General features: G+C 39.4%; 6 protein-coding genes across 7 annotated transcripts; 3 read left to right on the plus strand and 3 right to left on the minus strand.

The window, feature by feature from the left end:
• Nucleotides 1–3,320: 3,320 nt before the first annotated feature.
• Nucleotides 3,321–5,477, minus strand: LOC135077085 (uncharacterized). Its single transcript, XM_063971666.1, has 3 exons — nt 5,103–5,477; nt 4,639–4,759; nt 3,321–3,792 (listed from the first exon to the last, which is right to left on the minus strand). The coding sequence occupies exons 1-3, from the start codon at nt 5,313–5,315 to the stop codon at nt 3,491–3,493; spliced, it is 636 nt and encodes a 211-aa protein (XP_063827736.1). The 5' UTR covers nt 5,316–5,477; the 3' UTR covers nt 3,321–3,490.
• A 1,162-nt stretch (nt 5,478–6,639) lies between these two features.
• LOC135077385 (ras-related protein Rab-10) lies at nt 6,640–9,226 on the plus strand. Its single transcript, XM_063971916.1, has 4 exons — nt 6,640–6,827; nt 7,033–7,232; nt 7,365–7,454; nt 8,176–9,226. Exons 1-4 carry the CDS (start codon nt 6,701–6,703, stop codon nt 8,368–8,370), a joined length of 612 nt encoding a protein of 203 aa, XP_063827986.1. The 5' UTR covers nt 6,640–6,700; the 3' UTR covers nt 8,371–9,226.
• Nucleotides 9,227–9,427: 201 nt separating this feature from the next.
• On the plus strand, nt 9,428–11,128 carry LOC135077380 (uncharacterized). Of its 2 annotated transcripts, XM_063971913.1 has the most exons (3): nt 9,428–9,538; nt 9,764–10,041; nt 10,172–11,128. In XM_063971913.1, exons 1-3 carry the CDS (start codon nt 9,472–9,474, stop codon nt 11,051–11,053), a joined length of 1,227 nt encoding a protein of 408 aa, XP_063827983.1. In that variant the 5' UTR covers nt 9,428–9,471; the 3' UTR covers nt 11,054–11,128. The 2 variants fall into 2 exon arrangements, with proteins under 2 accessions (XP_063827983.1, XP_063827982.1); XM_063971912.1 differs by lacking the exon at nt 9,428–9,538 and having other exon boundaries at nt 9,546–10,041.
• A 6-nt stretch (nt 11,129–11,134) lies between these two features.
• On the minus strand, nt 11,135–27,348 carry LOC135077382 (proteasome subunit alpha type-6-like). Its single transcript, XM_063971915.1, has 6 exons — nt 27,135–27,348; nt 26,740–26,916; nt 25,528–25,683; nt 24,942–25,078; nt 20,675–20,811; nt 11,135–11,258 (listed from the first exon to the last, which is right to left on the minus strand). The coding sequence occupies exons 1-6, from the start codon at nt 27,208–27,210 to the stop codon at nt 11,201–11,203; spliced, it is 741 nt and encodes a 246-aa protein (XP_063827985.1). The 5' UTR covers nt 27,211–27,348; the 3' UTR covers nt 11,135–11,200.
• A 12,881-nt stretch (nt 27,349–40,229) lies between these two features.
• On the plus strand, nt 40,230–73,751 carry LOC135077260 (uncharacterized). Its single transcript, XM_063971796.1, has 3 exons — nt 40,230–40,331; nt 67,570–67,666; nt 73,552–73,751. The coding sequence occupies exons 1-3, from the start codon at nt 40,242–40,244 to the stop codon at nt 73,749–73,751; spliced, it is 387 nt and encodes a 128-aa protein (XP_063827866.1). The 5' UTR covers nt 40,230–40,241.
• A 16,355-nt stretch (nt 73,752–90,106) lies between these two features.
• LOC135077261 (unconventional myosin-IXb) lies at nt 90,107–117,114 on the minus strand. The gene is made up of 10 exons (XM_063971797.1): nt 116,964–117,114; nt 96,204–96,431; nt 95,834–95,976; nt 95,519–95,684; nt 94,698–94,870; nt 93,132–94,165; nt 92,601–93,024; nt 91,789–92,265; nt 91,546–91,722; nt 90,107–90,211 (listed from the first exon to the last, which is right to left on the minus strand). Exons 1-10 carry the CDS (start codon nt 117,052–117,054, stop codon nt 90,107–90,109), a joined length of 3,018 nt encoding a protein of 1,005 aa, XP_063827867.1. The 5' UTR covers nt 117,055–117,114.
• Nucleotides 117,115–121,885: the final 4,771 nt, after the last annotated feature.

Consider the following 121,885-nt stretch of genomic DNA (forward strand, 5'->3'; position numbering starts at 1 on the left):
CCGGCCTTTAAGGTAAAGATACGCTCTCCTCTTGAAAGCTTGCAGGTCGTATCCGTCCGGAAACACCGCAGACGACAGTCCATTCCACAGTTTGGTTGTACGGGGCAGAAAGTTTCTAGAGAAACGTACTGTTGTGAATCCTGAAAATGGGTTAGGTTCTGAAAAGAACCTAACCCAAGCGCGAGCGCGTGCGGAGCACGCGCGAGCGTTTCGGGTGACCAGTGTTATTTCTGCCTAGCGAGCCAGCGCCGCGCCCCCCCGCCCCGCCCCCGCAGGTGCGCGCACGCACGAGGCGGTTCTCGTTTGTCGCGGGCCGGGGTTCCTTAAAAGCAAGTAATTTTGTATGAGTTTATCTTTTTAAATTGTGTCAATGTGATAAATTGACCTATTCCAAAACAACAAAATGTATATTTTTTTTATAATTAGGTTATTTAAAGTTTAGGTTTTCTAGTAGCTTTTATTTATTGTTACTTATTATTAAACGTTTACTTTAATTTTCAAAATTCTTTATTTTCATAAACAAAAACATTTAATTTTATACAGATACACAATATAAAATTAATTAAATTAATAACATCCTACTGATATTATAAATGCGAAAGTTTGGATGTCTCGATGTTTGTTATTCTTTCACGCAAAAACTACTGAACGGATTTTGATGAAACTTTGCAGTACCTATTATTGTTTATAATAACCCAGAATAACTATAATTTATGACGATCGAAACGATGTGATAAACGATTTCACGCGGGTGAAGCCGCGGGCAAAACCTAGTATTCTATAAGTTAGTATCCTAACGAATTTTAGTAATTACATGAAATAGCGGACTGTAGAAAAATAGGTGCTGTAATTCACGCCACCCGCACGTCTCCTCCCGCGCGTTGTTTGCTTCCCAACATTCTACTTATAAATGCGAAAATTTTCGTACGGAACCCTTCATGCGCGAGTCCAACTAGCACCTGGCCGGCTCTGTGTTCGACTTCCCTCCACAGAATCTGAAATGAAATAAAATGTTTGCTGGGGTAACTCACTATGTAAGTATTTGGGCCAATAAAATCATAACAAACTGGTATTTTTTTGTTTATTTAAAAGTAATGATAGATACATAGTCTTCTATCGAAATCTAAATTTTCATTTTATAACTAGGTAATATTTTTTCATCACTATAAATAAGCCTGGATACAAAACTAATATTGTCGCAAATTAATTATTTACGTAGGTATCTATTTCTACAGTAGTATGTAATGTGGTCTGACAACTATATGAACTTAGAATAATAACATTACAACAACCTAACTATCGAATCAGAGTAAGTTAGCTGTAAGCAGCACAGAGGGTATGTGCGCAAAGTATATACAGGGTCCTTCTAAACTAGCTACATTCCTTTTAATGGGGGCATCTATACGGTACACTGAACAAGTTCACCAAATTTGAGTATGTGTTTTATAATGATTTTACAAAGTTACATTTTCTAACAAAAATAAAAATTCATTTCGTCTTACATAATGGAACATGCTGTATTTTTTACTCACACAACAAAGCTGTAGTGTATTCATTCTGCACAGGAACACGAGACACAACACACACAACGCTCACTACCACTGCACACTTTTTTGTTGTTTACACTCACGTCATAACAACTCACAGCAGTCGTCACAGCTGATAGCCGATTAGCTGATCGACTGATTGGGCGAGCTATCACTTTAATGTTGCAGGCCTACTCTCATATCGTTGTCTATCCTTATTATCTTATGTTAATCACAGTAAAACGGACTCACGATACCATCGAAAAATCAACCAGCAAAGGCCATGATTTTTAAGGCGCGTCTTAGTAAATTTATTTGCATTTGTGCATCTGTGCTTCATAGTTCACTTCACGAGCACTACAAAACGCACCTTCACACAAGAAAGCTAATCAAAAACTGAATTAAATCAAAGCGCACGCGCCGACAAATGCCGACAAGCCGCACGCCTTTAATTGTTGACACAAAGACGCCGACGCCGCCAAAGCAAGAGCCGAAAAGTTGGCATAAGCGTACAGTCGACGACAAAAAAGAAACTCGTCAGTCTTTAGATGGATACTTCTGATTCGATTATTTGCGTTTAATGCAATTTTATTGATATTACATTTGTATTGTGCGATTTATTTTATTTTCAATTAGGATATAACATACGGATGATGATATGAAATCACTCATTATTGCCTATTAGTATACACCAACTCAAGTTCATGTCATGATTCAGTCTAGCTCAAAGAACTTAAAATACTCGAAAGGACTCGGAAGACTCAATTATTCCCTTATTCATGTGACTAACGAGTCCTAGTCTTAAAAATAAACTCAAGTCTCAAAATAAAGACTTTAAAGACTCGAGGTTCTTACAACACTAGCGCGGTCGGCTATTGTGAGGGACGGCTGTCTTTGATACCACCGACTCCGCCACGCATAAATAAGGATGTCAACTCCAAAATTCTTTCTAATCTTAATAATAATAAAACTATCATTATTTACTTTTATAATTTTTTTTTGTTTCTACGATGATTTTAATGATTATTATTTCAGTTTAAAATTGATAGTTGGGAACAATTATTTACTTATTTACTTCGGAATACTAAAGACTGCCGATAATCACAGGTAGATAATTCGATAGCGTTTAGTTTCTGCTATGATCGAGTCAATTACGAATCACATTTTTATTTAATTTGCTAAGGGGATATTATCGTAATAATAACCGTAATTCTAAATTTCATAGTCATGGTAACTATCCCATTTGTGTATGGCATAAAAATAAGTCATTGATTTCGGCAACCAACTTTTTTGCTTCGTTTCGTTGCTACGTTTGAAATAAAAGATTTTTACAAGCGCAAAAGTATTTTAACGAACTTTTGAATAAACATCATTCCATTAAGGCCACTAAATAAGTACTTACCACATAAGATTTTTTTATGTTACCAAAAATAAATAAACTTTAATTTTCTGCTTAATTTAATTCCTTAAATAACTAGTAGTAGCCCTAGAATAGCTTGTGTGGCGCCCGGTCCGTCGTCCGGCGGCACTCTTGTGTTCGCGGCCAGTGGCCCAACGGCAGCACAAGCGCAATGGCGGCCATTACGTAAGCTCGTGTGCGTGCGGATTTTTGTCAGTGTAGTAGTGAATCAGCTGAACAGGGTGTTGTATTGGGTTGATAAGAAATGAAGTTGTTTCCTTAATTATCTCGGAAACTAGCCTGAATTTTTGGCTCAAACTTTGGGAACGTATTCAGTGTGACGTATACATGCTCCCATTAAACGGAACGTAGCTGATTTAGAAGGACCCTATATAGGTATATTAATATAATAGTAATATTAACTTTATGTATATCAGTTTGGGACTTCAAAATTGATTTACTTATGTCCTAGGTATATAAGGCAATAATGAAAAAGGACGTCTCGCCTACATAACCAACTACAACGTTTTCTGTCTTCAAAATACTTAATGCAGATTAGCAGACATCAAAGACGATGATGATGGTGCTGCAAGGGCGGCGGCGGCGCGGGCTGGGCCATGTGCGCGGGCGGGCGCTCGCGCAGGATGGACACCAGGTCTCGCAGCAAGTCTACCGCTTGAGCCATGGCCTCGGCCTGTTTCTCTGCTGCTAAAGCACTTCTCATGGCAGCTTCCGCTAGGAGTTCTTCGGTACCGATACGGGGACCGTCAGACGTCATTCCCGCTGCAGATCCTTCTGAACACATGTCCTCGTCTAAATTCGGTTTTCGGTCGTCGTCTGAGTTAGCACCGCGTCCACCGCCACCACCTAGAATCCAATAGAAAAAAAATAAGTCAGCACATTTAATGTCAGCAGTCAACAAGTACATTGCAGTAAGAATTGAAGGTATGCCATCAAAAACATAACTTTAAAAACACTTATGCCCATTTTCACCATCAATCCCTATTTTTTCAGTGACTCCTATGATAACACATAATAGGCATTTTGTTTGCATAGGGGTCACTTAAAAATTAGGGATTGATGGTGAAAACGGGCATAAGTCTCACAACTTAGCTCTTCCGTCTTCTACTGTGAAAAATGGTAAGACTACAGCCACAACGACATGACGAGAAAGCCCCGGTTAGTATGTAACAAAGTAGTAAATTCAAATTCATTTATTTGCACAGAAACATGGTAAGTAAATTCTCTTCCGGAATTTACCAGTCAACAGCATAGGTCGATTGTACAAGTATTATTTTGTGTTGTGATTAGTTACAAAGTAATACAATAACAACAAAAAAAATACCATTTGTAAATATTAATTAAAACAAAAACCAGAATAAAAAGAGTTAAATTAATGAGTATTCAGTACTTATTGAACACTAGCTTTCCGCCCGCGGCTTCACCCACGTGGAATTTTGTCTGTCACAGAAAAACTTTACCGTGCTCGTCCCTGTTTTATAAACCAGGATAAAAACTATCCCAAGTCCTTTCCCAGGACTCAAACTATGTCCCTGCCAAATTTCATCAAAATGGGTTCAGTGGTTTAGGCGTGAAAGAGAGACAAGACAGACAGAGTTACTTTCGCATTTATAATATTAGTATAGATTTAACATAATTACTTTTACTCGGTTACAAATGCTCAAGTACTAATAATTAGTACTCGGTACTTACAATCTTTGTTGCCGGAGCTATTGAGTATATGTTGCAGCCGCTCCTCTGCACTAGACAATTCTCCAAGTGCTCCGCCAGCAGCAGACTTCTTTCGAGCTTTGTATTTAATATCTGCCCAGTACTGAAATTCAAATTGAAGTGTTTATCAATAAAGCAAAATAATTCTAACATTTTTTTAGTTCCACAAATCTGATAAACGAAGTAACTTGTTTATATTTATTAAGTTGACAAATTAAAATTTATCTTTTCTCTTTTTTACACTGACAGTCCATACATAAAAATAATAATAAAACCTTTTATTTCCAACATCTCACAACAGACATTTGCAGAGACTTCTGCACTAATCTATTGCTTGTATCGCAACTGCTATTACAACTCCAAAAAACAAAACAAAGAATTTATTAATATATGTATGGATCCTCTGAACTTTGTTTACTAATACGGTAGGACGTGTTTATCCTTACACGGCACCACCTGTCTGGCGACTTGCGCGCTCCGCCGGAGTCCGCAGCCGCAGCGTTGAGCCGCTCCGCCAGCAACCGCCACAGCTTGCTCGAGCTGAACCTGGAGTACACCGAGTGCTTGCCCGCTGCGAAGTCGGGATGCTCTTCCATAAAGGTCAACAGAATATCCAATTGTTCCGGGCTCACTCTACATCTCGGCAACACAGCACTCATTGCTACTATACATAGCCGCAAGTAGGCTTTACGCCAATACTCATATATACGTAAAATTGTAAAGCAACCTCATAATTTTCAAAACAAAATCGAGATCACAGAGCACGATGAAATTATACTACAACAACAAGTACATCAACCACAGACAAAACAACAACTGACAGACTGACGACCAGTGTTGCCAGGCGGGTCTAGTCAGAAATTACCAGAAATATAAAAAAAAGTAACCTTTTTGAATCAAAAGTAACCTTCATACTTGCGGAGCGATGATTGTGTAAGATTGTTCATGGATGGAAAATGAATACAATTGATCATCTAAATTCGAAAAGTGACCAGTCGTATAAAAACGTTTCATGGATTTGCGTTTTATTATCGAAAAACATTCGCTAAAACTCATTTTTTTTAACAAATAATAAATCAAATTCAAGTTTAAATGCACTTTATGACATAATTTTTAAATTGTCACTATTAATATTTTTTACTGAATAACCTGTAAAGTTAATTCTACAATTTCTGAAAAATCACCTAAAAGTAACCTTTTCATTAGTGTAACCTAAAAGTAACCACAGCAGTTCAAAAGTAACCTAAAAGGTTACAAAAGTAACCTTCTGGCAACACTGCTGACGACCTGACAGCAAACTGACCATAGAGCAAAGTAAAAAAACGAAAAACCGGAAAAAACTGATGCTGCTTTTACACTGCGCGGGAATTAGCCATGTCAAGTTAATGTGAATCCGAGATGTGAACACGCGTAGGCGTAGTCACACGTTACATATATCTACCTACCGTAGCGTAGCACTTTGACAACGTGTGACTGCGGTTTTCCAAACATGAAAATTACTATGCAACTACATTAGCAACTTTGTTCAATTCAGTATTCTGAAAATCTTGTTTTATACTTTTTCAGCGTCGTTTTTTGTCGTAGTTGGGTTTTAGTTCAAATAACAGTAAGCTTTCAAATAACAATAAGAGTGACATTAATTACAGGAGGGCGCTACTATCAATATTGGTTAATTTTACGTTTCAGTCACTGGACTATAACCATTGCATTATTATATTTTTACACTCTGGTAACATTGATGTCATGGAAAATCGAATGAATGAATGAAAAAAGAACTTGTCATGCTTGTCATATTTTGGTTCGTCGTATAGATGACCCACGCTGAACTGTCCCACCAAACTCAATGACAGGGGGGCGCTACCATCGTTCAACTATATGGTTTCCAACATGGCAAAAATCTGAACCAGCGATCCGGTATTGACGGTGGCGCCCCACTGTCAATGTCATCGACAGGACAGTCCAGTATTTTGGAACTATACGTACATCATCTGTCGGATGATTTTGGATTCTCATTTTTTACATTTCTATTGTAAATTACGACGAAATGGCTAAGAAAACTTACGATTTGTTATTTAAATTACTCCTCATCGGTGACTCTGGTGTAGGCAAAACTTGCATATTGTTTAGATTTTCAGATAATCATTTTACAACAACTTTTATATCTACTATCGGTAAGGAACACCTTTTGTGATAGAATTTAGTTTTGTGACTGAATGCCCGCTTTCCATTTCTGATTTGATGGAACGTAACATTGGGTCACAGCGATTCTGGAAAATGAGATTTATGGAAAAGTTTCTAGTCTTCTCGGTGCAGACGTCAGGATGTTTACCATAAAAGGCGGTAGGGTAGTGCACTAATCTATGTTTGTTTTTACAGGTATTGACTTCAAAATAAAGACAGTAGAACTGCGTGGCAAGAAAATAAAGCTCCAAATCTGGGACACAGCCGGGCAGGAGCGGTTCCACACCATCACCACGTCGTACTACCGCGGCGCCATGGGCATCATGCTCGTGTACGACATCACTAACGAGAAGACCTTCGACGACATCGTCAAGTGGCTCCGGAACATTGACGAGGTCAGTTTGTTGGTATCACAACTTGTCTATAGTGTTCCTCCAAATACTGCGATCATAAGCTGTGTAAACTGCAAGATGCAGATTTAAAATCTTTAAAACACCTAAATAAACATTTATTGTCTTTTTTGGCAGCATGCTAATGAAGATGTAGAAAAGATGATACTGGGTAACAAGTGTGACATGGAGGAAAAACGTGTGGTCAGCAAGGACCGTGGTGAGGCGGTGAGTAAGCAATTGTATCTTGACACAAGCCAAGGTCACTTCCAATCACAACACTTAGTTTTCTATCTCTTGATTTAGATATTTTTCTTGTCAGGTCTTAACACACACTTACTTTTATATTATCCAATCTCATCAATCAAAATCTGTGTACAGACAACAGCACGGCTATAAAGAATAGCACCTGTTACCACTAAATAAGATGCGGTCTGTACATAAAATCGCTTATTTATTGACTAGAAATAGGATGACATTATCACCATTTGTTTTACTTTGTCGTCCAGGCCCAAGTGACCACCCAAAATATTATATTCATGAAAAATGACCAAGAGAAATAATAATAAGAGTTTAAGGTTTTAGAACTTAGAACTTATAATATAAGTTCTACTTAGAACTTATAATATAAGTTCTAAGGCCTGGTTTCCACCAAGGCGAAGTAGAGAAATGTTTTGAATTAAAAATCACATTTCATTCAGTTTTGAATGAGTCACTTGAGCCTGGCGACCTGGCATATTTTAATGTAATAACCATTTATTGCTTCATGCGTCTTATTTTACTGCTAACAGAGACCTCCCCAATGATATCTGCCTATAAAGTCGCCTTAATATCTACACTGCGCCCCTTTTCCCTACCAACGTTGTGCAAATTGAAATTCGAATGTTTAATATTTTGGAAACGGCAACATACATTATCTTAAAGCGATCCCGCCTCTCGTCGCCAACAGATAGCGCGCGAGCACGGCATCCGGTTCATGGAAACGTCGGCGAAGGCGAACATCAACATCGACCGCGCCTTCTCGGAGCTGGCGGAGGCGATCCTGGACAAGACGGCGGGGCGCGAGGCCGACGCCGACCACGCGCGCATCGCCGTGGAGCGCCGGCCCTCGCGCGCGCCGCCCGCGCGCGCCTGCTGCTCCTAACTCGCGCCGCCCGACACGCGAACATCGCTTTAGGTCCCGGCGAACGTTCATATTTTAAAGGAGAACGTTCCGGGACGCGGGAGCGTCTGATCGATCGCCGAATTTGTGGCGTGTTTCATCTGAATGTCGAGTCATTAGTGTTTAATTACTTAATGGGTCTTCTGTATAAAAACTTTTCAAGTTAGTATTGTGGTGAAAAGGATTAAGTAAACTTTTAAAGTAAAACTATTGAGATTCAATGTATGTATGTACCTATACTTGATGCAGTTCAGAAAAAACACCAATTTTCATACTTAAATGAGAGGCAAATGTGTTTTTTACTTATTGTTAGTGTAAATTCATTTATTTACTTACATTATTATTCTATTGCTACTTACGCAAGCGCAACGACACTACGGCTGTCGCGTGCAAGCTCGATTAGACTTAACTTTATTCAGATTTTTTTTATTTGTCGATAAATAGTCTATTTACTCGCATCATATGTACTGTTTTTTATATTCAACCTTGTGCGGGGTATGTATAAGCTTACTTGGTGGCTGGCGGTGAACAGTGACATATCTGCGAAGCAATAGAAAGCCCCCCAACCAGCATTTACCCATTCTATTATATTGGTGTAGTAGACTTAAGTCAAAATTTATTTCGGTTGGTAGTGTTTAGGGTTATATTTCTCAATTCAATATTAAAAGTATGCTGACATAACCTTGATCCCTGTATCCTTCATTTAGATTAATTTACGGTGTACTCTAATAATAACTTTGATAAATGGAATTAACAGAAATACTATTTTAACGTACGGCGTATGTGTGCCGTCGTTTTTTACCTGCTTTTATAAATAAATAAACACATCGGCATTGTATATTATGTTCATATTAAACTATTGTCGTAAATAACTGCCTTTTATTTTGACCGGAAAATTTACTAATGCGGTACTTGCCTGAGCGATGTTCATTAGACTATACATAATATGGGAATAATGAGTTGTTATTCCTTGTTGAGCGCGACGTTGTCGGTTTTATCTCGGGGTCAGGCGGAGTCAGCGGGACACGGCGCGCTCGCAGCCCGCCCCAGTGTCGCCCGCGATGAAGTGTTATCATTCTCGCCATGTTCGTTCTCGCGTGTAGACTTATTATTGTTGTGTCCTGGGTTAAGTTAGCGGTCACCACTGATCGTGAGTACCTACTTATCTATTATTTTTTGTCTATTGCAATCGTTGTAAATCATAATACTTCTACGCGACTTCGAAATTAGCACTCTTAAAGTATCAATACTCCGATGATCACGTTGTGGCATTTTTGGTGTCTGCCAATCTACTCTGAGGTGTCGTGTACCGCTTCGAATCTGCAACGTAAACTTCCGCTTCGAAGGTTGAACGCTGTCGTGTCCCCTGTTCCAGCGCCATGCATAATAGACCTGCAGTGTGAGGAGTGCATCCCGGACAACATGCCGCTGGTGACGTCGCACCGCGCGGCCAACGGCTCGCTGGTGGCGGCCAGCGGCGACGAGCTGGCGCTGTCGTGCGGCGCGCGCGGCAAGTTCGCGGCCTACCCGCTGCACGGCGCGCTGGCGGCCGCGTGCGAGGCCGGCCGGCTGCGCGTGCGCCACGACCGCGCGCTGCGCCACCTGCTGGAGCTGGGCTGCCAGGAGAGCGTGTTCGAGGACGTGCTGCACCAGGTGAACGCGCCGACCGGCACGAACGGTCGGAAGGCCGGGAACTATATTTTATGAAATCACTGGACGACAAAGCGTGCGTTTCGTTCACAATCTCCATGTGTCCAAAACGATGTGTGCGATCTCCGTTCAGGTGGAACACTGCGCGCCGCCGTCGCAGGGGCGCGCGTACCAGGTGCAGGACGGCGCGCGCGGCGTGCGGCGGCTGGCCACGGTGTGCTTCGACGCCGACCGCGGCGTGGCGCTGCACGCGCGCGCCTCCAACGCCCGGCCGGCGCCGGTGCCGGCCGCCGCCGCCGCGCCGCTCAGCCTGCTCGGCAACTTCAACCACCTGTTCGACGCGCGCACGCGCCTCGACGCCGAGCGCCTGTACGCCGACGCGGCGCGCCTCAACCGCCGCCTGCGCGCGCTGTTCGAGCCCGACGGCGTCGCGTTCGCGCACCAGGAGCTGGCGGCCGCCGAGCTGCTGAGCGGCCTGTACTTCGAGGACCAGAGCGCGCGCGTGGCGGCCCTCGCGTCCAACAAGGTGGGCGTGTGGCGCAGCGTGGCCGAGGGCAACCTGCGGGCGCTGCAGCGCGACGTGGCGGCGCTGCTGCGGGCGGCGCGGCCGCGGGCGCTGCGCGTGGTGGCGGGCACGCACGGCGTGGCGTGGCTGCGCGCGGGCGGCGGGCGGCGGGCGGTGTGGCTGGGCGCCGGCCGCTTCCCGGCGCCGCGCTACGTGTGGACGGCGGTGCTGGACGCCGCGCGGCGCCGCGGGCTGGCGCTGGTGGTGCTCAACGACCCCTTCGTGGCGGTGAGCGAGATCCGCGAGGCGGTGTTCTGCGAGAGCGCGTGCGCGCGGGTGCCGTGGCTCCGCGAGCTGCGCAGGAATCGCAACTACGAGACTCCCTTATACGGACTCGTGTTTTGCTGCAGTCTCGGCGACTTCTCGAGTGTCGTGACGGAAATGCCCCGTGATATCGTCGAGGGTGTCACGCGAGGGGCCGAGGGCATGTTGATCGAATCAGACTTTTGAATGCGACCCTTAATTTGACTTATGAGTTTTTGTAATGCAGATAATATTAAAGTGGTTTTCGTAATTGGAAATAAATTATAGTTGTTTTTTTATCATATATACTTTATTTAAAAAAAAGATACAAGCAATTTTTTGTTGTTCATTCACCTAATCCTTTTCAGCGAGGGCAGTGAGGTGCCTGTCGATTTCACTCTCGGTGAGCATGCTGGAAAAGTAAAAGACATTTATTAAATCACATAACAATATTATAAATACGAAAACGACCCTATCCGATAATTCGTCTAATGTTTCTACTCCATAAATAAACTCGAGGCGGGCGATGCGTTTGTGGGGCGTAACTCCCACATTAAAGAATGTTAGGGTAAGGATGCTATGCTATGAGGATGTGAGTGATGCTGACGGGTCGGGAGAGAGGTGGAATGAAAACGACCAGTTTGAGTGACTGTTAAAAATACACTGATTTATTGCTATAAAGTATTCAATGCGTTCGTCGCTAATTTGGGTCAACCGCGCAAACGCTTACTTAGCAATAACTTATTAGCTATATGAAAAGTGAATACGTTTGTACGATAGCTCGTACATCTTTCCCACCAGAAAAATAATATAAAATAAGAAAGAAGAATGTTTAGTGGATGCTGGGGAAAAAGATGCCTATCGTTGCTCCTTGAATGATGATTGTGAAGTTTATGCTAAATGATATAAAAGATTGTTAGGTGATATAAGGTGATTCCATTATAAAGGGTTAGTATTTTTACGCTACGAGATGCTTATGCTAAATGTTTTAAAGACTAACGATAGAGTCTTTAATATTCGTTATCTAAATCTACACTTTCACTAGGGATGTTAAACTTCACTGATCGGGACACCATCGGCGAGGTGCCTTTATTAACACTGAACAAGCTTTGAGACCGCACTATGTCCGCCACTTCACTAACAACACTAGCACTGACGTCACTGACACTAGCACTGAGATGAGGTCTCGGGGCGGGCGCCGGCGCGCCCGTCTGCCCCGGCTGCTCTGGCTGCTGCGGCTGGGCCTGCTTGGCCCGGTTGATAAGTCTGCTTCTTATCTTTGTATACGCAAAGATACTTCCGACGACTAAAATGACGACCACGAGACTGTATGACAGGGTGTAGTGGTGTACATCATGAACTGTCAGTGGATCTGACTGACTCTGCTTTAGTGTGTTTATTTGCTCTTTTATTTGGTTATATTCCTGTTCATTATCCTTGACGGGTGGAAACTCATAATGAATAGATGTGTTAAGTAGTTTATTCAATACTGAGACTTGCGGAACCTCCATCTTTTGATTTATGTTGATGGAGTTGATGTAATTATTATGGGCATATAATGAAAATGAATCACTTTTTAGTGAGCAACCTTGACCGATATCTATGATGCCATTGTTCTTGAGCGTTTTCATTATCATATTTGTTGACGGACAAAAAATACGAACATTACACTCGTTGCAACAAGAGAACAGCCAAGCGTTTTGCTGATGTAGCTTAGTCCATTGATCGCGACAGGTGGATAACGACGATAAACAGGGCGACCCACTTTCATTGTTGCTGTTTGATATATTAATTGTACAAAATGATTGCTTCAATGATAAATCATATATAGGTTTGTCAAAGGAACATAATATCTTTTTGACTGAAACCGTTATGCATGATTTGAGTTCATCTTCTGAGAGGAGTATGACTGTATCCTTCCTGGTGTTGTATGCAATATAAGGTAGTTTTGATGTAATTTGATATGATAGATGATTCGATCTCCTCTGTGGAATGCTGATGATTTTATTAACTTCGTAAATGTCAGTGCTTACTAGCGGTAGTTTTATTTCGATTATTAAGTAGTTATTGACAACCCTGCCGGAGACTTTTAATAACTTGTAAATATCCTTTATTTCCTCATTGTTAACAGGTAAAGCTAAGCCACCTTGTAAGTGACTTGATATGAGATTGATTTGATCCTCCAATTGTTCTGGTGATAGTAGATGCATATCAATTCGACCTTGACTGATATCTGTCACAGTGTCCAGTAGACTTTGCTGTATCCTCCTTAAGTTGGATATGATGATGCTTGCTGCCAACGCTGATGATGTGATATAAACTCCATTTTTATTATCTAATGCTATTTGACCTACTTCCAGTGAAACGTTGTTTAACCTTTCCTTGATGAATGAAAATTGTTTGTTCATATTAACTTCATTGCGTTTTAATATGTTGTATTCGGCTTCGAGGACAACAGTTTGGTTGCGTATTAGATTTCTCAGATGATTTTCATTCCTTGTAATTTTTTGAATGTCCTTTTCGTATTGCTCGGCAAATCGCTCGTCGAGGACGCCAAACAATGAGTTTGCTATGTATCCAACGCCGTTAACTAGGCCTCGTTTCTGTCTGTTTAATGAATGATGAGTTTTAAGTAGTTGGTTATAGTGTCTAATTTCCTCCATTTCATGTTCTAATTGATAAGTTATACTGTTGAACTGCGAATTTGGTTCAACTAATTCCTTTAGGTGTAAAATGTACTGATCCATGTTTGATAATCCTTGCCAATAGGTAGACATGTTATAATAGACTATTAGTTTCCACTCGTCTATTATATGTTGTAATCCTGTCACTTGATCAAAGTAAAGTCCTTGATTGTTGTTTTCTAATGAGGTGACGTTGCAAGTTGCTGATGACGTCACTTCTTGTTGAGTACTTAATGTCAACAAAGAAAATAACGTAAATAGTACTGTAGAGACTGAAAATTTATTAGTTTTTGTCCTGGTGCGCTTATTTGTTGCTTTGCTATCAGGTAACGTGTGATTTGAAGGTTCGACTTCATCGACATCGCTCCTGTTTTGACAGTTATCTGTCGTGTCTTCCTGCTCATGAACTGGAAGTAGACATAATTTAGCTATAGGACGTTTGATAATGCCACACTTCGTCTTCAATGTGACAACACGAACGTGTCCATCACTTCCTGGATGAACCTCCACTACTCTACCTAAACCCCACCTGGTGGGTGGTAGGTTTTCGTCCTTGACAACGACAACGTCATTGACTTTTATGTCCTCCTTGTCTGTTAGCCACTTGCTACGCTTTTGCAATGACTGTAGGTACTCATGTGACCATTTCTTCCAAAAGCCTTTAGTCATCGTCTGAACCAATTGCCATCGTATTGGAAGATTGATGCCTTCTGAGTTTGAATTTGGGTGTGAGTTTGACAAAATAGGTCCACCTATAAGGAAATGTCCTGGTGTCAAACTGTTGATGTCCTCTGGATTTTCACTGAGCGAGCACAACGGTCTCGAATTTAAGCACGCTTCGATTTGAGTTAGTAGTGTGCTAAACTCCTCGTAGGTTAATTTCTGTGTACCAAGAACCCGCCGTAGGTGGTACTTCATGCTACGGACCGCTGCTTCCCAGAGTCCTCCAGCGCTGGGCCATGCTGGTGCGTTAAAGTGCCAGTTTATTCCAAGTTCACTGATGCTGCTGATAAAATCCGTGTTAATAAGCTGTGCTGATTGCTCGTATTCCTTTTTCAAAAGTTTCGAAGCTCCAATAAAGTTTGTTCCATTGTCGCTATACATTTCTTTCGGTGTGCCCCTCCTGGCGCACATCCTCCTGAAAGCTGCTAGAAATGCTGGTGTGCTGAGGTCCGACACTAGCTCTAAGTGTACGGCCTTTGTACTCAGACACACAAATATGGCAATGTAACCTTTTGAGGTTTTTATGCCACGTCCCTTGTTCGCTTTTACCTCCACGTGACCTGTAAAATCGACTCCACAGTGTGTGAACGGCCGCGAAGGTGTGACCCTTGGTTTGGGCAGGTCCGCCATAACTTGACCAAGGTTTTGCTGGCTGAAGCGCCGACACGTAACACAACGCCTCAGTTGTTTTTTAACGGTATTCATTCCGCTTAATATCCAATATTTATCTCTCAAATAAGACAATGTTAATTTTGCTCCTCCATGTAAACAATTTTGGTGTGCTTGTTCTATCAATAGTTGAGTGAGGCGACTGTGTTTCGATAAAATGCAAGGATGTTTAGTTGTGCTATTGATGCTGGAGTGTTTGAGTCGTCCTCCTACTCTAAGTAATCCTCTCTCATCCACGAAAGGGTGTAAGTTTGCTAATTTGTTGTTTGATTTGACGTGACCTATTTTTTGAAGGTCGTGAATTTCCTCTGCAAATTCAATTGATTGATCGTATTTTATTATTAGTTCGTATGCATCGCTTATTTCTGTCGAAGTCAATGACTTGCAATGCGACACGTTTACATTTTGCTGAGTTTGTGGATTACGACACCGTGCAATAAATCGCGTGATCCATGCTACGATTTTTGCTACTCGAGATATTGAGCTGTGTGCACACAAGAGCTGTTTTATTATCGGTTCGTCTCCTAATTGAGTTGTTGCTACAATTTTTGTTTTCCTGACTTCAATATCGGGTTCCGGATATTGAATGGGTTCGATGTCCTTAGGGTTGTTTAGCATCCATTGTGGCCCTCTCCACCACATGGGATCGGATGCTAATTGTTTGCTAGTCAAACCTCGGGTGGCACAGTCAGCTGCATTTTCTTCTGACTTTACGTGATGCCACTGGGATGCTGGAATGACGCTAATGATCTGTTGAATACGATTTGCTATAAATGTGCTCCATCTGTTTATGTTTCCCTGAAGCCAACCCAACACAACCATAGAATCTGTCCATGCGTATAGAGTTGCGTTTTCATGTGGAATGGCTTGTAAAATTTTGCTGACTAATTGGGATGCTAATAGCGCTCCGCACAGCTCTAAGCGCGGTAGCGATATTTTCTTTTTCAGTGGTGCTAGTTTTGTTTTGGCGGCCACGATGTTCGATGTGCGCACGCCTTTAGGATCCACTGTTACTATGTAAACAACACAGGCGTAAGCCTTTTCTGATGCGTCACAGAAACAGTGAATTTCGTAATTTTGAAGTATATTTCCAATGTATCGAGGTATAATAAATTGATCAATATTTTCATAATCTGTTTTTAATGCTATCCATTCCTTTTGAATATCTAAAGATAATTCGGTATCCCATGATGTTTCTATTTCCCATGCTCGTTGAAACAATAGTTTAGCTCTAATGCTAATAGGTGAGAGCCAACCTAACGGATCAAAAAGCTTCGATATTTCAGATAATAATTGTCTCTTTGTATGCTTTTCTTGTTTACTTTGTTCAATGTTGTTATTGTGAAAAGTAAAAGTATCAGGCTGCGAATTCCATCTTAATCCGAGTGTTTTCCTGGTTTCCGTGCACTTGAAATCGAATGGAGCATTTAACTGATCTGCTGTTAAATCCTCTACAAGCTCTGGGGTGTTGCTGGACCACTTCCTGAGGTTCATTCCAGCACTTTTTAGAATTTCTATTAACTGACGACGTAATTCCTTTGCTTGATCAATAGTGTAATGACCGCTGAGAAGGTCGTCCATGTAGAACGAATGTTCAACTGCTGGTGCTGCTAAAGGGTAGTTAGAAGCTTCATCTCGTGCTAACTGCTGAAGTGTCCTCATTGCGAGGTAAGGCGCGGCCTTTGTGCCGTAAGTAACGGTTGTAAGTTCATATTCCTGCATGGGCTCCTGTGGTGAATCCTTCCAGATGATTCTTTGTAGATGTTGATCCTCCTCCCTGATTAAGATTTGACGGTACATTTTTTCAATGTCCGCTGTTAGTACATAGGGGTACTGTCTCCATTGTAGAATAAGTCCTAATAAGTCCTTTTGTAAGTTAGGTCCACATTCCATGACGTCATTGAGGCTGTATCCTGAGTCCGATTTAGACGATGCGTTGAACACGACACGTAATTTGGTTGTTGTAGATTCCAGGCGCAGGACACCATGGTGTGGTAAGTAATACGGTAAGAGCTGTTGTTTGTTTGCTAAGCGCATGTGACCTAGTTTCCTATATTCGTTCATGAATGCATTGTAATCATTGGCTAGTGGTTGATTACGAGCCAATCTATTTTCCAGTTGTCTAAATTGTCCTATTGCTTTAAATTTAGAATTACCAAGCTTTTCCTGGTAGCCTGGCTTCATTGGTAATGCGACCTGATAGCGACCATTCTCTAGACGCTTAGTAGTTTCTTGATAATAATCCTCGCAGTATTTCTCTTCAGGTGATAAGAATGATGATGATGATGATTCCGTTACATCCTCGAGTTCCCAGTATTTTGCTATCTCCTCCAGATTGTTAATAACGACGTGACAATTGAAAGTTTTTGTTTGAACGCTCCCCGAAAGTATCCAGCCCAGTTTAGTCTGTTGTGCTATGGGAGCACGGGCGGGACCTTTGATGAGACCGTTCATGATGATATCCGAGTATACGCTTGCATCTAAAAGTAAATCAGTCGGCTTTGAGATGTTATATTCGGGATCCGCTAAATTGATGTTTTGAAGATGATTCCATGATTGCTTGTTAAACGTTTTTGTTGGTAAGTTGTTTATTAACTTTGTAACTACTAAAGCTTTCGTCACAAAGGCGAAATTGTCGTGGATGGATTGACACTGCAAAGTTACAGCGCCTTTGCTTTGCTTCGTTCCATTTCCTACTCCTAGGACAGAGGCGTGGTAGCTCTGACGCTTTAATCCAAGTAATTGTGCTGCTCTCTCCGTGATTAATGAGATCTGCGAGCCCTGGTCTAGCAAGGCGCGTAGAGTAACATAGGTTCCATTGGCTGCTTTAATCCTTATTAGCAATGTAGTGAGCAAGATCTCCTCATCTTCACTCGCCACGTGATTGACATTGTGCTGTTTGCTTGATGTTGACTTGTTTGACGTCATCGAAACGGCCGATTGTGAGGTGGTCGGGGCCGATGACCTCCGTTGCACGAACGATTCATGAAGTATCGTATGATGCGTGCCATTGCATTCTTTGCAACGTTTGCTGGAATGACATTTACTGTTGCGATGCAAATGTAAGCAATTAGTGCAGACGTTTAATTTTGTAATTGACCTCAATTTCTGTTCAGAGTCCATGCTGATGAAATTTTTACATTGATATAATACATGTTCCTGATTACAAAATGGGCATCTTGTATTTGTAGGTACAGAGACTGTGTATGCTGGATAAGATCTCTGATAGTTTGGCTTGCTAAATGATTTTTCCGAAAGGTGACGATTGACGTTGTTGGTGGATTGTCTGTTTGTAGATAGGGTTGTTTTCTCTCGTTTATGATAGACGGTCTCAAGAGCTGTGAATTTGCTCTCGAGGAAGGACATTAGCTCATCGAGTGATGGAAGCTCGCGAGGTGCTTTACGCGCTTCCTTGTAGTCGCTGTAAGTTTCTATATCCAGTTTTTTAGAGATGAGATGAACTAACAACGGGTCCCATGTTGTTGTATCGATCCCTAAATTATGTATTGCGTGTATACATTCTGTAGATGTGTCATACAATCTCCTGAGTTCAAATGCTGTTTGTTTTTGTATTGTTGGTTGGTTCAAAAATATGTCAATTTGTTTAGAGAATAACACTTGTGGGTTATTATAACGATGAATAAGTAGTTCCCATGCTATGTCGTAATTTTCCGCCGTAATATGAAGATGCTGGATTAGTCGTTCTGCGTCTCCCTTGACTTTCCCTTTGAGATGCTGCATTTTTTGTGTTTTAGTAAGTAAGTTGCTGTTATGGATCGCTTCACAGAATAAATCATGGAAGGTAGGCCATTGTGTGTACTTCCCAGTAAAAATTGGTATTTCCAGTTGTGGTGTACTTTGCTGTAAATGTGCTGTAGATGCTAGTTTCCTGTTCAATGCTCGCTTGATGTTTTTGTAGGATGATTCCACACTTGATAGCTGTTCCTCGTAACTTCTGTCCTCTCCTTGCAGAAAGTTGTCAATTTTTAGATGAAGATTATCGATAACATTCCATTTTGATTGTACGTTGCGAAGTTCATCCTCCAACTCCCACTTTTCTGAAATTCTGTCAAGGTTGATTCCTGTTATAAGCCTATTAAAAGCCCTGAAGTTGGTTTTCTGCTGTGTCATTAACTCCTCTATTTTTTCCGTCCATTGTGTTGCTGTCTCGTTTGTGTTCCTGGATTCTCGGGGTTGTGTCTCCATTTCTAGTAGCTTGGATCTCTGTGCTAATAGTAGGTTGCGAGTTGATTTATAGATATCGGTTGCTTTTGAGTATATGTTATCCGTGAAATATACTACGTCGGATTTACCGGGATAGTCCTGAAGTAATTTGTGATTCCTTTCAAAGTCCGCCCAGTGGTTTTCCAATGCGTCCAGTCTCATTTTGACATAGTCCAATGTCTTCCTGGATTCTGAGTCTTTGTGAAAGTTGATTTGTATTTTTTGTATTTTCTTGATGTTTTCCTCCTGGTAGTTAAGTAGGGTTTCCATTTTTATAGGAATAAAAGTGCAATAAGAGCAAATAAAAAAGAACGATCTTACTTTGAGGATGCTGCTGTGATTTCAAGTCTCCTGACTTGCGCTGCGATGCCTTGCTGCGTGCTGTCGCGGTGTAGGCGAGCCTCCTGGCCCACGCCTGAACGCTGATGCTGCGAGTACAAGCCTCCTGGCTGGTACTTTGATGCTGATGCTGTGAGTACAAGCCTCCTGGCCGGTACTTTGATGCTGATGCTGTGAGTACAAGCCTCCTGGCCGGTACTTTGATGCTGATGCTGTGAGTACAAGCCTCCTGGCTGGTACTTTGATGCTGATGCTGTGAGTACAAGCTTCCTGGCTGGTACTTTGATGCTGATGCTGTGAGTACAAGCCTCCTGGCTGGTACCGTAATGCTGATGCTGTGAGTACAAGCCTCCTGGCTTGCGTTGATGATAGCACTTCAATAACTTAGAGAGCACTAGTTCACTGGTTACACGTTCCGTGACGTGGTGTTAACGTGTCAGTTGACAACGCGAACTATACTGCACTGTACCGGAAACGCGAGATCAAACCAGTACGTAGGATCGAAGGACCATTTAATGTGGGGCGTAACTCCCACATTAAAGAATGTTAGGGTAAGGATGCTATGCTATGAGGATGTGAGTGATGCTGACGGGTCGGGAGAGAGGTGGAATGAAAACGACCAGTTTGAGTGACTGTTAAAAATACACTGATTTATTGCTATAAAGTATTCAATGCGTTCGTCGCTAATTTGGGTCAACCGCGCAAACGCTTACTTAGCAATAACTTATTAGCTATATGAAAAGTGAATACGTTTGTACGATAGCTCGTACAGCGTTTCCATACTGACTTGGTACAATAAAAACCGGTCAAGTGCGAGTCGGACTCGCGCACCAAGGGTTCCGTACAAACCTATAGGTATATAACTTAAATTTTGTTACAGCTTAAAGGTACTATAGACCTTAGTATTTGATATGAATTTCAATTTAATACCTCTACGTGTTCATGAGCATGTTGCTGTCGCGCTCGCACACTCACTGCGGGCGCGCGTCGCACAGTCGCGACAGAAATATAATTACGCGCGAGCGATAAGGATGGGTAGCTTGGGATCATTGGACAAAATTCTACGTAAGTGATTTCACTCGATTATTTCGAGTTTGCCGCGCGAACCAATTCGCCCAGTGTGGACGCACCATAAGATTTCCGTTCTTTCCTTCCGAGGTACGGAATATAACACGGTCGCGGCACTCACTGGAAGTCGGGGTTGTCCTTGGTGACGATGCCGACCTCGACCTCGGACGCCTTGAAGTCCACGGACAGCACCTGGCTGAGGCAGGCGATGGCCAGCTGCACGGCGTCGGCGGCCGCCAGCTCGCCGCGCTTCTTCAGCTGCAACAAGTGCTCACAGCTCGTGGATCAACTTTATATGGTTCACTAGCTGTGCCCGCGACTTCACACGCGTGAAAATTGTTTCAATAATATTACTTGTTTTTGCAACGTTTTTCTTTACTGCTCTGCCCCTATTGGCTGTAGTGATTTTATTAGTATTAGCATGTACTATCATATAGGGTAGGTATTAAAGTGCTACATTTCTGGGGAGTAGTAGTTCATACAAAATGTCCAATTGTTCTTTGATTTGATCATTAGTTGGTGTTGTTATTATAGCTGTTATTAACTAAGGGCTGATTTTTCTATCTCTCTGAAGAATAAACTTGTCACTTTAAGAGCCATTTTACATTTTCGTGCGAATTTCTAAGATTTTGGAAGCATGAATTACTATCTTAAGCAACACCCAGAGATTATTTAATAACTGCGAAAGATAGGTCAATCCTTGGTGTTGACCATTAATGAAACGGATTTACTAAAACTCTTTTGCTTAATTCACAGTGCCCCATCTCCCACAACCATTTTACGGAAAAATTGCCGCAGACTCATTTTCAAAGTCCTGTATCTATTATTTATGCTCATATAATAAGCTTAAAAATATATAGTAATCATCGGACATATATTCTTGTAGTCCATTAATGAAATAGATTCTTGAATTTCATTACCATTATTGAGTAAAATCTAAAAATAATTTGGCAAATTTGAAGATTAACGTCACATTTTGATCGTGGTTTTTGATTTAAAAACACAGCAATAACTGAAATAAAAGTATCCCAAAATAAAGAATATTCATTGTAGAATTGATTTCTACAGTTATTGTTTAAATATTAGTAACCACTTTGTCAAAATATTGATGTGAATATCAGTATAAATTACAATACGCAAGCCGACATCGATTAGTATGGCGCGAGCGCCCGTCAAGGCAGGACCTGTGTCATTTTTCCCGCCGTGACGTTTACGTGCGTTTGTGTCGTGAAGCGGTGATTTGTACGGCGACCAAATGCATTTGATACTATGCCGAGAGGCTGTTTCGAGTCGGCCGGCCGAGCAGAAATTGAAATGATGAATTTTAATTTCTTTGACGGATCTGGGTGTAACTATGTATAATATGTAGGTACCATGTATTTAATTTAATAAATAAATTATAAAAAGTATATCCATTATGCTAGCACCCTTAACACAAGCATATTGGTTGCCTACTTTTGGACTAGATGGCGCTGTGAAATTGTCCAAAGATTTGTTTATTTATTTATCCGCTTTGAGTTATGTTTCGTGAAGAAGAAAAAGAAGCGTTTTGTTTCGAGAGGGAAGCTTTGTTGTTAAATCTATACTAATAAAAGAGGAAAGATTTAATTGTTTGTTTGTTTGTTTGGAGGCAATAGGCTCCGAAAAAAAATTCTTTCACGATTTAGAATCCTAATTTTTTTCTATGTAGGCTATAAAATATTTTCAAAAACTTTAGTCCAAAATCTTTGATAAAATTCGACGTTTAATAAATAAATTAGATAACATATTATTGATACTTTTTTTTCAGTACGATTTTAGTACTTGTTTTTCAGAAATTCTACGATTTAACTAAACTTCTTAAGTGTTTATATTTTATGCATAATTTATTAACTTCTAAAATATACATATATCCTATTGATAGATGACGTGCTCCGTATTTTATTAAAATTATTACCTGACTAGGTTAAAAAGGTGTGGAATGTTATTTTGGAGATAACTTGGTTCCATAGAAATATAGAGAGATGCTAAGTAATGCGCTGAGTTCGAAACTCAGTGTCGTATTAGAAATTCACACACACAAAGAAATCAAATTATGTGCTCATTATCCACTGCGGTATCAGTATTCAACGTTCGAATAATCTTTAGTACTATGCAAGCAATATAAACTGTTTACATAATGACTTCGCTACTGTCATCATTGCTTTCACAAGCAATATGTTCCAATTTGTCCCTTGTCACATTTCCCTTTAGTTTCTGTGATCTGTGCTTGTTTCTAAGTTGATATCAATGAAATATTCCTTAGTACTTTTGATTTAAATTATTTTTTTTATTTTGATACGTGTTTGAAAAATCAAGGTCAGATAACAATAAAATAACAAGTGAAAACGTAACATTGCATTGCAACTCGCAATTTCGCAATATTGATGAGGAGATTCCATTGGAAAGTCTGTATTCATTCCTAGGATTCCCCTAACACCATCAAATTCAAGAGAATTCAAGAGAGTGCAGTTTCCCATCTCATGCTTCTTATGGACCACGGTTTAAAATAGTGTGGTTGCATAGAGCCTGCAACGGGCAACCGCGTGCGCAGCTGCTCATACTAATTTTCGATACAAAAGTAAGTGTTGGCGCCCTCACGAGTTTTAGCGGAGTTCTATATGGTAGCGGGAGTAGACTTAATGGAAATCTATGCTTCTCCGACGACCAGTTGTATGTGGAATACTCCAGAGTATGCGCACACAATAGCCTGGTGATTTTAGCACCTGAAGGAAAAACAAAAAAACATTGTTTACAAAGAAATCCGCGGCAGGTGTAGTGTTTTAATTTTGTTTTAGAAAGATCTCATAATTTTGTAAGTATTCAAATATTTAAACATAATAATTTGTAGATTCTATATCAAAAAATATAATCATTTAACAAAATTAATTTTCTTAGAATATTTTTATTCTATTAGAACCATTTTCCACTTCATCGCAGAAGAAGTCGCGGGCAAAAAGCTAGTATGAAATATGTAGTATTGCCCGCGGCTTCACCCGCTTGAAATTTAGTTTGTCACAGATCGTCATAAATTAAAGCCTATACATTGTTATTCTGGTCGACGCCCCACACTCGGCCTCGTCGGCACACGCACCGACGATCGCCAAACGGCTAGAGTACCTTCTGTACTCGCCACTCTGCCCGGTGAAGCTGGAAAAGCTCCTCAAGCTACCAGCGCGCGTCCCTTCAAAAAAAAAAAAAAAAAAAAAATCTGGTCGACGCCAGGGATGGATGAGCGTCGCTGTCGCTGGCGACAGGGTCTTCTGGTTCAGGGTTCATGGCGTAGGTCTCAGTCAAAATGAAATCCACTCGTAGAAATTAATAAACTCAGTGTATTCACGAAAATGATTACACACAGCACTAGAGTCGTATCGGAACTGAGTGAACCAAAGGTCTTGCGATAGGAACGTCCGACCCGAGTGATAGTTGAACACAGACTGCCTAGTACTGCTGTACTGTACTGTAAAGTTTCATCAAAATCTGTTCAGTAGTTTTTGCGTGAAAGTGTAACAAACACCCAGACATCCACACAAACTTTCGTATTTATAATATTAGTAAGACTAGTAAGAAGTAAGATAGTAAGATTAATTATTTTAGTTATTTGTTTACTTATAATAATATTTATTTATTTATTTCTTAGCTCTGTCTGATAATGGATCTGGAGGAGATGCAATGGCCACCTCCGTAACAAAACAATAGAACCCTATGGAGTTTTGGCTTGTGTGATTCGCCTTGACGTATAGTTCGTATCCAGGGTCCGATGATGGAGCTGTAAGGGGGCAGATTTTTTTTTACTATGTGACTGTCTTTATTTAGTACTTAATATATATTTTACATATTATACCTATTCGTGTTTCATTATTCGTATCCAGGGTCCGATGATGGAGCTGTAAGGGGGTAGATTTTTTTTTTTCACTATGTGACTGTCTTTATTTTGTACTTAATATATATTTTACATATTATACCTATTCGTGTTTCATTATGAATCGAAATATAAAAGACTTAATAAACTCTATTAAAAATTTAAATTAATTTATCAAGTTTGAATACCTCATTCTACCTTAAAATTAATACTTTAAATCAAGTCTTAATACGGTCACGACTCAAGATTTTTTTGTCCATTTCAGCGTTCTTTTTACTCTTTTGACGTTGCGTTGACAGCTTTTACCTAAATTCGCGCGGAATATTTTTGTGAAATGGCTCTTAACATATTGTTGAAACTGTCAATGTGTTCAACTTATTCTTCAGTTAAAAGTTAGCCGACGATTGAAAAATCAGCCCTAAATCAGTAGTAAAAAACGACTACTAATTCTTCTAATCTTATAGGATCTAATAAAACTTTCGTTTTATTAGAGGTATTTATTTTATACCTTTTTCTCAAGATAAGCATTAGCATCCGTTGTCTTTGCCCCGGCAGCCACAGCTTTGTACGAGCAGTAGTAGCCCGACGGGTCCGTCTTGTACACGCAGGGGCCGGACTCGTCGTCGTATGCGATCAGCATCATACCTGCCGAGAACAACAGCAGTTCCATTTACGATCTACTAGTATTTGTCGGCAGCTTCACCTGTATGATAATCAGTTTGTCACTTTTATGTTACATCAGAAATTGGCCAATAAACTAAATCCTACGTCATAATACAAATAAAAAAAAATAGGTTTTATCAAAAATTTATAACTTGAGAATGGCTGTACCGATTTTCATGGCTTTTTGATTTGTTGTACTTGTCTCCGACCAGAATAACTATTAAAAACCGGAAAATTGACGAAATAATAAATAAAAGAAAAAACATTTTCCCATGCAAAATGTTCAAGGATTTTGTATTTTTTGTTAAATACCTATACAAATGTACTCAAGCAAAGCCAGAGCGGGCTGCTAGTTTTACATTAATCAAACTAGCTATCATTATGTTTTACTTCAACATGGATTAAGTTCACAATCATATTGATAAACTTACTGCATCCAAGAGGTCGCATTTCAGCATTTTGTGTGTAGACTTGGGAGATATCAGCAATACGACGACACAGTATATGAACCGGAATCTCTGTGCCATATTTGTATTGCCAATTGGCAGCTTCATATCGAGCCCTTTGAACTTGAGATCTACTGTCCGCTGAAAAATAATAATATGGATGCTATAGTATAATTTAAAAAAACTACTTTTAGTTTAGATTAAAGAAGTAACTAATTAAACATTAGGATTAGGGATGTAACAATACATAATTTTGCCAATACAATACCAATAATTTTATTGGTGATATTCAAGGCTTAGTAGATAATAAATCAAAATGTATACAGAATCAACTTTGAGAAGTGTGCAGTGATAAATAAAAACTAAATAAAGTGGTGATTAAAAGGAGTGTAGCAAAAAATTTAACTATGTTTGAAGAAACTTTCTGTGGATAATTTTTGTATTATTATTCCATTTTCTTCCCTAACTTTTGATTTTTTGACGAATTTCAATATCTAAATACAACTTGTGATATATCATTGGAAAGAAGAGTAGCTAGAGATGTTTTTAAAATCATTGGCAATCAATAGCAATAGTTGAATTTTTTATCGTGGTTTGTACTTTAGTTAAACTTTGACGGCTCGTAACTAGCTATCCAATGCTTATCTGGATCTGAAATTTATTTTATTTGACTAAACACATATTCGAGATTAATATTAAATAAAAAAAACAGTTGAAAACATGAGAGAAAAAATTTAAGCAGTTTTCAGGTCAAATTTCGGAAATAAATAAATACAAACAAAAATATCAATTAAAAAAATGTAGCTCACTTAGGGTCAAATGGGCGAACTTGTATTTTTAAAATGACCTTATCTATACACCCACGAAGTTTGTCTAACCTTCCGCCAAACGCCCTGTATGTATTTATTTATTTAAAATCTTTATTGCACACACAATAAACAGTGGTACAACAGGCGAGCTTAATGCCAAGTGGCATTCTCTTCCAGCTAACCAGAATAATGAATGAAGAAATGTATAATCAGAAACTAAAATTTTCTTAGGCAAAAAGTCTTAAGTGAAAAATATGAATTATTGCAGTGACGAAATGTAAAACATTAAGCGCGAAACAAACACTACTGACTTTGAACCGTTTAATGGGTTGTATCGGAATCAGTACATCCCTAATGATTAGGATTAACAACAGTAGGAAATGGAGACCTATCATGCCGGTCATGACGCAGCCGATGCGGCTGGTGAGGCGGAACAGGTGCGTGACGGACGCGGCGTCCAGCAGCCGGTCCGGCACCTTGCGCTGCGCCGCCACCACGGCCGCGTCCGCGCCGCGCAGCGCCACCGACGTCAGCCCGCCCTGGTTGATGGCCTTCAGTGCGTACTCTGCGAATCGAATTCATACACTAACACTGAGGATGACATTACAACTTTTGCCTCTAACCTTAATATTACTTCAATCATTTATATACGTATAGATCCATCTGAGTTGATCGAAAGCCAAAACAATATAGCTTGGTATTTTTTACACAACTGAAAGCCTTACTGATGTATTGCATTGAATTGAACTGAGTTTAACCACAAAAACAACTTGCAGAACTTACCAACTTGATAAAGCCTTCCTTCAGGAGAAAAGATGGTAATATGTCTATCAAATCCTGCACTGCTTTCCCGTGCCATTATGAATATATAATGGCAAAAAATGCGTATTATTAGTTAAATCTTAAAACTAACTCGGAAAACTGAAAGAAAAACTGGGTTGACAGACGCTTGCGGCTTGCTTGACAAATTGACGGTCGGTCGTTCGTTCGTTCCCAGACGAAAATCAAGCTTGTCATTTCCACAGATTAAAAGTGTATAAAACAGTGTTATGGCGCAAGTACACTCAGAAAATTGATTGAGACGAAGCGCGAGCCTTCACACCATGAAGCTAAAGATAAAAATGGAGGGCAGAGTTGGAACAAAAACTTGAGTCAAATACCTACACTTATATCTATCTCGCTCTCTGCGGCCCTACCTCTCTTTTTAGTGTGAACTGTAGTATTGCTATCTTCTGATTTAAATCTCCTTGTAAATTCTTCGAAATAGCCAATTCACTAACCAAATCAGAAGTTAAACAAATAAATAATTAATATTTGAAACTAAGATTACCTAGTTAAATAAAAAACACAAAATTGTCGGCCATTTAGGCTTAATGTGTTGGCGAATCAGGGAATTACAATCCCAATTCCTGGGTAATCGGTACCATGTGGCAACATCGGCCCAATCCGGCCCATCATGGCGGTTGTTTACTATTTTGTTTATTAAGCAGTTAATTTCGTTTGAGATTGTTTACAGGAAATAATAATTGTTTTATCACAAGAATCGGTGCAAAATTTTGTAGTGCGTGGTTGCGGTAGTACGTGGTATCCTGGAAGTGACATAAGATTCCACGCGTAAGTGTTTATTTCGTGATTTCCGACATTGGATCATTGTAAACATTTTTCACATTTTTTACAGTAATTTCTTCCTAAAACGTTTTACCAGTAATTACACTTATCATTTTTAATGATACCTATGTCAAGAAATAAAGATTTTACATTGGTTTCATTGAATTTGAGCAATCTTATATTTTTTGTTTATTTAGAAAGAGCGAGTCTGCCCACAGAGAGCGAGATAGTGATACTTAGTTTGTGCTTCAAGTAGGTATTCGGAGTGTGGCCTCCATTTTTATCTGTAGCTTCATGCTTCACACCGAAACTATAAAAAAAAAACTTTTATAACTGAAGTGCAAGTTTACACTATACTACATCTCGATGATCACGATCACCAAAACTTTAATGAGGAAAAAAGCGCGGGAAACGTCGGGCGGTGTAGACGTCTTTCTACGGTTTTATTAATTTTTGTTATAATTAATAGCTAAATAGGATCAGTAAAGTAGTGTAGTGTATTGGTTTTAAGTGTATTATTGTATTTATTTTATAAATTGTGTACTTTTTCATCGGGCAACTGGTAAGTTGTTCTTTTCTTAATGAGGATCATTTCGATTTTTAGCTGTGAATGCAGATTTATAGGGCTAAGAAATCCTTAACATACAGTCCAAAAATTTTTGTTTTACGACAAAAATTGACGAAGTTATGGCCAAATTACTAAAAAAGTTCACTGACCGCCCGGCGCGGGACCGATGACGTCATTATATCCGATCCGAACGCTCCGGCGTACTGCGTGGATAGAAAATATTTTTTTCTAGCCAAACTATCAGTTTTAGAGAAAAACTTGTAATGACATTTATTCATCAGAATAAAGTAAGCTATCGATTAGTAATTCGATAGGTAATTTTTAAAAATAGAAATTGTGAAAAATGTCGCAGAAAATCCATACGCTCATACAATTCAATGGAACGCGGAGACGCGATTGGGGTCTCCGCGGTGGTATATTTGGCGATTTATTCAAATAAAGTGTTCATAAGAGTTGTTAGTCATATCTTCTTCCAAGTAAAATATAAAAATGTATAAGCATTAATTTATTTACTTCTAACAATAAGGTATAGCTGAGGCAGATACACTCTGCCTAGGCTACAAGCAAGACATTGCTATGAAGATCATTTCGATGTACACGCAATACCTACCTGTTATTTAGTTTTTCTGAGTTTAACCTACGTACCTACCTATCTATTCGCCGTTCCCATGGGCGGGCCAGCTGCTGCAGGAAAGGACAGCTGCTCCCCTCCTGGAAATTATTTAATCTTAGCCTAGAAGCTGGGTATGACTCCCCCCTCGGCCAGAAGTTGGGTATGATTTACCCCCCCTCCCAGGCCAGAAACTGGGTATGACTTGACCCCACCCCCCTCCCCCAGGCCAGAAGCTGGGTAAGGATAGCCCCTCCCCCCAGCCCATAAGCATAAGCTGGTATGACTTACCCCCCCCCCCCCCCCAGGCCAGAACCAGAAACTGGCTATGACTTGATCCCCCCTCCCCAAAAGCTGGGTAAGGCTAGCCCCTCCCCCCAGTCCATAAGCATAAGCTAGGTATGACTCCCTCTAGGCCAGAAGCTGGGTATGACTTGCCTCTCCCCCCTCCCACCAAGGCCGGAAGCTGGGTAAGGCTTGCCCCTCCCCCAGGCTAAAAGCTGGGTATTACTTATCCCCCCCAGGCCAGAAACTGGTTATTAGCACTCATATTATGTATTATTATGTTCAATACAATACAAACAATCATAAAGTTACACTCACCCCAACCGCGTCTCCGCATTCCATCGAATCCTATGAAAATGTGGTCTGTGGACATAGCGATACTTATTTTTCACAATTTTTATTTTTAAAAATTACTGGTCGATGGGTTACTTTATTTTGATGAATAAATGTTATTAAAAGTTTTTTTCTAAAACTGATAGTTTCGCTGGAAAAAAATATTTTCCATCCCAATAGTACGCCGGCTGCGCTCGATTCGGATATAGTGACGTCACGCGGCCCTGCGTACGTTGACTTTTAGCGGCAAAAACGGCCTATGTTTATTACTTAATATCTTCGTAAGTAATGGTCCGATTTGGATAATTCAAAAAGATATATCTTTCTTATGTCTTAAAGATTAACGTAGATACTAGTTTTATTGCATTTTCTATAACAATACTGATCCTCATTGGTCCAATGGACGTCTCTGATGATCCTGGGGGAGGCATCCCCCAGGCTTCTAACTTTGTAACTATCTCGTCTGATAATGTAAACTTGGTAAGCGAAAGCTCTTTTGTGGATACGGACGGTTCTGAATGCAATGTTAGTAGCAAACGAAAACGAACTCATGCTCCCCGAAAACTGTGTAAACATTGCAATAAAAAAAGGAGACACCATAATAAACAAGGCGTGATAAATGAAAACGATTGTCAATGCGAAAGTTCATCGGACAAGTTACTTCTAAATTCTAAATCCGCTTTGGATTCTACTTTGAATATCAACCCTTCAGTACCAAATTCAGCTAGTGTTTCTGAAGAGAGTCCTTTACGACAACCTGTTGGTAGGCAGTCATATCTAGCGTCGGATTTGTCACCATTCATAATACACGTGCAAAAAGAGATAACTTCTCCCAATGATAATGCTACTGTACACCCTGTGTCATTTGGCCATTTTTTAAAAAAGAATTCAATCCATAATGTTATTAATGGAAGCCTGAAAAAAATTGGTAGGAATAGATTGTCTGTATCTTTCTCAACCCATGAAGCTGCCAATGCATTTTTGACTAACAAGTTATTAACTTTAAATAAGTACAAAGCATTCATCCCGGTTACCAATGTTACTCGTATGGGGGTTGTCCGAGGGGTACCCTTAGATTGGTCCGATGAGGAAATCATTGAGAACATGTCTGTTCCAATTGGATGTGGCAACATTCTGAAAGTTAGGCGTTTAAAAAGGAAAAATGTTAACAATGGTAAATCAGAATTTGTACCAATTGAAACTGTAGTTGTTACTTTTGACGGACAAGTCTTACCCAAAAGAATATTTATGTGCTTCACTTCTTTACCGGTGGAGTTGTACATATTCCCCACCATTCAATGCTTTCAGTGCTGCAGGTACGGTCATATCAAAAGTCAATGTAGGTCGACTCCTCGTTGCTTCAGGTGTGGTCAAAGTCATTCCGGGGATAACTGTTCTGTTCATGAAGATGACCTTGTGTGTTGTTTATGTTCTGGTTCGCATTTTGCTACCAGCAAAAAGTGTCCAGAGTTTCTGAGGCAGCGAAATATTAAAGAAACTATGGCAAAAGAATGTTTGACTTATGCTGAAGCAATGAAATTATACCCTCCGGCTACCAAATCTTATGCTGATGTATTAACTTCTCCACCTCCACCAAGCCCAAATAAAAGGAATATTGGATTCAGTAAAAACAACATGAGCACCAGTAGTTCATACAAAAAGACCATATTTTTAAAACCAAAAGATCCTCCCAAATTTAATAAAGGGTATGATCGGGCCAGTCATGAGGCCCTGATTAAAGATTTGAATTCTCCTTTTTCCCCATCCCAAAGTATTCTTGTAAACGATAGCAAAAATGATTCTTTGTCTGATATGTCAATTAAAGAACTGCTTATTACTCTTCTTCATTCCTTGTCCCAGTCTAATTATTTTAACTCACCGTCCAACGTTGCCCTTCCTAATAAGAATACTTCAGAAGTAATTAACTGTAATAATGGACCAGTTGTCCATAATACAGTGGAACTGCCGTAGTATTACTAACAAGAAAAGCGATTTACTGTTTTTAATTAATAAGTTTAAGTCTTCTATATTTGCTCTTCAGGAGACGTGGCTTCGGCCAGACTCCTTATTTAAAGTCTCTGGATTCTCTACAGTTAGAGAAGACAGAGCTGATAATTATGGTGGTGTAGCACTGCTCATCCATGACTCTCTCTCTTTTTCTATTATCCAAATTCCTCATCATAATGCCGATTTCTCTATTGTAGCTGTTAGTATAAATAATATTACTTATGCATCTATATATATCCCTCACCCATCATCCTTAATTTATGATGAAGTAGATAATTTAATACATAGTTTTCCTAAACCCATAATTATACTTGGGGATTTTAATGCTCAGCACCAGGCATGGGGGAGTTCTAATTCAAATTATTATGGCAGTAGAATTTTAGATTTAATTGATTCCGAAAACTTATGTATTCTTAACTCTGGCCTCCCAACAAGAAGAACTCCACCTCATGAGGGTGTGAGTGCCCCAGATATTTCTATATGTTCACCTAGTTTAGCATCATCTTTGACTTGGACTACACTTGCTTCTTCTTATGGTAGTGATCACTTCCCCATATTCATAACGTTTCCATCTGTACCTAACAAATCTACTTTTAGGCGCCCACCTCGCATGAAATTTAAATTAGGCAATGTTAACTGGCAATTGTACAAAGAGAAAGTTGAGCAAAGCATTGCTTCCCTCCCTGTAGTGGGGGAGAGGAACCAGTCGATATGTGCTGAGGCACTGGCCACCCTTCTGTTGGAGACTGCAGAAGAGGTGTTTCCAGTGAAAGGCCATCACTCCAGTAAAATCCCTTCTCCCCCATGGTGGGATAATGATTGCACAGCTGCCATTAAAAAAAGAAAAGAGGCTGAGAAAACATACAGTGAAAACACTACTGATCAGAACTATAACTTACTATCTGAAGCCATAACCAGTACTCGTAAATTGTTAAAACGTAAAAAGTGGGAAGGTTGGCGAAATTTCTGTTCTTCGATCTCTCCTAACACTCCTCCTTCAATGGTATGGACAAATATAAGAAGATTCAGATCTGCTTTCAAAAATTCCACTTCTTCTCATCTCCCAGAACAAGTAACAGAAAACTTTTTAGATAAGTTGGCCCCGCCTTTTGTACCTTTATATAACATAGTTCCTGTTACCTCACCCTCATCTTTTAGAACTGGTCTTTCAGCCCCATTTGATCTTGACGAACTAAAAGGTATTCTTTCATCTGTCAAAGATTCGTCTCCCGGTAGTGATGGCATTCCGTATTCTTTTCTCTCTCACTTAAGCGATACCAGTCTGTTATACTACTTAACCCTTATTAATTCTATCATGATTAATGGCTTTGTTCCTCCATCCTGGAAGTCTCAGGACATTATTCCAATCCTGAAGCCTAATAAACCCTCGGATGATGCCGCCTCATATAGACCTATTGCTCTCTCATCAGTTCTTATTAAAGTAGCAGAGCACTTGATTAAAAATAGGCTGGAATGGTTCATTGAGAGCAAAGGGTTATTAAGCGATACTCAATATGGGTTCAGAAAAGGCAGAAGTACCTCTGACAGTTTGGGAATTTTCACCTGTGATATCCGCTTAGCATTTTCTATGAATAAATCTCTACTTGCAGCCTTTTTAGACATAACAGCAGCTTATGATAATGTGTTATTACCTATTCTTAAAAATAAACTTATTTTGCTTAATGTTCCTATAATATTAGTAAATTTCATTATGAACATATTATCTGAGCGATTCATTAACGTTTCAAGTGGCGAATCGACAAAATCTAGATCAATCTGGCGAGGCTTACCTCAAGGATCAGTTTTAAGTCCTTTATTATTTAATATTTACTCTTATGATTTAGAATCATCTTTACATAACAAAGTTAATATTTTACAGTATGCAGACGATCTTATTATGTATATTACTGGTTCAAACATTCAAAATTTGTGTGAGTCTTTGTCTACCACTCTAAACGTTTTAAAGACATGGCTAGATAAAAATGGTTTAAGTCTGTCAGTAAATAAGAGTTCAATAGTTCTATTCTCCAGGATGCGATGTCCACCGCCTATTTCTGTGTATTATGATAATTCAGCTATACCTGTTCATAATGAGGCTAAGTTTTTAGGTTTAATCCTCGACTCTAAGTTAACCGGTTTACCTCATTTGTACTATATACTAGCTAGGTGTGAAAAGCTTTTGAATATCTTAAGATGCTTATCGGGAGTTTGGTGGGGTGCACATCCTTATAGTCTGAAACTTGTGTATAACGCTATTATCCGAAGTGTTCTAGATTATGGGTCTTTCTTTTTGGAACCTTGTAGCATTATGGGTTTGCGCAAACTTGACACTGTTCAATCTAAAGCCCTTCGTATTGTCACTGGTGCAATGCGGTCTAGTCCTAATAATGCGGTCCAAATTGAATGTGTTGAGCCTCCCCTTAGTCTTCGAAGGCAATTTTTAAGTGATAAATATCTATTTCGTGCATTTCAATTTCTTAATCATCCTCTCTATTCTAAGTTGCAAGATTTGTCGGAATATGTAGACTCTGTACCTTATTGGACTCATAAAACCCCACTGTGCCTTGTCATAAGCTTTCGTAAATATATTTCTTTACAAGCTCCTAGCCATAGATCTGCATACATGCCTCTGTTCTGCTCTAATTATGAATCCCTAATTCTCTCCCCTGACATTTATTTCGACTTGGATATTCCAAAATATGGTAGTTCTGCTTTCTCTACTTTTAACCTTGTTTTAGAATCTAATGGCTGGCATGATTGGCACCATATTTATTGTGACGCGTCGAAACATTCACTTGATGGTAACGTGGGCGTAGGTGTCTTTCATTATCAGTACAAAATAAATCAAAAAAAGATGTTCCCCCCTGAGACGTCAGTATTTACGGGTGAATGCTTTGGTTTATACAAATCGTTAGAATATATATTACTCATGAAACTTAAAAAGTCCATAATTTTTTCAGACTCAAAAAGTGCATTACAAGCTTTGGCTAAATTCCCTTTTAAAGCTAATATTAATTTTCCAATAATTATTGATAGTAGAATATTACTTAACAAATGCCGACTGAAGGGTTTTCAGGTAATTTTTGCCTGGATCCCCTCTCACAGTAATATTCCCGGTAACGAAATAGCAGATAAAATGGCAAATGAGGCAGTACAGTGTGGAGATATATTCCCATATAAAAACTTCTCTCATGATTTAGCTTCCCTTCCTAAATCCTATCTTCGTAAAGCTTGGGAAGGTGAATGGAACAGTAGTGACCTGGTTAAAGGGAAGCATTATAAGAGTATACAGCCCAATATCCCGGTTAAACCTTGGTTTTTCAGGACGACGCTCGATAAGACAGCCACCTCTATTCTCATTCGCATGCGGTTAGGGCATACATGTACGCCAGCACATTTAGCTAGACTTAAAATCATTGATAGTAATTTATGCGATTGTGGCTCTGAAGTAGGTGATATTAATCACATCCTGTTTTCCTGTCCGAAGTATGATCGCTCCTTTTTTATGTCCTCATTGTTAACCCTCCGTGTCCCTTTTCCCACTTGTATTAATACCCTTTTATGCACAAACGATCAAGATATTTATAAATGTATCTCCTTATTCCTATCTAAAAATGATATAAAGGTTTAGTTTTTGTACCTCATACCTATATGTTTTATATTATATTTTTAATATCTTATTACATCTACCTACCTAACTATATTGATCCTATCCTTTTTAATTTCCGAAATTCCGATATTTCCTACATTTTCGTTTCCCTACCTTTGTCGTGGCAAATGCACAAGCCGTGCGAGCCAAAAAAAAAAAAAAAAAAAAAAAAAAAAAAAAAAAAAAAAAAAAAAAAAAAAAAAAAAAAAACTAATGACATTTAAGAAAAAAAATTGTCTGGAATGCACAGATAACACTGGTCAACAAAAAAAATAAAATTGTTTGTTTCCTGTGATTTTTTTTCTGTTTCTATCTCAAATTGACGCATATTTTTTAAATATGGCAACAGTTTTTCTCTAACAGCTTCTGTTTTTAAGTTATAGCTATCTACCTTCATTTAATATTTTTACTTAATTTTTTTATTTAATTGGACAAAAAAATATATTTTGTTGGTGTTTTCGATATTGCTTCGTTATGAAGATGTTGTGTGCTTAATCCAGATTGCTTCTGCTATGTTTTTAGTAAATATAATATTTGAAAAATGTCGAAAACCTCTATCGGATTTCATGAAAACTGCGTAACATCGACACTTTAAAATAAATATTTGAAATTAATTAATCAAGACCACAAATGAGTTATTTGTGTTCTGAGAATAGGTAACTTACTTTAGGTCGACAAGGGGGCTACACAAAATTCCCGTTTCATGTGTATCTGGAATAGTCGTCACAAAGAAAAGCATTGGTTACAAAAATTTTAACCAGTGCGGCTTCCCGCACACACGACTTTTTGCTTTTCAGCTAAAGTTGATACAAACTATTTTATAAACATGCCTTTAGTTAGCCAAGACCGTATCACCATACTTCCACCACTTTATATTAACCTCGGCATCTTGAAACAGTCTGTGAAGGCGCTTGACAAAAATAACGAATGTTATAATTTTCTTTCATGAAAGTTTTCAGGATTTAGCACAGAAAACTTGAATGTTGGTAATTTTTGATGGGACTCACATTAGGCAACTGGTAAATGATCGTAATTTTAAGAAATCAATGACTTAAGTCCAGTCCAAAGTTTAGAATTCATTTTTTTGGTTATAAGTAATTTCCTAAGCAAAAAGAAATTGTTGAGAGCATGCTATCCAACTTGCAAGAGCTAGGGTGCAACATGGGCATAAAAATACACTTCATGTACTCGCATTAACATCAATTTTCACAAAATGTGGGTGAGTTTAGTGAGGAGCAGGATAAAAGATGTCATTATAATTTTCGGACAATGGAAGAAGGTTATCAGGGGCGGTGGTGATCATATATGAATGGCAGACCATTGCTGGAGTTTGCAACGGGATCTACTCAAACTTGTCTATTCAAAGAAATCATATAAAAGATCATTTGCTAGTTTTCAATAGATATTTTATCAACACAATGTACAATTTTTCGTATTTTTTTGTCAAAATAATAAAACTCTATATTTTAAAAAGTAAAGCTGTTGACAATCTCCCAGTATTTTTTTCATAATCAGGGCCATAGAAATACCCAATAACAGAAAAAAAATTAAAGGAAAAAAAACATGTGTTGACCAGTGTAATCTGTGCTGGAATGGCAAAAAAAAACTCTTTGATTTGTTTTTGTACGGAGTTTCGATTTTGATAATTCGATTTCCGATTCGATCAAAAACTGCCACTTGTCTATAAAAAAAAGCTCACTGATTGCCTATACGCCTATATTACGACCATGTTCCTTTTTCAAATCGTGTTTTGGTACCATGAAGCTAAAGATAAAAATGGAGGCCACACTTGGAACAAAAACTTGAGTCAAATACCTACTTATCTCTATCTCGCTCTCTGTGGGCCGACCTCTCTTTTTAGTGTGGACTGTAGTATTGCTATCTCCTTATTTAAATCTCCTAGTAAATTCTTCGAAATAGCCAATTCGCTAACCAAATCAGAAGTTAAACAAATAAATAATTAAATATTTGAACTACGATTACCTAGTTAAATTAAAAATCACAAAATTGTCGGCCGTTTAGGCTTAATGTGTTGGCGAATCAGGGAATTACAATCCCAATTCCTGAGGAATCGGTACCATTTGGCAACATCGGCCCAATCCAGCACAGAGCACGTAACAATCCAGCCCATCATGGCGGTTGTTTACTATTTTGTTTACTATGCAGTTAATTTCGTTTGAGATTTTTTACAGGACTTAATCATTGTTTTATCACAAGAAATGGTGCAAAATTTTGTAGTGCGTGGTTGCGGTAGTACGTGGTGGCTCAGAATTGACTTAAGATTCCACGCGTAAGTGTTTATTTCGTGATTTGCGACATTGGATCATTGTAAACATTTTTCACAGTAATTTCTTCCTAAAACGTTTTACCAGTATTTACACTTATTATTTTTCATGATACCTATGTCAACAAATAAAGATTTTACATTTAGTTTCATTGACTTTGAGCAAATTTATATTTTTTGTTTATTTAGAAAGAGAGAGTCTGCCCACAGAGAGCGAGATAGTGATACATAGGTTGTGCTTCAAGTAGGAATTCGAAGTGTGTGGCCTCCATTTTATCTTTAGCTTCATGTTTGGTACCGAGCAGCACATTTAGTTTTAGTCGGTCCATAGTTTAAATGTCACTGATGGATGACAGTCAACTGACACTGACAGCACAACCCAACGACCGAGTAGTCAGGGTCACTGACTGACAGTTAGTAAAGTACGTAAAGTATTCCGAGCGAGGGTAATAGGTGGTTGCCTGTGCGCTTTTGAAATTAATTTCGCCGAATAATTATCCTGATTCTGCTAGATTACTACTTTTATTTGTTAAGCGAAATCGTCTCTCTTCTTTTAAATTAAGATCGTCAAAACTTTACGTTTTTAATTTTCTTTTGATCTCGTCCAAATTTTCTGTCATTAAAATGCAAGAAACCGTTACAAATACAAGCGAAAGAAAATCGTTATTTTCCTCGTTTCTCGAGGTTCTAGAAGCACGAGAGAAACAAGCACAAGCTGATCGGCAAGTTCAAGAAGAGAAGTACTTGAGGAGGACTCAAAGAATTTATGATTTTCATGGTGAGTTTTATTTAAACAATAATGTTACGAATTTTATTATACCTTAGACGTTTAATAATTATTTTATAGATGATTCTACAAGTACCTACAAGCTATATATTTTTTTTATTGATGTGGAAGTGGGTCCGATTCAATTTGAATCTAAAAACCTGTTGGCCCGCTCCGCGCCCCCGCCGCTGATAATGTAGTTAGATATTTAACATAAATTACAAAATCCATGAACATTTCGTACCTACACTATGGGAAAATGCTTTTCTTTTATTTTTTCATCAATTCCAATTTTTAGTAGTTGTAGTAGTTCTGCTATTTGGGATGGAGACAAATACATCAAATCAAAAACCATGAATATCGGTCTAGCCAGGTTTGGGTTCTAAGTGTTTAAACCAGTGGTTCTTAACTGGTGGTCCCTGGAGGCATTCCAAGTGGTCCACGAAGTGCACTTGCACGCCTTGGTCAAAACCACTTTTAACTAATTTTTACAGTCAAACTGGTTTACTTTTGACTGATTATGATTAAGAGGTGGTCCCTGACAAGACAGAAATTTGGTAAAATGGTCCCTCATGACTTAAAGGTTAAAAACCAGTGGTTTAAACAAACCTGACTTTGTTTTACTTATATTAAGTATAGTTATTTGAATTTTGAACTAAGTAGGTACATAATTGTTTACAAATAATTAGATAAATTCTCTCAAAAGTAAAACTAAGTACCTATTTATTTTTTCTGTAAAATAAGAGTGATAATCTTATTTTGTTTCTAAAAAGTTCTTACCTACTTACTTTTTGTATTATTATTATCGTAGTTAATAAACCACTTATACCTACTTGTTATGTCTTTAACACACAAGTATTAAATTTATATATTCCAATAAAATTCAAATTTTATTTCATTCTAAGTACAAGACTGACTGTAAAGCACGGATATTGATTTAAATCAATGATTTTTATTAAAAAAGTCATGCAATAAAAATCGGCATTTAAATCATGCAATCTTTGCTTAGTTTGGCAGTAGAGGCGCAATGTAAAATGTCCAAGGATATTTATTATTTACTATTTAATGCTGAGACTTTATTTACAATAAACAGAATTTGTTTAAAACTAAGGCAAACTTAACTCTATAAACAAAATTAAAATATAAACTTATTTTACTCATAAATAAAAGTGTGTCCGTGAGGCAAAGAGGTGAGGATACTGGCTGCATTTCCTCGCTGAATGGCAATACTAAGCCTTTGTGCAAGGAAAGATTTAATAGAATTAATAATAATCTCAAATACAAATTTCTCGACTCACACACCGCCTACTATAAATACAAACCCTGAAACGTCCTGGAAAACAACTACAAAACTGTACTGGAATCCAGACATCATAACTGACCGCACCATACTAAGCACAGACCGGATATCACACCTACCATTTTATTTTTTTAAAAAGATTATTCGAATTTTGTATTGCAGTGGTTAAGCTAAACAATAGACGAGCGGCGGTGGGATTCGAACCCGCGTTCCTCGGATCTCGAGTCAGCCAGTCCAATCAAGGGATTGGACTGGCTAGCCGAACGGTGAAGGCACCGTTCGGCTATCGTAGCTATAACGGTTGCAGAGAGGCAGCGGCGCGAGGCGGTGGAGCTGCGGCGCTGCCTGGACTACGTGTCGCAGCACGCGCACGTGCTGGAGTCGGTGCTGCGCGGCGGCGGCGGCGGCGGCGGCGGCGGCGGCGAGGGCGTGCCGCTCAGCGCCGCGCTGGTGCGCCAGGCCGCCGCGCTGCAGCGCTGCATGGCGCAGTGCGTAGCCAACGCCTCGCGCATCCGCCAGCTGCTGACGGCCACGCACCAGCCTCAAATGGATACTATGCTCGCCAAAATGGTGAGTGCTGTTGCACATTCAACATTCTAGGAAACCGTTGACGCGTTACTTCATTCATTCATTCGCATTCCTGGTGTGAAAAGATTGTGAATAAAATGTGATTTATTCATAGTTAATGTTAATGTCATACGACGGTAACGTTTCCTACCGCATAAGCTGTACGTGGAAACGGTGACTTTTATGTTCGTGGGAAAGCTTCACATTGAATATGAGTATGCATTGCCGATTAAATAATCTTGAACGTCCCCAACTATTGTGAGATAATTTTCTGTTACTTCCTATTGTTTTGGTGTACTGTGGCTATTATGTGTGTGTGTAGGTATAGGTATATACTCGTATATTATGACTTCCTGCGACTAAAATAAACCCTTATTATCTATCAGCACTTAGCAATATTTATTTGCACAACCAAAAAACGGGACTGTTCCCACCTTCGTTCCCGCTCCTGTGTAGCCAGGATCTACAGCTTGACCGCCAATAAAACCCCAACCAGTGAAGGTCAAGTTTATCCCAGAGGATAGTTCAACGAAATTAATCAGAAGCCGAAGTTAAGGTTCGACTTCTCCACTGCAAAGCGAATTTGTAAACTTTTAGAGAAGATATGCACCACGGACACCAATATATCTCTTATCTCTTTCTCCTATCTATCAAAATTGTTAAATTTAAATTTTATCAGGATGTACATCTTAGTTTAAAAGTTATTACGTTTTCTTTACAATAAGTAACTAATTGGAAGAAAAAAAATCTATAAAAAATTTAAAAAATAATAATAATTTTTTGACCTCTTTTTTGTCGATAAAAATAGGTCACACTGTAGAATGTTTTCAACATCACGAAACTTCTCCAATACGTCGTCTAGTTATCTTTAAGTATTCGATGTTCACCAATTACCTATGTACAGTCGCGGAATGAAAAGGTTCGTCACCTTAGTGTCGGTTTTTGCTTGCACTAGGTACTGTAAGAGTCAAACCTGCCAACATAACCGTGCAAGAAACAGTGCTGCTAACATTTATATAAATATGACGTTTGCTAACGAATAAGGTTTTGCTTGTTTATTTTTCTATCCCATCAGTGCAATGTTACAAAATGTAGTTTTTTTATTTAATAGATAATGGCAGGTTGAACCAACAAGAAGGTTTTAGTTTATCAATCATAATAATCTTCTTGACAAGTTAAATCGTCAAACAACTTTGATCTGAATAATTTTGAACTTTACTGACGAACAGTTAAAGATTATTTTCTCTAACTCGAGATTTTTCTGTAACATAGTTTCAAAAGGTAATATGTGCTCGCGATTCGTTGAAGGAATCAATTTGAAAACTGACGAACCTTTTCATTCCGTGACTGTACTTGAAAGATTTGTGGTCCAGTAAAGTACGTTTTTTGAGCTTGGCATTTCGCAAACTGGCACCGACTCCGAGAATATCAATCATGGTCATATGGTTGTTCTAATTAAATAAATAACGTAATTTTTTTTCTACTTTATAGTGCGTACTTCTACTTTAAACTTTTTGGAGTAGTTTAATTTTTGAAGTCGGTGCAAAACTGAGGCGGGCCGTGTGTAATATTTTGATACAACTTGTAACAATCGAATCTGAATTAATGTTACATTATAGGCAAATGAAAATGATCGTCAAGTCATGAATTGTTACATTACAACAGGCGAATGCTCTAGGTGAAAAAGCGTATTTATGTTACACTTGAAATTAGTAATCTTCTTTCTGGCGCTTAATAAATTATGTAGTGACTTGACTATATTATTATGTACAAACCAGACACTGGAAGCACTAGTGTAAAGTGGTAATAATGACATTGCGTCGCGCTGATCACCAAACAGTGCGCGTGCGTGTAGACAGCGCCTGTAATCGGGTGTCGAGGGATTGAGTCGGTGGTGTGCCGGCGCGGACAGCACCGACCGGCGCGGCGCAGCCGATGACCGGGTTACGCCGAGCGCTGACCCTCATTACACTATCCGCTGATTACCGTGCTCCAGCGAGCTCGGGCCACGGCAGCGCATATCAGGGTCAATTTCCAAGTTTCACGATGACTCACTGAACTTGCGAATTTAGCTGCTACTGGCGGTCAAACCTATCAAACTGTCTCAACGAATCCATAACTTTGTTGACTGACTGAAATTCTGAATCGATGTCGCATTAAATTGACTAATTATGCATGCACACCGCAGTATTTTTTTAGAACAACGTCTCCGCTACGGAAGCAAAAAGTTATTTATTACTTGTTATAAGTTGTGTGAAAATTATTAATTGTATCTCTCCTATGGATAATCACGGCCCGTAGGCCGATCCTTTTGCAAGGCATCCTTTACAGCTAAACACAGCATCCGCTAAGTGTAAGGACTATTGCAAAGAGGTGGGAACTAAACCGGGTCTTTGGGTAGGAAATTGCTGGACTGGTTGCCGGGATATTGATGAGACTCCGGGACGCCTGCCACATCAAATTTCTCCTGGTTTTTCTTGTGTTCGGAAATAACTGAAAAAGAAGTGAAAAAAATCATGTTTATTTCTAATTAAATCCATTCTTACACCCTTAAAATGTATAAAACTTGTTTCTGTTTTCTACTTCTACTATTAGATAATTTTACTGGCTATCGCATGATATGAAATTTTTGCTTATTAGTGTTACCACGCTATCACTTGTTTTTGAAGGAAGAGGTGAAAACTGAAAATTAAAAACTTAAATTCACGTAATTTTGCGAGAAATGGGTCAAGCCCCAAATTTGAAGTATTTTCATCGATAAAATGGTCCATAGATTACGCCCTTAAAGTTTGATCACACTGTATGTATAGGCTATAATTTATGACGATGTGACAAAACTAAATTTCAATAAATAAATAAGTAAAAAGCGCCATCTATCGTCATTGGTTAAAATCTACAGCGCTGGACAAAACATTTTGACGTTCGTAAATTATTATTCATGCGGGGGAAGCCGTGAAACGCCATCTATGAACATCATTAGTAATTATCAGTCTAACGGATTAAATATAATTTCGATTTCATTACCCAGTCATCATCCGTGTGCGTTAATGTGGACAATGACAAACACTTAGTGAAAGAACTTAATAATCTGACGGAGAGGCCAGAGGGACGGAGGCGGATCACATTAAGACATTAAGGCCGGCAGGCTCAATTGGACGATGAGGGATAATTGGCGGCGGCCGTGTGATTTCATCGCCTGCGTCTCTCGTTCGTGGCGCACCTCTGATTAGCGCGACATCAATTACAGCGGCGCGGCGACGCATTGCACCTCCTTGACCCTTGACCACTGCCGAACCTATACCCAGACATGTAATTAACGGAGCTCAACGCGGGGAGCGGCTTCTAGATGGTAACGGACGACACACAGCGTGTTTTGAAACACGAAAATATTTACTTTTGTGGCAACTTATAATAAGTTACTCTTCATTTTATAAATATTCACTTAATAATATTAATAACTAGCAGCCACCCGCGACTTCGTACGCGTGGACCTTGTTTAATAAAAAAATAATGCACACGTTTTTTTTTTCATTTCTTTCATAATCCACTAATTACAATACTAAATTGAGTTGAAATGTCGCGTGACGTTACTTCTAAGTAAAAAATCTACATAGGCGTGACGTAACCTATTACTCTTTAAATGAATAACTTTCGAAAAATTAGTACCACCTACTTGAATCTCAGTGAAAAATAATATAAATGTTACGGTTAATGTGATAAATTGAAAATTATGAATAATCGCCGCTTATTATGAATAATTACCGACAGGAGAGGTAAAAGTGATAAAGCTCCCCAGTTTGTTAAAGACTAAAGAAAATGTGTCCGTAATATTTTATTTATTTTATTTTATTTTTTTTTTTTTTTTTTTTTAGGAATTACAAACCATTAATATACCATGTAATATAGAGCGAGGCAATTACAATTAAGGTACACCTTATAAACGCGGTGTAGCTCAACACCAAGAAGTAATTAATATAATGTTCAGACTTTTAATTATTAATTTTGTTCTGTTTTTTTTTTTTCATTTAATTTATCTTAATTTTAATTTGTGGTAATACACTTCTGTAATAGGTAGGTCTCTCGCATTCTACCCGCCGCGAGTAATAATAGTACTACCATAATCGTCATTGGTTTCGACTTTCGTTTATGCGAGTTATTTTAGTGTCCCTCGCCAGACTTGCTCGAAGTTCTAATAGTCGACTGAATGGGGTTTTGCGCTTTTTGTTGCATTTGACGGACGTTGTCGCTGGTAGAGTCGACGACCGCGGTGCGTGCCGCGCGTGGTCACGCGCCCGGCTGCGGCGGCGCGGCGGCCTGTGATGGATACCGATGCCCGCCGCCCCGGCCGCTACACCTGTCGATGCCCTCTTGCTGCTTCATATTTTTCTTCTTCAATTATTAAATTTGCTTTCGCAATTTAGTGAACGTTTTTTTGCATTGCAAACGTTGTGATAGGGATAGAAACATGCGATTTTTGGTTTAGAAAGGTAATACGATAAAGAATAACACAAAGTAATAAAAACCACCTGTTATGGGGGCATTATTTGGAGAAAAATATCAAATAACCAAAAATCACGAATTAAAATGCAGATTTTTCTCAAAATGTATCATTTTTTTATTATTTGTTGCCATTTTCTGAGTATTTTATGTATTTTTTAGTATCGCCTGTTTTTTAGCATTATTACTGTTTTTATTTTATTAGGATATACCTCTTAGTTTAAAAGTTATTACGTTTTCTTTACAAGAAGAAATTGGAAGAAAAAAAATCTATAAAAAATTAAAATCTCAAAAATTTTTTACCCTCTTTTTTGTCGATAAAAATGGGTCTAGTTTCACCTATTTTGAGCGAAAGTACCGAAGGCCTTAAGGCCTATTCAAACCTGATCGATATTCGCTGCCGCTGTGGGTAGAGGTACATACCGCGCGGGTTTCGCTCAGGTATTTAGTATCAAGTATCGCGGCTAGAGCGACCTGAGCAATATTCGCTGCCGCTGTGGGTAGAGGTACATACCACGCGGGTTTCGCTCAGGTATTTAGTATCAAGTACCGCGGCTAGAGCGTTTTCTCTGCCGCAGACGGTAGCGAATACCGCTTAGGTCTGAACAGTATTATTACCGCATACCCACTGGGTTTTCTCTGCCGCAGACGGTAGCGAATACCGCTTAGGTCTGAATAGGCCTTTGTCTTCCAGACATCCAAACTTTCGCATTTATAATATTAGTAGTATGGTGCGCACAAATAAGCCTTTATCCTTTAAAACGTAAGGTAAAATACAACGATTAAAAATAATTACAATAAAGTTATTATTGTTCTGTACTTAGAACTAATTAAAAATGGTTGGCACCTGTTTGCAATTTTAACCTGTATTGTATAGATCATAGATTTTTTTTAAATTTATCATTGTTTTTAATAATAATAATAAATAAATAAAAACCGGCCAAGTGCGTGTCGGACTCACGCACAAAGGGTTCCGTACTTCCGTACCATTGATTTATGAAATTAATTTTTTTTTTTAATTTAAGTTATTTGTATGAAAGATTACGCGGTAATAAGCGGTTTACGATTTACGAGGTATTAAAAAAAACTACTTACTAGATCTCGTTCAAAACAATTTTCGTTGGTAGTTTTTATAGTAATGTACAGTCACGGAATGAAAAGGTTCGTCAGTTTTCAAATTGATTCCTTCAACGAATCGCGAGCACATATTACCTTTTGAAACTATGTTACAGAATAATCTCGAGTTAGAGAAAATAATCTTTAACTGTTCGTCAGTAAAGTTCAAAATTATTCAGATCAAAGTTGTTTTACGATTTATCTTGTCAAGAAGATTAATATGATTGATAAACTAAAACCTTCTTGTTGGTTTAACCTGCCATTATTATTTCTATTAAATAAAAAACACTATTGTCAATTATTGGTCAATGTCATCATTGCATTGCACTGATGGGATAGAAAAATAAACAAGCAAAACCTTATTCGTTAGCAAACGTCATATTTATTTAAATGTTAGCAGCACTGTTTCTTGCACGGTTATGTTGGCAGGTTTGACTCTTACAGTACCTAGTGCAAGCGAAAACCGACACTAAGGTGACGAACCTTTTCATTCCGCGACTGTACATCATATGTTTTTTTTAGATTTTTCATTTTCTTATTTTAGAAGTTAGAGGGGGGGGACCAACTTTTTTCCACTTTGGAAGCGTCTGTCACGCAAACTATTCGGTTTAGAAAAAAAGTATTTTAGAAACCTCGATATCATTTTTGAAGACCTATCCATAGATAACCCACACGTATGTGTTTGACGAAAAAAAAATTTTTGAGTTTCAGTTCTAAGTATGGGGAGCCCCCAATATTTATTATTATTTTTTTTATTTTTGCATCAAAATCTTAATGCGGTTCACAGAATACATCTACTTACCAAGTTTTAACAGTATAGCTCTTATAGTTTCGGAAAAAAATGGTTGTGACATACGGACGGACAGACAGACAGACATGACGAATCTATAAGGGTTCCGTTTTTTGCCATTTGTCTACGGAACCCTAAAAACGTTTATTGCCAGTAAAACCAAATACATAAAGTCCTTATATCTAGCGGATACCGCACTAAGCAAAGCTTGTGTCGCGGTAACCTTTAAAAAAGTAACCTTTTTTTTTCGAGTAATTGTATTTTCAATAGGTTTTTGTTGAATCATACATAATTAATTATATCAACAGACTAGTGAAATGAAACACTCTTGTAGGTTGTTCTAACTTGTATTTCAGCACCACTGATTTACACAATTCCGACATTATGACGTCATCTTAATAGTACCTCTTGCTTTGAACGCTCAAATCGAACTGCCTGTCCAGCGGCATGCCAGCGATAAGGTAACATCCCCTTCCATGAGTGAAAGTCGACCGGTTCAAAACGACTTATCGACGGCATGCCCCGGAACTAGTCAAATGCAATACTTATTTCATAATTAGCTGTTTTTTAATTTTTAAAATACTAAAATGTATACAATAAAAATCTAAAATAATTAAATTAAATAATAAATATGAAATAATTGGATGTAATACACAATAAATTCTAAAATCATTCTAATGTCTGCAAAATGCCTAGGAAGTAATCAAATAAAGTATTTTAATTTAATAATGGGTTTTTGGGTTCTTCTAAAATACAATAAAAATACTAAAATTGTTGCGATAACTATTTAAAAGTAACCAATAATCGTATAAAATACAATATAAATTCTAAAATCATTACATTCGGCCATCCGACACCGTGATGCCTCCCGGCATTCACGTCTAATAAGGATTTATTCTAAAATCATTAATATTACTTTTCAAAACAATGTGGAGCATATATAGTAGAATGATAAACAATTCTATGACAACTTGTTAACAAGTGTTTTAACATTAATAATGCATTTTAGAAACTATATTCTTCATATTAAACCAGTAACAAATGTTATCTTGTAGGTAAGTACTTATACATTTTCACCTGATCTATATTATTCGTAATGACTTATTTTATAACCAATAACGGATATTTGCATGAAATTTAGATATTAATCGTTTTACTTTATAATTTTCTCAAAACTTCTCATATCGAATATATTGGAAACTTCTCTTTTTAAATCTAAATTTTTATTTCACATAAATACACGTCCATTAAATGTTAGTACATAATCAATTTAATTACAGTGTATCTTGCCATGACTGCCATGTGAAAGTTAGTAAGTTTATAAGAACATGTCAAAACGTTAATATTATATCCAATTATATCCATTTGTAACCGTAATCTGGCAAATAATGAATTACGGTCACGATTTATGATTACACTAAAGGTACTTTCGTCAGAATTATGTATTTCTAAGGCCTTAACATAATTTTCTTCTCTACAAATTTTCCAAGTTTTTGAAACCAATAGGTACAATTACAGTGTTCTTATATTATGTGTTTCTGAATGTCTGTGATGCTCAATTTCATCACGATTAGCGCAACATATTTGCCATCTAGCTGTACGTGGGACCACTAAAAATAATTTGGTATCAACCTTACTGTATCTGCTATTTGAAGAAATTATGATGTTTGGATGGGTTGTCGTCAGATTCTATGACTAAATTTTGGTATTTGGACTATTCGCGGAACTATTTTTTTTTTCTCTTTTTTTTTAACGTGGTTCTTAAGGCAGCATAACCGATAGAAACTTTTAAGTCCTAAAAGATAAATACACCTTTTTTTTAGCACACACACCACAGCTAGTGTCTCCAACTCATGGAAGTTGTCTTTCATCGACTAAAGTAAGTGACTGCTACAGAACATTAAAGACTTTTCTCTTTATCATCAAGATCTGACCTAAATATGATTTAAGAGTCCTGAATAATATTGATAAGCAGCTATGGATCAAGTTAGTCATCTATGGATTTCTGAACCCTTTTCCCTTTTGTAATGAGATAAGTGGTAGGTAATGGTGGTATTTGTACATTATTTTTCATCCTGACATCAAAGACTGCACGTGTACCTACGTCCTATCTCAGTCAGATTTATAGCAATACAATCGCGATAATTTCACAAAAGAGTATACAGCTTATCTAACTAACCAGAACGTGTCGGAACTAAGTCCGGGCTTAGTCATAATATCAGCTCTATCGAGAGTATCCATAGCTGAGGGGTCTTTTACAATTCGATTTACATGACATATTGGACATGCTCCAAAAAGCATTGAAGTAGCTATTAAAACATTTGCTTTAAGTGTTATTGGACTAGGCGACAAATTACTAAAAACGATTTCACCTTTGGCGTTGTGAATTATAAAAAGGCTCTTTTAAACACCCGGTATTTGGCCCCCAGTTTAATTTATATATTAATATTATAAATGCGAAAGTAACTCTGTATACTTTCTTTCACTCTTAAACCACTGAACCGATTTTGATGAAATTTGGCATAGAGATTGAGTCCCGGGGAAGGACATACAAAACAAACAACTGTGACAAACAAAATTCCACGCGGGCGAACCCTCGGCGGAAAGCTATTCGCATTATAAAATATTAGTTTATCTAAACATCCCCTGTATATTTTTTTTTATCACTTGATAATATAGAACCACCTAAGGCGGGAATCGAACCCACGGCCTTAAGCTCGCCAGGTGTCAAGTTATTCAAAAAATTTAAATCGAAAGGCAACTCTAAAAGCCAGAAACTATCCTCTGTAAAATTAGAAATAACTGGTATTCACCTGTGTCCGTCATCTTCGTGGCTCTCGAAAATATTCTGGCCAGGAATTTTATAGAATGTCAGTATTCCAAACCGTGAGAAATTGCAGTTACGTGAAGTTTTGACCAATAGACGTGTTGACACCACCAGTCAATTGACGTACTTTTAAAAACTGTTAAATCAAACTCCCATAGATTTTGTATGGCACGACAAGCAAGTGACGTCACTATTTTGTGAATTTAATCAAACTACTTTTCTTAATTACAATGCGATCAAAAACGGTAATTTACAGGTCATTTCATGGGGAATGGTGTCAAATCGTCTATTGTCAGTGAAGTCTGCTATGCATCATCAATCACTACCACTTCTATAACAGCGTCAATCTCATCAACATTTTTGTTTATGTTCGCTCTAAACACAGAGGTATGACTGATGATTGACCACAACTTTTACAATTGGAATTGATATTGAAATGATCCGCCAAACTATACTTAGTTTCAGCATCGGTTTTGCGTCAACAAGTGCACTCACTACCAACATTTAAAAGGAATTTTCATTTACCAAAACAGTCTCATATTTCTTTTTTCTGTCATTAAAATAATTACGTAAACTGTTCATCCTTTCAAGTAGTAGGATTCAAAATTTCCTCTAACAGACGTCCGTAGTTCTTAGCCAAGCCAATTAACTTTTGCAATGTCTAAGTTAAAGACAAAATTCTCTTATTTGCATTAGCTATTATAATAGCGCTCACAAAATTGTCATAAAAAATGTAAGACTACTAAAAGAAAAACTTTAAACTTCTGCTCTTATGGAACCTTGACGTTTCATATCTTTTGCTCTACCAAAAAATGAAAAGTGACCCTAACTTAACATAACCTGTCTATGAAACCTTGGTACAGGTATTAAGTTCTTTTTATAGTTACAAATTGCATGACTTTTTTTTATGACTTCTTACAGTAATAATAATATTGTGTTTATTTGAAGTCGCTAACTGATTTAGTTCTTTGAGAAAACTAAATTAGAAGAAAAACCTTACTTCACCTAGAAACAGGTCCTATCTAGGTCAGACTAATGTAATCAGAGGTCAGAATAATTCGAAATATATTTTAGAAGTGGAATTATAGATAGACAAGATATTGTACTTGGCAAAAGTACCTACCGAAAGTCCGAACCGATGACAATTTTAAAATAAACGAATCATTAATTAATTCACTTTACTTGTGTAAAAATATTTTCTTTCAAATGTATTTTTTAGCACATTTACTTTAACGTTCCTTTATACATTATAATCGAATAATTTATTATTTTAATTATTACTATTAAAGATTTACTACATAAGCTAATATTCCCATTTTACTGTAGGTATGCGTAATATTCAATAATGTGTGCGCAATAAAAAGACTACCAATGAAAAAAATACTTTTCTTCACTAGAGTCTATCAGAAATTTTACGAACCACATGTGGCACTGCTCTTTCAGTAGAGCTGGAAGAAGATGAGCTCCTTCGCGTATTTTTCTTCAACCTTGGCCCCATAGAAGACGATCGTGGTGGCGCCTTCTTACTGGACGACGACGACAACTTCTTCCGCTTAGCACGCTTATTTCATCGTCAGCTGACGGTATACGAGCTCCATCTTCAGTCGTCGTTGTACTCAACTGTGAAATAAAGTACTCGACGAAATAAACTGTGTCTGACCAGCATCAACTCAACATCATATGGAAGCTATGTTCATGTTATATTAAGCAAAAGTTTGATTCATTTCTTTTTCAAAAATCTAAATCTCAAAAATAAATCTAAAAAAATCTTTTGTTTGACAATTAATATTATGCTCCCTGAGCAAAGTGTAGTAAAATACCATTGTGACATGTTTCTATTATACTTATGCATCACAAATAAAGATTTTGTATTTATATTTCTATTTTATTCAGTGCGACCTACACACACAACTCATGTGACAACTGGACGGCTTCCTTGTTATGTCAGCAATAGAAGGCTTTTTATTCTAGAGACATCCTAAACAATGGGGCCCTTAAGGCGCATCTAGCCTGGTAAACTGGAGGCACGTCTAGCCTCGTCATACTAAGTCATAGTCATAGTCCAAGGCACGTCTAGCCTAATAAACTGGAGGCGTGTCTAGCCTCGTTATATTTAGTCATATTCAAAAGCGCATCTAGCCTGATAAACTAGAGGAATGTCTAGCCTCGTTATGCTAAGTCATAGTCATGGTCATAGTCATAGTTATAGTCAAAGTCAAAGTCAAAAGTCAAAATATCTTCATTCGTTTAGACTAATTAATAGTACTTACAAATGGTCGAATATTTTGTTCTTAAGGAACCTCTACATGTCTCATACTTAGTCATAGTCAATGGCGCATCTAGTCTGATAAACTGGAGGCACGTCTAGCCTCGTTTTACTAAGTCATAGTCCAAGGCGCATCTAGCCTAATAAACTGGAGGCGCATCGAGCCTCGATATACTAAGTCAGTCACAGTCATGGTCATAGTCATAGTCTAAGGCGCATCTAGTCTAAGGCGCATCTAGCCTAATAAACTGGAGGCGCGTCTAGCCTCGATATACTAAGTCAGTCACAGTCATGGTCATGGTCATAGTCATGGTCATAGTCATAGTCATAGTCTAAGGCGCATCTAGCCTAATAAACTGGAGGCGCGTCCAGTCTCTCATACTTAGTCATAGTCAATGGCGCATCTAGCCTGATAAACTGGAGGCACGTCTAGCCTCGTTATACTAAGTCATAGTCATAGTCTAAGGTGCATCCAGCTTAATAAACTGGAGGCGCGTCTAGCATCGTTATACTAAGTCTTAGTCATGGTCATAGTCATGGTCATAGTCATAGTCTTAGTCATAGTCTAAGGCGCATCTAGCCTGATAAACTGAAGGCGCGTCTAGCCTTGTTTTAAAAATAACTATTTCATGCATTAAACGAAATATTCATACGTTTTTCTACTTGAACTTTTAAAATCAATTACTTTTTAACCAAATAAATAAAAACGTACCTTATGAGCTGTAGATCACGTACCACTTCTGAGTTGAAATGAAACACTCTTGTAGGTTGTTCTAACTTGTATTTCAGCACCACTGATTTACACAATTCCGACATTATGACGTCATCTTAATAGTACCTCTTGCTTTGAACGCTCAAATCGAACTGCCTGTCCAGCGGCATGCCAGCGATAAGGTAACTTCCCCTTCCATGAGTGAAAGTCGACCGGTTCAAAACGACTTATCGACGGCATGCCCCGGAACTAGTCAAATGCAATACTTATTTCATAATTAGCTGTTTTTTAATTTTTAAAATACTAAAATGTATACAATAAAAATCTAAAATAATTAAATTAAATAATAAATATGAAATAATTGGATGTAATACACAATAAATTCTAAAATCATTCTAATGTCTGCAAAATGCCTAGGAAGTAATCAAATAAAGTATTTTATCAAAAAAAAAATCAAAAAAATAAAGTATTTTAATTTAATAATGGGTTTTTGGGTTCTTCTAAAATACAATAAAAATACTAAAATTGTTGCGATAACTATTTAAAAGTAACCAATAATCGTATAAAATACAATATAAATTCTAAAATCATTACACTAGTAGGTTATGAAATACAGTTTTAAACATGAAGATTGGGTACCTTGTACAGTTTTTTCGTCCACAAGCACAAAGGCCACACATTGTTCAACATTGCAGAATACAGTGTGTCCGGGCATGTAGTGATCAAACTTTAAGGGCGTAATCTATGGACAATTTTATCGATGAAAATACTTCAAATTTGGGGCTTGACCCATTTCTCGAAAAATTACATCGATTTAAGTTTTTAATTTTTAGTTTACACCTCTTCTTTAAAAAACAAGTGAAAGCGTGGGTAGCTTAACATAAATAGGCAAATGTTTTATATCATGCGATAGCCAATAAAATTATCTATTAGTAGAAGAAGAAAACAGACACAAGTTTCATACATTTTATGGGAGTAAGAATGGATTTAATTAGAAAAATACATTACTTTTTTCACTTCTTTTTCAGTTATTTTCCAACACAAGAAAAACCAGGTCGTTAAGGTATGTTTTATTTGCATTGTATTTTTAGTATTTGAGCTATTCTACAAAACGAATGTAAATTTATTAGTCTACGTCTATTAGTTTCGACATAATTGTTGAACAAAGATACCCCTTCCCAGCGGTTTCCATAGTAATCGGAATAGGCTGAGTGATTCTTTCAGGCAGTGCATTTTCGCATGTCGCGTGCGCTATGGAAACCGCTGGGAAGAGCTATCTTTGTTCAACAATTACGTCGAAACTAATAGACGTAGACTAATAAATTTACATTCGTTTTGTAGAATAGCTCAAATACTAATAATACAATGCAAATAAAACATACCTTAACGACCTGGTTTTTCTTGTGTTGGAAAATAACTGAAAAAGAAGTGAAAAAAGTAATGTATTTTTCAAATTAAATCCATTCTTACTCCCATAAAATGTATGAAATTTGTATCTGTTTTCTTCTCCTACTAATAGATAATTTTATTGGCTATCGCATGATATAAAATATTTGCTTAATAATGTTAAGCTATTCACGCTTTCACTTGTTTTTAAGGGAAGAGGTGAAAACTAGAAATTAAAAACTTAAATCGATGTAATTTTTCGAGAAATGGGCCAGGCCCCAAATTTGAAGTATTTTCATCGATAAAATTGTCCATAGATTACGCCTTTAAAGTTTGATCACTACATGCCCGGACACACTGTATAACGGAAAATGTGTAACAATGCCTAGTACACGAGCGCAGACAATGGCACGTAAAAAGTACTTTGATCAGGATTTTGCATAGGTATAAATGGAAATTTACTTTCTAATAATGATGGATTAAGCATGGTGCAGGGACGGCGCGGGCTGCGCGTGAGAGTGAAAGCGCGTAGGGGCTGCGCCCGCCCGCGCTGTCTGCACACCGATGTATTCCAACTCACTACAAAAATTATGATGATAATCCACTTGATTTTCTATTCTATTATAATGTGCCTCATAAAGCAATACATATACTGCTCCAATAACAGTCGATATATTATCATCGGCGTTGTCCTCAAAACCACAGTAGATAAATATACTGTGTCAAAACTGAGCGATGAGAAGTGTGTCGGCGATATCGCTCGCGATCGTCACTGATTTGTTGTACCTTATGACACGTATTGATTTTGCTTAAATGTGTGACTCGATGCGCTGTCTGCTGCTGCTGCGACGCGGACGCGTGAGTTAATGTTTGCGTTCCACTTCCAACCAAATAGACTAAGAGCTAGTCTAATTATTGCCCTAATATTTTATATAAAAATCAGCTTTTATGGTATAACGTAATCCTAACTTTTACGGTGGCTTTTTCTGTATATTCAATAGACTGTAATTCTACTTACGTTATAGCATAAAATCTGATTTTTATGTATAATGTTTGGGTAATGGTTAGAAGTTGTTTCCACATCAGCCAGATAGATTTGACAGTTCCAACTCCTTGCCAGACAGTTTTTTTAGGATAGCTGCCAAAGCCACGATGACCCAAACTTCATGATTCACCAACATTCTATCCTACATTGGGAGCATACGCTGACAAACTTTCAGCTTTTATAAAATGACGTAGGTCTGGCGTTCACTAGCTCTTAGTCTAAAATAATGTATGTGTTAATTAACGAAGCAGGTAATGAGATGTTTATATTATTAGTGAAAAGGCGCTGGATGCAGGCCGCCACCGACCGGCCATTGTGGAAATCATTGGGGGAGGAGGTCTACGTCCACTGCTGACGTCCTGTGGCTGAAATGATGATGATGATGATGATGATCATATTATTATCTATCCGGTTCAGATCATATTTGATTCTTTTTGGGTTCTCGCCTCGCTTTCTCATAGGCCAAGGACCTGCTAAAACTGTATTAGAAAGTTAAGTTTTGCTGTGATAGGTATAGTGAATCTTATTTACACTAAGAGTTAGCTGTTAAATAGACTATTCAATTTAGTTGCTAAATTTTAGCAACAAGTCTCGAATAATGTAGTCAGGCGCGTATATAGCGGGGGGCCGGGGTGGCTGAAGCGAGATGTCGTGTTCTTGAAAGAGCGAGGCATAATTCCAGGCTGTGACTGGATTACCTAAATCAAAAACATAAAAAATGTGCGCGGGGATGAGCCACTTGTCAAATTTGGACTTTCGTACCTACAATATAAAAAGTATTTTTGCATTAAGCTTATTATTTCGAAACTCGGGAAGTGAGAGTAGAGTGCTGAAGCCTCAAGGTTACAATGTTTTCACTCGTTATGATCATATTACGCGCTGTCATCATCATTATCTTACCATCTCACTATAATGCGCCTTACTTTAATGGACTACCGTCACCTCGCCGATTTAAAATCACATTGGTAATATAACTTATGATAAATATAAAGTTTTCTCTAGGAAAATATTATTTATACAGGGTGTTTTCCGGAAGGTTAGACAAACTTCGTGGGTGTATAGGTAAGATCATTTTAAAAATACAAGTTCGCCCATTTTACCCTAACACCCTGTATAATCAATCCTTATCCAAATCAGTCCATCAACTGTCAAAATTTAAATATGATTTTGGTTAAAATATCTACGGTTTTAGAAGTTTTTACTTAAAGTGATGCCTCGCGAATATTTATCGTTTTTAAAAAACCTGTAATCCTACTTTTCTTTTAACTTTTGTTTTTTTTTTTCTTATACGTCATAGTTGACTAATAAATAAAGTGTTTTACTAAAGCCGAAACATATGTGGAAACAATATTCTCGATAGAAAAAAAATATCCTTCTATTACCTACTCTTTTCTTTCGTTTTACTCGTATAAGCAGATAGGCTAATATTTAAATCCCAAATTTTGTGTATTGGTAAGGTAATAACCGATTCTAAATATTGTTAAAATTATTATATTTAAGTAGTATAGCCCGACCAGGAACATAAAAACCCTCGCCATGTTGCGGAAAACTAATGGTACTAATTTCTTTTAATGGCAACAGTAACTGAAAACTTCATTGACATGCCATCTTGCATGTCAGTCTATTGCTGTCAAAGTGTAAACAAACTTTATTTTAAATGTGCGCAATTGATTTTGTGAATTAAATTGCTAAAATCTTTTTATAGTCGTGAAAGAAAAGTGGTTCACAATGTGTTAAAGTATTTGTCGAAGAGAAATACTAAGGGTTCGGACAATATTTTCATTGAATAATGTTTCCGACAAAGGTTGTCAAATTGACTGACATGTTTATCGTATAGTACAGTCCACTATGAAAATTAGATGTGGTTTGTTTCAACCACCTATTTTAAAAATTTTTGTCACTTTCGTGTTGAATTTTATGGAATTGGGAATAATGAAGTACCGAGTTTGAAGCGTTCATGAGCAGACATTGCAGTTGAATATTGAAGTTCTGTATTTGATTATTGATGAATAATAAAATAAATCCTACCAGCTCGATTGATGGTTTCATTTAATTTATTTAAACCAGGTTACCTATAATAATATTTTTTCGTTAATTTATGAAAATATCAAATTAGCCCGTAATGCTGAATCCTGATACATAAAGTTAGCCTATTAATTTAACACAGGTACGACTGTACTCAGTGTTGCACTATCAAATGCAATTGACGCGCCTCTATGCCAGGGTTTTTATGTTCCTGGTCAGGCTATATTTGGTTTTTCAATAACTAAATAATTTCCAACTTGTCGCTTACGTTTTTTATTACACAGCGCATTTGCGATTTGTTGTCCTTTTCCTCACACGGAAAAGTTGTTGTTGATATTTCACAAAAACAAATTGAAATTTGGCAGATATGGGACACATTTGGAGAGATATTATTATGTAGCAACCCGACCTAAATCTTTTACGTTTTCGGCTAAAAAAATCAATTTTCGGTCGGACACTTAATCAGGCTTACGAATAGGTGAGTAACATAATATCGGCTAATATCGGCCGTTTGGTGTAGGTAGTAGGTAGTGGTTCATTTCTTTGACAGGTCTGAGTGTTACTATGTACCTATGTTAAGTATGTATTTAAAAAGTATATAATTAGTATATCCGTTAAGCTAGCACTCATTTTTCTTCTTAACGTGTCGACAACAAATCTACACAGTATCAGCTCAAAACTCCGCCACAAGAGTGGCGTTGTCAGCAGCACTCATCACAAATCCTCATGCAGTTGTACCCATTTTAACACAAGCATATTAGTTGCTTATTTATTAGAAAATAGTGGTGATATAATTACACAATGTAGATTATTTTGAAGTTGTTTACTTCCGGTCAAGGCAAGTGTAAGGTAATCAAATTAATAGTAGAAGTTTATGGGATGTCTCAATTACCCCGGGAGGTCACGGCTCGGAAGCCCGCGCGGTCATAGCTATATTTATTCGTGCTATCAGAGACGGGCGCTAGGGCAGGGTCCGCGCGGCCTGGCGGGCTCGCGCGCGTGCAGCGACCCGCGCCGTGGCCGTGACCATCATCTCTATAAATAAGCGCGCGTGCTACAACCGACCGTACGCAATACGCATCACCACATCGCACGCGCCTCTGATCCCGTGCTGTCTAGACTGTCGTGTCGTGAACACTCGGTGCGGTCGGGGACCATAAGCTTAAGATACCATTGACCTATTGATCATTGATCGATGCTTGGAGCCAAAACTACTAGCACAGAGAGTTTTCTTCGCGAAAATATTTAAACTCAATTTTGTCAACAATTTGGTGTAATTTAGCCTGTCTCAAGAGTCAAGTACTGTTTCGTTTACATACATACCTTCGCAGCTTCGTCAGTAATCAGTAGGTGCCGAAGCGATAGGACTGACTTCTACAAGAAGTTACTGTGTCACTCACCATCTAGCGCACCACACGAGTATCTTTTCTTCTGTCCATACTGTGGTGTCTTAAATAAAACACTGATATATGTTCACTGTGTAAGCTAGTGCAAGCACTGACGTCCGTCCCGTGTGGCGGCCCGACTACGACTGACTCCCCAGTGGGGAGTCAGTCGTAGTCGGGAGGGATAGAGACATGCAATTTTTGGTTTTACAAAGGTAATACGATAGAGAATAATACAAAAGAATAAAAACCACCTGTTATAGGGGCATTTTTTGGAGTAATTTATCAAATAACCAAAAAAACACGAATTTTTAAGCAGATTTTTTTCAAAAAGTATCACTTTTTATTATTTGTTGGCCTTTTTTGTATATTTTATGTATTTTTTTAGTATCGCCTGTTATTTAGCATTATTACTGTTTTTATTTTATCAGGATATACCGCTTAGTTTAAAAGTTATTACGTTTTCTTTACAATACGTAATTGGAAGAAAAAAAATTCCATAAAAAAATAAAAAAAAATCTCAAAAAAATTTTGACCTCTTTTTTGTCGATAAAAATAGGTCTAGTTTCATCTATTTTCATATGTACACTTTAACGTGACTCACACTGTATTATAATTAATACTACTACTAAATTAAGGTACATTGGTTTGTAATAACTAGTAAGTAGGTACTTTCTATAAGCTTGCAAATTATACACAAATATTTTGCTTATTCAATTTCCTGACACGTTACTCATCTTCCTTTCAATTAAATTGAAACAAGTCAAAAGGTCAAAATATTCAACCATCTTTGGACAATAGCCCATTAATGATCTGTAATACTTAATTAGTAAGTACTTTCTATGAGCTTACAAATTACACATAAATATTTTGCTTATTCAATTTCCTGACACGTTACACATCTTCCTTTCAATTAGATTGAAACAAATCAAAAGGTCAAATTAATATTCAACCATTTTTGGACAAAATAGCCAATTTATCAAATAAAATATTAGACTCAAGCATCACTTCACAACACATTATTATTTGACCTCAAATAAGTTAATAAATAGTAGGTGTGTCCACTTATTACATTACGAATTTCCCACAAGATAGGTAGGTATCTCAAATTAATATGTCAATTATTTTTCTTACAATTTTAATTTCCTTAGTGTAGGCCTAGGATGCGCGCCATGATAAACTTTTTATAAACTTTGAATGATAAGCCCATACGTCTGTTGTCTAAAATCATGGAAAGATTCCATCAGGGTGCGCATCCTAGCTCAGCTGATCTAGTTAAAATACAATAAAAATAAAGTTTCATCTACCACTGCTTCGGAACAGTAAGTGGGCCAGTGCTGAGAAGAAGCAGCGCAAGAAACTCAGTCACCTCTGTGGGCCGCTTTTAAAGGCTTTACTAGTATTTTATATATTCATCATTTACCTTTATACAGTTTGTGGCACAAAATATGTATAGTGCGTTCACTACTCCCACAGGTTAATCTTATGTAGTTAATCTGAAATGTGTAGGCAGGCACATCACTCACACTTTTTCATAGACTTGTCTTTATTTTGCCATGAAATATGAACTGTGAAGCTACTGTCTCACTGACAGGCTTGCTGACAAGGCTTCAATATGTTGTTGAATTTCTCAATAAATGACACTTACGAGTGAATAACAACGCTGTTGAATAATTACACAATTATTTTCAACGTTCATTATTTGTATGCTACCGAGTTAATGAATTCCTATCGTTGTTATATGCATTTTTTTAGACATAATTATGATGTATGAGACTTGAAGTTATAAATGTCCATTCCTTTCGAAACTAAAATGATCTGTCACGCTGTATATTATATTGTATGTATATATTATGTAATATCATTTTGGTAGCGTTTGATTTTCCAAACGACCACCGGCACCGCGTGCCTTTCAATTTTCATCAACCATTACAGGTTTTATAACCATTTTGGTAGTGATTGGTTTCCCAAACCACCACCGGCACCGAGTGCGCTTCGATTTTCATCGAATCATCACTGGTTCTAGATCCATATTGTTTTCCCATTTAAGGCGTCACTAAACTATGTCAAACATATCAAAACCAAAAGCATCCAAATCGGCGCAGCCGTTCTCAAATTTTAGCAGGGAAAAATTAAATGAACAGCAGTCTTTTTTTTCGTTATAATGTAATATTGTATTATTGGCATAGCAACATAATATTCACATAGGATAGGTATATATTTTTGTTTTATTAGGCTAAGTGTACGAATGTCTGTATAGTTTGTCTGTATATTATAATATGTCTAACGGTACCATCCGCGGTAGAACATTATTATTGAAACTGACTCAGATACTGGACACCCGTATTATCCTGACATTGGTTCTGCTAAATAAAATATTTGATTAGATTTGACTTAATTTAATTGACTTCTTTATTCGTAAGATGAAATAATATAGGTATATTTATTTGGCACATTAAACCAGCAAATTACAAATTTGGACAGCGTATAAATTAATTTGGTAATAATGCCAAAAAGGGCTTCCACTCAGCATAATGCCGCAGTGCGTAGCACTACAACGCTAGTTTTCAGTGGTTACTGAGCGAAGAGGTATGTACCTATCTCAAAACATTCATTTTCATCAAAGTTGATTCAGTAGTGTAGTTATTAGTCAAAATAACTGTAAATATTGTCTATCTAAGTTAACGATTTCCTTTCCAATCGCTATAATATATATTATACAAACATTTCACCATTAATTTCCACCCCTTTTTTATTCCCACATATATCACGTCCTTCCACGACTAGCAATTTTGATTTACAACGTTGATTATTTATTAGCACCGGTCGATAATTAATCATTTTGTGCATGCTAGTGATTATCGCACCCCTGCTACTAAGTGGTTATCAGTTGTATTTTTCAATATACAAAACGAACATCAGTGCCAAGGAACAACTGCCATTTTTCGATAATAGTTATTGTGATGAAAATCGCTTGTTTATAATCGTTCCACATGATGGCTAATATATAATATCGGCTTTATCCCTGGCTATACAAAATGACTATTACAATCCTGCCTTTTATACGTCTTTGTACCTTTGATAATGTACCCTTGGTGACTGATTGGTGATAACCATTGAGGTAATTTATACAAATTATAGAACACTACACTACTTAGGTAGGTATGATCCATACAATATCAGTGATTTATGTAGTTGCTTGCCAGCTTTAGACGTGTTATTAAAGTTACAACACTTTTCTTTCTTTCTTGAAATAATGTGAAATGTATTTGTGCTGTGACTGTGACAAAATGCTGTGATGTGAAGATGTTGCATACATAAACTCAAGGAATACGGCAAAGTGCCAAGGAATAACTTCCCATCGGATAAATAAGATTCCTGGATGGTGATCAAACTTGGAGTGAAAATGTGGTTGTGTTCTCCAGTCGATGGACCACATGATGTCGTGCCCTGCGTGCCCAATCAACTGCACGCGGGAAGATTTAATGTATGCTATTGACAACACTACTCTTGAAGCGGGGTTTTGGGTTGACACTGTATAGCTTTGTTGTGGACACAACAAGAAGAATAATAATTTGATGTCTTAAAATTCAATGCAATCACCATATTTGTCAGACGCTATAATATCTACATCTGACCAACGATACAGCGCTGTGTCAACTGCATAAACAATTTGGTTTGACTTTTCAAAATGGAGTAGGTACGACTTAAATTGTGTACCGTCCTCTAGTTCACATTTGACACAGTAAACAGGTGTACCGATTAAGTTCTTTTTTAGTGGGACCTAAGTAGGTAAACGACATTTTTTTTTTTTGGTTTGTCTGACAATACTGATTCTTAGTTGTTTTCAGAATCAAGCACATATTGGTTGCAATGTCGAGAAATTGATGACTATGGGCACGCTGTACTTGTATATCACCTTTATGAGTGCCGTATACACGATTCACTGGCTCACCGTCACACTGCTGACGTCTACCATATTACTTCTAACGTGACAGAGATCAGTTGACAACCTATTACTTGTGCGCGTGATACAGTACTGTAGGTACCTTGTGAATATTTTCGATGGAAGTCACGTCCATTTTTTTTTTTTTTATTTTTTTTTTTTTTTTATAATAGATATTCTAGGCTACGTCAAATTTAATGGTTACCACATCTCTTCATCAATCATAAATCATCACATCACAATTCCAAAAAGAAAACCGAGACCAACACAAACAGCCGTTTGTACTGTGTGGGATATTGTTTAACTTTTTTGACGGTTCATAGCTTGTCTCTGACAATTCACAACTTGCCTCGTTTTTTTTTTTCTAATATAATACTTCTGTTTTTTTTTGACGGGAAATCCTCTTAATATCATGAAAGTTTAAAATATTATCTTGTCTCGGGTCATGTCAGTTCGTTGGAGTAGGTACTTTGTAATAAATTATGTTTTTTTTTTTGTCTACTAACCTTAAATAGATATAAGTAGGTACTTACTAATATTAGATGTTTGTACAGATTTAGTTTTAAGACCTTTTAAACGCTTAGTGTGCAATTAATTAAATGAATATGTAATTTAAATTGACAATGTGAGCGCTTAGGATTTATCTGTAAGCTCACTTGCATTTAAAGTAAATAAATAAATCTATATACTTTACTATAATAAATTTTCAGACACCATAATAAACCTATATTATGGTGCAATTATTACATGAAACTCAAACACACAACGATACCAGGTGGACTTTAAGACCACTTATGAATTTCACAACTTTCATTGTTGAATATTTTCTACGTGACAATAAATTATTATTTGTCTCGTGTCGTTGTATGGAACTCTTTAATAACAGACTGATACTTTGTAATAAAACTCTTTAATAACACACTGATACTTGATTTAATAACACACTGATACTTGATTTAATAACACACTGATACTTGAATATAAATGAAGTTTGTTTATTATTCCATATTAGCAACTCACTACTTGCTTTGTTTATTATTCCATATTAGCAATTCACGACTTGCTTTGTTTATTATTCCATATTAGCAATTCACTACTTGCTTTGTTTATTATTCCATATTAGCAATTCACGACTTGCTTTGTTTATTATTCCATATTAGCAATTCACGACTTGCTTTGTTTATTATTTAGCAATTCACAACTTGCTTTGTTTATTATTCCATATTAGCAATTCACAACTTGCTTTGTTTATTGTATATTAGCAATTCACGACTTGCTTTGTTTATTATTTATGATTATATACCCAATCAGATTATCATAATTTCTTGACAATACACTATCTTGTCTCGTTTTATAGGTAGCATTGATGCAAACAGGAGGTAACCTACTCATATTACGTATATTTCATTGTAGTGAACCAATTTAATTCGTTCAGGAATACGATCATTGTTTTAATATAAATTATTTAGTTCGATAAGGAATGATGATCAAAACGAGTCTCAGTGGCATTCCAAATTACAGTTTAAATAGGTACCCTTCAACTGGTGGGCAGACATACATCGTCTGCGTCAAAAGTCGATAACTGGCGGGCAGACATATTCTGTCTGCGTCAGTTTGGCTCAATAATGATCATGATTTACTTTTGGTAAGTAACGAGTTTGTTAATCAACATAACATCTGTGACTCATGCGTACGCGCAACAAAATCAAAATCAATATTACTATGGGTTTGTAGGTTTGGTATTGTTTGTAAAATTAAATATTAATTGACTTGATGTCGATAATAATAATGATTTTGATAAATAATAATCGGCAAATAGACTGCGAATGTACATTCTGTAAGTGTAATGATTGTAGCTACCTCCCTTTTATTTTATTTAATTTATTGGGTATATAATCATTAAAATTATTAATTACTCACTTTTATCCTCGTCGCCAATGTGGTGTCTTAAATAAAACACTGATATATGTTCACTGTGTAAGCTAGTGCAAGCACTGACGTCCGTCCCGTGTGGCGGCCCGACTACGACTGACTCCCCACCGCGCCGTACTAGTCAGTGTTGCCATAGCGCACACTCTTTATTTGTATAGTAGTACACCACACATACTAAATATTTTTTTACAATGGGTAAAGACGTGAATCCCTTATGGATTAAACCCGCGCCGGCGGGTACGCCACGCGTGTTTTGTTTTTCGATGCCTACTCGGGGAGATGAAGCTCATTCAGCAGTGGACGTCCTATGGATGAAAGGATGATGATGAATAAATAATATTTACCAAACCGAACCTAAATTATACGACTCTGAGTCCCTCGAGATTGGCACCACTAACCACCTTGTCCGTTTGCATCGTTTCGGTTCAACTCCGGTCACCAAGCCGCCAGGTAAAAATTCAACCGCGCAGTGGCGCCCAACGTGGGGTATGGTGTAACGTTGCAGCTCAGCTGTTTTTTGTGAATTGATTTCCTTACTAGATACCTATTAGGTTTTCAGATACCATACCACTAATGACATCTATTGGTATGATTGGAAAGTAATTTCTAATAAATTGCGCTCATTGCTTTGTGGTTCGGTAATTCGGTCGGTATCGTTGAGATATCGATTCAAAGTATTTTTAATTAAATATTTCCTTATGTTTTTATTTTTCTAATTCTATTTTTAAACAGAATATTTTCATTGTTTTGGGAATTGTACGGTGTACATATTGTATTACACTCAAATCATTCCGTCAGCAATTCCGCCGTTTGTGCGTTCTAATTCCGTTCAATAAATCAGTGCTTTCATCGCATTCATAGCAATCACACGTCATTCTTAGCATTAGCATAACATTGTAATTTACGACATATAGCAATAAACTCTTAACTATCTCAATCTCCAGTATTTCATTTAGCATTTTTTAGATGTACTTCTCTCACGGTACAGGAATTGTTTTGCAGTATGGTTTTTGATACCATTTATTTATTACGCTGGTGAAACGAAACGTCGTCTCGCGATTGTCAGATGAGCTGTCAAATCACTTTGGATTTTATTTCGTCGTGGTGCGCAGCCGCAATATCGACATAATCCCGTATTAATTTCATCGTGCGATGCAACATGCATCCATGAATATTTTAAATTAGTCAATAATTTAAACACACATGAGGTGAGTTCCCGTCAGAAAATTTATTTATTTTCGGGGATTGATATTTTTGGTATTTCCGTACGTGGTACTTCCATGTGATCGTTTCTTTCAGGAATTCCCTAATTGTTGTTTTGGCTGAGGGTTTGGGATGCTGAAAACTGCGAGTGAAGTCTAATAAGCGAGCAGTTTTCGTAAGTATTTGGATCCCATAGGTGGTGTTTTCATAACCTGTTGACGCGTTCCTCCTGTTGACGTGTTGCTCACACAACCATTTTTCGTTTCAGATGCGGGATTTATTTATACGTACTTTTCTTTGCTTTTCTTCTTCTTTAAAAATGCCATAAATTAAGGCAATAGTCTGGTTGGCATTGTTTGACTTCGTGTGCTATGATCTCTTAGCATTACTTGCAAATGTAGCAAATGGACATGCTTATTCTGGCGCTGCACGCTTGAGGACGTGGAAGATGCCGCTTGTGGCCTGAGAGTGTGCGAGACCCGTTGGACCCCAGAAGAAGAGAGGAACGTTTGTGGCTTACAAACCGCATGGCTTCCAAGGTACCCACTTTTACATCATAAGTCTTTTCCGCGCAGCTATCTTATTCATTAGAGTGTTTTCATAATTAGGCTGAGTTTAAAAAAAATTGTAATGGCAATAATACTCATCAAACCATTTCTTAAAAATCAACAAAACGGAAACGTAGCTGTAAAAATATTGGGAAGCGTAACGAAATCTTTCTTCGCGGTTTTAATACTAGACGAACTTTTTTATATAGGGGCTCGCTCGTACGTAATATAAGTGTTACGTAAGACAATGATTACGATTAGTAACCGCTCACACGACGACACCTGCTGAGCCATCATTTCGATAAATGAGCAAAATATTCGAAGGTTAGGACACAAGTGTGCCCTAGTTGTCCTGCGAATCTGGGAGAGAACTTATTTATGCGGCTTCCTTACAAGGCCTCATGGCACGGCGTCAGCGTGTTGGTGTGATCGATATAGGTATTAAATTACACTAACGGAAAGGTATGTGTACGATTTTACATGGGGATTACAAATACACTTTAAATAATGTCGTGAATAGTTAGTTATACTACTATATTAGATACTTACCTAGTTTGATCAAACTCTAAACCCACCCAGAAGTCAGAACATACTATTTTGATGAACGATTTTAAATAGTATTTTCTTGTTTAGGTATTGCGCCATGCAGTGATTCTGCTAATGTCAGGTTTTAATATTTTTGTATGTTGCCTTGCCTGCTGCCACTTGATGTAGGACGTATCTCTATCTAGCCAGTAGTTGTTGTCCATTACTGGGTAGATGGAGATACGTCCGACGACACATTCTGCCTTGCAACCCTACTAGTACCTACACGTACAATCCTCCAAGGGATTTATCAAACAATATGTCGCGAAGAATGTGTGTCATGCACACTTTGCATTCAGTGCTACTATTCGTTCGCATACTACATAATACCACCAGTTAAGTAATGTACATACTACCACCACCACTACCACTACATACATACGCAGTGACGTGCGATTGAATGAATTATGTTAGTGTGAATGTGCTCATTATCCACTGCGGTATCAGTTCAAATAATATTTAGTACTAGGTACCTACTACGCAAGCAATGTAAACTGTTTGACATATATGATGTCACTGCTGTCATCATTGCTGTCGTGGCTCGCGAGCAATGTGTTCTTTTTTTAGCATATTGCTGCGACACCGGCCCCGCCCCCTTTTCACATCTCCCTTTAGTTTCTGTGATCTGTGGGATTTACACATTGGAGCCTTGCACACTGGAGCTACACAGCAACTTGCAGGACAGTGCTATCACTGTCCTGCAAGTGTGATAGGGCTAAGCTACACATATTATATGGTTCACTCACACTATAGAGAACCCGATAATGGCACCCTACGTTGGTCACTGCATTCACCAGTAACGTACCGGTTTTAGAGCGGTAACTTATGTAGATATACGCAGACTACGCAAAAGGTAGTGTAATCGATCAAATTTCGGAAAAAATAATAAATTTCTGTGAACGTGTTCTGTCGTCTTGACTTAAAAATAAAAAGTTTGATGACAAAAGGCGCTTAATAAAGTATTCCTTGTTCCGGCAGGAGGCGGAGCTGAGCACGTGGACGGCGTTCCTGCAGCGCGCCGTGGACGCCACCTACAGCACCGAGGTGGTCATCGACAATCTCCACAACATGATCGGTCAGTGCTCACATTTACATTACTTTCATCCCTCATCCTTGCATCCCTGAAAATGACAATATTCGGGAAGCCCTGTCTGTGGAAGTGGCGGGCGTCTCTGGCCGATATTCAGTCAAAAGTCAGATTAAAAATTCAGACTACGACCTTGTTCTTTTCTTATCACCAAGACATCAATGGAATCTTCAACTTATGTATTGTATCTGTTACATATTATCTATTTAATTCTGGTCAGTTAAGGTTCAGTCAAACCCACGCGTGCAGCCGGCGTGCACTGCGCGTGCAAAAGTTGTTTTACACTGCCGCGACCACTACGCGTGCAGGTTGTCACTGTCACGCACATTGTCACTTTCGCTTTTCAGGCGTTCTCAATGTATGTACAATGTACAAGTCTCCAGCTTTCTCAAAGGCCCTAAAGCAATTCTAAGAGCCATAAATAAAGGCCTAATTAAGAGTCATCAAACGTCTCAGTCATTTATTTAGAGCCACTACAACTTTATAACTATGAGCTTTTTTGTGTGTAAGCTTATATCCGATCACTAATCACCCCCTGATAGTTATTTTGAAAATATATTTCATGTACAGAATTGACCTCTCTACAGATTTATTATAAGTATAGATGTTCAGGAAACGGCACAGTTTTTAAAATGGTTTTGGACCTATGGAAGTTCTTTTTTTTACTTAAACTTTTAAGTTGAAAATTTGATAGTGTTCTGATAAAAGCATAATTTTAATGTTTCTAGCAAAACTTTTGTATCTTGAATCAAAGATAGGAAGGTGATTATTTTTTTCAAACATCTGCAATTAATAACAAATCTGTCGAAAAAAAGAATTCTGAGAAAAGTCACCCCAAAAAAAAGATAAAAATGTTTGAAGCCTACTAGGTCACAAAATTTGAAAATATCACAAAATTAACTCTATCTCCTAAACTATGCACAATCGTATTACATACATGGGGGTGATTTAGGTACACCTTGAGGTAAGGAATCTAAATTTTTCTTTTAGACCTCACTGTTTTAGCCACCCTGTATAAACTACCTACATCAATGTTTTTATCTCCAAAGGACATTGTCAGAAACCGCCTAAAAACCGCCCAAAAACATTAACCCATCATAATTATTTTCTATTTTTTTTAATACATTAAGCACCCTTTCATTCTAATGGACACTTAAGCATTGAAAAATTAAATAAATAAGTCTTTTAACGTTTATTCTATAATACTATTACAACTTCCGGACGTTTTGGTGCGTGGCATGGTCTAAAACCTATCAAGTTCCATAATTTTTGCCGATAAAATCTGTACGAGGCATTACCGTACTTTATTGCTGGGAGTCCATGTATAGTGATGTTCCTGCGGCCATCATAGACAATAAAATATCGATTTTGAAAATAAAATAAATCGATTAAACTGCTTTGAAGACTAGATTTGCGTTAAAAGCTAAAAAGATATTGACACTATTACAAGAAGCTATCTAAAGTGTCCAACTGGTCGAAGGTCGTAAATAAAATAAAAATAGTTAGGACCATAAACTGATATTCATGGTATCATAACTGTAAAAGTGTCAGAATCCGATGTTGAATCCAATGCCAGTTGAAGTGAGAGAAACATATATCAACCAGCCCCCCTAGACAAAACGCACTTTTTGATCGAATCGAAAATCGAATCCGTCAAATTCCATACAAAAAAGGGGCTTTTCGACCACTTTTCGACTGGTTTGCGATTATAATGGCACTTTGTCTAGACCCACTAGTATAGTTGCCAGTCTCTCATAATCTATGCCAATGAGGGTTTTCGCGATTGAAAAATCCGCCAGATGGCAATACGTAGACGTGAGGTCCAAATGCTGCATGATTGGTTATTTTTGACATGACATTGATAGAATATCCACCAATCATGCAGCATTTGGACCTCGCGTCTACGTATTGCCATCTCGCGGATTTTTCAATCGCGAAAACCCTCATTCATAGCACATGTATAATAATAGACCAAATGAACTTTTATAGATTGTGAAAGAGAAGATAAAGATTTTATTATTTTATTAAAATCTTGCCACGAGGTAGTTTTTCAGTAGAAACCAGGATTGGATAATCGCTACAGGCAAGTATCAGAACATTTTATAAATATTTTTAATCGATTATATCCTTGTGAATCGTTTTAATAAATTGTCATTTTACTTTTTCAATTAAAACTTTTTCAATCCCTAGTCTTGTCAAACTGTCATAATGTCAACAAATTATAAATGTCACGTCAGTTGACTCAATTTCAGTCTTCTGTGCGTTTATTGTATTTTTATTTCAATGAAATAGTGCTAAAGGGTTAGTACTAAAAGTGAAAGCCTTTTTTCAGAAAGAAAACCAATGTGGTGCCCTTACTATTCATACTGTTTGAAAGTTACAAGTCAGTGATACAGAGTTGCCGACATTATAACTCCGTAGTGATACCATACCAAAGAAGAAGTTTTCCTAAACACTTGTGTTATTTTTATATGTGATCAAATAAAAGGATTAATTCTACTGCTCAAATGGAATAACTTATCCCAAGAGACCGAATATAAAAAAAAAACCTCTCCATAGAAATTATCACCATCACGAGGATGTGAATTTTTTTGAGAATTTGATATTGGTCCTGTAAGAAAAGTAGTTGTATTTCAGTAGTAGAATCATCAACCCTTCTTGTTTCATCAGCAAGAGCAAGATTACTATAAAAACACCCTGTAGGTAGGTATTGTTAAGCTGAAGAGTTTGTTTAGTGTCAAAGACTGTCACACAGTGTAACTTAAATTGGCATATTATGATAATGAACATAAAAACTTAAATAAATATTTATGTTAATATTTTTTCTATTTATTTATTTTCCCAAAGCTTCACAGTGACAGCTGAAACAGTAATACTGTTGTAAAACTAAACTTGGAACAAACTGTTACAAATATTTTACTAATTAAAATAAAACCGCATGTTGCTTTACTTTCTCGTATAGGTAATAAATGTAATTAATGGCTAGATTATTAATGTTACTTTGTTACCCTCAATAGTGAGGAGATCTTATAAAATGGTAACCCTGATTTTCATTGTCATTCAAGTGCTCTTTCTACGCAAGCTTCTGTGATTTGGCCAAGGGCCACACACATTGCGATAACATTATGCGACATTGATTTGACAGCAGCGGAGTGAAGTCTTGCGACTATGCAAAATGATACCCTGTAATCGTAGCGCATATAGACATAGACGGGGCGGGGCACATAGCTCGTAGAGCTGATGGCCGCTGGGGCAGGAAAGTTCTTGAGTGGCGACCACGAGCCGAAAGACGTAGCGTGGGCAGGCCTCCCACTAGGTGGACCGACGATCTGGTGAAGGTCGCGGGAGGTGCCTGTATGCGAGCGGTGCAGGATCGGTCTTCGTGGAAATCCTTGGGGGAGGCCTTTGTCCAGCAGTGGACGTCTTTTCGGCTGAAACGAACGAACGAACGATACGTATTACCACTATTTACCAGACATTACTATTTATTGCATACTCGCCGGATTACACGTAGGAGCACGCGCGTTACAGCTTCGGCCTTGCATTATTATAAGATCTTGTTCCGCCCTTTTACGAACTTCCTCCGGGAGGATATTCCCGCCGAATTCTATGATGAACCTATCAAAAGTCATATTCTGCAATGTCAACCCACCACAAGGTGGACCGACGACCTGATAAAGGTGCGGGAAGGCGCTGGATGCAGGCCGCTACCAACCGTGCGATGTGGAAGTCATTGGGGGAGGCCTATGTTCAGTAGTGGAAGTCCTGTGGCTGAAATGATGATGATGATGATGATGATGAAATGAATGAAAATGACAAATCTTCGAACGTGTATAATACCGTGCCAAAGTAATCATATAATTTTGGCACCTTAATAACTATTGCCGTTTTTGTTGTAAAGATCATGCAGCGCTACTTGCGGATATTATTGGAAAGAAAACTATGTGGGCTCTAGATCTGAAGCCGCTTTAACGAACACGAAGTGCTCATACAATGCGGCGTATTTTCTTCCAGTCTTTAGTCAGGACTTTAGTCGAATTAAAACCCCGGTTGAACGTAATATAGCCGCACTAGAATACGATGCTTTTTTGCATAATCGCAAGACTTCGTTCCGGTGTCGACCGAATGTTATCATGATGTATGTGGCCCAGGGGTTACCGTAGCCGCTAAGGTTTGAAACTTCTTGCTTAAAATATTGTAGTCTTTGGCATAGACTACGACGGTAGTCATGGAGATATGAGTTTGTTATCTCGTGTCAGATGTAAATGGTGAAAAGAAAACTCATGATTCGTGTTATTTTTATGCAATATGTAGGTATTTTATAAAAGTGGAACCCCGAGTGATCTCCAAAACCCATTCTATTATTATATACGATTCGGCTTCGATATCTATAATACAATAGGAGTTTATTTCATGTGTCAGATGACAAGGGTGGAAACAACCTACGATTCATGTTGTTTATTTACGTGCAATATGTGGGCATATTATAAAGTGGAATGCCGAGTTGTATTTCTAAAACTTGTTCTATTATTTTATACTATTTGGCTGCGACTCGGCGTGACGACAATACAAAACATTTTTCGCGAATCGGTGTTCATACATTCACACTGATTCACACAATACATTAGACGCCATGTTGTCATAAACGACATATTATAAAATCGCTGTGATTTAATATTCTTAATCATTAATTTTATGGCAAGTGTCCATTAGGAATCATTGTTCTTACACACAGAATCGTATTATTTCGCTTTCGGGTAGTAATATGTCAAAATTGTTGGTTTTTAGGCGAACAATGTATGGAGAACGAACATTGTCCTTTAAAATCTAATAAAAAAAACAGACTTCAAATCTTATTTTATTTTACGAAGTTGAAGAACCATTACTATAATAAGTATTAATAGTCTTTATTAGAGGTTGACACATATCAGGGTTCTCGAGAAACTTAGAATAATTTAACGAAAATAACCTGTATCATAATATAAGCTGTATGTTTTCCTAATAAAGAAAAATAAAATAAAAATAAATTTGTTTATTACATTAAAATAAATTCTGGTATTGATACTTTATTCTAAAACCTTTTTTATTATTCAAGTAGGTCAGACTAGTGGTATGTTATGATTAATTCATTTTTAATTGTGTAAAACCTTTTTAACAGATCCTACTTACTATTTATCTAGGCTTTATTATATCGATTTTAAAAAAATATAATAAAACAAAAACTTTTTTTTAAAAACAAGCTTTATAATATATAAAGCTTTTATTCTGAAATGCAGTTGTACTAAAACGAAAAAAATTATTGTAAGTATGCAAAGTTCAAATAATTTCGAAAGCTTGTATCGCGCATGGAATTTATTCCTCTTTTTTTCTGTTTGCGCATGATGATGATCCGTCTGCTCGTTTGCCTCCTGTTACATAAAAAAAAAGTAAGATGGTGCAACCCAGTATAATTGTTTGATTATGTCAAACAATTTTCATTTATTCATTCGTTTCAGCCATATGACGTCCACTGCTGGACTAAGGCCTCCCCCAAAGATTTCCACAACGACCCATCCTGTGCTGCTCTCATCCAGGTACTCCCCGCGAGCATCACCAGATCGACCGTCCACCCTGTGGGAGGTCTGCTCTCACTACGTCTTCCGGCTTGTGGCCGGTCGCCATCCATTAAGCTCTACGAGCCATGGTCCCCGCCAGTGCCACTTAAGTTTGGTAATTCTGCGAGCTATGTCGGTTACTTTGGTTTGGTTATCCTGGAAAACTTCGAGTATAGCACGTTCTCATGAGATCTAAGCGACCACGTCCCCGTAGATGCCGTCACCCAATTAGGTACTTATAAAAAATCAAGTCTTAATTTAATCTACCGATTCATACAGCCGAACAACGGCGGTGCGTGCGCGAGGTGTCTTCCTCCAGCGTATTCACGTCGATGTGCGAGGCCAGTGGCTCGCCGCCTGCCGCCGAGCGCACCGCCGACGACGCGCCGCCCGCCGCCGCCGCCGCCGCCTCGCCTCGCTCGCCGCTCGAGCGCCGCGCGCCCTCGGCCGCCTGCAGCACGCCCATCGCCCGCGACTAACGGCGTCGGCGGCTGCCGCCGAACGTATGAATCTAACAGATCTAAATCTAAGACTGTAGGTTTTGGTTTTTAATCTTATGTGCGAGAAACGCTGCCGGCTGAGCGCATCTGCGTGGCGATACCGACTGTTCGCCGTTTTCTCGAATACAGCCTATGTGTGAATTAAGCTACAAATAAAACGACCCCTGTGATGTTCGAGCTGGCGCTACCGGCGACCTCGACTTGTATTTTATGATTTTGTAATCGATGGGCATGTAGTGCCGCAACGCTCGAGATGATTATTATGTCCGGCGAGCGGCGCCGGAGGCCGAGCTCGGAGTGCCCAGCACTGCCTTATCGTGTGTGTTCAATTTGCGCAAACTGCCCAATCATGTCGCTATCGTATTTTATGTAGGTACGTATTTATCGATGTTACGATTTAAGGCTACGCTATTATGTATTAAGAAAAAAAAAACTTAAGATCCAGAAATGAAATTGCAATGTTTTATTAAGATTATTCAAATTAAGATGACATACCTATTTTATTTTTACATAATGAACTAAGATTTTGTACTGTACAATTTACATAATGTTTCTGCGTACTTGTTGTGTTTATGGCGCGCTAAGGGTTGGGTGCAGGCGGAAGATTGCCAATGCCGAGTATTGCCGAGTCACCAACAGCCGATAGGAGACCACTCGATGGCAGACGCGGTACATTTCAATGTTTTCTATACAAGATATTAAGTAGTTTCTTGCTATAACTTTCTTAACATATTCTGTAATTTAAAAATGAATCGCAAAATGTGTTGGTAAAAGCGCATATAAGTAACTCAACAACGCCTGGACCAATTTAACCAATTCTTTTTTTAAATGTTTTTTGAAATCAAGTCCAAGGATGGTTTTTACGGCAAGAAAAAATCAAATAACTTCCGGGAAAACCCCGGGCGGAAAGAGAGTATTTTAATAAATGTCTGTTAAAAGACCAAAGGCCTATTAAGGTTATTATATTTTCTGGCGTTAACCACAACATTAAAGCTTATTATGTGTAACTCAATTAGCATTTGCTTCGTAGTACCTACTCTGGCCTCTGCGCGCGCGCGGCCCTCAGCGCGGCGAGGTGGTTCACTGACGATAAGTTTTGGATCTTTTTACAAGTTCGCGTATCTTACTTATGGGCCCGCTGCGTCGGTGCTCTGAGCGTTCTGTATGTTTCGTTTAGTGTTATCGACTATTATGTATTACTTTTATGCAGTATTACGTGCACTGTAAGCGAGTAGTATTAGGTGCGTAGACGCGCATACACATCAATGTTGTACCTATATTTCTTCCTGCGACAGACGCGCTGCCGATAATATCATACTAGGTGTATAATATAACAGTGGATGTCTGCCTTCACACTTAGATTAATCAAGCCTAGATGGATAGTATTCATACAAGCGCTTCGTCTAAAGTGAGGCAAAAATATTGTCATTCACTGTCATGAACTGTGAAAAATGTACAATAAAGGCAATTTTTCCGATGGGAAATTGTTATTGTTTTAAAATTTTATATTGTTATTTAATAAGTCGTTTAATTAAAAAAAAATTGACGAATTTTTTACTTGATGCGACGTTTCGAATGAGCCAGAATGGTCCACTCAAAATTGCCTCACTTTTCTTGCGCTTACTATCCATCTAAGCTTTAATAACCTAAGTCTTCACATTATAAAAATTGTTATGAAGTTGGCACTACAGACAGTGCTGTATATGTTACGGTCAATGTGATAAATGTGAAAATTATGAATATTAATCACATTAACCGTAACATATACATAATTGGTAAAGAGTTTATCAACAATACGGGACTCTTATATCATTGAATTACGATCGCCGAAGGCGCTTTAATTAATATATTAAGATATAATGTAACCTATGTAAATATTTACGATTAACTGTTGCCAAATTTTGTATAGTTTTATCGGATATCAAGTTCCGATTGTGTCGTGTCGTGAATATATCTACCTCTTTTCTGTATAATGTTCGCTTGTTCGTCTGCTTGAACGCAGTAATTCTTATTGAATACCAGGAAAAGTTACAGTATTTTTGTAAATTGTTATATAAAGTGCTGGTTTCAATCTGCTCAGTGGGTCCGATTCCGACGATCTGATTTAAAATAATGAAACTATTAAAGAGCGATGAATGGTAACATTCACCTTGAGTAGCGGAATCGAGCCCAAATGTGACGGAGCCTGCGGTGATACGAATCAACGAAGCATTGATGATGTTGACTTATATTTGTGAATACTTCATGTGTTTATTAACGGGACCTTAAATGTTGAATCTTGTTGTGTAAATTTTTAATATCGCCTTATATATTAATGATAAATTTATGCATTTATTATCCTAGTTATCTGTGTGAACGCATTTTTATATACAGGGTGTCCCGTAATGTAACGTCAAGCCGAAACTGGGTGTTGAGGCAAGTTATGCTGGTTATCAGAAAAATATAAAAAAAAATCTATGTGGCATATTTTAAAAATAATGGGCATTTAAAAAAAATCAAAAATTTCTACTCTAGGTGACGGTCTTTTAACTCGTGTTGCCACAAATCTTCACTTTTTCCAAATTTTTTTTTTGTTATGTAACCCTGAATAATGCTTCTCTAAATTGGTATCAAAATTACAAAACCAGCTGCTCCAGCTTGGATAAAAAAAATACATTATTCCCAAAAAAAATTTCAAAATAAAAATTTTGTCTAGTTTAAACTGACTGTACTGAAAAAAAAAAGTACTACGCAAGTGTGGCATGTGACGTCATAATTTGGCGCATTTAGTAAGGATTCCAAAATGGTATAACACTTGGTAAATTCTTGCTGTAATTGTCGACAATTTTTGGTTTTTTGGAAATAATCCCGTTTTTAACTTTATCTACCTTGGTTAAAAATTATTATTCTAATGTGCCCAAAATTCAAGTTTCTGTGACTGACTACCGTACAGTCAGTCACAGAAACTTTTGTCACCATGACAGTAATTAGTAGTTGACATAGTGTGACAAAAGTCACCCGTGCGTGCGCGCCGTTACTACCTGCTTTGCCTGCACTTGTACTTGGTAACAGGGATAATAAGGATATGAAGTTTCGGTTATGGATACGGTTACGGATATAAGAATAATATTATACCGGTTTCGGTTACGGTCACGGATATGAAATCATTTCAGATTATCCGAAAGTTTCGGATAATTTCGGTTACGGAATTATTAGAATTTCAAAAATGTAGGTATAATTCAAATAGCAAGATGCTGCGTGACCCACATAGCTACTTTATGTACCAACTAAGACGACACCTATGTATGATAAAGGTTAAACAGGCTGGCATATTAGATGGTGCCAGGGAATGCCAGACAAGTTGGTAACAAATATTAAGATTTAAGGTACAATTCCAAGACGGGCCGCAGACCGCAAAACTCTATGAAATCGGCAGCGCGGCATTGCTGCTGCGGCGTGTATACTGCAGATTTCATAGAGTTTTGCAGTTTGGAATAATTGTACCCTTAGACTCCGCCTTTATCCGAAACTATCCGTAACTTTCGAATCAGTTTCGGTTACGGTTATGGATATTTTTTTATTTCGGATATCCGATAGTTTCGGTTACGGTTACGGATATCCATAACATCCCTGCTTGGTAAGATGGCCTTCTTCGTCCCGCTCATACCTTTCAAAATGGCTTCTCCACCTCCATTAAGCCAGAAACTTGAATTTTGGGCACATTAGAATAATAATTTTTAACCAAGGTAGATAAAGTTAAAAACGGGATTATTTCCAAAAAACCAAAAATTGTCGACAATTACAGCAAGAATTTACCAAGTGTTATACCATTTTGGAATCCTTACTAAATGCGCCAAATTATGACGTCACTTGCCACACTCGCGTAGTACAATTTTTTTTCAGTACAGTCAGTTTAAACTAGGCAAAATTTTTATTTTGAAATTTTTTTTGGGAATAATGTATTTTTTTCATCCAAGCTGGAGCAGCTGGTTTTGTAATTTTGATAACAATTTAGAGAAGCATTATTCAGGGTTACATAACAAAAAAAAAATTTGGAAAAAGTGAAGATTTGTGGCAACACGAGTAAAAAGATCGTCACCTGGAGTAGAAATTTTTGATTTTTTTTAAATGCCCATTATTTTGAAAATATGCCACATAGATTTTTTTTTATATTTTTCTGATAACCAGCATAACTTGCCTCAACACCCAGTTCCGGCTTGACGTTACATTACGGGACACCCTGTATACATATTATTATGATATTGTTAGATCAGAGAGAGAACTAATAGAATAGAGTAAGTAGAGACAATTATTGGATAGTTATAAAGAACTTAAAGCGGTCATTCAAAAGGCCTGCCGCGGGCTGTGCCGCTTGCTTGTTCACCGACCTGTCGTAGGTGTGTATACTACCCGTTCGCTTCGAGTTGGCCGTCTATGGCCGTTAAAAAATGTCGTCACAGGCGCACATCAACTGGTACTGTCGATAAAAATAATGTATTTTTATAGCAATATTTTTTATTATTGCATTAAACCAAGATAGCAAGCGATACTGGTTTATTAAGTTCGTAGATATAAAAAAGGAACGCTGTGAGGCTGGGAGGGTGGGAGCGGCAAACTCGAAACGAACGCGTAGTATGACGTGGTATGACGAACGAAAATCTGCTGTTTGCACAAATTCGTATCGCGGTGTCGCTTTGACAGCTAGTTCAAACGAAAACGAAATACAACTGCTTCTTTGTGTAAAAGCGGAAAGAAAGCTAACTACTTTTTCTCAAACGTAATTCAAACGCTTCACGAACATTTGCTGTGTTTTAGTGTAAAAATAAGGTGTTCGGGCTTTTAATGGAAAGTGCTTAAATCAGTTGTTTCGTCTCTATTTGCGCGTGAACTTTACCGCGATACCGAATTGCACATCAGGTTGAATGAAATTGGAGTGTGGACTAGAGATGAAACACGAATGAATTGGAAACATTACAAATTAGCGCAATCGGGGCCCTGTTCTTCGCAATTTCTGATTAGGTTCGTACTTGGTCCATTTAGAATTGGCTACAAAATGTACTGTTTAATAAGCTTTTATTTATAAAGCTCATTTTCACCGCCAAAGAAGATAAATATGACATTTTTTACTTAAAATAACCCAGTTTTCTCGCAATATTATTTGCGTTTTTTTTAAACGTCTAATGTACGCCCCCTGATGAGCGAGCTAATTTGTACTGTTAGGCCCAGAACAGACGGTGAAACACAACTGCAACGAAACTAACTTTCTGATGATTTTTATGAATGAAACTGAAAGTTTCAAACTGGTCGCGTCATGTGTGGTCTCTCAACGGACGCTATGGCAGAAACTTAGATGCAACTCAAAAGTAACTAGCAGTTGCAGTTTCGTTGCAGTTGCGTTTCACCGTCTGTTCTGGGCCTTATTGTCCTCTTTGTCATTTTCGCTCGACTCTTGTTGATGATGCATTTTGTATTATTATAGAAAGGTATGCGTTCAACTTATTTAACATAACTGTCTTTACGCATTTATTGACATAGATAAATAAGGTAGGATAGATTGCTAACGTCATACATTGGTAAAAGCGTCGGGTAAAACTTATTATCGTAGCCGGTACCTTGTACTCCGACTGTTAATATATAATGTTAGATAACTAGAGCCATCTACCGAACAGTTAAAAAAACAAATCTGATGTGACGACTAGAATGTACTTAAAATATTTTCTACAGGGGATCGATTTTGAAATGTCACCTGAGTGCTAAAACCATTATTCAATCGTTATAAATCAGTAGACAATCTGCTGTTTTGGTAATATTTTATCAAGTTATATTTACATATGCGCCACCTAACGGAATTTATTATAACTACAGACTAGCTGTTGAATATGAAATTGGATTTTTCAAGTAAAATTTTATGACAATTTAGTATTTTTATGATATAAAAAAAATATAAATCAGAACACTAAAATATGACATTTTGTCGATTTGGACCATTGAAGTAATATTACTACGTATAGAACAGACATCGCGAACAAAATATGTACAGTGCGGGGTGCGGGGCGGGAATTTGACGGACAACTGTCAGTCAAATCCATGACTATCAAGTTTCATAATTTATGGCGATAAAATCTGCACCAGAAAATGTCGTACTTCATTGATAGGATTGCACGAATAGTGACGTTCCTGCGGTCGCCTTATCATAGACATTGTGAAACGATTGTGAAAATAAACAAATCGGCTAAATTGTGTTAAATTTTCATGGTGCTCAATAGCAAAAAGGTTCAGCTACTTACATTATTTTCTTTTATTATATTGTGCGTTTCCTTTAATGTAATCTAAGCTCCCCTCCCTTAGACTAAAATAAGCCCTCCTAGACAAGTGACAAAACGTAGCAGTTGAAACATTCGAAATCACTTCGCTCTGCCGTTTTTTGGTGTTAGTTACTTCACTCTGTGATGTGATTTTAAAATTACAACTGGCGATTCCGAATTCACAACTGAGGGGACTGAGGCTAATCGTGTTACTTGTGCTACAAGTGCGTATGGGCTTCATACTGATGCTTAAGCCATTAATTATTTTTCTTCCCGATTAAAATCTAATGTAATCGATAATCGCCTTGAGAATCGTTAACTGGTATTTTCTAATTCGATAAAAAAATACCCATCTCTAGTTTAAAACTGTCATCCAACAGCGCACGAAATATTATGAGTTATAGATAATGATACCATTACAGAGGCGACACTTCGTTTACGTTTAGTTTCTGCCTATTGAATTGGATACTGTAAGGAAACATCAACATCATCATTTTAGCTACTGGACGTCCACTGCTGAACAAAGGCCTCCTCTAATGATTTCCACATCGCCCAGTTGATAGTGGCCTGCACCCAGCGTCTTCCTGCTATCTTCAGTCAGTCCATCTTGAGATTTTAGAAAAATTCCCACTCGTCACGGTAGGAACAAGGCTAGGGATGACCCACGCCTTCATTCCAGAACCAATAAAATAACTGAAAGTCAGAAACTTTCAGTTATTTTATTGTCTCTATTGTTAACTATCTCAGTGGTTGAGTACACGTATAATAGCTGTGAGGTAGAAGTTACGGGACTATTCCCACCTCTCCTTTTCACCGCTGCATCTCCTGTGTAGCTAGCACCTAGACTAGTTGATTTAAAGCCAAGGTATATCAGTTTTTAGGTAATGACTAAGTGCATCTAAAAATGTAAAACTTTCAAGTTTTTTGTAACATTGAAAAATCTAAAAAGAAGCATCATTTTTTTTACCAAGTGTTTCTAAGAAATTTAAATGGAAGCTTTTAATAATAATAATAAATAATAATAATAATAATAAAAATACTTTATTTTTCACCAAAAACAAATACAATTTGTTAATTACAAATTAATTATTACATTTGTTGGCGCTATTTAGGTGAACTGGAGCCTAAACTAGGATAATCCTGTATTTCAGGACTCCAGCTTTTGATGACAACGTATTGCTTACTTTTTCAGCTGTCAAACGAATCACTTTTATACTCATAGGTCCTGTACATCGGTAGATTTGGTAAATAAATGAATCCATCCGGACTCAGAAACTAAAAAAATTAAAATAGCTGTAATTTTTTAATACTGGATTTGTCGATTAAATTGATCATATTACTGCGCCCTAACGGGTCGGACACTGGTGACCAGACACACTGTACAATTATTATAATTTTAGCCTATCTCGTGAGCTAGGTGTCAATAGTTAGGGTGATTTACTAACTAACCAGTCGCATACGAACAACAGCAGTGAGATTCAAACAAGTTTGATCCATGATGCCGCACGACTATTGTGTGAGCCCACCCGTAACCCAAGCATATTTAGCTTAACACAAGGGGCTGGACGGGACTATTAGTAATTTGTGCAATACAAAGTGCTTATAAATAATCTTTAAAAAAATCTTTTTATTGCTGTATTTAACCTTCCTTTCGTATACTAATTTATGCGTCAGTGTCAAGTCTGCGATTTTTATTCTTTGAAATTTTCGTAAAATGGCTGCCGCCGCGGTGACGCCTTGTAATTAACAAATTAAAATTAAATTAGTGTTTTAAAGTGCATAAATGTACAACTTAATGGTAAAAAGTCATTCCTTGATTTTTACTTAATATGTATCTGGAGTTATTTGAAAAGTATTTTCGTCTATAGGATGGCATATTTCAAAAAACAAAACTGCACTCAAGCGTGTTGTCACAGCAACCGCTGAGCACATACTAATTGAATTTCGGTCCGTGGACCTATTTACGTGCCAGAAACAGTCTAGTTGACATGTCTTCTCTAGTACGTAGTACATTATAACTCAATGATTTGGACATAATTTTATTTTTTCCGAGCCTAGTAACGCCACGCTATCTAGCGATTCTGTTGCGCAAGGTTTGTACTAATGTATGAACGTTAGCAATCTATCCTTCCTTATTTATCTATGTTATTGGTAAGTGCATATTGAGAGCTACCATATAATAAAATGTGTAGTTTGCGCCACTATCGACTAACCAAAAAAATTAAAAAGGAAAGATTCGAACTCCTCATCATCATGGCATTAGATTGGCGCCACTCTTCTTACTAGAGTGACCTAAACTAGTTAGCACAACTGATATAGTTCCAAAATACTGAACTGTCCTATGCATGACATTGACAGTGGGGCGCCACCGTCAATACCGGATCGCTGGTTCCGATTTTTGCCATGTTGGAAACCAAACCATATAGTTGAACGATGGTAGCGCCCCCCTGTCATTGAGTTTTGTGGGACAGTTCAGCGTGGGTCATCTATACGGTAGCTTGCAATAAATACTAGTTGTCGTTTTTGGCAATTCCTTAAAGACAGTTGCCATAATAAAGACGAACTACACTAAACTGTCCCACCAAACACATTGACAGGGGGCGCTACCATCGTGGCATAAATCTGAAATCTGAATCAGCGATCCGGTATCGACGGTGGCGCCCCCCTGTCAATGAAACGAGTGCGACGGTTCAGTCACGGGTTCAGTGTAGTTCATCTATATTGGCGAAATTAAGAAGATGCCGGAGATGAATCGCACGTTAAATCATTACAGCTAAGCATCTTCTTACATTCCAGAGTAAACATATTTTGTGTATCTACATCTTACTACTGTAGAATAAAACAACTATTTTAAATCGTATACTTATTTACTACCTTATTATAATATTTATATTCTTATAATAATTTCATCCTTTTCATTTAGATAAAGTAAAAAAAGATACAGTCAGACTCATGTTGGCAAGTTCGTAGCAATCGAATTCTTAAATAATTGTGTGTAATTATACCGCGAAGACATTGCACACGGGGGCTCGGGAGCGCCGGCGGCTCCCTCACACGGGGCGCGAAGATCATTCGATTATAAGGTGCATAAGCATCTTTTCATGTTATGTTTACTCGCTACTAAAATGGGCTTATTCCACTATTTTACACCCATTGACGGGGATTGTCAACGGGGATCAGTGAACTTTTTGTTCACTATTCCCCGTTAACGCCAATTGGAGCTTATAATGGGGAATAATGAACTAAAAAGTTCAATAATCCCCATTACTAGCTGATAATTTTGCATTCTACATCGGCCAACGAGAAGCGATACCAAATGTAAACAAACCCAATGTAATGGTAATTTGGAATAGTAGGGGTAGGTTGCACCACTTATCTTTAACGGTAACTATGACGATAATCGGTGCTTTTTGTATGGAATTTGACAGATTTTTGACGTTTGTTAAAGTAAGATGGTGCAACCCAGCCTAAAGGTTTGACTTTGACATATTTTGGTGGGAGAACGAGACATAACGACAAATACACCAGACGGAAAGAGACAGAATAGATTGTCAGTTCGACAGTCGAATCGACCTTTTGTATCGCTTCTCGTTGGCCGTACTTTAGTATCAGTTGGATAACATCAAAATAGACAGGGCTCGTTCCCACGGCAATTCCCTCCCTGCATTACGGGAACCCTTCAAAACGACTGTCGTGTGGAGAAGAACACACGTTAAGTGTGTTTGAAATTCGAATGACAAATTCGAACGGATAGTTTTTTTGCGGGACACTACAAACGAGATGTTCGTGTGAATGTTAATATGTATTAAAACACGTACACTACTAAAAGGAATCTTGCAAAAAACGGGATGTCTCCGTGGGAACAAGCCCTTAAGGGCGGGCCACAACTGGCGGGTTGCAAGCGTTTTCTAGGCGGAGCAGCGCGCCGCCCCGCTTGCAATCCACCAGTGTGGCAAGGCACTTACAGTGTTGACAGTGTCGTAGAGCCATCTGACAATAGAACTAGAAGTAAAGCCTTATTCGCACTAGGCAAGTAATTTAGTAAGTAACTCGCCTTTAGTATGAGAGACCTGGCCACTGACATGTCACCTTCTGTTTGTGTTTGTTGTTAGTTTTCTATTGTTTGGGGGGACGTTTTGATACATCGTCCTTTCTCGCCACTCGACTAGTGCGAACAAGGTAAGTGACTGCCTCGTGTAAGGTTGGCTGTCCACAGAAGCGGAGTGGGGTGAGTGGGGAAGCAAACATCTAACAATAGAATTTTATAAAAACTTCGCTCCTCTTCAGTGAACAGGGAGCTGCGAACTAGTTTATTAACTAGGGAAGTAAACTCGAGTGACAAGTCGCGTGCTCGCGGCTCAGTGTGCGTCAGAATGGACGGTCACTACCCATATTTTACATCGAAACAAGTATTGAAAGTTGCTGCCCAGTTGCTATTAGTTGCTACTAATCGTTAGATAGTTGCTACTCTCAATTTAAATAAAATAATCTACTTTCTTAGGTGACGCGCCATCCTAGCATCAGAATGGCTGGTCACCTATCCAGCGAGAACAAACTGCGCTAGTTAAGAGTTTGTTTTTAACCAACAGTTGCTAATGTGCGTGTGGACTGAGTGATCTTTACCTTCAAATAGATCGTGTTGGAGCTCATAGCTTTTAAGCTCCAAGAAAGTAGATTATTTTCTTTAAATAGAGGGTAGCAACTATCTAACGATTGGTAACAACTGGGCAGCAACTTTCAATATTTGTTTCGATGTAAAATATGGGTAGTGACCGTCCATTCTGAGTATTCTGACGCAAACGCGGCTCAGCCCCGCGTACGCACACGGCGCAACTCCACTCCGCATTAGTCCCTCGCTCCGTTCCGGTGGGGGACAGGCAGCTTTAAAATAGGATGATAATTTTGACAGCTTACGTCCTTAAGTTTCGGGTTTTTTCTGGAACTACTGATAATGTACAGTATTTAATTTATTTTTAAAATGTATAGTTACAGGTTTTTTTCCGAAGATTTGTCTTGGGTATACCGCTCCAATGCATTTATTCGCCGGGTTAGGGCCTAGGATGCGTTGCGTGTCGTGACAAAATCATATCCATGATTTTAGACGTCAAATGTATGTGCTTAAGGCGTAAAATCGATAAAACGCCTACCTAAATGATTATGATGATACGCATCCTACGTGTCGTCATTTTAAAGACGTTAACCCGAATGTACCAAATATCATAAAAACTTTTTTTTTATGTAACGGCCGGTTCACACATGTCTCCGTTTTACTGTTCCGTTTAATCGTGTACATTTTTTTTTCGTCGATGGCGTATGTAGTTGTATGAGTGACTTCACACATGACACAGTATTCTGTATACAGTAACGTACGACGAAAAAAAAACGTACACGACAAAACGGAACAGTAAAACGGAGACATGTGTGAACCGGCCGTAATAAGTTAAAACTGTTTATTCTACGACAAAATAATGTAGTGTAGAGTATGAAGTTATCTATGTAGTTCTGCGAGGTTGCTTGCTGGTGTTCTAACGATAAAACCGCAACTACTTATTATCTTACTTTTCTTAAGAATGTTTAAGTTTAAATAGTGATTAAAACAGGCTAAATACGAGTCGGACTCGCACACGAAGAGTTCTGTACAAGCGTTGTTGTATTTATTTTAATTTTAATATTTACATTATTTTAATTACATATTTATTTTTAAAATGTATTTAAATATTCTGTTAATATTTCAAGCGTGTACCTGTTGCCGTTATTAATAACGAGCTGAAATCTTAAAGCCTTGTTATAGGGTTCCGTACACAAAGTTACAGCCTTTGGGTACGGAACCCTAAAAAATATTTATATTGCTCCAAATGTAACCATTATTTCTTAAATTGCTGCCTTGATAATTGTTGTCACAATTGAATGGTTGAGTGGACAAAGGTCATAACTAACAAAATGAGTTATGAGTGTTTGAAAATATTAATCTGCTCATACCACAGTTGAATCCTGAAATGTATGAATGCTTGTCAGATAACACCTTTGTTAAGGTTTGACACGTGACAAAATTGCGTGTTTTGAGCTCATTAGTCGATTTTATCATCACTTAAAACCTATATTCATGCAAAAAAGTCGATTCTTCAGTTTTGTCAGATAACACCTTTGTCCACTTACCCTTTCAATTGTTGTCAAACATGGTAACATAGGTTCACTAACGACTAATACTTTACACCACCTGTACCTGGGTCTGTCGAAATTATCATCCCTAAGTAATTTGGACAAAGTTTAATATTGCTGTTTCTAGGATTTGACATTATCTGTATGTATTTACTAACGTCATTGAAAACAGGCACTTGTTTTGAAAGATACATTTTTATAATATATACCTACCTCCTTCATCACTTAAAAGATGAAGAAATATGAATTCGTTTGTGTATATTTTTATAGTGGCGTTGTGGTATCAGTCGATTTTTTACAATAATACTGTGGGCCGGCCCGCTTCGGGCCGCTGCATCAGAATCACTTATAAATACTTACAGCTATTATTTACAATTATTACTTGATTATTATTTATATAAGGCACCAATTTATATCGTAAATCCTCGACCTACTAGCAATTCACAAAAAGGTAGGTAAGTAAAGTTTTTTCAAATTAAACTGCTAGCCGGACGTCAGTCGAAACAGGGAAGAATAGCCCCGGATGCTTCAAAGCCTATTATCTGTATGAGCGACAGGACCCTACGCTTAATTCGATGATTTGGAAGGTAGACGCATGTTTAATTTCAGTAAAATAATATTACTGCAACCCCTATTGCTACATTGAAATCGTAAATTATTTTCCATCAGGACAATTCTTAAGAAAAAACCTTACGTTAAATTAAAATTCCTTAACCCACTTGTTACGGAGTTGTGATAAGTTTTAAAATAAAGGTACTACCAATATACCGCTAAACAGGGCCATATGAAGACCTTCAAACGGCGAAAGGTCATGCTGGAAAGTAAGTAATTTACGACTAATAGCAGTTGGTTGAATTGTCGTAGGGTTGAATTGAATTGACTGTCGCGCAAATCTAAGACTACGGCCGGTTACTCGCGACACCCCCACTCGGGCGATGACGGAAAGCCGCGGAGGTTTTAGTGGGTATACCCCGTCCTTTTCAGGGCGCCGGGAGTCCCACACATCACCCTGTCCCCCGCAGTGGCGGGGCAAGACCTAAATTTGATGTGGGCAAGACAGATTTCGCGAGGCCTTGTTCTGTGGCCACCTGAAGACGGATTTTATGAAATAATAAAAAAAAAACGGGTCAATGGTCTATTCATTGACAGTTTCTGATTTCTTGATTCAGTGATTATTTTTAAAGGAATTTTGCGCCAAAGAATAATGTTTGTCACTTAAAACCGTGTTATTGCTTAATTTTGTGTCTGATTATGGCTGAATTTGTTTGGAAAAAAAAAATTTTTAACTACATTGTTTAGCTATCAATAATTTATATTTAGTAGTATTTAAAAGTTGAATTTGACATGTGAGCAAAATTTTTGATGCGCGAGGCCCCTTGTTCCGCGAGGCCGTAGGCGGTGGCCCACGTCGCCTACGCCTTACGCCGCCACTGGTCCCCCGGCACAGTGGTGACGGTTCGCAAAGCATTTCCTCCCCGACAAAAAAAGGGTTAATTGACGAGGTCGACTTGTCAGAGTTGAGTTGTTCCGGGGTCGAGTTGTAGTAAATCCCTACCCACCGCCACGACAGTAAAAATAAATAGACAAATGACATAACAGTGGGTCTAGTCAAAATGCACTTTAAAATCGCAAACCAGTCTCAAACAAATAAAAAAATAGCAAAAGTGGTCGATAACAAAAAAAAGCTTAGCCAAATGGCAAAAAAACGAATCGCAAAGCCCTACCTCTCAATAATCGAAAGACTGGATTGAAATTTCCCATACAAAGGCTTAGCCAACCCAACATGCATTTAAGACTCAATTAAAATCGAATCGAATCGAAACACCCGCCATTTTTTTGCGATTACCAAAACCCCGGTGATTTAAGCTTCGATTCGATCGATATAAAAAAAAATTAAAGTTTTCAGACAGATATTGACATTTAAGTTTCTTAATTTGACAATTGGTAAAAAAAATCCCACCAAAAACATACTGTAAAAAACTAGCCAAGTCTCGATGGAGGCGCTGCTTGTTTATCTCTAAAAAGTAATGAAATCTAGACAAAGTCGTGCCAAGTCTATGGTTCCTTACTGCGATTTCTTTATTATTATAGTTAATGTTGTGTGACTTGGCCGTTGAAGGGTACAAAACCAGGTGCTCCATGACACCATTGCACCAATCTGTCACCAGAGCGGTTCTGGTCCATTGACGATGGAAAATAAATTGCCACTTGGATAACGTTGAGCGTATTTCAATAATACTTATGTATGATTATCTTAATAAAGATTGTTCAACGGCCAAGTCACACAAAATTAACTATAATAATAAAGAAATCGCAGTAAGGAACCATAGACTTGGCACGACTTTGTCTAGATTTCATTACTTTTTAGAGATAAACAAGCAGCGCCTCCATCGAGACTTGGCTAGTTTTTTACAGTATGTTTTTGGTGGGATTTCACTTCTTTTTGTAGAAAGTGGCATAATTATTTAACGTCGTCGTCCTTTAATAAGTATTATCGACATTTTTTTACGATATTAAACACAAATTAAACTTACCTTTAAAATGGACAACGAATAAGAATCGTTTTAATAACACCTTAGCTAACCTCACGATATAATAAACGAAATCGACGAAATGCAAATTACACAACATTCAACTTAATCGACGGGGGGGTCTAGAAAGGAAAAAAAATCTGGACACCGCGGTGCAGAAAATCGACACTCAAAGTGCTAGCGCCATCTACCGGTGAGCGGTACAGGCGAACACCACGGTGCCAGTGTGGCGCTAGTAGTATTGATTATGAATGTGGTGTTACTCCAAATCTTCGATTTTCCTAGTTTTTATAGTTTTTCCTTTATGTGGCCATTAAACCCTAACTCTGTACCAAATTTCAGCTCTCTGAGTTTATGGGAAGTACTAGTTCTATTTTGATGATCATCAGTGAGTGAATGAGTGTCATAAATGCGAAACTTTGCTTTCGCTTAACTTCGGAACTAAATGACCTACAGACCTGAAATTTTGGATTTTAAGTATGTGATTATAGCTTACTAGATGACGAAAATTTCTGCGTTCTGGTCTTATCCAGAGGTTCTCAAATAGGGGCCTGAAAATGCGGCGAAATGGTTCCAGTAAAGGATGGTACGGCAGTGTTTGCTTCGCGCACGACTTGGCGGGGGCACTGCCGTGCCCCCAGATATACACTAACTAGGCAGCGTAGTCTTTGATCTTAGCCTGTTCCGAAGAAACTAATTTTAAAAATAGCTTCAAAAAAGTAAAAACAATCGCAAAGTCATAGACATTTTAAAACTTTTATTGAACTACAAAACGACGCGTCGATCGTGGTTCAATGTGCATTTTGGCTGCCATTTTACGATCGAATCGAATTACTGGTAACGCGGCGACTGAAATTATCGAAAGGTTAGCGATGGCATTTTGACTAGACCCACAGGGGGCGTAGTGCGAGTTTACGTCAAACGCATTCGATGTCGACTGTGTAAAAAAGTCACATTAAATGTATGACGGATTGTACAGCGCCCCTAGTGGAAACTTTCAAGAACTAAAATATTTTTAACGTGTTCGCTAAGTGACGACATTTTGATATTCACACTAAGCCCCCTGATCAGATTAAACAAATAGCAGGCAATGAACTCAAATCAAGGGAAGAGCGGAAGAATCGAGAAGCAACGGGAGGCTTTCGTTTTTGGCTTTTTAACCGACTCCAACAAAAGGAGGAGGTTCTCAATTCGGTCGGTGTGTTTTTTTAACTTCAGCCGTCAATCGAATCGAACGTAGAGTCCTGTCGCCCGATACGGACATTCAAAACCTGTCACAAAATCCAAAACTGAATTCGTGAACGAAAACAGACGCTTCATAATCAACGGACGTGACCGGTCGCGTGGAGGGCGGCGCGGCTCAGGCGTCGGGCGCGGGCGGCGCGGGCGGCGGCGGCGGGCGCGCGGCCGGCGCGCGCGGCGGGCCCAGCACGGCGTGCGGCACGCACACGCGGCGCCCGCCCACCTGCAAAGTGGCGACTGCTTTACCATACCATGCACTCATTTTTATTTCATTGATAAAGATACACTTGCGGAAGTCGACCTAGTGTATGTACAAAATAGAAATGAACAGACAATCTACATGCGAAGCGCGCTCGACTAACGCATACATAGACACCGCTCGCGGCTCGCGTTCAACATCAATACTTTGCGTTGCGGCGCTCCTGCTCCTAAATTGTTGACTTACAAAAAAGTTGTGTAAACATCAAATGTAGGGAATTTTGTCTAGTTTTATTTTTGTATAAAATAATTTTATCATGTATCAAATAGGAAAGAAGTAAAATCAAAATAGCGGCGCGAGCGGCAACCGTACGAAGTCGCAAAGTTGAAATTCGGAACGATCACATTAAAATCTATACAGGGTGGAAACGATGTGATTTCACTCGTTATTTTGTAACCTATTATTGGTACCATTTGAAAGAGCTCGTAAAGCACTTTCAGGATCAGTAACCAGTTTTTCGATATCGTCCGTATATCGTCTCCCCCCCCCCCCCCCCTCTAAAAACTAAACTGTTGGCTTGAAAAATCTGGAAAAATTCATGATAATAGTGCTTTTTATGAACTTTCAAGGAAAACTATAGCGGTTAAGATAGATCAGTTAGTTCAAGAGTAATAGGTGATTAACTCATGTATTATAAAATATCATACCTAGTAAAAATTCAAATAGTAAGACACGGGTCTTAACGCGACGTTTTAATTGAAATGGAACGCGAAAGTTTACAATTTTATAGTAAAAATTCCTTAGAAAAAAATATTAAAAGTGACTTTAGATGAAGTAATCGCTTCTTCTGAAATACCTATATTGTGGTTACGATGGACAACTACGGTACCCTACACTGCGCGTGGCACGACACGCACTTGGCTAATTTTTATATGTTCAAAATGGTTTTAGCAGACTACGTATGCATGCATGTTCGAATTTACGTATATCTAACGCTCATCTTCCACTTTATAAACGACTAGTTAGTCGACGAGCCGACCGTCCACGCAGCGGCCGTTGTCAGCCCTAGCGCGACCGTTGAGCATAAATTAATTTATTTTATTTTACATTAGGAAACCCAACAGCAAACAACATAACTGATGAAACTTAAATTATGTGTCTGCTTAGCCATTTACAGGTAATCGTAAATGGAAGACAGAAGCAAACAGACCATACGCTGCGCTGTTACAAGTTGTTTCTCAGAGCAGATATTTAAAGAATTTACAAATGAAAACTTAATATGTACGCAAAGCGAAGCAACATGTTTCCGTTCATTTCTATTTTGTGACACGAGCGATCGATTAATTTTAGGCCCGTACCTGCACGGCCACCAGCCCGCGGCGCGCGGCGCCCACGGCCAGCACGGTGTCGCCGGCGCGCAGCCGCACGCCCGCCTCCTCCCAGTCCGCCGCCAGCGCGCGCTGCTGCGGGTAGCCCAGCTTCACGCCGCCCGCCACCGTGTAGGCGCGCGACGGCGGCAGCGGCGGCGGCCGCTCCTGCAACACGCGCGGGTCAGTCGGGCGGCGCGCGCGGCGCGGCGCTCCGCTCGCGGCGCCACTCACCAGGTCGAGGCCGAACAGCGAGCACGTCTTCTCGACCACGGCCGGGTCGCACTCGTCGGCCGGGTCGGGCGGCGGCGTGCCGGCGATGGGCGCGGGCCGCGGGCGCGCGGGGGCGGGGGCGGGCGCGGGGCGCGGCGCGCGGGCCCGCCAGCGGCGCCACGCCGCCTGCACGCGCTCGGCCGCCGCCTGGCGCCGCGCGCGCCGCACGCGCTCCAGCACCTGCCGCATGCCCTCGCTGAGGAACACGTGGCGCTTGCCCAGCGCCCAGCGCACGGCGGCGGGCGAGGCGGGCGCGGGCGGCGCGGCGGCGGCGGCCACGGAGCGCAGCACGCGCGCGCAGGCGTCGGCGCACTCGCGCTCGGCGGCGCGCCGGCCGTACAGCGCGCGGTAGCGGGCGCCGAAGGCGCGGAAGCGCATGCGGTGCGGGTAGCCGCTCGCCATCAGCTGCGCCGTCTCCAGCACCTGCAGCGCGCGCACCTGCGACGCGGAATCCGTTGTGAGCTATTTTACATAAATGCCAGTGGTGGTGTGGCATTCGTGCGGACCGTTTCACTGTTTATGGTCTCGAAGCAAATAAATGTATTTTGAATTTTAAGTGATTTGAGCAAAATTTTATAGGCATCCAGCTCGGCCGCAGACCACCGACTTTTTGCCGGCCGACAGTCGGGTCGGGCCGATAATCAGCATGGACACGTATGAAAGCGCGCTCGTTACACCGATTCGGTGTCGGCCGATCTTCACGCGAATCGGAATCGGGCCCGACCGTCGGCCGAGCGAAAGTCGGTCTCCCGGCCGCCGGGTCACACGCCGACCTGCTTGGCGACGGTGTGGCGCTCGAACAGCATGGGCGTCTCGGTGGCGTTGGCGCGCAGGCAGCGCACGAAGTGCGGGCGCGCGTGCACCAGCGTGCGCAGCAGGTTGTCGAGGCGCGTGTGGAAGTCCTGCGTGAGCGTGGAGGCGGGCGCGGCGGCGGCGGCGGCGGTGGGCGAGGCGCGGAAGGCGGCGCCGGCCGGCCCGCCGTGCGCCGCCAGCGCCTTCAGCTCGGCGCCGAACAGGTGCGTGGCGAAGCCGAACTCGCACGTGCGCGTGTCGAAGGCGGCCAGCAGCTCGTCGGGCACGGCGTCGCGGTTGGCGTCCAGGAACTCGGCCGCGTCGTACACCACCTCGCCCGCGTAGTGCCGCACGGCGAAGCGCCGCGCGTGCGGCGGCCGCGCCTCCGCCAGCCGCGGGTGGCCCCTGCGAGACCGACGAGGATCGTCAGTTCGGATCGAACGTTGTGGGATTCAAAATAATGTCGGATCGCCGTGTTCGTGACGACCGAAGCGGGGCCCGATCGGAGTCACCTGTGAGCGGCCTTGATGCGCGCCACGTACTGCTCGGGCTCGCCGCGCGCGGCGCACTCGGCGTCCAGCGCCGCCAGCAGCCCGCCGCGCAGCGACGACACCAGGTCGATGCACGGCACGTTGTCCACGTAGTCCACCTCCAGCGCGCACTGCACGCCCTCCTCGCGGCACGACTCGGCCGCCGACTTGAACACGTGCGTGTTGTAGAAGTGCTGCATGGTCTCGGCGCACAGGTTGGCGCACAGGTGCTCCAGGCGCGACGGCGCCGCGTCCTCGAAGCCGAACATGTCCAGGATGCCCACGAAGCCGTCGGTGGCGTGGCGCACGGCGTCGTTGAGCGCGGCCATGGAGCGCGCGCCGGCCCGCGAGCGCCCGGCGGCGCGGCGCTCGGGGTGGTGCACGGACTCGTTGGAGTCCGAGCTGAGCGTGCCCAGCGTGGAGCCGCGCTTGAGCGAGTTGGCGCGGCGCACGATGGTGGCCACGGTGCGGCAGTACAGCGCCTTGGCCAGCGCGTCGCGCGCGGCGGCGGCGGCGGGCGCGGTGGCGGGCGCGGCGACGGGCGCGCGGGGCGCGGCGCGCGTGGTGAGGCCGCGCAGCAGCGCCGGCGCGGGCACGCCCAGCAGCGCGCCGGCGGCGGCCAGCTCGGCCTCGCCGGCGGGCTCGGCGCCGGCGCCGCCCTCGGCGAAGCCCACGTTGCCGAGCAGCAGCACGGCGGCCAGCACGCGCACGACGTCCAGGAAGGGGATGCCGAGCACGCCGAGGCAGGTCTTCCAGGCCTGAAAGCGCGCGGCGTCCTCGGGCTCGGGCCGGCGGTGCTGCGGCGCGGCCAGGTAGCGCAGGTCCTGCGCCGCGTAGCCGTCCAGGTGCAGGCGGGCGCGCTCGTCGGGCGCCAGGCCGGCCAGCATCTGGTAGAAGATGTGGTAGTTGCGCTCGCCGGGCGGCGGCCGCACGACGCGCGTCTGGTCCAGGAAGTAGCAGTGGATCTTGGTGCGGTACAGCGCGCCGTCCGTCACTTGCACTTCGATGAAGTGACCCTAGACAGTCGCACTACTGTTGAGATCGAAATTCAGAGTGACGCGTCACGTCTGTGATGGGAAAACGAAGGAGAATAAATGCAATATACAGGGTGTGCCAAAAATTTTTGAAAATGGCAACGCTTGATTTCTTGAAAACGATCGAGGCAGGGACACGAGGGCGATGGGAAACTGTGCATAACTTCATATATTTTTATTTTTGTATACTAAGCGTAATCCGTTTTCAGCGTTTCAGGGGAGGTTTTACACAAAAACTAGGATGTCGTTTCATGAAGTGCTTCATAGTGACTAAAAATGTGTACCTAGTATTAAGCACAGTTTCCCATCACCCATTGGTCCCTACCTCGGACCGGTTTTGAATGTGAATGAAGCGTGGCTATTTGCAAAGGTTTTTGGCCCAACCTGTATTATGATATTTGAGTTCTGTTCTATTTTAGTGGCAGATACTGTGCATAGAATCAATAATATGCACAGCATCGCTCTAAGTAACGAGAAGGAGCAACGATTCCCTCTGTCCTCCGGCGGTACTCACGATGCGGCTGGAGTGCGAGTTGGCGGCGGTGGCGGCGGCGCCGAGCGAGCGCAGCACGGTGAAGGCGGCGGCCAGGTGCTTGAAGGCGTCGGTCTCGGGCCCGCCGCCCGCCACGTCGAACAGCCGCCGCAGCAGCACCATCGACGCGTACGTCTTCCCGGAACCCGAAACGCCTGTTCGATGTTGCCGATTCTTAAAACAGCTTTTGTTATTGTTTCTACCTGAGGTGGAATTGTGTAAAGCGATCGTAATCATTTGACAGTTCATAACGTACGATAAGTTAAACAAAGCGTTTGAGAGAATAATCGTACGTTATGAACTGTCAAATGGTTACGATTGCTTTACACGATTCCACCTCAGGTCTACCTTGGGAATGTGCAGCGGATCACTGGTACGCAGAATTATTTTTGAATCGTTAAAGAGAGCCAGCTAGAAGTTCAGAGCGGTCAACCTCAGCTGTGATAAATTTTATAGATACTTATGTGATATCAGATATTTATTATATTTATAGATGACAAACAACAACAGGCCCAGGATAGATCCCCGAGGAACGCCGGGATAGTTATCCAGCTGGAAACATAATTGCTCATACCCGGTAACCTACAATCGAGTGAACCGAGGGCCGTCGAGGTATTCACCGGGTCATGATGCGAGGGACATCTCTAAAATTGTGATTATGACTTACATCAAATTATAATCTGACGGAATTCACAATTTTACGGTGACACACACACCTACCCGCACAGCAGGCATTTTGTCATAATGGCGGTAGTGTGATCGTCGTCAAGCGGGGGGCGGGGGTGGGGAGGGGGGTGCGTCACCTGAGAGGATGATGGCCTGCGGGTAGCCGGTGTCGGCCTGGTGGCGCACGGCGTCGTGCACGAGGCGCGCCAGCTCGGGCCGCTGCGCGCGCGCCGCCGCCAGCGTCAGCGAGTTGCTCGCGTCCGTGTACGGGTTCACCGCCACCAGGATCGGCCCGATCATCGTCTGCAATCACATTCATTCGGACGATACGAGAACGGGTCTTCTCAAGTTTCAACGAGTGGACTGAACGTTGTACATTTTGCAAAACGTTCAGTCCACTCGTCGTACCGATCGAAACGATCCGATCCGGGGCATCAGAAATAGATACATACGTAAAATTTGTTGTGATAAAATCTAGCCTGCAGGGCGCGCACGACCGCGTCCTCGGTGAGCGGCCCGCGCAGGTGGATGAGGTCGTCGACGTCGGCGCCCGCGCCCCCGCCGCCGCAGCCGCCGCTCCCGCGCCATCGCGCTTCTGCAAACGAGCAAACGACTCTTTTGATCCGACGGAACCCTTTCCGATCGATTCCCAGCCTCGTCCGGCGAGAAGCGGAGCTTCGCGAAGCGAGCCCTTCGAAACACCCCTGCGGCAACGCGGAGGGTACGCGCACGAAAGTCTCAGAAATCCCCTGAGCGGGGGATCATCCGAGAGGGTTCGGGAAACGAGCTGAGGTGCGAGCTGATGAGGCGTCGTGTACTGACCGGGCGGCGGAGGGTGCGGGTGCGCGGCGGGCGGCGCGAGGTGCGCGGGCGGCGGGTGCGGCGCGCGCGGCGGCACGGCGGGCTGCGCCTTGCCCGCGCCCGCTGCCGCTCCCGCTGCCGCGCCCGCGCCCGCGCCCACGTGCAGGTGGTTGCGGAGCGTCACCAGCTCCGAGCTGAGGCTCAGCAGCCGCCGCTGCAGGTGCACCGCCTCGTTCGACGATGACGCGTCTAAAAAATGTTATAGATTTAATTACACGGTGCACATTCGTATGCAAATTGTTTATTCTGCAATGCTTCACATGACATTTTACAAACGAACTAAGCGTGCACTTAGCAATGACAAGCACTTAGTGGTCGATTTCCGTTTAAACAACAACGGTGACAACGTCCAGCGGTCATGACTATTTTCTTCAACGATGCCCCTGATCTGGTGATAAATTTACTGAAAGTCAGATTAATCTATTTCATAATATGTATGTAATTTATTTGCATGACACGTATTGATTGACAGGTGATGAATAGTAGGATCACATACTAGGCTTAGCCTTGCCTTTTTACAAGCTTTTATTTAATAGCGTACCTAATGTATGTGCTACAGTCAAAACTCATAATCGATCAAAACTACTTTTGACTGATAAAAAACAGTCAAAAGTGGTTTTGAGTGATGCCCTTGATCAATATCACTTTTTACTGATTTTTAAAGTCCAAAGTGATTTTCACCAAGGGCGTTAGTCAAAACCACTTTTAAAAAATCTGCCAACCCGTGGTTTTGGCCCGATTTAAAATTTAATAAAATATGGACCTCGTTTTACCCCCGTTAGATATCATATTGATAGATGGCGTTTCACGGCCACCCCCGTATGAATATTTACGAACGTCAAAAACAGTAGTTGGTCCAGCGCTGTAGATTTTAACCAATGACGATAGATGGCGCATTTTAGACACGTCTTATTTATTTATTGAAATTGATTTGTCACATATCGTCATAAATTATAGCCTATATGTTAAACTGGGTTATAAACAATAATACTGTAAAGTTTAAACAAAATCCGTTAAGTAGTTTGTGCGTGAAAGAGTAACAAACATCCAGATGTCTAAACTTTCGCCTTTATAATATTAGTAGGATTAGTGAAAATTATATGGAAATCATCAAAAATGCGTTAAAAACCATTTTTGTGAAATTTTTGTAACTAGTACATACAAAATGATCACACCTCCTAACTTAAAGTCCGATTTTTAATGAAATTCTGACAGCTGTCATTTTTTGACAATTCAGATGTAATAAACCTTTTTTGTTTTGAATTATTAATAAAAAATATGAAATGAAATTACATCAATTACAACTTACAATTATGAATTATTGTTTGTTTTGTGAATTCAATGTACACTAATATCTACATTTTAGGGATTAAATAGAAAAAAACGTGTTTTTAACACAGTAAAACAACATAAACGAAAATATGTATGTATTGATAATCAATTATCATTATGTCATCATAATCAACTTGGATTATATTGGTATCTTGTTAAATTGGCTATTTTAAGAAGCAAAGATTTTACTAACAAAAGGATTTTCATAAAAAAGGTTTGTAACCTATGGATTATTGGCCAGAGAGTCCAGTAATACAAAAATAATATCCCTAATTTTTTTTTGTAACTTCAAAAATATGATAATAAAAACTCAAATAACCATTTAGAAATGATCAGTACATTTTTAAGTCTTAGTTTTTTAATTGAAACCTTAAATAATTCAAGAAAGGTATATTTTTTAATTTGTGAAAATGCTCTCCATTCATAGTGGGAATGTTTCAATGTTGGCAACACTTCTGAAATGTCAAAATTCCGTGGAATTAAAAATCAGACTATAGGTACAACAGTAATGTTGCTAGGTATTCGTCAGGTAAAAGAGAAGTAGATTAATAAATTCGTTCGGTCGGTTAAATAAAATGTTTTGCACTCAAACGTGGTTTTGACTAACGCTTTTGGTCAAAACCACTTTTGACTGGAAAAATCAGTCAAAAGTGATATTGACCGATTATGAGTTTTAACTGCAACATAAATGTATTAAGATCAAATCTAGTGACTTAATTTAGATACGTTATCGTAACGAATAGATCGGAATATTATTATGGTATTCTTACATAAGTACACCGGATGACACAATGGTATATTACACTAGTTTACAAAAAAAACTTTTTCTTTTACCCAAAGATAATTCATATTGGATGTGTTTTCTACCACCCCCCTTATTACAAAAATATATGTCTCATATTTTTATCACGTCAAGTTTTTGAGATATCCACATTAACCTAAGTAAGCTGTCTTGTTAGCAGTGTCGGAGTTTCTACTTTATTTTAAATGCGTTTAAGTATTATTTTAACATTTTCACTTGTTTTAAAATGTCACCAAGGCAGTGTAAATTAAGCCCAAATAACTTTTGCTAAGTTTGTGGTCAAATTATATTGTCAAAAACGAAGAGACCAATCACTGAGGCCGTAAAACGGTCCTATTTCTATTACTTTCAAATCTCGGTAACAAACCTGATAAAAAATGGGTTCCTGGTGTAGTGTGCGAAAATTTGAGAAGTATATTATTGCACAAGGCTGCAGGAAAAAGAAAACATATGCGATTCGGCACCCCACCCAATGTTATGGAGAGAACCAACAAATCACACTAATGACTGTTACTTCTGCCTCAATGAAACTACAGATTTTAACAACAAAAACCAAGAACATACAATATTCTGATGTTGCATCAGGCACAAAACCTGTGCTACAATCTGAAGGAGTTCTTTATCCGTCATTACCCAGCAATTCCAGTAAGGGAAAGATGCTTGGTATTAATTTATAGCAGTAGTGAAGTTTCCTGGGAAACTATAAATTTTTCTGAAAATTATGCGGAAATTGTTTCCAAATTATTGAGGAATTACCAAGGAATTGGTGTGAATAAGTCGTTAAAAATTCATTTTTTACATTCTCACCTGGATTTTTTTCCTGAGAACCTGGAAAGCGTGAGTGTTGAGCATGGCGAAAGTTTTCACCAGGATTTGAAGGTTTTTGAGGAAAGATACCAAGGAATTTGGGATAAAAATATGTTAACGGATTGCTAACACGACTCAGGTTTGATTGTTTTTAGAGATAAATGTATAAAAATGATAAAAATTTATACAGGGTGTTAGGTAAATGGGTATATGAGCCGACACCAGCCCATGTTAACATGGGCATATAAATGGTATGGTGAAGTCAGAAATTTGATAGCATCATTTAATTTTTTTAAATTATCATACAAAATAAATTTTATAAAATCAGATTTGTATGAAAATTAAAATAATTAAAATGAAGATATCAATTTTCTGACTTCACCATACAATTTATATGCCCATGTTAACATGGGCTAGTGTCGGCTCATATACCCATTTACCTAACACCCTGTATAATCAATATTTACAAAATTTGACGTCCTAAATTTTTTCTAAGTTCAGTTTTTAAGTAAGGGTTAATAACTCTACCGATACATATCAGTTTCATCTCTGGGTAAAAAACCTTGTAAACTAGTGTTATATTCTGATGGACCTGATGCTGCTACCAGGGCCACTTTGGGCAACTCAGGGCAACTCCTACAATGAGCTCCGGCACTCATACCGGGTCTAGATTCGTTACAACTCTTGACATTGTGGACCTAATGCTGCAGAGCACACAGACCGTCAAAAGCCACAGAGGCCATAATTTACCTTCCATGTTTGGGCGCTTTCTTGATGAGGGCTTTTCATAACCTATGGTCGTATTTAAACCACAAATCGCGCAAAATAGCACAATCAAGAGGCTAAGTGCGGCTTCCATTGCCCTGCAAAACTAACTAACCTATGGTCGTGGAAGTATTAAATGAAATGAACAGAGGGCACAAGCCAACTCACACAAGTGAGTTTACATCAAACGCCCTCACTAGTGAGCGCGTAAAAAAATTATAAAATGTATGTCGGATTTTACAGCGCCCCTAGCGGAAACTTTCAAGAACTAAAATTTTCATACATATATTATTTTAACGCGCTCACTAGTGAGGACGTTTGATGTAAGCTCACACTCAGCCCTCAGACTCATAAAATATTGTGGGGCATAAATACAGAATAATTTGAAAGTTGTTAGAACTTTTGTGTTCACGTGTGTACTAACTGGCGTCAACGGGCGCAACACGGAGCTCACGTTACATCGTTCCGGAGGAATTTCAAGTGATGCTAACGAACGCGGAGACGAAATGATCACCTGATTGTATTATTATAATAGTAGGCTGTGGAGCCGCGTGCGGGCCACGCGGGGGAGGGAGGGGCGCGGCAACCGGTTGCCCGGCGCACCGGGTGCCCAACTGCGTCTCGACCACTCGAATTGCGCCTTGTACCCAAAAGAATAGAACCCCTTTTAGCGGTTAATAAAATTCCACGGATTGCGTCAAAAACCTTTTTATAGGTACGCAATCGAAGGACACGACTCGCTGCACCCCTGCACCTCCCGCGGACACTTAAAATATTTTGAGATACCTTTCATTGGTCTCACTGACATTAAGCGACCAGATTTCTCCTACTGGCAGGAATGGAAGTGGCGCATCGAAGCCCTAGCCTTCCTTTGCCTTTAGGATTTAGGCATGAACTGTGTATCTGGTCTGAACGGACTATGTCGTACCATAGCATAGAAAGACATAGTTACGTTAGTTAGATTATAATAATATGCTAGGTAAGTAATCAAAATATCTGTCCATCTCAAGAGTAGTAGTGCCGTTATGTTATTCTGAATTACACTTTACTGTGGGCCAGAATCTCGCATAACTGTAGAGTTTCGGTCGCACATTAGTCTCAATTTATTGCCGAGTGTCCGAGGTGCGGAGCACTACTATCTTCCCAGGTTCCAATATAGCGTTGTTGTAAAGACAACTAAACAAAAAAGCATTATACAAATTCAAAACAATGTTAAAAGTGGACAGTAATATTTTCGGAAATCTTTGAATGCAGTTCTCTTTCTTTTCAAAAACAAAGGAATGTTTTCTTTGACTAAAATTTTCTTTCTATCTACAATTTTAAGAGTACTTTCCCTTCAGGTGGGATTACAGAAAAAAAATCCACCCTGTATAATATAATTATATGAAGTAAAAGCTAGTTTTAATATTTAATACTCTTTGTTCTTTGTTTCTGGCAGAGCCACGGTAAGCGACAGTGTCACATCATAATGTCGCGGGTTCACACGATAAATTATGCATCGGATAGATAGACGAACACAGCTTTCACAACATTCGTTATTATTACTATATGCAGTCGGCATGTAAGGAAGTAGATATTGTTATATCGTCGGTATATCGGAATAGGGAATTTAAATAAGCAACAACCGCTACGTTTAAGTTCGTGTATTCGACTGACGCAACAGCCGTTGGAAACAATAGTGAAACTACCGCTATTACAATAAAATAAAAATAACAAAGTACCCGCTTAGTAGCTTAATATTATAACATCCCTCCACCTTTATTCAAAAAAACTTCTTGTAGTCTACAACGCGCCTAGGCCGTCTCGAACGTGTGGAGACTTCCCTCTGAGGTGTGGTTTGAGGTTCACACTCAGACTCGGGGGGCGTCGCTGGTGTGACATCAACAGCTTGTCCAATTTCATTGCCGCAATCAAACCAGTCCTCTGGATTGCTCTCAGTTTGATCTTCGGGGGAGATATTAGTTGCAGGTTGAGCGTTCGAGGTCCCTGAAGACTCAGCAGTAGGTGTTAACTCCTCCGTACTAGGAGGTTGCTCCGCACTCTGCTCCACTGGAAGTATGAAGGCAGGGACGGTATCTGTCGTCGCCGGTTTTTGTTCGCAACATCCATCTTCTCCCCCCTTATACTTTAACAGTTGGTTTACATGTCTTTTAACAATCTGATCATTGCAGCTGAGTTGTACTAAGTACAATGAATTGCCGATTTTCTTGACTACTACACCACGGGTCCATGATTGTCTTTGTTGATTATAAAGTCTAACTAGCACTAAATCGCCCTGATTAAAGTCTACTTCCCGGTTGCCCCGATAATTGTCACTCTGTAAGCACTGTTTAGATTGGACGCATTTGTTGAGTGCAGTGTCTGATGGAGATGACGCGGGAGGTTTAAGAAGATCTAACCGACATCTTAATTTGTGGCCGAATAATATCTCTGCGGGAGACCGGTTGGTCGTAGTATGAATAGAATTTCTATATGTTAAAAGGAATTCTTGTAATTTAATGTTTAAATCTCGCAAGTTTGAACCTGACATTAATATTGACCTTATAGCCTTTTTGATTATCTTCACATAGCTCTCAGCCTGACCGTTACTAGCTGGGTTGTATATCGGTGACGTTAAGTGAGTGATGCTGTTGCGAGAGCAAAATTGTTTAAACTCGGTCGAAACGAACGAGCTTCCATTATCTGAACAAATAGTATGAAATAAACCAAATCGTGCCATCACTTCACACAGCTTTTCAATTACTATGCGGGAACTAAACCCGGTAGACACATCAAAACATTCTACCCACTTTGAATACGCATCCACAATGATTAAAAAGGTTTTTCCGTTAATTGGGCCGAGAAAATCTAAGTGAACCCGCTGCCATGGCTGAGCCGGGTAGGGCCAGGGCGTGAGCGGGGCGCGCGCGGGCGCCGGCCGCTGCGCCGCGCACGTGCCGCATGCGCCGGCGCGCCGCTCCACCGCCGCGGACATGCCCGGCCACCAAAACCTATGGCGGGCTTCTTCCTTCATTTTTGTAATTCCCAAATGACCTTTGTGTAATTCGTTTAAGACCTTAACTTGTAAGCTATCCGGTATAACTAATTTATGCCCTCTCATTAGACAGTCATTTTCAACAGATAATTCCAACCTGTGGCTAAAGAATGATTTGTACTTATCATCAATTTTATTTGGCCACCCATTCAATACGTAGTGCAAAACCGCTGATATTATGTTATCTCGCTTCGTAGCCTCCTGCACGTCGGAGAGAGACAGAAACCGTTCGCCCTCATAAACAAATCGTACATACGCGGACCTGTCGAGCGATGACTCATCACCCGCAGTCGGGTGCTCCCGAGCGGACGGCGGGCTGACTTCGCTCACAGACCTACTTAAGAAGTCGGCGCAATTATGAACACTATTAACATATTCTATTTTGTATTTGTACGCAGACAGAAAAATCGCATAACGTTGTAATCTATTGGCTGATATTTCGGGAATCCCTTTGTCTGGGTTAAATATTGATATGAGAGGTTTATGGTCTGTTTTCAATAGAAATGGTTTATCTCGGCCGTACAAATATTGATGAAACTTTTTCACGCCAAATATGATAGCTGTTGCCTCTTTTTGAATTTGGCTATACCGTTTTTCGGCTGCATTAAGAGAACGGGACATATAAGAAATTGGCTTTTCAATACCTTCCTCAATTTGTGATAAGACCGCCCCAAGACCGTATGGCGACGCGTCTACAGTGAGTACTAACTCAGCCTCAGGGTTAAAATGAGTTAAAGTGTTGTCAGATGCTAACTGACGTTTAATGTTTGTTACAGCTTCCTCATGCTCCGTAGTCCATACCCATGGTACATTTTTCTGTAATAACTTATGCAAGGGTGACAAGATAGCAGAAGCGTTTTTTACAAAGTTTCTATAATAATTTACCATACCTAAAAACGATTTTAGCTCTGTCGTATCAGTCGGCACTTTTGATTGTAAAATCGATTTTACCTTCTCTGGCGATTTGTGAATACCATTGCGATCTATTACAAACCCCAGATATGAAACAGATTCTTGAAAAAATTTGCATTTTTCCTTGTTCAAAACAAACCCTGCCTCCTCTAGTCTACGGAACACTTCAGCTAACCTTGACATCATTTGGGTCCTGTTTTCAGCACAGATACAGAGGTCATCCATAAATACAAGTGTTCCTTCTAGCCCTGCGAGCACGGTTTCTAAGGTTCTTTGGAAAATAGCGGGTGCGCTTGCGAGACCAAAGACTAATCTAGTGAATTTAAAGAGCCCTTTGTGCGTATTTATGCAGGTGAGCATTTGTGAGGCTTCATTTAAAAACAGTTGATTATATGCTTGTGAAAGGTCTAGTTTGCTAAACAATTTCCCACCGTGCAGTTTTGTAAAAAGTTCATCATATTTTGGTAATGGATATTTGTCAACAAGTAATTGCTTATTTATTGTTACCGAATAATCTGCACAGAGACGTATTGAGCCATCACGCTTTAAGACTGGAACAATAGGACTCGCATAGTCGGAATATTTCACCGGCACTAAAATGCCTAAGTCTACTAATCGCTCTAACTCCTTTTCAACGTTTGCACGAATAGAAAATGGCAAAGGGCGTGCCTTAAAAAAAATCGGTTTCGAATCGGGCTTAAGAGGCAAATCTACTTCAACATTTTTAAAACAACCTAATCTTTCAGAAAATAATTTCGGGTATTTAGCGGTTATATCTTCAACAAAGTTACTGCAATTATTTATAGCACAGATTTGTAAATTGAAGCGTGAAAAAAAATCTCTGCCCAACAACGGAGGTCCCCCATTGTGCACAACATATACCACAATATCGTTACTTTTATCATTATAAGTAAATAATAATTTAATTACTCCCATAATGTTCAATCGATCTCCGTTGTAGCTGTGTAAAATGACGTCACTCGGTTCCAGGCTAACGTTTGAAAAATAACGTTTATACATCTGCTCAGAAATTACGGTAACCGGTGATCCCGTATCTATTTCAAACAACAGGCTAAAACCATTGACCACAACCGATTCCCGCAGAGGTTCTCCACGAAGAGTGCGAATATTACAACATAATCGCTTACCATCGTCATCGACATCCTCACGGCACTCAACATAATGCTGCCCCGCTAATGTTTTACACATTCGTTTGAGATGGCCTTGAACACCGCACTTCCTGCACTTATAACGAGCAAACCGACACGTTTCCGCCCTATGACCGACGTAGCCGCACACGCTGCACCGCTCGCCAGCCGCCGCCGTGGGCGCGCGCGCCGGCGATGCGCCGCGGCCGCCGGGCCCGCGCGCTGCCGCCGCGCCGCGCGCCATCGCCACCTTCAACACTTGCAGCGCCGGCGCCTGTCGCTGCGCCGCCTCGTGAGAGCTCGCTCGAGCACACCGTACCCCCTCAGCTATGTCCAGGGCGCTGGACAGCGTCAGCTCAGCCAAGTCTTTGGTGAACAATGTGTCTCTCTCTGGTCCAGGCTCCAGGCCCAGAGTGAACCGGTCACGAAGCTGCTCATCCAAATGTTCAGCCTTAAAACCACAATGCGATGCTAAGCTTCGAACGCGCGCCGCCCATTCCGCCAGACTTTCACCCGTATGTTGAGTGGCGCTGTGAAACTTCCATCGTTCAGCGAATGTGCACTTTTTTGCTTTGAAATGTCCATCTAGCAGCGACACAACTTCTTCATAGCTCAAAACTCCCACTTCCTTAGGTAAAGCTAGGTCACGTACAAGCTTGTAGGTGGATTCTGACACGTTGCTTAGTAAAATGGCTCGACGTTTACTACCGGCTTTGTCTATCTCCGCACCAATGTCATTTGCGAGAAACCATTGTTCTAAACGAGCCTTATACACCGACCACTCTTGAACTTCGTGGCTAAATGAAGTTAAAATGCCGACCGTAACTTTCGCCATAATTAATTTGCACGCGTTAACTTTTAATCTCGTTCGCCAAATGTTATATCGTCGGTATATCGGAATAGGGAATTTAAATAAGCAACAACCGCTACGTTTAAGTTCGTGTATTCGACTGACGCAACAGCCGTTGGAAACAATAGTGAAACTACCGCTATTACAATAAAATAAAAATAACAAAGTACCCGCTTAGTAGCTTAATATTATAACAGATATCTACTTTATGCGCAAGTAGATACACGCATTCCTACAGAATGCGGCCAGGCCAGAGCACAAGAGCACTGTCCGAGTCCATAGTGGGTACTGCAGCTGCCGCGGCCGCGTCTATTACTGGGGTACACACAACCAATTATTGCTGCAATATCTTTGAAGCATGCTGTTTATGCCTTTAACAAATAAGATGATACAATGGGTTTCAATATGTCTATCCAACATGTTTTTCACGAACTTGCATAATAACATTAAAAATATTCTAATTACTGCAGTTAAACGCATAAATAAAAAACTACATTTCTATCGCAAGCACTGCAATTTAACAATGCATAGAAGAACCGAACGCCTTTTAAATAAAAGTAATTTGTAGTCCAGTCAATGAATGCCTTAACGACGGTGTAGAGAGAAATCCGTGGAACACAATTTCTGACCTCGGGACTTTATATAGACTAGTTAGGAGGTGAACATAGCAAAAGTCCCCGCCCTTAGCCCTTGAGCCGGCGGGAAGAGGGGGGTTTAAAGGTACCACTTTTCGGTTTTTTGCTTAATCCTCGGAAACTATGCGTCCTAGTGACATGACTACTATGAACCAAAAAAAGCTTATTTAATTTGCTACAGGTGAGATACTCAAGTTTTTCTATATCTTGTATAGTTTTCGCGGCATCTGCTCTAGAAGGTCTGTAATATTGGAAATTTTATTTTTGTCTTACATGTTTCCATCAGGTGAAAATCGACTTAATTAACATTGAGCAAACATTCTAGATATGCGGGAGCATGTTAAGCCTAGTTCCAGGGAGGGGACTGCACCGTGCGTATATTTAGACGAACCATTTGCAGCCACTTTTGACTCCTCATCACTCAAAAACTACTGTGCGTTAACACTTCAAATTTGGCTCATGTATTGAGACTTACGAGATAAACATCAACATCAAATTTCATAAATATACCTCAAACGGTTATTTAGGTATTGACGTTCAAAAATCGACATTTAGAACACTAAAATCTATCTATTACCTGTGAAATGTTAAAATTTACTGGTTTTTTGTTTCTTCCTTTGTATTTACACATCTATCTATCTGTATGCCGAATTTGAACCTTCAAAGTCATCTGGAAGTGGTTAGAATTTGGTCTATAGGTCAGACATGTAGATTTTTGGACGTCAATACCTAAAGAACCGTTTGATGTATATTTGTGAAATTTGAAGCTGATGTTTATCTCGTAAGTCTCAACACATGAGCCAAATTTGAAGTGTTAACGCACAGTAGTTTTTGAGTGATGAGGAGCCAAAAGTGGCTGCAAGTGGTTCGTCTAAATACACGCACGGTGCAGTCCCCTCCCTGGAACTAGGCTTAACATGCTCCCGCATGTCTAGAATGTTTGCTCAATGTTGATTAAGTCGATTTTCTCCTGATGGGAACATGTAAGACAAAAATAAAATTTCCAATATTACAGACCTTCTAGAGCAGATGCCGCGAAAACTATACAAGATATAGAAAAACTTGAGTATCTCACCTGTAGCAAATTGAATAAGCTTTTTTCGGTTCATAGTAGTCATGTCACTAGGATGCATAGTTTCCGAGGATTAAGCGAAAAACCGAAAAGTGGTACCTTTAAACCCCCCTCTCCCCGCCGGCTCAAGGGCTAAGGGCGGGGACTTTTGCTATGTTCACCTCCTAACTAGTCTAAATAAAGTCCCGAAGTCAGAAATTGTGTTCCATGGATTTCCATCTATAATGCTTTATTGACTGGACTATTGTTACTAACACTAATATATGGATTATTCTGATGCAAAATAAGTAAACTTTTAGCCCCTTACTATTAATAAAAAATGACGTCGAGCACTGTTTTAAATTACGTTTGGTATGGAAATATAATTTAAAACTGCTGTTTAAAAGGGAGTTGAAATGACTCCACTAATATTGCGGGTGTACCTACATGGACATGGGCGGCGGTATTGCTTACCATCAGGTGATCCATCTGCTCGTCTGCCACCTATCACATAAAAAAACGAGTGTGTAATTTTTTATTAGTAAGGGCACAGATTACTAATAAGTTACAGTAAGGGGGTTATTAATTAGTGTAGGTACTTTGTGTTATAAAGTGCAGTGAAGTGATAAAATATAAACATTGAAACAGTGAATTTCGAGCGCGCATCGAGCGTCAAGCGGGTTGCCGTGTGTGAACAACTAATTCGCTTTGGACCCGATGGAGTCTTGAAACCTGCTGTCTCCACTGAATCCAAAAACAGTAGAACTAAAAGATCAGTCGTTCGGTTTATACGTCATCTTCCTATTTTCCACGTGACATTAGCATTAATAAATCTCAGAAGTTTGATTGCCATTATACGAGAAGAAGAAGTCGTGGTGTGAAATCAGCTGTTGTGGTAAAGTATTTGTGTAATATGAGCTTAATTGCGCAAAAAGCTCAAGCGCTGCGCGTACTTATGTAGGTATGGCGTTTCCGGCGGCATTCAGTTCAGAGCTGACTACCAGTACCAACCGTAGTCATTGTTTAAAAAGTGTATGATCTAAATGAAGTTGGAATGTAAGTAGGTATTTATTTATCTCACAATTATCTACATAGGTACCTACTCGTATTAGTCGTAGTCAGCATCGACGTCGAGCATCACAAACGCGCATGTATCTACGATTTTTTAATATTTTGTTGGGTTCTTTGAGAGAAGTTTACACCCAAGTTTGCAACCTTGAAAACCTTGTGCTACTCCGATGGTGCTCGAAAAACTGGGAAATTTTGGCACTTTTTGGTCTAATTCTCACAAACTACGACAAATATATTTGGACAAAGTGATTCGGGAGCCCTTGAAAGTCCATTAATTTAAATTGTGCCAGTTTAAGCCCAACCGTAGCTTCTAACACCAATCTTTTCACAAGATGTCAGAAAAAAAATTGGGCGTAATTTTTTGGACCTCCCTTGAGATATTTAAGTATAGAAAATATTTATTAAGTTTGGAAAACGTAGAAAAAATACAAGAACGCAGGCAAGCTCGGTGTACGGCCGCGCGGCGCGGGGCGCTTTTACTTTCGTGCGCGCACGCGCCCGGTGCGGTTACCTAGAATACCAATGAAGCGTGCGTGCTGCTCTAGGGCGGAACAAATATATTGCGTAATATTCTGATTCTATTTCGACAATCTTTAAACTCGAAAGAATAAAATAAAATTATTATTGAAAAACAAAAAATAAAAACAAGACAACTTCACAAATTATGCAGTCGGAGGCATCAAAAATACATACTTTAATTATCACCAACAAATAATTAGCATTGATGCCTCCGACTGCATAATTTGTGAAGTTGTCTTGCTTTATATTTTTATTTAATTTTTACATTGGGTTTTTGTAGGTATAACGACACCTCTCACGCTAAAATCGGCCAAGCCGTTTAGGCTGTAGGCCGTCTCTGGTAGTAGTGACGGGCATAGCTGGGCATTAACTCGTTAATCGTTAATTAACGAAGTTAACTTAACATTTCTATTAACGGATTAACTTTTAAAATATTTAACGGACCCGTTAACTTCCGTTAAATTATCCTAAGTCCGTTAATCGTTAATCTATAAATGGATTTAGAACTGTTTTTCAATGGGACGACTTCTGAACGTCCAGCGAGATCAATACGTGAATTAGGCTGGTCTGATGATGGAGTCAGGAGGTGGCCATAGGAATCCCTAAACGAAACGGTGGAAACTTATCGAATTTGGGTTCGTTGGATTTGTCTTTTCGAGCACTTTGGTGCTAAATTGTATTGTATGTAATTGTGCCAAGGCTCTGAGAGATTGAGATACAACTAAAAAGTGTAAAATAAAATTATAATAAATAAAATAAATCTTTTTTTAAAAACCAGCTTTTATTCTGAAATGCAGTTGTACTAAAATGAAAAAAAGAATTGTATGCAAGGTTCAAATAATTTCGAAAGCTTGTAGCGCAAACATAAAAGAGGAATAAATTCCATGCGCGATACAAGCTTTCGAAATTATTTTAACGTTGCATACAATTTTTTTTTTGTTTTATTATCACGTGTTAACGCATTAACGATTAACGTTCACTTGCGTTAAATCTTCCGAAATGTAACGTTTTAATGTTTAACGAAGTTAATTTTTTTAGTAACGGTTTAACGATTAACGAAGTTAACCATTTGATTAACGGTGCCCAGCTATGGTGACGGGTGCATATACTCGTAAGAGCTCTTAAACATAATCTACACGAAAACTTCGTATCGTAGAAACTCACGGTGCAGCTTCATCTAAGTTGCACCCATTTTTAGATAGTTAAAGATGACAGACGACGAGGTTGATCATTTTATATTAGACGTCGACTACACATCATGATACAATGCTGAGTCGTGTCACGAGGCGATATTATCACATTGTATTTATGAAGATCGTTATGAAGAAAACACTTTTTCAACTCTTTGGATCAGTCAGTGTATCACAGAAACGCTGACTCTTAGGAGAAAGTGTAAAGACAATTTTTATAGATACTTAATTGCATGCTCTTATGCTCTAAAATATTGTCCTTACATATTTTTATGATATATAACTTACCGTTTGGTTGAAAATCGCTAAAACTCGTATTTTTAAACCAGGACTTAGAATTATTTTTTTAGCACATGCCGGCCGGATCGATGGGTACTTTTCACATTTCATTCATAATGGTGTTCCGAACATTCGTACCAATTTTTAGCTTTATGCAATTTGGGCCCTATTTGAAAAGGGGCGTGAATAAAATTTCTACTAAATATATCCGTAGACAACCGCTAAAAATTTTACAAAACTTTACCCCTATGAGGGTAAAACCACGCGTATTAAGTCGTGGGCGCCCGCTAGTATTTCATAAAACTACTAGCTTTTGCCCGCGGTTTCACCCGCGTGAAATTTAGTTTATAGCCTATATGTTATTCTGGGTTATAAACAATAATACTGTATAAAGTTTAATCAAAATCCGTTCAGTAGTTTTTGCGTGAAAGAGTAACAAACATCCAGACATCCAAACTTTCGCATTTCGATGGCTCCTACGTATAAGGGCGAAACTGCCGCTTACGCCTTTTTCCAATTATTTAAGCAATGATTTCACTTTGCTCTAATCTATAACATCAGTAAGAAAAAAAAATTTTTTTTCCATTAGATACAAAATAAAATTTTAGGCAAATAGGCGTATGTGCAAAACTACGCCACGTACAAAGCCCAATCATACGATTCGTCAATCTATACGAGTAGTTGCTTACATAAACATATATTTTTTATAATCCAAATCTTAAATAAAGCCATGAAAATATTTAGCAAATTGTTTTATTTATAAATTATGACACATTATATAGTTATTTAATTTTTAGCGTTAAGAGTCGCATCTCAAACTAATTTGAAAATTATAAATAACTTGAAAAAATCGAACTGCCTAAGGCATCGTGGGTTCAATTCCCGCCTTAGGCAATTCGATTTTTTCAAGTTATTTATATTTTTTAAAAATATGACACATTATGTTAAAAGACCTAACTAAATCTCGAGCACAGTATATGGGCGTATTTGCGTTAAAACGTAAAACGGTACATTAAACGACTTTTTCTAACTGATTTATTATTGATATAGCACATGATAACAATTAAAATAATTACATGCATAAATAAAGAGAGTAATCGCTTAAAATATTATATTTACGTTGTCATTTAAGTCTCTTTACGTTGAACAATATACATGAAATTATATAAATATGCCGACGTAAAAGGGCAATGCGTAAAATCTCAAAATATATAAGAAAAATATAAAAATTGATAACAGCAGTAGCAAAAGCATTACATGTTAAGGCTAAATGTGAAATTTCATTAAATTCGTTTTAGTAGGTCAGAAGATATGACCCAAAAATATGGTTCTGGCCACTAAAATGGCTCTCCTGTAAAATTTACTTTTTTCACTTACGCCAGTATACGTAGGAGCCATCGATTTATAATATTAGTAGGATAATTTGGTTTCAGAAAAAATCGCAGAAATGTGTTATGGAAAAATGAGTTTCTGTTAGATTCTCGAATATAATAATTTTGAAATAAGACCAACGATTCACATTATTAAAACGTGGGAAACTTAGATGCAGGAACCGGAAAATATGTAGAAACGGTCATAGCGGGATCACAGAGAACGGAAGCTGCGGCAATGGAGCAAGTCGCTCTTATAGTCGACCAACACTGAACCGTCCCAGCTATGATATTGTCGGTAGGGTGCTACTACATCAATAGGTACTGGATTAATAGTTCCCATATTTGCGTTAGACAACCATATATATGTCATTCACAGGAGGGCGCTATTATCAATCCAATACTGGGTTATTAGTTCCGATTTCTGCCCCTTGACGTTTCAGAACGTTAATTTGACTAGAATAGTTTACAGTCATGTTGGCGCAGGAGATCTCGCACAAGCAATAAGCGTGAAATACAAAAACAGAGCTAGGTATCACGTCATCTTAAACTTCAAATAAAAATCTGTCCGGCTCGGCCGGCACCCTCCTCGGAGCATGAGCACCACGCAGGCCGCGCACCTTCTCTCTAACCTCTATCAATGCGAGATCTTTTCTATTATGTGAACCTTACTTTCATTGCGATTGTCGTTATGGGAAACATTGTGAGTAAGTATTGTTAAAGAAGACGTCATAGTTAGTGACTCAAGTCCGACATGTTTACGTAGGTAAGTCGAACACTTTTTATGCCGAAATCTCGATATCGGGATCATTAACGTCTCAGTTTTACTGATTGAGTCATTCCTAATTTGGCAACTGTTTGCAGTCACCCTGACAATTTGACTTTGATTCAAGCACTATTTTTAATAGTCTATACCTATCATACAAATAAAAAAAAATTACTTCGACTAACGTATTACGTTGCTTTGTTTTTTCGTTCGTTCATCACCGGGGCTAGCCAACTTCGGATACGACTGGGTCCTGCGCGGCGCCATCCTCGTTTATCTACGTTTAATCAGGACACAATTACATACCTAAGCCTTAACTTGACGGGTATCCTTGTAAAAGTGGTTAAAAAACTTTTTAATTTTGCGCCTTTTTATTTATGTGTGAGCCACTAATATAGAATCTTAGGACAGGAAAATTTTAGTAATAGGGTCCCGTTTTAAGTCTTTGTAGAGTAGGATATATCTTGTAGGGACTGGGTAAATTTTGTATGGGCCGTGTGACCTGTCTTCTTACTCATCAAACACTTTTGTAAATAGGTAAGTTAATGCTTATAACGTTGTGAAATGATCTACGGGCGGAATCACCAAACCGTTGGCCACGTGTCCGATAGGCGAAGTGGCCGAGGTTGACGATCTAAGAACCCGTATGCGGCGGACGCGCGCGGGCGGTGCGGGTGCCCGCGCGGCTGACTCAGAGCACTCAGAGCGGCCGCGAAGCATCCGGATTCCGGAACTGCATACTTTTTCGTTGAAAGCGAAGTTCGCGCACAAGGAAACGGAGGAGTCCCCGAGCGCGAGGATCACAGTGTGTTGCTGTGTCATACGTAAGGAAGTATCACCTGTATTCCGTCACCTATGTTTTACAAATAAATTATTTAATTTGATTTCAGGTCGTTAAATATGATGCATTCAACTAAAAAAAATACTAATAGGACAGGAATTTAGTTCTTTAGGTTAAGAAGGACGTGTAAGTGAACAACCATACACACTAATCCGCCTTAAGGCATTTAAAAGTCCTAACGTTACGTTTTTATAATGTCAAAAGAAAGAATATTTATGAAAGTAGGTATATTTTACACAAACGAAAAGCAAAATCTTAATCGCGTGGGGCGATTTCATTTCGACATTACACAAAATTGTATTGAGGATCCCTCAAGTAAAATTAATGAATACTTTGTAACAGTGGTTTATTTCAATAGGACCACTTACACCTCGCAGGTGAGCAGCAGGTTAGGTATGTGCATCGCCCAGCACAAACACCAAAAATACGATGATGCAATTAATATCACAAAACAGCTCTATCTGATGACATTTACACCAAAACGCGAAAATTTTAATTTGAGCTTTAGTCGTTTCAGCAGTATGACAAAAATTAAAATTGTTCAGTCAGCGTCAGATAAAACGAAGCGTCTTTAAGATAGCCAAAATGATCTGATATTCAATATTTCATATTAAATGTAACCAGTCAAAGTAAGCATAATCGTTTGAGGCACCCAAAGTAGTCAAATATCTTAGTAACAGTAGAATGGATTTAATTAGAAAAAAACATATCTTTTTTCACTTCTTTTTCAGTTATTTTCCAATACAAGAAAAACCAGGTCGTTAAAGTATGTTTTATTTGCATTGTATTATTAGTATTTGAGCTATTCTACAAAACGAATGTAAAATTAGTCTACTTCTATTAGTTTCGAAACTATTGTTGAACAAAGATACCCCTTCCCAGCGGTTCCATGGCGCTTTTAACATGTGAAAATGCCTGAAAGAATCACACAACCTATTCCGACTACATGACTAGCCGCGCTATGGAACCGCTGGGAAGGGGTATCATTGTTCAACAATTTAAACTTATGGAACATGCTGACAGCTCATATAAAATTGTGAACAGTCTTGCCAACATAAAATATATTGACTACTTTGCGCGCCTCAAACAATAATATCATATTATGCTTACTTTGACTGGTTAAATTTATATGAAATATTGAATATCAGATCATTTTGGCAATCTTAGACGCTTCGATCTAAAAAAAAAATTAAATAGCTCGGCGAGCCTAAGTCTGTGTTATTCGTTGATGGAAGCCGTATGTTTGTAAATGAATAAAATAAATATATCATTCGTTCGTTCGTCGAACGATGACATTATTACACTGCCCGCGCTGTGCCTGCTCTGTACGGCTAGCACGAAAAACTTTCGAGTTCAAATCGTTTGCGTACTCGAATCGCCATCAAAAGATTTAGTACGAAAACTACAACAGAACCCTTGAGAACGTGTCGTAAAGTGAACTTACTATGAGAAATGGTTGCACGAAACTTATTTTGAGAATCAAAATTGTCACGTTATCGTTTAATTCGAAGGTTGAGAATTCGAATGAATTTTATCGAGTACGAAAACGATTCGAAGATGAAAGTTGTTCATGCTAGAGGTACTGAGCGCACACGAAGCGCGTTGATGTCTTTCGTATGGAGCGTTGTGTCACCTGGCGCGCACATAATATTAATAATTAATTATGAGCTTTATCTAAAGGAAATTTACATGAGATATATTATTATATGTGTATAATATTTTTACTAAAATAACTGAAGTTCAAAAAGTATAATGTAGAACGTGTCAGTTTAATAGTGCACTAGAGAAACATTACGACGGTCATAAAAGCGCATCGCCGCGCCGCGTCGCGCAAAAACCGGCGCGCGTGCCTCCTGCGCTGCGCCCGCTTTGCACACGACTCTATTAATTTTTTGCGAAATCTAACATGATGTATCGCCACGAGGACGCGCTACAAAAACTGAAGAGCGCTGAATCTGAATAGTTCCCGAGAGCAGGAGCCACTTGCGCTCGGCGGGTACTACGTACGTACGACCGACGCGATCATGTATGAATGATATCCTCACAAATCCTCGTCTAAATCAATTTAAACAATATTTAAAAAGGCAAGTAACTAAAAAGTAGGTAAATAAGTATGTAGTTTAGGACGGAAGGCTCAACAACTGATACACTGGTCCGACAGGTCCGTTATTATAAATGCGGTCATCATAACAATTTGATATAATATAGTAAATAGAAAACGTTTGGCTGTTTAATAACAATTCTCATTATCAATTTTTAAACAGACAGCTGGATAGGCGAACTCCGTACCGCTCTGACAAATAATGTGTGAAATGAGATGTTAATTGCGTAAAATGGCAATTAGATCAGATGGTTGGGGAGGTCGCTGTGGGCCGTAATATCCCAGACCTGCCCCCCTAGAAAAAATGCACTTTTTGATCGAATCGACAATGGAATCCGTCAAAATTCCATACAAAAAAAGGCTTCGATCACTTTCGTGGTTTGCGATCATAATATGCACTTTGTCTAGACCTATTGGCCATAAACAAAATAAGAGGAAGAAGATTAGATGGACTAAAGAAGCCTGATTTGTGATGTTGAATATAAATTGAGCTTAACGTGCCAAACGGCATTTACAATGTATAGGTCAATTTATCTGTTCAAAAAAAATCTTTGTGTTTTGGCTGTTTATATCTACAATACCAGAAAGTAATGGGTTAGTGTCATTGCCTTCCCCAGGGGCCAGGCGGCCAGGCAGGGGGGGCAGCCGTCGCATTGTTTGGGCGGTTCAAAGGTGACGGCGCCGCGCTACCTGCCCGGCGCAGGTACTCCCGCCCCGCCCCGCGCACCTGCCGAGCCCCTGTCTATTACGTGCCGTTAGCCGCACAGCCTCCAATGCAGTTTTGCGTAACATCGCTTATGTACTAAATATGCATCCTCGGACCCGACGCTCGCGCCGTCTAACTGTACGATAACCCCTGGCCCCGGTCGTGGGAGCCCGCACACGATTCCTACATTTAAGACGTCGGATGAGAAGACCTACGAACATTCACTCTTTACTCCGCGATCAACAAACCCTTCAAAAATGTTGATACAATATACTCTACCTCTTTGTGGTTTTCGGGGGTATAATTTGGAATTTAAACTATTCCGTAGCGTAATAGATGTACCTACACCAATTTGAGGGGGTTTATGCATAATCAAATTAACGGAACCGCAATCCTTGAGCTTTCGATGTGTACAGCTCGGGCGTACGTCACGCACACACAAGCACAGCCTTAACGTCGGAGCTTTCAAGAGTGGAACACGAGATAACGAGTAACAATGATCACAGCGGCGCGTGCGGCGGGGAGGGGCCGCGGGCGCTCACCTTGCAGCTTTTTCTCCGTCTCCCAGAACTTCTGCAGCTCGGTGAAGTACTTGTCGAGGATGAACACCTTGGAGAGGCCGAGCGTGGCCATGGCGGGCGCCGCGCTCGCATCACAGTCTGCGGCCGCGCCGCTCCGGGCGATTCGGCGAGCACTCGCGCGCGCGTCTGCCTCGCTACTGCCGCGCCCGCGCCGCCGCCGGCCCGCCGCCCCCGCCCCGCCGCCTCGCCCCCCGGCCGCCCGCTGAGCGCTAGAAACGCTCCTGAACATTTGGTAGACGACCTCGATATCCCAGAAAGGAAATGCAATGTCACAGCCAAGTCGCATCACCGTGGTATTTCAAAACGCCTTCTTATAATATTGATGGAATGCGATTAATACGACATGCCTACATAGATGTGGCTTCTGATATTAAATCAAAACACCTAACACAGTTCTCTTTCTGAGCCATTCGTAGCGATTGAGCGTGCTCCAGAGATAGGGTAAAAGTTCATTTCGTACATTAAGCGGGCGCGGGCGATGTGAGCAGTGTCGAGCGACGGAGGCTGCGCGCACGCCGGCGATATAGATAGTGCGGGGGTGGGAGGTGCAGGGAGAGAAGAAACTGGTTTGTTTATTTGTAAGCTCGCGCCGAAAGCTAAGCGCAAGTACTTACCGCCTTACGAGGCATTTCCCAATTCCAATTGAAATCTAACGTTATCTTCCTATTTCTAGCAGACTCTACGTGCATTTGCGTATGTTATGGAAAATGCTTCTGTGGTAAGGGTTCTGTCAATCAGTTGTAAGTTACATAAGAATTATTATTCCGTGGTAGGTAGGTATAATAGTTAATTCCACGGGGTGTACGATACTGGACCATAGAGAGATATTATAATGTGCTGAGCGCTGCGGGCGCGGATGTCGCCGCTGCGGGCACGGTGTCGCTCTACGGAAACGACTTCGATTCGATTTTTAAAGACGGGGTCTATGGTCCCAATAAATCGATTTTTGCTATGATAAGCAATTAACAAGTTGTAATTTATTCTATGGTTTTAATTAGCTACGTGGGATGAATACATTCCTTGAGAATTTTAGCGCTTAACATCGTTGACATTGTAGGTAGGTAGGGACTATTACGTTTCTACCATAACATTTTTTTAAGTATTATAATTAAAATAAATAAATGATAAATTAATGCACATAAATCCTATTTGCAACATTTTCAATTTTAAAACGATTAACTTTTTTATGTCAATACACTTTTACTTCTTTTATTTATTATTAAAATCAATTTAATCATGTCAGAAGAAAATAAGTTGGTGGCCATGTGGCCATAGTAAAAGCTCTCCGATCCAGTATAATGCATACGGCAGAGTTAAAACTACAAGCACCATCTATCGGTGACTGCCTTGACTACGAGTGCTCCAAGGGGCTCAGGCGAACGTAAAGCCTTCTAGTGACGCAGCAACCAGGCTGGCGCGGGTGAAGGCGCGGAATACTCGCAAGAGGACGCTACGGTAATATGTAACATAATAACTCAGATACGAGTAGGTACCTACGTTAAATTATTATGGAACCAAAACTTGTGAAAAATTTTTAGGTCCGTTGTAATATTAAAGGCCATTATAGCTGCTGACAGAGAAAAGTTCTCAAGCAGAGTCAAGTCTATTTAGATGCCCACCCGGACGTTGAACTAATGACCTGATTGATATACAACTGCAGGATTGCAGCGGCACAAGGTGGTAACAAAAATACAAAACGGCGCGCGATGCAACAATCGCGACGCGAGCAATTTGAAGCAAGAGAATCTACAAAGGCAGGTGCATTTTGCAACATGAGGGAGGAAATTATTGACGTGCTATGATACTCATGCATGAGTGAGCTCATCTTCAAATCCCAACATCACATTTTCAAGTTAAATATAATAAATTGATGAAATAGTGTATGATAAAATGATAGACGATGAGATGAATTATCCCCCCTTTTCTCCTGAATTTCAGTAAAGGTGTGTGTGCCGGTATGCAGTCCCCCAACATGGCACAAATTGGTGACCCCGACGACGAACCCGACGAACCTGACGATCCTAACGTGATTGGCACAGTGTGGCACTTTACTGGACTATGGACGACGATAGAACAATAGAACCGCCTACTCTATTCTCAGTTTGGCCACAAATTGCTCCCCAGGAGGCCTACGTGCCTAAGTTAGGAATGGCATTAAGATCACTTTATTGTACTGTGATTTATGTGCAATTCAAAATATGCATACCTATAACTAATAAATAAATGATGTCGCGATGTAAATACTAAATGGTTAATTTTGAAAATAATAATATAAAAAAATAAATGTAAGTAGGTAATTTTTTTAGTTCACGGTATCGCGGAGCCAGTCACGTGTAGGCACTACCCGAGGCAGGGTGAGGCGCGGCGAGCGTGAGCACTGACCTGCCGCTGCGAGCTGCGCTGTCTCCGTCATGTAGAGCTCGGAGCCGCTTCAGTCATGTTCATGTCTCCAGAGGAGCGCACTCGGTGACGTATCGTCCGGCCGGCCGATGTAGGAATGACAATCGACGGATCGGATGATGGTCCGCGTAGCACATTATTGGAGTTGGCTTCATGGACAGTTAGGAAGCGGCTAATGTGAGCGTGACACGCGAATATGGATGTAACAAGCAACAACTAAACGCGTAGAGGTATTAAATTGAAATTCTTATCAAATAGGTCTATATAATATCTATAAGCTGTAACAAAATTAAACTTCTAAGCCAACGCAATCAAAAGATACAGCCGTTTTGCCGCCAATTTCCGCAAGTATCGACACTCGCAAGGGAATCAAAACCTATAGGGTACTTCCGTTAATTCAGAATCTTGAAATTTGGTACGAAGCAACGTCTTATACCTAGCACAGAATAAGGAATAATTGCGAAACCCGTAATTATTTAGTTATCAGTTTAATTTCGCAGGATCTCGTTAATAGTACTATGAGTGTTTAAATGTTAAAAAGGCTGCTTCTACACATCCGTTTTTTTGACCGGACACCGGATTTGGCCGTGGTGTATCCATGCGTCCGGAATCCGGATATAGGTCCAGCGAAAAAATTTACAACATTTTACCCTAGTATCAAAGAACTAACTAGATAAGACTGAACGATCAGAGTGAATGAAATTGTAAAAACCACTCACCATCGGCGTCAGGGCGAGCGCGGCGGCGGCTGTCTGGGCGCGATGCCTGCTCAGGGCGCGAGGCGGCGCCCTGCGGCGACCTATGCAAACAATTTACAAATTAGTATGAACAACATCTACTGTGTGTGTTGCTGTTTGAACGTTTTCTTTGCTTTTCATCGTCAAAAAATATATTATGCTACAGTCGCTTTTGACTGCAAAAACCTGTCAAAAGCACTTCTTAACTGATTATTCCAGTAAACCGTGGCTTTGACCAAGGGCGTTAGTCTAAACCACCTCTGACAGCAAAAATAGTACGGAATAGGAGATCGAATAATCGCTGATTATGCTGTTAGAAATATATAGCATTACGATATATTACATATACTGGGTGTTAGGTAAATGGGTATATGAGCCGACACTAGCCCATGTTAACATGGTCATATAAATGGTATGGTGAAGTCAGAAAATGGATATCTTCATTTTAATTATTTTATTTTTCATACAAATCGGATTTTATAAAAAATATTTTGTATGAAAATTAAAAAAATTAAAATGATGATATCAAACTGACTTCACCATACCATTTATATGCCCATGTTAACATGGACTAGTGTCGGCTCATATACCCATTTACCTAACACCCTGTATACTATAATCTAGTATATTATATTATCTGTGCATTATGGATGGGGAAATAAATAAACTTTCTTGTGATCATACTTGCGTGCATCACGAAGTCTACGCGGGCGATAGGCGCAGAAGAAGTCAGGGCGGACGCGATGCGCGCGCAGCAGCACCTGCAGCGGGTGCGGCGACAGGGCGGGCGCGGGCGCGAGGGCGGGCGCGGTCGCGGGCGCGGGCGCGAGGGCGGGCGCGGGCGCGGGCGCGAGGGCGGGCGCGGCGCCCTCGTACGTCTGGTCGGGCAGCAGCATGCCGCGCGCATCCCGACGCCAGCGCGAGCCGTCGCCCGCACACGCTGTTCAAGGAAGCCCTAAATGCCCAGATACAACTAGCTTTTTTTAAAGGGGCTAACGGGATTACGAGACTTGTAATTTGTGTAATAGAAATTGCTAATAATCTTAAAAAATATATTTCATACATTGCCTAATTGCCGGTAACATATTATGAACTTTATAATAATAAGTACTTAAAGCTTGTAGGTTGGAGTCTAGACACTTCATTTTGTATATGTATTTTGTTATTTTTGTTATGTAAATGACTAACCTGTATGCGTACCTACTTATTGAAATAAAAAAATAAAGATATAAAGTGGAATAGATTACAGAGTATGAAAGTGGTGGAACACAGTTGATACTGAATATCGAATTATTAAATTGTTCCTTTTAGAACACACAGGCAGCGGTATCTATACTAATATTATATGCGAAAGTAACTCTGTCCGTCTGTTTGTCTTGCTTTCACGCCTAAACCACTAAACCGATTTTGATAAAATTAGGCAAGGAGATAGTTTGAGTCCCGGGAAAGGACAGGATAATTTTTATCCCGGTTTTTGAAACAGGCACGCGCGCGATAACGTTTTTCTGTGACAAACAAAAATCGCGGCGGAAAGCTAGTCAAGTAATAAGTTTATAAAGATTATTTTAAACCGACTTCAAAAAAGAAGGAGGTTCTCAATTATTCGAGTGCATGATTTTTTTATATGTAATGTTACCTACAGAACTCCATCAATTATGAACCGATTTCCAAAATTATTTTTGTGTCATAGGTATACCTACTCCCGAGGTGGTCCCATTGTCACCAAGTCAGGGTCTGATGATGGGA

Source organism: Ostrinia nubilalis, chromosome 13 (assembly GCF_963855985.1).
Source record: "Ostrinia nubilalis chromosome 13, ilOstNubi1.1, whole genome shotgun sequence".
Lineage (NCBI taxonomy): Eukaryota > Metazoa > Arthropoda > Insecta > Lepidoptera > Crambidae > Ostrinia > Ostrinia nubilalis.

Excerpts from the sequence above, each read along its gene's own strand:
- LOC135077382 (XM_063971915.1), bottom strand. The coding sequence starts at position 27,210 with ATGGCACGGGAAAGCAGTGCAGGATTTGATAGACATATTACCATCTTT. Across the intron at positions 26,917-27,134 it reads AGGAAGGCTTTATCAAGTTG|AGTACGCACTGAAGGCCATC; the intron begins GTAAGTTCTGCA and ends TTCGATTCGCAG. Across the intron at positions 25,079-25,527 it reads AATGCGACCTCTTGGATGCA|GTATGATGCTGATCGCATAC; the intron begins GTAAGTTTATCA and ends TGTTCTCGGCAG.
- LOC135077385 (XM_063971916.1), top strand. The coding sequence starts at position 6,701 with ATGGCTAAGAAAACTTACGATTTGTTATTTAAATTACTCCTCATCGGT. Across the intron at positions 6,828-7,032 it reads AACTTTTATATCTACTATCG|GTATTGACTTCAAAATAAAG; the intron begins GTAAGGAACACC and ends TTGTTTTTACAG. Across the intron at positions 7,455-8,175 it reads GCAAGGACCGTGGTGAGGCG|ATAGCGCGCGAGCACGGCAT; the intron begins GTGAGTAAGCAA and ends CGTCGCCAACAG.
- LOC135077380 (XM_063971912.1), top strand. The coding sequence starts at position 9,643 with ATGATCACGTTGTGGCATTTTTGGTGTCTGCCAATCTACTCTGAGGTG. Across the intron at positions 10,042-10,171 it reads TCGAGGACGTGCTGCACCAG|GTGGAACACTGCGCGCCGCC; the intron begins GTGAACGCGCCG and ends ATCTCCGTTCAG.
- LOC135077261 (XM_063971797.1), bottom strand. The coding sequence starts at position 117,054 with ATGGCCACGCTCGGCCTCTCCAAGGTGTTCATCCTCGACAAGTACTTC. Across the intron at positions 94,166-94,697 it reads ACTCGCACTCCAGCCGCATC|GGTCACTTCATCGAAGTGCA; the intron begins GTGAGTACCGCC and ends GCGACTGTCTAG. Across the intron at positions 92,266-92,600 it reads GCCACACCGTCGCCAAGCAG|GTGCGCGCGCTGCAGGTGCT; the intron begins GTCGGCGTGTGA and ends TCCGCGTCGCAG.
- LOC135077260 (XM_063971796.1), top strand. The coding sequence starts at position 40,242 with ATGGCGCAGTGCGTAGCCAACGCCTCGCGCATCCGCCAGCTGCTGACG. Across the intron at positions 40,332-67,569 it reads ATACTATGCTCGCCAAAATG|GAGGCGGAGCTGAGCACGTG; the intron begins GTGAGTGCTGTT and ends TTGTTCCGGCAG. Across the intron at positions 67,667-73,551 it reads CAATCTCCACAACATGATCG|CCGAACAACGGCGGTGCGTG; the intron begins GTCAGTGCTCAC and ends CGATTCATACAG.
- LOC135077085 (XM_063971666.1), bottom strand. The coding sequence starts at position 5,315 with ATGAGTGCTGTGTTGCCGAGATGTAGAGTGAGCCCGGAACAATTGGAT. Across the intron at positions 4,760-5,102 it reads CGCCAGACAGGTGGTGCCGT|TACTGGGCAGATATTAAATA; the intron begins GTAAGGATAAAC and ends TTTGAATTTCAG. Across the intron at positions 3,793-4,638 it reads TAGCTCCGGCAACAAAGATT|GTGGTGGCGGTGGACGCGGT; the intron begins GTAAGTACCGAG and ends ATTGGATTCTAG.